At 35.1% G+C, this 143,775-nt stretch overlaps 11 protein-coding genes and 2 pseudogenes across 18 annotated transcripts; 6 read left to right on the plus strand and 7 right to left on the minus strand.

Moving 5' to 3' along the window:
* Window positions 1-666: 666 nt before the first annotated feature.
* Window positions 667-4,824, minus strand: LOC148266459 (uncharacterized). The gene is made up of 2 exons (XM_088218184.1): window positions 3,811-4,824; window positions 667-2,763 (listed from the first exon to the last, which is right to left on the minus strand). Exon 2 carries the CDS (start codon window positions 2,449-2,451, stop codon window positions 805-807), a length of 1,647 nt encoding a protein of 548 aa, XP_088074310.1. The 5' UTR covers window positions 2,452-2,763; window positions 3,811-4,824; the 3' UTR covers window positions 667-804.
* A 13,662-nt stretch (window positions 4,825-18,486) lies between these two features.
* On the plus strand, window positions 18,487-19,267 carry LOC148266460 (uncharacterized). Its single transcript, XM_088219100.1, has 2 exons — window positions 18,487-18,739; window positions 18,828-19,267. The coding sequence occupies exons 1-2, from the start codon at window positions 18,547-18,549 to the stop codon at window positions 19,178-19,180; spliced, it is 546 nt and encodes a 181-aa protein (XP_088075226.1). The 5' UTR covers window positions 18,487-18,546; the 3' UTR covers window positions 19,181-19,267.
* A 16,014-nt stretch (window positions 19,268-35,281) lies between these two features.
* On the plus strand, window positions 35,282-41,485 carry LOC110818435 (pentatricopeptide repeat-containing protein At4g14050, mitochondrial pseudogene; annotated as a pseudogene). Of its 3 annotated transcripts, none has more exons than XR_015818554.1 (4): window positions 35,282-38,533; window positions 39,378-39,574; window positions 39,675-39,721; window positions 41,315-41,485. The product of XR_015818554.1 is annotated as a pentatricopeptide repeat-containing protein At4g14050, mitochondrial pseudogene, transcript variant X2 (transcript). The 3 variants fall into 3 exon arrangements; XR_015818555.1 differs by having other exon boundaries at window positions 35,282-38,484; window positions 39,378-39,563; XR_015818553.1 differs by having other exon boundaries at window positions 39,378-39,563; window positions 41,315-41,484.
* Window positions 41,486-55,498: 14,013 nt separating this feature from the next.
* Window positions 55,499-58,772, plus strand: LOC110818384 (protein IQ-domain 26-like). Of its 2 annotated transcripts, XM_022047251.2 has the most exons (4): window positions 55,499-55,967; window positions 56,710-57,165; window positions 57,772-57,981; window positions 58,057-58,772. In XM_022047251.2, the coding sequence occupies exons 2-4, from the start codon at window positions 56,743-56,745 to the stop codon at window positions 58,633-58,635; spliced, it is 1,212 nt and encodes a 403-aa protein (XP_021902943.1). In that variant the 5' UTR covers window positions 55,499-55,967; window positions 56,710-56,742; the 3' UTR covers window positions 58,636-58,772. The 2 variants fall into 2 exon arrangements, with proteins under 2 accessions (XP_021902943.1, XP_021902942.1); XM_022047250.2 differs by lacking the exon at window positions 55,499-55,967 and having other exon boundaries at window positions 56,047-57,165.
* A 7,242-nt stretch (window positions 58,773-66,014) lies between these two features.
* Window positions 66,015-67,079, minus strand: LOC110818375 (uncharacterized). The gene is made up of 2 exons (XM_022047242.2): window positions 66,625-67,079; window positions 66,015-66,417 (listed from the first exon to the last, which is right to left on the minus strand). Exons 1-2 carry the CDS (start codon window positions 66,960-66,962, stop codon window positions 66,288-66,290), a joined length of 468 nt encoding a protein of 155 aa, XP_021902934.1. The 5' UTR covers window positions 66,963-67,079; the 3' UTR covers window positions 66,015-66,287.
* Window positions 67,080-70,868: 3,789 nt separating this feature from the next.
* Window positions 70,869-72,167, minus strand: LOC148266461 (uncharacterized). Its single transcript, XM_088219101.1, has 3 exons — window positions 72,015-72,167; window positions 71,817-71,948; window positions 70,869-71,303 (listed from the first exon to the last, which is right to left on the minus strand). The coding sequence occupies exons 1-3, from the start codon at window positions 72,165-72,167 to the stop codon at window positions 70,869-70,871; spliced, it is 720 nt and encodes a 239-aa protein (XP_088075227.1).
* Window positions 72,168-74,668: 2,501 nt separating this feature from the next.
* Window positions 74,669-78,640, minus strand: ABO5 (ABA Overly-Sensitive 5). 2 transcript variants are annotated; one of them, XM_022047283.2, is made up of 3 exons: window positions 77,761-78,640; window positions 75,265-76,879; window positions 74,669-74,985 (listed from the first exon to the last, which is right to left on the minus strand). In XM_022047283.2, the coding sequence occupies exons 1-2, from the start codon at window positions 78,529-78,531 to the stop codon at window positions 75,674-75,676; spliced, it is 1,977 nt and encodes a 658-aa protein (XP_021902975.1). In that variant the 5' UTR covers window positions 78,532-78,640; the 3' UTR covers window positions 74,669-74,985; window positions 75,265-75,673. The 2 variants fall into 2 exon arrangements, with proteins under 2 accessions (XP_021902975.1, XP_021902974.1); XM_022047282.2 differs by having other exon boundaries at window positions 74,669-74,988.
* A 1,229-nt stretch (window positions 78,641-79,869) lies between these two features.
* On the plus strand, window positions 79,870-81,054 carry LOC110818452 (agamous-like MADS-box protein AGL103). The gene has a single exon (XM_022047352.2). It carries the CDS (start codon window positions 80,119-80,121, stop codon window positions 80,890-80,892), a length of 774 nt encoding a protein of 257 aa, XP_021903044.1. The 5' UTR covers window positions 79,870-80,118; the 3' UTR covers window positions 80,893-81,054.
* Window positions 81,055-81,705: 651 nt separating this feature from the next.
* On the minus strand, window positions 81,706-85,205 carry LOC110818349 (uncharacterized; annotated as a pseudogene). Its single transcript, XR_015818752.1, has 4 exons — window positions 84,526-85,205; window positions 83,222-84,076; window positions 82,206-83,116; window positions 81,706-82,077 (listed from the first exon to the last, which is right to left on the minus strand). The product of XR_015818752.1 is annotated as an uncharacterized LOC110818349 (transcript).
* A 233-nt stretch (window positions 85,206-85,438) lies between these two features.
* On the minus strand, window positions 85,439-93,160 carry LOC110818348 (Insulinase (Peptidase family M16) protein). The gene is made up of 13 exons (XM_022047190.2): window positions 92,918-93,160; window positions 92,039-92,272; window positions 91,616-91,912; window positions 88,096-88,263; window positions 87,773-87,940; window positions 87,535-87,615; window positions 87,271-87,337; window positions 86,953-87,050; window positions 86,557-86,629; window positions 86,299-86,369; window positions 86,108-86,157; window positions 85,763-85,875; window positions 85,439-85,681 (listed from the first exon to the last, which is right to left on the minus strand). The coding sequence occupies exons 1-13, from the start codon at window positions 92,954-92,956 to the stop codon at window positions 85,629-85,631; spliced, it is 1,512 nt and encodes a 503-aa protein (XP_021902882.1). The 5' UTR covers window positions 92,957-93,160; the 3' UTR covers window positions 85,439-85,628.
* Window positions 93,161-107,908: 14,748 nt separating this feature from the next.
* On the plus strand, window positions 107,909-109,779 carry LOC110818390 (GDSL esterase/lipase APG-like). The gene is made up of 5 exons (XM_022047259.2): window positions 107,909-108,197; window positions 108,304-108,434; window positions 108,594-108,827; window positions 108,979-109,234; window positions 109,375-109,779. Exons 1-5 carry the CDS (start codon window positions 107,957-107,959, stop codon window positions 109,566-109,568), a joined length of 1,056 nt encoding a protein of 351 aa, XP_021902951.1. The 5' UTR covers window positions 107,909-107,956; the 3' UTR covers window positions 109,569-109,779.
* Window positions 109,780-126,461: 16,682 nt separating this feature from the next.
* Window positions 126,462-128,166, plus strand: LOC110818306 (GDSL esterase/lipase APG-like). The gene is made up of 5 exons (XM_022047125.2): window positions 126,462-126,841; window positions 126,933-127,063; window positions 127,168-127,401; window positions 127,477-127,732; window positions 127,819-128,166. Exons 1-5 carry the CDS (start codon window positions 126,601-126,603, stop codon window positions 128,010-128,012), a joined length of 1,056 nt encoding a protein of 351 aa, XP_021902817.1. The 5' UTR covers window positions 126,462-126,600; the 3' UTR covers window positions 128,013-128,166.
* Window positions 128,167-135,393: 7,227 nt separating this feature from the next.
* On the minus strand, window positions 135,394-139,415 carry PAB6 (poly(A) binding protein 6). 2 transcript variants are annotated; one of them, XM_088218185.1, is made up of 8 exons: window positions 139,031-139,415; window positions 137,931-138,240; window positions 137,310-137,557; window positions 136,908-137,204; window positions 136,516-136,814; window positions 136,361-136,423; window positions 135,942-136,040; window positions 135,394-135,797 (listed from the first exon to the last, which is right to left on the minus strand). In XM_088218185.1, exons 1-8 carry the CDS (start codon window positions 139,293-139,295, stop codon window positions 135,630-135,632), a joined length of 1,749 nt encoding a protein of 582 aa, XP_088074311.1. In that variant the 5' UTR covers window positions 139,296-139,415; the 3' UTR covers window positions 135,394-135,629. The 2 variants fall into 2 exon arrangements, with proteins under 2 accessions (XP_088074311.1, XP_021902972.1); XM_022047280.2 differs by having other exon boundaries at window positions 137,298-137,557; window positions 139,031-139,413.
* Window positions 139,416-143,775: the final 4,360 nt, after the last annotated feature.

The raw sequence follows: 143,775 nt of genomic DNA on the forward strand, positions 1-143,775 counted from the left end.
GCCAAAATCCACACTTGCTCAACTTTGCATACAACTTCTTTTCCCTGAGTACCTGGAGGACTTGGGCAAGATGATGAGCATGTTCTTCTCTACTTTTTGAGTAGACTAAGATATCATCGATGAACACGATGACAAATTTATCCAAAAACTCTCTAAAGATTCTGTTCATTAGATCCATAAAGATGGCCGGGGCGTTGGTTAGCCCAAACGGCATAACCAGGAACTCATAGTGTCCGTACCTGGTTCGGAATGCCGTCTTGGGGATGTCTTCTGCTCTCACTTTTACCTGATGGTAACCTGATCGTAGATCTATTTTAGAAAAGACCTGTGCACCCTGCAACTGATCGAAAAGGTCATCAATCCGGGGGAGAGGGTACTTGTTTTTAATTGTTACCTTGTTTATCATTCTATAATCAATACACAGTCTCAACGTTCCATCTCCTTTCTTTGCAAAAGTAACCCCGGCACCCCATGGGGAAATGCTGTGTCTAATGAAGCCACTGTTTTGTAGCTCAGTGATTTGTTTCCTTAGCTCTTCCATCTCGATGCGGCTCATTCGGTAAGGAGCTACCGAGATGGGTTGGGTTCCTGGCTGTAAGTCTATGGTGAACTCGACCTCTCTGTCCCCTGGTAGACCGGGCAGTTCATCCGGAAATACGTCTGGAAAGTCTCGGACTACTGGAATCTCTTGGATACAAACTTCCTTCTTGGGTTTACCTAGTTAGGGAAAATACAATATCAACGCACTGGGAATTAAGAAGAAAAGAATTTGTCATTAGGGAGAATCAGTACCGAATAATTTTATTAACTTGTAAATGGCTCCTCGTTGGGAGGATTAAATACAATCTTTTTATTAAAGCAGTCTATGGTGGCGTGATACGCCGCCAGCCAATCCATTCCTAGGATTACATCAAAATCCCCTGTGTCTAACCCTATCAGGTCTACCCTCAATTTCCTATCTGCTATCTCCACGGCACATGCCCTGTAGACAACCTCTCCTAGTAATGTCTCCCCCCCAGCGGTAGATACAAACAATAATGAATCAAGTCTATCAGGTGGTACACAAATTTTGGAAGCAAGAACATGTGAAATAAAAGAATGTGATGCACCAGTATCAAACAAAATATGAGCAATGTGGCCAGAGATAGTATACATACCATGTACCACGTCCGGGTTTGCATCGGCATCCTTCTGGGTAAGGTTGTAAACTCTGCCCTGGATTGGAGGCCTCCCTTGATTCTGGTTCCTAGGGCACTCCCTCGCATAGTGCTGGGCACTGCCGCATATGCGACAGGTGTTGTTGAGGCGGTAGCAGGGTCGGTCCCCATGATCCCTGCCGCAGTACTGGCAAATCTTCCCACGAGCTACCCCCATAGCTTGAGGAGGGCCCTGAACGGCAGGCCTAGGTCTCTTACTGGGTTGGACAGGCATGGTAGGCGCTGGCCTGCGGAGTGGGGCTGAAGGTCGGGAACTTCCCGTTAGCTGAGGGCGGGTGTCGAAGCTCCTTTCTATGATCTGCGCCTTTGCCAGGACTGCCGAATATGTCTCGAGCTCCATCACCAACAAGTGCTGTCTGATCTCCGGGCGGAGACCCCACTGGAATTTCCTGGCCTTTCGGCCCTCATCCAACAATGTCTCCGGGGCATGTCGGCCCAGCTCCAGGAACTTGCGGGCATACTCCGACACTGTCATATTACCCTGGACCAACTGAGCAAATTCAATTTCCTTTAAATGTTGGATGTGCTTAGGGAGATACTCCGCATGGAAAGCCGCTAGGAACTGCTCCCAAGTAACTGGTACAGGCAGGGTGGCCCGCTTGAGCTCCCACCAGCGTACTGCTTCCCCTACCAGCATGTAGGAGGCAATGGCAGCCCTCTGCTCAGGAATTACTCCCAAGGTCTCAAAGGCTCTCTCAGTCTCCGCCAGCCAGTATTGGGCCTCTTCAAAAGAGGATCCCCCCGAAAAAGTAGAAGGGTTCAGTCTCCTGTACCTCTCTATGAAGCCAGGGTCGATCAAGGAGGGAGCGGGGTCCCGAGGTAAAGGAACTGGGGCCGGCTGAGGGTGAACTGGGGGACCCTGTGGTGGCGCCTGCTGATGGGGTGGGGGCACTAGAATATGCTGTGGCGGTACCTGTTGGTACTGTGGCTGTGGTACCGGGTCGTACCGCGGCTGTGGTGCCGGGTGGTACTGTGGAGGAACAGGCTCCTGCCGGGGTGGCTCGGGATCAGCCTGCTGTAACGGGGGCTCAACCTGCGCTAGCGGAGGAGGTCCGGGTAACTCCCTTCTCTCCTCTTGCCTTCGTTGGGCAGCTACGAGAGCTTCCACCATCTCATATAATCTGTCCAAATCCTCCCGAAGCAAATTATCGTGGGCCGCTCGGTTTAGTGGGGGCCTTCCTCTCCTCATTTCTGTGTACCTGCATTTACAAGGAATGGTTGAGTAACGACCCATCGGTGAGTATTTCTTTAAAGGACTATAGTGTAAGGGATGGGTCCGAGGAAATGCGGCTCTGATACCAACTGTAACAGCCCCGGAAATATTAAAATGAAATGAGTATTTAAATATATCGAATGCGGAAGCGAGATCAAAATTTCAGTTAACATCCCTTACACGAAAAACCAAACAAACGTACTTAAAATATAAAAGGTTAAACTAACTAAGAAAGAAAACTCGAAAATAAACTATGCGTATGACTACAGAGTCTCTAGGCATCCCCTTCGTCGTCCTCCTGCGGAACGGGCTCGGGAACCATGTCTTCCTGATCTGAAATGGTTAATTAAGGAGTGAGCTACACTAGCCCAGTAAGAACATCACGATATCTCACCGTCACGGAGATAAAGGTGGGTAGAAAACCACAAAAAGACCAATGGAGCATAATTTACAACAAAACCTTTTATCAATAATAAAACTTTTACCATCCACTTACCTTGGTGGAATTTATGAAAACAATATGATAAAAACAATAACATTATCATAATCATTGAATAATCTAAGCTGTAAAACATAACACTTATCACGCCTCTTGTAATTCAATCATTGTACAACATATCTTTTTTTCTCCTTTACCAGCCTACTAGTATCCGTGGGGGTCCATAGGGGTTCCGCTACCCGTTAACCTTTAACATTCATAATCAGTTTCCAGGGCCGTCCCCATACCCCGTCCGGTATGAGCGCCAAAACCATGAACCTCAATACCCCATCCGGTATGAGGGTGAAACGGGCCGTCCCCATACCCCGTCCGGTATGGGCGCCAAAACCATAAACCTCAATACCCCGTCCGGTATGAGGGTGAAACGGGCCGTCCTCATACCCCGTCCGGTATGGGCGCCAAAACCATAAGATCTCCATACCCCGTCCGGCATGTGAGACCACAATCCCGGTAGGGTTCCCTACGGACCCGGTCCGTCCACCATCTCCCAGGATATCTAGTCAGGCTGACCCCCATAATACAATTATCAGTCTACACAATCTTTCATTTTCCTTTTCCTCAATCAGCATCATCAATTCACATTTAAACAAGCAAATCGTAATTCATACCAACAGACAACATACAGTATCAGTTTTTCAGTCATTCAACCCATAATTAATAAAAACGTAGTACATGCACACAAATCTGTAAAATGAACACATCAAACCTCATTTTGCATTTAAAGCTGTAAACAGGCCAAATAACAGTAAATCATCAATCACACTAGACTCGGGCTCCATTAGCAACCTTAAGCAATTTCACACATGCATTAATTCAAGAAATACCGTTTTATCATTTTGAACTTTAATACCGTGATAGGAAATAGGGTGAGGGGTCCTTACTTGTTTTCGGGATCCGAATACGATTCACAGTGCGCCTGCAGGCTGTCCCTAATTTTCCCTGAATTTTTCCCGGGGAACTGAAACACACTAACAGTACCTGCACGTGTTCCAAAAAAAATCCAAATTAGGCCCAGGGCCTCTTTCGGCCCAAATCGCAACTCCGGCACGGCGGCTCCGCCGTGCTCCGGCGACGGCGCCGCCGCTGGCGGCGGCAAGTCGCCTCGGGTTGGCTGTTTTCGGCCGAATTCGGCCACGCTCGCATTGGTCCTTGTCAGAAAACAACCCTAGGGCCCTCGGGGGGCCAAAAAATCACGGAAAAACGGAGCTTACCGGCGGCGGCGCTCTCGGGTGCAGCGGCTCTCCGGTGAGGTTCGTGTTTTGGTGATTCGGCTCCGGTCAACCTGTAGAGAAAAGAATGGTGATCACGGTGATATAAAAATTGCATCGAACGGAGGCCGGGAAGGGCCTCGTCGGAGGCAAAAAACGAGAGGGGGTGCGGCGGCGCCGCTGGGCTTCGGCCGCGTATTCCGGCCGTTTGGCCGGGATTTCGGCCTCGATTTGGCCATAGGAGGAATCAACGGGGAAAAACGAGTCGGGGGTATGAAATTTACCTCGATCGGCGGTCGGAAATTTCCCCGGTGCGGCGGCGAGTGGCGGCGGGTGGCGGCGGTCGGCCTCTGGTTCGTCTTCTCCGGCGAGCGGCTGGCGGCTAGGGTTTTTGGTCTGGTGTGGGGGTTCTATTTATAACCCCTTGCCTTTTGATCACAGCCGTTCATTTCGTTTTAATCTGGGCCGTTCGTTTTTGATTGAATCTGGGCCGTCCGTGCGTTTGAATCTGGGCCGTCCGATCGCGCGATTGATCTGGGCCGTCGGATCGCACCCACGCGGATCGCCAACGTGGCTCCTTTCGGAGTGACGCGATCTTGCCACGTGGCAGGCCCTGGTTGGCCGGGACTGCTGACCGGGCCTGCTGACGTGGCTGCTGACGTGGCACCCTTTTTTTTTTTTTTTTTTTCTCCTCCTTTCCGGGTGCTACATTAAAACTTTAAAATTTTTTACGATATATATAATATTTATTATATCATACAATTTAGATTTAATTAATTTTTAATTGACTACAAATTTTAAAATTATATAACAAATGAAATTTTAATTTTTTTCTTCATCATGGAGATGTTCTACAAACTATTTAAGTATAAAATTTATGTTTTTATATTAATAATTATAATACGATATTTTTTTATTTACCTTTATGATTAATTTTGTTCTAATAATTATATTAATTTATTGTAGATCCACTTCAAACACAAAATATTAAGATCATTTTATTATACTTAAAGATAATATTTTTATATCTTATTAGAAATATTTTTGTCTTTATAACTACTATTTATATAAAATAATACATTGTTGTTTTTATATTAATGTAAAGAATGTAAAAAATCATACTATCAGTATAGTATATGACAAAAATCTATTATTTAAACAAATTTTACTTTTTTTATTAAAGTAAATTTTATATCATTTGCTTTTTTGTATAATTAAATTTTTTTCATTAACAAAAAAAAGTATCAAAAATAGGGAAAGAACTTTTTATTTGAATTGACCCGGTTAATTTTAGTAACAATTTCATGGCGAATTTAGTTTAGATTGATAAAAAAAAATTATATTGGTAAGGCGGGTCTAGATCTCAACTATTAAAACTCATTTAAACCTAACTTAATATTTTTGTTTTATTTATTAACATAAATATATAAAATTTTATATTTTTACATGAATATAAATATATATATTATATATAAAAATATTTATTTTTTTTTATAATTGTACCAAGCAAGTTGATAATTTACAAATCCGATATGGTCAAAAAAAATTTAAGAAAATGGTTTAGGTTCATTATTATATGAGTAGTTAAGACTAAATTTGTTGAAATCCACTATGAACCTACTTTATTATTTTTCCCAAAAAATCTAATCCAAACATATGTTCGATGTGACATTTTTTGCATACTTAAAATTGATAAGGTAGCTCACATGATAAATTTATAATTTTCTATTTAGGTAAATGCACTATTAAGTCGTTAAATCTTTTAAATTTTTATTTAATTAAATATTTTACTTTGATTTTTTAACAATTATGTGCTCGAACTTTTATATTTTATTTAATTCAATATTTAATGTTTGAACTTGTGTTCAATTAAGTATCTAGTTAAGTATTTTTACTGACAATATTAAGCATAGTGTCATAAGGCACATTTACAGTGTGTCTGGATTATGGGTATTTACTGTGCGATATAGTATATTTTATGATTTTTTTTTGTTTGGATCATTTCCAAATAAATAGTATGATTGTTTGGGTGGTATTTAGTGGTAAATTATTTTTCTATTCTTTTTCAGATTTTTCAAACCACTGATTCGATAGTTTTTAATGGTTGAATATTTTTCTTATCGTCTTACCCTCACAAACATTTATTAATTCCCTTTTTTACCTTTAATTAAAACCCAAATTTTATTTATTTTCCCGACCTGCTTCTGTTTTGTCCACCGCAATCGTTCTCTTCTCAACTGATTTCACTTCTTCCGCTTCCTGAGTCAGCTTTTGTTGTTGCAATTGTCTTTGTAAAAACTTGAAACTAAAATAAAGGGATTTATTATCTAAATGCGAAAGCGAACAATAAAGTTCGGGTTTACATTCCTTTCACAGAAAATTGAAATGACCAATAGGGTTACGAGAATGTCTCTTTTATATTAGTTCATAAAAAAATAAACGATAATTAAAAACAAATAAATAGATATCCTAGGGGTTAACCTCTACTAGCACTTGAAGAGAGTATGGGAGGTGAACTACTCACAACTCTCTTATTGATCGGGATATGGATATTGATTTTCTTGATCTGAAATGGTTAATGAAATGATGAGTTACATTAACTCAGTAAGAATATCACTCTAATCGTTAATATGGAAAATCGAATGTTGGTAAAAATCACAAAATAACTAATGGAGCCCTTTATTTAAGTAAATTTGTTTAGAATAGATAAAACTGTTTATTTTATACTTACTGTTGCGAGTTTTTCAAAATCAATTGACAAAGACAAATACTTAGATAATATTATGATTTCATGTACAAGTTAAACAAAATTAGCAATTTTCTTTTTAGCCTGCTTATTGGAACCCTTGAGGGTCCATATGGATATTCATCTACTCATGAACTCAATATCTAGATTTATCAGTTAGGCCGACCGTCCCCATATCTCGTCCGATAATAAGTGCCAAACACACTATCGCCTCGATACTCCGTCCGATTTGAGGGTAAACCATGTTTTCCAAACCCTTAAGGTATGGGACTTCTCAACCTCGTCCGACTGAGATAATGTTCACAGTAGGGTTCCCTATATACCGAGCCTGCCCACCCTTTCCCAGGGTGCCCAATAAGCTTTTCATACATATATCAATATCATCAATCAATTATTAATTTCATGCCAATATTTCGTATTCACAAATTAACAGTAAGTTACGCAAACATGCTATATGTACATTAAACACATAGTTGTGATATTTTATTTTAGAACAGATCGACACGAGAATGTGCAGTGAAGTAAACTAAACAATCGAAAAAATAATTCAAAATCATTAATTTAAATATGCACAATATAATAATAGGCAATTCAAGCAATATAGGAAAATACATAATGAATTAGAGCAGATATGAACTGACTGATTCTGACTCCACTAGTGATCTATAATTATTTTTAAGATTTTTCTAATCTTTCACAAAATATAAGATATTTAATTATTAAGCCTCAATTTATCGTTATAGGAAATAGGGTGAGGGATTTTTACTGGGATCGGTGTTTTGAAACGCTGTGCTATCCACTACATCTCCTAATGAGCTCCGAATTTTCTGAATTTTTTCTGCGGAAATTAAAACACTTGTCATGTACCCAAAAATACTCCAAAAATCCAAATCAATGTTGAAAATTCTTTTCAGTCAATTTTAGGGGTTCCGACACAGTGGGACCGTCGTGCTCCGACGTCAGCTCCACCACTCACGGTGGTGATTCACCTCTACCTGGTCGATTTTTGTCAATTTTGGCTGATTTTGTATGTATCTCTTGAAAAAAACACGTTAGGAAGCTTCAATTTGCCAGAAAAAGCAAAAAACTAAACCTACTAGCAGGGGAGTATCTAGGTGTGGTGATTCTACTAGTTCTTCGTAGCTAGGGTTTCTCCTTCAGCTAACATGTGTAAAAAATGACAGTAAAAATAATGGATAAAGAATCGTATGAAACAGGAAATGGAAAAAGGCTCGTCGGAGGGATTTTAGAGTTTTGGGCCTTTTTGCTCCGATATGGCCACAAAGAGACTCAAAATCGAATTTTGAGCAGGAAGGGAAAAATTTTATTTTTTTTGCAGTCAGTGGTGGCTTCGGTGCAGTGGCAACCGGAGGCCGATCTTCTTCTCTAGCATCTGGTTCTTCTTTTCTAGCAGGGGTTAACAGCTAGGGTTAGGTTTTCCTATAAAAAACAATTTAAATACCCTCTTCTCTTCAATCTGAGCCATCCGTTTGTGTCGACGTAGAGTGAGGAGGACCATTCGATGGTTTTTTGTTTAGGCTTATGGTGTGGGTAAATCCAGACCATCCATCATGATCCATCTCGTTATTTCTATTGCATCTAAAGAATGAATAAATCTAGGTCATTCACGCACGCAGGATGAGATCTAGGTTGTTGGATCGCTCATGTGTCTTCCCGCATGGTGCCGATGTCAACGGAGTTACCACACGGCGTGCTCCGGTTTGGCACGGCTGCTGACTAGACCGTTCCACTTTACCAAACTTTTTTTTTATGTTTTAACCCCTCTGTTTCTAATTTTTCTTTCAAATACACTATCTAAATTCAAAATTTTACAAATTTTCTCTAAAATTACTTTCAATTTCATCCCTAATTCATTTTTTCTCAAAAATTCAATAAAATTAAGTTTAAATAAATAAAATTAATTATCAACAAAATGTATAAATAAATAAAATAAAGAAAATAATCCCGGACTAATTTTTGGGTCCGGGTATTACAACTCTACCCCCTTAAAAAAATTTGATTTCTCAAATTTGTCACCTTCTCTCTTAATTAAACAATTGGGGGTACCGTGCTTTAATGTCTGATTCTAGCTCTCAAGTGACCTCTTGTTGTGTGTGATTCTGTCATAGAACTTTGACGAAAGGAATCTCTCTGTTGCAAAATACTCTGTTCTTTCGGTCTACAATGTCTACTAGTACCTCCTCATAAAATAGATCCTCCTAGAACGACAGGGGCTCGTGGGACAGGATGTGTGAGGGATCTGAATTGTAATTGCGTAGTATGAACACATGAAACACATTATGAACTCTGGATAGCTCTAGAGGTAGTGCTAATCTGTAGATAAACGTACAAATTTTGTTTAAAATTTCAAATGACCCTATGAATTAGGGATTTAATTTCTCCCTCTTGCTAAACCTACCGATTCTCTTGAAAGGGGTGACCTTAAGAAACATTCGATCGTCTTTCTCAAATTTTAAATCCCTCTTTCGAGTGTCCACATAACTCTTCTGTCTACTTTAAATTGTCTAGATGTTCTTCTTTATTTTAATTATCTTGGTTGTAGTCTCCTCTACAAGATCTAGGTCAAATAATTATCTATCATCCACCTCTTTCCAACAAATCGGTGACCTACAAGGTCGGCCATATAATGCCTCATGTGAGACCATGTCGATGCTTGCTTGATAGCTGTTATTATAGATGAACTCTATCAAATGTAGGTGATCATCCCAATAGTGGTCGAAGTCTAGAACATAAGCTTGGAGCATATCCTCCAGTGTGCGAATCGTCCTCTCTGATTGTCCATCAGTTTGAGGGTGGAATGTGGTGTTAAATGACAGTTTTATTCCTATGGCTTGCTGAAGACTAGACCAAAACCGAGAAGTGAACCTGAGTCTTTGTCTAATACTACTATCACTAGGATTCCATGTAACCTGACTATATTATGGATGTAGATTCTTACTAGCTTGTTTAAGGGTTCGGTCATCTTGATAACTAGAAAATGAGAGGATTTGGTGAGTCAGTCGACAATTACTCAGATAATATCATGTCTTGAGCGTGCTTTAGGCAACCATGTCACGAAATCTATTGTAATATGTTCCCAATTCTACTCTAGGATCAATAACGGCTGAAGTAGCCTGTCTGGGCGTTGATGCTCTGCCTTAACCTATTGACATACCAGATACTTGGAGACAAAGTCAGTTATATCTCTTTTTATCCCGCTCTACCAAAATTGGAATCGCATACTTTGATACATTTTATTACTTCTGGGATGTATGACGAACTTGGAGATACGAGTCTCTGTCATAATGTCTCTTTTTAGTTCATTATCATATCAAACATATACTCTATCATGAAATCTGAGCAACCCATCAGCAGAGACTCAAAATTCTAGATACTCGCTGTTCTGTATCATTTTTAAGAGCTGCTATAGTGGAATTGGTTAATTGAGCTTCTTTTATTCTCTAGATCAATTCGTGTTGGACAGTTAGGTAGACCAAGCATGTAACTCTTTTCAAGTATTGAAGTCGTATTTGTTGTGCAGCCCTTACTACCCTACATTTAGAAACTATTAAGTGAGCTAATATACCTGCACTTCTTCTGCTGAGCACATCGGCTACCATATTACCATTATCCGGGTGATACAAAATCTTGTAATTATAGTTCTTGAGGAGCTCTATCCAATGCCTCTGACGCATGTTGAGATCCTTCTAATTGAATATATAATTCAATCTCTCATGGTCTGTATAAATCTTAAAAGTCTCCCCATACAAGTAATGACACAAGATCTTTAAGGCGTGAATAATAGCGGTAAGTTTTAAGTCGTGGATTGGGTAATTATTCTCATGACTTTTCAATTGTCTAGATCTATATGGTATGACATTCCCATGCTGCATCAGAACACAACCCAACCCTAGATAGGAAGCATCACTATACACTATGTATCCACCTGTCCAACTTGGTAGAGCCAACACGGGTGCAATAGTCAACCGGTTCTTGAGTTTTGTAAAGGTTCTTTCGCAATTCTCATTCCATAAAAACTTAATGTTCTTATTTGTGAGTTGGGTTAAAGGAGCGGCTAAACTAGAAAATCTTTCTACAAACATGCGGTCATAATCTGACATTCTCATAAAGTTACGAATCTCCTTAACCGATGTCAGTTTCTCCCAATCAAGTACTGCTTCAATTTTGTTGGAGTTCACTAATACTCCATCCCTTAATATAATATGTCCTAGAAAGGTAGTTTACTCGAGGTAAGACCCACACTTACCCAATTTTGCATACAATTTTTTTTTCTGAGAACCTATAAAACTTAAGTCAGGTAGTGAACATATTCCTCTATGATCTTTGAATAGGGCAATATATCATCAATAAACACAATAATAAACTGATCTAGGAATTATCTGAAAATATTGTTAATCAAATTCAATAAAAATGGCTGACGCATTGGTTAGCCCAAATGGCATGACCAAGAACTCATAATGTCTGTACCTGGTTGTAAAGGCTGTCTTGGGAATGTCCTCTGCTCTTATCTTTACTTGATGGTAACCTAAATGTAAGTTTATTTTGAAGAAAACCTGAACACCCTGAAACTATTCAAAAAGGTCATCAATTCTAGAAAAAGGGTATTTGTTTTTTATTGTGAATTTATTCAATCCCCTATAGTCAATACATAATCTCAACGTCTTATCCTCTTTTTTTACAAATGTGATTACAACATCCCAAGGAGATACACTATACACTATGTCAAACCCACTATCCTGCAATTTATTGATCTGTTTTCTCAACTCTTCCATATTAACACGACTCATGCGGTAAAAGTCAACCAAGATAGGCTGAGTGTCATACTAAAGATTTACGGTGAACTCAACTACTTTGTCCACTAGTATTTTGGGTAGTTCATTAAGAAATACATCTGAAAAGTCTTGGACTACCGGGATCTCTTGAATGCAAACTTATTTTTTAGGTTTGCCTAATGTAGATAAAACAACTGAGTTAAAGCGCTATGTAATAAGAAAATTGTCATTAGGGAATAATATTTAAAAATTTTATTAACTTGTAAATGATTCTTCGTTAAAAGGGTTGAATACAAGCTTATTGTGAAAACAATCTATGGTGGCGTGATACGTCGCTAACCAGTTCATTCTCAAAATTATATCAAAGTTCTCTGTGTCTATCTATATCATATCTACACTCAGTTTTTTATATGCTATTTCTATGATACAAGCTTTGTATATAATCTTCTTTAGTAGTGTCCTACTTTCAAGAGTAAACACAAACATCGCAAAATTAAGTTTTTTAAGTAATACATTTAAGTTTTTTTCAAAAGCATGTAAGACAAACAAATGTAAAGCACCAGTATTAATCAAAATATGTGCAAGGTGATTACAGATAGTGTACATACCCTGTATCATATTGGAGTTAGCTTCAGCATCCTCTTAGGTGAGTTTGTAAGCTCTGTACTAGATAGGAGGTCTGACCTGATTCTGATTTCACGGGCACTCTCTCGCGTAATATTGAGTACTCCCACATATGCAACATATATTTTTTAGATGATAACAGGGTCGGTCCCCATGATCTTTGTCACAGTGCTAGCAAGTCTTACTGCGTCCTGTTTCTGGAGCCTGAGAAGAAGGATGAGTCACTAGCCTAGGCTTATTGTTCTACTGAACCAGTAGAGTGGGTGCTAGTCTGCGGTGTGAAATTGGGGGTCTGGGATTTTTCACTACTAGAAGGAAGATACGAAGGTTCATCTCTACTAATTGTGTCTTGGCTAGAACGACTGAGTAGGTACTGAACTCAAATACGTACAACTGATGTCTAATATTAGGACGGAGACCTAACTCGAACTTCCTTGCCTTTCTGCCTTCATCCATCATACTCTCGGGAGAATACTGATCCAACTCTAGGAACTTTCAAGTATACTCTAACACATTCATATCACCTTGAACTAGGTGTGCAAACTTCATTTCTTTCAAATGCCGAAAGTGCTCTGGGATGTATTCTGCATTGAAGGCCATCAGAAATTGTTCCCAAGTGACTGGAACGGGTAGGGTGGCCTGCTTGAGCTGCCACCAGTGACATGCCTCTCCCACGAGCATATAGGTGGCAAGTACAACTTTCTATTCAGGAACTATCCAAAAGTCACGAAAGCCTTCTCTGTCTCAACTAACTAATACTCAGCCTTTTTGAAAGAGGATGTCCCTATAATGGTAGATGAGTTTAGTCTTTTATACCTTTCAATATAGCGTAGATCAATCATGGATATAATTGAGTCCCGTGGAAGAGGGATTGGATTATGCTGAGGAGGGGTTGGATGGCCCTGTGGCGGCACCTCGTTGTATGGTAGGGGCACTAGATTGTATTATGGCGGTGCTGGATGATACGATGGAGGAGTAGGGTTGTACCAGGGTGACTCCGAATCTTTCCACTGTAAGGGTGGCTCAAACTGTGGCAGCAAGGGAGGGTTAGATAGCTCCTTTCTTTCTTCCCGGGTCTGTTGGGCAGAGATAAGTCTCTTCAGTATCTCAAAGAATTGATCAACATCCTCTCAAAGCAAACCATCCCAGGCTGCTCGGTTTAGTTGGGACCTTCATCTCTTCATATCGTTGTACCTGTATTTCACAAGAAAGGGTTAACCAACAGTTTGTATTTGGTATTTTTAAGTCTTTGTGTAAAGAATGATTTCGACGAATGCAGTTATGATACCAACTATAAAAGCTCGAAACTAAAAAAAAAGAGATTTATTATCTAAATACGAAAACGAATAATAAAATTAGGGTTTACATTCCTTACACAGTAAATTAGAATGCCCAATTGAGTTACGAGAATGTCTCTTCTATATTGGTTCATAAAAAAAGACAAACAATAATTAAAAATAAATAAATAGATATCTTAGAGGTTAACCTCTACTAATACTTGAAGGGAGTCCAGAAGGTGAACTACTCACAACTCTCTTACTGATTGAGATTTAGATCTTGGTTTTCTTGATCTGAAATGGTTAATGAAATGGTGAGCTACACTACTCCAGTAAAAATATTATTATAATCATTGATACGAAAAATCGAAAGTTAGTAAAAATTATAAAACAACTAATAGAGCTTTTATTTAAGTAAATTCGTTTGACAACAGAAAAAACTATTTATTCTATATTTACCATTGTGAGTTTTCCAAAATTAACCTACAAAAACAAATACTCAGATAATATTATGATTTCATGTACAAGTGAACAAGATTAATAATTCTCCTTTTAACTTGTTTATTAGAACACATGGGAGTCCATAGGGATATTTCCCTACTCGTGAACCAAATATCTAGATTTATCAGTTAACCCGGTCATTCTCATATCTCGTCTGATAATAGGCGCCAAACACACCATCGCCTCGATACGTCGTCTGGTATGAGAGTGAATCATGTCTTCCAAACCCTTCTAGTATGGGACTTCTCATTCTCGTCCGACTGAGGTAATGTTTACAGTAGGGTTCCCTATGTACCGGGTCTGCCCACCCTTTCCTAGTGTACCCAGTAATCCTTTCATATATATATCGATATCATCGATCAATCATCAATTGCATGCCAACTTTTCGTATTCACAAATCAACAGTAGTTTATGCAAAGAGGCGACATGTACTTTAAGAACATAGTTGAGATATTTTATTTCAAAACATATCGACACGGGAATGTGCAATGAGGTAAACCAAATAACCGAAAAAATAATTCAAAATCATCATAGTAAGGGAGTTTAAATACCGACATCTAGTTCTTCTTATCCGGCAGTTGGCGGCTAGGATTAGTTTCTCCTGCGAAGAAGAGTTTAAATACCCTATCCTCTTTGATCCCAGTCGTCATTTGTGTCGACGTGGAGCGAGGAGGATCGTTCGATAGTTTTTCGTTTAGGCTGATGGCATGGGCGAATCTGGACCGTCTATCATGATCCATCTCATTCATCTGATCGTATCTAAAGAAAGAATGCATCTGGACTGTTCACGCACGCAGGATGAGATCTGGACTGTCGGATCGCTAGACACGCAGATTGTTCTCGAGGCATCCCGCGTGGTGCCAATGTCAGCGGAGTTCCCATGCGGCGTGTTCCGGTTCGTCGAGATTGATGACTGAGCGGTTCCATGTGGTCAATCTTTTTTTTTGCATTTTAACCCATTGTTTCTAATTTTACTTTTAAAAACATCCACCGAATTCAAAATTTTATCCATTTTTTTCAAAATTATTTTTTATTTCGTGCATAATTTATTTTTCTCAAAAATTTAATAAAATTAAATTAAAATAAACAAAATTAATTATTAAAAAATTATAAATAAAAAAAATCATCTTGGGTCGATTTTCGGGCCCGAGTATTACAGTCTTCATCGGTGTTAGCTCCTTCACTTATCCTTCTTTCAATCAAGGTGTGTACTTATTTTTGTGGTGGTGATGATTTTTTTTATAATTAGTTTAGTTTACAGTGATTTTCTTTCAATCGAGGACTAAAAGAGAAAATGAAGATGATAACTTTTTATTTTGCTTTTCTTCTTCAACAAGTTATTGTTTTCTCTTCTTCAATGTTGTTTATTTTTTGTTGGTCATTAGGGTTTCCATTATATTGAACCTATTGCAGAAAACAAACTCATACTTTCATTCTTTTTTGTTGGTCATTAGAATACGTTTGCTTGAACATTTCTGCGTTTTCTTTTTCGTTGGTGAGCTTAAGCATTTTCTAGATGGATTGTATTGTTTGTTCTTGGCTAGGAGGGGTAAAATAATAAGCAGATGGTTATAACGTGTACCATGAATAGTCTATTTTCAAATTTTCTTAAAATGTACTATATTATATAGTAGAGAGTATTTGAACACTCTCCCACGTTAGCATCCATTTTAAGAATAGTGGTGTTAATAGTGGCTGATGGTCTGACCAAGGAAGCTTGTATTGCATCCTACCTATTTATGAAATCTGGGATAAAGTTAAGACACAAATTTGGAATGTTATTCACTGTTTTGTATTTCAAACAATGTTCTACCAGTCTACAACGGGTGTATGGGGGTAATCCTCATGTGCGTGGATATTGTAGACCTTTTGCATATGTTGTATCTGAGAGATGTATGAATATATATATATATATATATATTTTACCATGGCAAGATGAAATTATTTGAAGTTGCTAATTGGATTTTGGTGGGTTGGAATGGAGTTCTCCCAAGCAAATTGGATTTTAGTGGGTTGGAATGGAGTTCTCCCAAGCAAATTGGATTAACCTGTCTTTTTCTCTTTATAAGGTTGGTAGGAAGAAGTAGATATGGTTTTGTTGATGGGGCTACTTCTGTTGGGCTGTGAATGATCTGATTGGATAGAAATTGGAAGATTTTCAATAATAACAAATCTCATTTTTCTATTTTTTAGGATAAAATGTTTCTTTGGTACCCAAAAAAATAAATTACCCACCACCATATCCTTCTTCTTTCACGCAAACCAAACATCTCCTTCTTCTTCTTTTTCGTTTCTTCTGGTAGTTTGATCTGCCACTCATGTCTCTTATTCTTTGCCTTCATGTGTTCTTTCCTTTCTTTACAGTTTTATTTCTTTGTTATTCCAAAAACTAATTGATTTTCATGTTTTTCTTTAGTTATATTATTATTTTATTTCGGTTAATTCTGGATATGATCTCTCAGAAGGCTTTGATGTTTCATGGCTTTTTTTATAACATTAGATTATTATCGGTATTGATTTAGGTTGTCGAGTTCATGATTGGTCTGTCCTTGATTGCCTAGCCGATTGAGTTATTTTTTATTTTTTTTCATGATAATTTAATCTCTGATGTTTCCTTTTTTTTTTTTTTTTTTTTTTAACGCATTGGAGGCACAGTTTTATATACATCCCCATGTCCAGTTCTGTACTCTTTTTTTCAGATATTTCTTCTTCTAAGTTCTTTTCTGGTATTTTTAGAATCTGGGGCATAAGAGGGGGTCCTTGGTAGAGGGTAATAATGGTGGCACCTCCAATTCTTGCAATAGTCCCCAAAATTTTTGCTGATTCATCTTTTCTTTCAAAGTTAACTTCATCAAGCCTGAAAAAGCAGATAAACACAAAAATGAAGAGGAAGGATGATCACTTAACCATTCTTGAAATACTTTCATAAAAAGTAATAAGGATTTCGATATAGGGACTCGATACCTTAAAACAGCAGCCCTGATAAAAGTGATTATAGGAACCAATTTTTGTATTGCAGAAGCAAAGGTAGGAGATGCATAGTCCAATCCCAACAGATAAAATCCTTGATTTGCAGTTATTCTTATCATGAAGGAAAAAATATGTATGTATAAAAAATTGGTTTACATCATTATAATGTTGGCTTCTTTTTCATTTAGTTCCTACTTAATTCCTAATTTAAATTCTCTTATTAGTCTTTAATATGTGCATCAGCATACAATTTCTTTTGTTTTAGTTATCAGCACCTCCACTTTGAATTTTTTGTGAAAATTCAATTGGTAATCCTTTTCACTTTAACTTCTTTGAACTCATACCTTGAAATGAATTACATTCTCACTATTAAAGAATTTAAAGTGAGAGTGATTATGATTTGTATCAAATGCAATTTTATAAACTAGGTGAGTGATAAAGAGTAAATTTGTATAGCTCATGTACTTCATACCCTATTAATGCTAGAAGGAAGAACTGAACCAACAAAGTAATGTCTAAATCTTAATATTTTTTTCATTTTTCTTGGAAGGTCAAAAGTCAAAACAATTTTGCAGAGTTTTAGGAAGGTTTCAATTTCTAATCGTGTTACTATGGAAGTAGTGGTTGTTGAAGTATGGAATATCATAGTTTAAGTTTCAATTTCAAGTTGGATTTTTAAGAAAAAAATAAAAGGGGATAACCCTTCTCGCCATAAGCTAGCTCATGATATAGAGAAGCCCAGTTATGTTATCCCTGATCTTGTCCTTAAAAACATAACTTTTTGATTGAGGATTATGTTGTCTTTACATAAAATTTTTGATTGAGTATACATTTGCGAAAACTTATTCTTGTTTTATGTTTCCCCATAAAGAAGGAAAGATGGATCTTGCGAAACATGTAGTTATTTTAATGGGGTACTTTGTCATGCTTATTGCGATTTGTGTTCATAAAAGGAGAAAGCTTATGCTTACTCCTGAATTACTACTAGAGATAGAGAAAGTTCGAGATAAGTTGATGAAAAGCTTAGTTTCAAGTGAGTTTTGTCAACATATCATCAAGATGAGAGCTCTAACCTTTATGAATTTATATCATTTACTAGTTATTGACGGTGGATTTAAGCACAGCGTTTGTGCAACTGTTAAGGAACAAGTTGCCAAGACTCTTTACTTATTAGGACATAATGAGAGAAATTGAGTCCTATCTTGGCATTTTCGACGATTCGAAAAGACAAGTCATCATTTTCATATTGTGCTTCGATGTATAGTACAAATGGCAGATAAATTTCTTATTCAGCCAGATGGATCACAAGTGCCTTCGAAAATAACCAACAATTCTATATTATTTCCATATTTTAAGGTAAATATATAAGTTATTTAATTTATAATTTTTCATAACTTACAAGTTTAATTAAGTTTTTTTAAATAAGTATAAATTTAACCAATTAGAGAATAATTAATTTTAAGGTTGTGTTGGTGCAATTGATGGAATACATATATGTATGAAAGTGTCTAGAAGTGATGCCCGAATGTTTCATGGGAGAAAATATTACCCCACACAAAATGTATTGGTAGCTTGTACGTTCAATTTAAAATTTACATACATCCTAGTCGGGTGGGAAGGGATTGCATTAGATTCAAGAATATTAAAGCATGCATTAAACAAACTTGAGGATCCTTTAGTTATTCCCGAATGTAATTAAAATATATTGAATTTGAATATATAATGTATAAGTTTGAAAAAAAAAGTTATAATTCAAATTATTCATTATTTATAGTTAAGTTCTATATCAGAGATACATGGTTTTCATGTTACGGGGTGGAATAATTACTCCATACAGGGGAGAATGGTATCATTTGAGTGAATACTCAAGAAATCCACCATGCAATGCTCGTGAACTATTTAATCTTCGTCATGCTTCTTTACGTAATGCGATTGAACGTGCTCTTGGAGTTCTTAAGAAATATTTTTCAATTATTTCAAGCTCTAGTGAACCTCATTATCGCTTCAAGGCTCTTAACCACATTATATTTACTTATTGCATTTTGCACAACTACTTATGGGGAGAGGATCCAAATGATGAACTTCTTGTAGAGGTTGATGAAGAACTTCATCACGTTTATCATGATAAATAAAATCAATATAACATTAGGGATATTATTGAGGAAACAAGGAGGGGGGAAGTTATTAGAGATCATATACCAACTAATATGTGGGCTACTTACAATGCTTGATTATATTTTGAATCAATTGTGTTATTTATGACATTTGTATGGTTTATGACTTGTGAGATATTTTAATATTTTAATTGAACAATATAATTTGGAATTTGTATGTTATATGATTATATCTATTGGTTATATTTATTTGTGTTAAATAGTAAATAATTATATGATTATATCTGTTGATGTTGTATGGTATATGATTATATCTGTTGGTGTTGTGCTGTATGTTTTAGAAAATGGCAAAGAGGAACAGATCTGCAGATGGAGGGAGCAACCCTATTTATAAGAAAGATTCTATGAATGATGTGTTATTACATGCATAATAACACATAATCATTTACCATTATGTTGTTTCAATCATCAAATAATGACTTATATAAAATATTATTTTCAGATATTGAAACTTGTTAATTTGTAGTTTTAATTTTTTTTCATTTTCAGATAATTGAAAATGGGGCTAGACGAAGTACAAGACTCTAGTATAAATTTAGAAAATTTGGAAAAAATGTGTTGTATGTGAAATATGTAATTAGGAAACTGGATGTTTAATATGAAACTATGCTATTATTTTTTACTATTAAATTTATGTTAGATTTGCAATTGGAATGATTTGACGAGTGTTATATTTTCAAAATTCTTATATTTATGTCACTATACATTTTCTTCTTATTTTGTTTTTTAAAAATTGACCGCATACGTATTAATAAGATGATCATTGAAATAGATAAGTTGATTGAATATATACAATTATTTAATTATTTAAACATTAACAAAATTGAAAACTGTTCTCAATAAAATTTATTTATTTATTTTATTTATGTTATATAAATGATAATAATAAATATTATCAATAGATAATTTGTTAGATTATTTTTCAATTTATAATCATAAATAAAAAATTCTAGTTTTAAATTAAATTTTTATTCTTCTTAACAAAATTATTTTTTAATATTTTTTTAAAAATTTATTAAAAATTACAGTTTAAATAATTTTATAAGTTAAATAATTTAATTACAAGCTAAATGAGTTTTTTTCTTCTACTTTTCTATTTAATATTACATATAATAAGACATAGAAAAATTAGTAATTTGACTAAATATACAATTATATCATTCTATCAATCCAAATAAAATAGTTATCATTATGTACAATTACTATACCTTACCGTATATTAATTATCTACCAAAAAAATCATCTAAACATAACATTATGCAATATTTATATATTAAATAAATTCTAATATATTTTCTTTTACTTGAATAGTGATCAAATAGAAAACAAAAATAATATATTTTTCTATTTTTTTTATTTTGGTTATTATTTAAATTAAAAAGGATGTATTTTTAAATTTCATTTAACATGAGAATGTGACTCACTCGTTAATATCGCATGACATTACACTTAACATTACTACTTAAAGGGTTAAATAAATGCTTAGTTGGAGACAATTTGAAAACTCAAACACTTGCGAAAAATCAAAATTAAGGCACTCTATGAAGCAAAATATAGAATTTAGGCACTTTATAATGCATTTACTCTTTAATTTTATTTGCAAAACAATAAGAAAAAAGAAAAAATTAATATCTCACTCCCATATCTCTAGAGACACCTAATTTCCATTAAGATTAGTGTGTTGTTACTCTTTTTTCATTTTCTTACTTTGATTTTTAATTTATTTTTAAATATTTTTGCAAGTATGAAAAGTAGTCTGGTTATAAAATTTTTTAATAAATATTTTTCTAAACAGTAAATAATTCTCTTAAGGTATCTCTCTTTGTAACACCCGTGAATTGGAAGAGGGGAAAAAAAAAAAAACCACGTCAGCAGACCCAGTCAGCAGTCCCGGCCAATCAGGACCTGCCACGTGGCAAAACCACGTCGACCGGGGACGGGCCACGTTGGCGATCCGCGTACGCGCGATCGGACAGCCCAGATCAAGCGTGCGTACGGACGGCCCAGATGAAATCGCACGGACGGCCCAGATTTAATCAAAAAACGGACGACCCAGATTAAAACAAAATGGACGGCTGAGATCAAAAGGCAAAAGAGTATAAATAGAACCCCCACACCAGACCACAAAAACCCTAGCCGCCTGCCCTCGCCGGAGAAGACGAACCAGACGCCGGAGACGCCGGCCGCCGCCACCCGTCGCCGCACCGGGGAGATTTCTGACCGCCGATCGAGGTAAATTTCATACCCCCGACTCGTTTTTCCACGCTGATTTCACCTGTGGCCAAATCGGAGCCAAAATCCCGGCCAAATGGCCGGAAAACACGGCCGAAACCCAGCGGCGCCGCCGCACCCCTTCTCGATTTTTGCCTCCGATGAGTCCCTTCCCGGCCTCTGTTTAATGCAATTTTTATATCACCGTGATCACCATTCTTTTCTCTACAGGTTGATCGGAGCCGAATCACCAAAACACGAACTTCACCGGAGAGCCGCCGCACCCGAGAGCACCGCCGCTGGTAAGCTTCGGTTTTCCGTAATTTTTTGGCCCCCCAAGGGCCCTAGGGTTGTTTTATCGCAAGGATCGATGCAAGTGTGGCCGAATTCGGCCGGAAACGGCCGAAAACGGCCAAACCGAGGAGAATCGCCGCCACAAGCGGCGGCGCCGTCGCCGGAACACGGCGGAGCCGCCGTGCCAGAATTGCGATAATGGCTAAAAAGGGGCCCCGGGCCTAATTTGAGATTTTTTGGAACACGTGCAGGTACCAGTAGTGCGTTTCAGTTCCCCGGAAAAAATTCAGGGAAATTTAGGGACAGCCTGTAGGCGCACTGTGAAGCCGTGTTGGGACCCCGAAACGAGTAAGGACCCCTCACCCTATTTCCTATCACGGTATTAAAGTTCAATAAATGATAAAACGATATTTCATGAATCAACAAATGTGTGAAATTGTTTAAGGTCGCTAATAGAGCCCGAGTCTAGTGTGTTTGTCGGTTAACTGTTATTTGGCATGTTTTACAGTTTTAAATGCAGTATGAGGTTTGATGTTTTCATTTTATAGTTTCGTGTGCATATTTTACTGTTTTACTGATTATGGATTGAATGACTGGGATATTGATGCTGTATGTTGTCTGTTTGGCATAAATTACCGTTTTGCTTGTTTGTATGTGGATTGATAATGCTGACTGAGGGAAAGGAGAATGAAAGATTACGTGAATGGGTAATTGTATAATGTGGTCAGCCTGACTAGATATCCTGGGAGATGGTGGACGGACTGTGTCTGTAGGGAACCCTACCGGGATTGTGGTCTCCCATACCGGACGAGGTATGATTTCAAGTGTTAAGGGTTAACGGGTAGCGGGACCCCTATGGATCCCCATGGATACTAGTGGGCTGGTAAATGAGGAAAATATGTTGTGTAACGATTGAATTACGAAAGGCTTGATAAGTATTATGTTATACAGTTTACATATGATTTCATGATGATGATAATGTTATTGCTTTCGTACACTGTTTTATGGATTTCACCGAGGTAAATGGATGGTGAAGGATTTATTATTGATAAAAGAATTTATTGTAAATTATGCTCCATTGGTCTTTTTGTGTTTTCTACCCACCTTTACCTCCGTGACGGTGAGATATCGTGATGTCTTTACTGGGCTAGTGTAGCTCATTCCTTATTTAATCATTTCAGATCAGGAAGACATTGTTCCCGAGCCGGTTCCGCAAGAGGACGATGAAGGGGACGCCTAAAGACTCCATAGTCATATTCGTAGCTTTTACTTTCAAGTTTCTCCTTTAGGTAGTTTGATCTTTTATATTTTGTGAGTACGTTTTTGGTTTTAGTGTAAGGGATGTTAATCGAATTTTTTGACTTCGCTTCCGCATTTGATATTTTTAATATACATTTCATTTTAAATTTCCAGGGCCGTTACACTCTTTTTGTCGCATTTTAAATAAGCTATTTTTCTACTTATCTTCTTTATTAAGCAATCATGTCTTATAAGAACAACATTTGGTCTTTTTTTAAAGTGACAAAATATTTCTTTCAAGGGTTTGAAATTGTGACCTATAATTTTTTATTCTCAAAGATAAAACAATCAAAGTGGAAAGTATTCGCAAAAAGTGAAAACTTGACACGCTTATTTCAAAGTTATAAAATTCATTCTAAGGGTCCTAAAGAAAATTATTTTTTTTCATTTATTTGGGATTACACTTTTTTTTTTTTTGAAAAATCCAGTAATAGAAATGGTGCTTAGAAAAAATAAAAGGTATGCAATTATGTTGAAAATTTGAAATGCTAATCTAAATAATTAAATCAATATAAACAAGTTAATAATGGAATATTATTACATATTAATAATCTATATTCTAAAGATAGGAGGAATAATATTTGTCTCGTTGTTCTTGATTAGTAAATAGTACATTTATAATTGTCCATAAATAAACCCAACTTCATAGAGTTCTTATATCTTGTGGTACAAATGTGGTAATAGTCTATCTCATAACTTGTTACTAGGTGAAAGATATAGAACTTATCGAATCAGAAGTCACGGTAAGGAATTTAAAACTTTCACTGACTTTAGATGTTATACTAGACTTCTTCTCTTTAACTGTATTTACACTATAGACAAAGGTTTTCAGGACTAGATGAATATTTCTCCTAAAGCCCTCTATCTTTATTAGATCATATTCTTTACTCATAATTTGTTTTCTTTTGGCTTTACCCTATTGTTGTCTTCAAGGTTGGCCTCCTCTAGCATTTTTTTCCTTTTGGCTTTGTGTTTCATCAACCTTTTACATCACTATATTTTTTTTTGTCTCTTATATTAATGCAACCCCCACAATAGTAACAAAAAGGTTGTTTACCTCGTGTTGACAATGTATTATGTTTGTTCTTGATGAACTCCTTGATAAGTGTGCATATTTGTTATTGAGTTTCCTCAATCCCTTTCTAATTTATTGTTATTTCATGTCTATTCTTATATTTCAATTGTAGTTTGGAGGTAAAAACTCTTTCTAATTACAAATAGTTTTACACGGTTTACAAATTAAAGTATTAGGAATATGTATATATACATGTTCCATTAAAATTTAATGACAAAAGCATGCAACATTAAGTCATTCCAACCTTATATCAGTCACATTATTAATATAGTTCATCTATATTCATAGAATTTTTAGTATTGGCTTTAATACCATTTTGAGATATGCAAGGTCTATGTTGTGCTCTTAAAAGAAAAATGAATGTCATAAATTATGACTGAGGAAAACCCATCAATACTTCATTCTATAGGTAAAATTCTTCTCAATCACATGTCAAATGAGGGTTTGATACATCAACTAAAAGGTGGTATCTTGCATAAAAGAAAATACTTTAAAGAAATAAAACATCTTTTATGGCATGCCACATATACAGTGGTGTTCTCACTAAAGGTAATTTTTTAGTATTTGAAGGGTTTAGATAAGTTTTATCATTTTTGGAGTCCAAACACAAGCAATATTAGGCATTCTGATTTCTAAGCCTTCCATATACAAAGTAATATATAAACACTAGTGTCAACCACAACTTCCTAAGCCAATATAAATTAAGTAACTATAGATGGCTCAAGAGATTTTTTTATATTTTTTTATTCATGAAAAACACTTCAGAATATTTTCTTTTCTTAGGAATAATTTTTACTATTTCTAAAGAGATAATTTGGTTAAAATAATTTTTCTAATTATTTTGTTTATTCTTTTAAGTGAAAATCTAATTTAAATTCATATATGGAAGCGATCTAAAAGAAAACTGAGGTTTTTTAAAATATTTTTAATGTGTCACCAAATGTCATTAAGTAAATCACATTCAAATAACATTAATTAAGTAGTCTATCGTGAGATGGGATTTAGTGAATCACATCAAAAAGTGTACAAAGAGAATATTTTTTAACTTTGGATGTGTAGAGGATGTGCTTTTATAAATCAAGTATAAAAAAAATATGCGTCAATGCTCTAAATAATGATTTAATCTTTGTCATTAATTTTTTCTTTTGAATCCCAAAATCTTTCATATTAAGAATTATATTTTTTGTTGGAGGTTGAAATCCTTTGATTCTATAACTCAACTTAGTGTTCGATCCCCCTTGCTGCTCATCTAACACAAGATTAAAGGATGGTTGTGGTAGAGTTTATGTGATATCCTCAATAAAAATAAAGGCATAAGGGTGCCAGATATAAAAACAGATTATGAGTGCATGATAAAAATTATATACAGCGGAACAAATTATTACAAATCACTTACCAAAATATATGATATCCAATTACACATATATATAACTGAGGATAGAAATGACAACAAAATACAAAAAACAAAATAGCCACTTCTTTCACTATGCGATTTGACTCATCAAAGTGCGAGACAAGTCATGCACTCAAGATTTATAAATCCATAGAATCCTCGTAGACTTCAATGGGTAGGTTAACGATTGGTTCCTCACTATCTTCTTCACCGGGGGGGCATGGAAAGGGTGAGTTCTATATATTTAGTAAAAAAATAATATTTAAATAATATCGTAAGATTTTAAAAGTGAATAATTATGTCATTAATATTTACCATCAGGTCATGTCAGGATTCCTTCTTATTTTATAAAAATAATTTTATTTATTAAATAAAACACTAGATCCATGATATCATAGTCACAATAATCAAATCAAAATTATGCTTTATAATAGAGAAAATCAAACAAGTCATGAATTGCTCAAATTTTTATGTCATGTTTTATGAAATCGTTCCGACTTCCATCTCTGATGGCAGATACGGATTTCTGACTACCAATGTGGAATGACCAGATCAGATAAATAACGATAATTTGCTCAAACACATTTCTACCTTGCCAAACCATGGTACAATCTATGCCATAGCCATACCAACCACAGTGGTCCTATTAGATATTTTATAGTCACAACAATACTTAGCAAAAAATGACCCCTAATAGATATTCGTGTCACCGCTCTCGTCAAAGAGTACGCCGTCATCCATAGGGAGCGGTCCTCTCATGTCTTTCTAGATCAGATGGGGGAAGGAGAAACAGAAATCCTTTAGAGATAAAAAGTCTAACGAGATACTTGATGCATTATGCATGTCAATACATATACATTTATTTTACAAACCATTTCAGACTCATCCTTTTTCTCTTTTTTTTTTTAATATATTTTTCAGACAATTATCATCATATTCATGTTATTTAATTTACACACAAATCATCAAATGCTTATAAGATCACATAGCATGCTTGAAATTAAGAACAAATCACTTTTTTAGAACTTTTAAACATAAATCATGTAAAACATAAAACACAAACTTCATAATTTTGATTTTCTAGAAATGCTCCTTAAGATATTTAAGAAAATACTAAATTCCTTACTGAAACATTGAAGTTTTTCTACACTTTTCTTCTTATCCTCTTCTCATTCTCTCTCTAGATCACTACTTCTCTCTCTAAGATCTTAGAGAATGAAAAAATAAAATGGAAATGATGAGGAAAATGGAAGAAATGGGTCCCTATTTATAGAAAATGGGATCGTTGGATTTACGCCAAGTGACGAAGTCTAATGAAGAGAGAGAAAGTTAAGTGGAAGATGAGTGATTTGATACAACGTGACGGTGGTGCAAAAAATAGAGAAAGAATCCTCAATCAGCGTTGGCAACACACTGTCCAAGGCGGCACATGATGCCCAAGGGGCAATGACACACTGCCCGAGGCAGTAGTTGGCCTCCCCAGGCCGGTCATGCGTTGCAAGCCTAGTCTACAGACGCCAACCTATCTTGCTGCGTGCAGGCCTACTACGCGGACGTTGCATGCACAAAATGTACGATGCCTAGCCCTGTTCGCGCACGATGTGATGCACGTGGACTTGACGCTTAGTGCGAACAGGACGTAAGCATAGTACACATGTCCTATGCTGGTCGCGCGCGCACAGTGTGCAATGCCCGCACGGGCAGGCCTTTCCTGCGAGTATTTTTTCACTGGATTTTGCCCCTTTTTCTTATTTTTCTTCTGAAAATTATTTTTAATAAAAATAAAGCAAAAAACAAAATAAAATAATAATAATAATAAATAAAAATAACAAAATCAGAATAAATTAAAATTATGAATTTAAATCACGAAACATAATATAAAACTATGAAATAAATTTAAATGAGTTCAAGTAGTCTTAAGACCCAAATACATAGGAGTTTTCATGTACAAATTTAGCGTGATGGTGTGGGGTGTTACATCCCCACCACCTTAAAAAATTTGGTCACCCAAATTTTTTTCGAATATGCTCTCATCTCGTTCTCCAACTCCCACATCACCTCTTTCGAAGTGTGGTGCTGCCACTGTACCTTTACCATGGGGATCTTCTTATTGTGTAAAACTTTGTTGGTCCAACTAAGAATTTATGTGGGGAATTTCTCGTAAGTCATATCGACTTGTACTTACGTATCGTGAATAATGATATGAGAAGGGTCAGGGTGGTACTTTTTGAGCATGGAGGCGTAGAAAAAATCATGTAGAATCATAAACTATCGAGGCAAAGTAAGACAGTACGCTATAGGTCCAATATGCTCCATGATTTGAAAAGGTCCCATATAACAAGGGCTCAACTTTTCTCTTTTTTCAAACAGTATTTTCTCCTTGTCGGAAAAAATCTTGAGGAAAAATTAGTCTCCAATGGAGAATTTTAGATATCTTCTACAATTATTAGCGTAACTTTTCTAGCGACTCTAGGTGGTAGTCAAGTTCCTATGGATGATCGCAACCTTCTCAATAGTCTCTTGGATGAAGTCAAGTCCTAAATGATGCTAGTTTCCAATTTCGCTCCAGCAAGTGCGAGAACGGCAGGGCCTACCTTACAGGAATTCATATGGAGCCATGTCGATGCTGGAGTGATAACTATTATTATAAGTAAACTCACACAGGGGTAGATACTCATAGTAGTTATCGCCAAAGTCGAGAATGCAAGCACGCAATATATCTTTCAACGTCTGGATAATGCATTCAGACTGATCATCAGTTTGAGAATGATAAGCAGTGGTAAAATATAATCCAGACCCAAGCGCTTCTTAAAAGCTGTCTCAAAAATGGGAGGTGAATTTAGGATCTTGATCAGATACAATGGATAAGGAAACATCATGGAGTCGAACAATTTCATCGACATAAAGGCGGACTAATATGTTGGTGGAGTCAGTGGTCCTGATGGGCAAGAAATAGACAATTTTAGTTAGTCTGTTAACGATGACCTAAATAGCATTACGACCAGAATATGTCTTGGGTAGGCTTGTGATAAAATCTCCCACTTTCATTCCGCAATCGAGAGGCCCTGTAACAAACTGTCGGGTCTTTGGCGTTCTACCTTAATTTATTGCAAGTAAGACATCGGGAGACATAGTCAACAATGTCTTCTTCATTCTCAGCTACCAGTATTGGTATTTCAGGTCCTGGTACATCTTGGTACTCTCGGGGTGGATTGATAATTTGGAGGCATGGACAACATTGAGAACATCCGGCCTGACAGAGACCCGAACCCAAATTCGGTCTTGAAATCCACACAACCCATCATCTGAGAACCTGAAATCTGGAAACTCATCAGAAATTTTTTTGGGTGATTTCTTAGTCTGTGGACTAAAGTTCCCAAATTTTCTTGAAAAGATCAGACAAAGTTCGGATCTGAACGAGATATGCACCATTGCCATAGTGGTTGAGGTAGAGTACTTGCATAACATCTATTAACTTCCAACTGGAGATCATGATTTGGGTCAATACTACGGACTGCTTCTAGCTCAATGCATAAGTGACTACATCCTTATACCAGGATGATAGATGATCTTGCAGTTGTAGTCCTTCAGGAGGTCCATCCAATGTCTCTATCTCATGTTCATCTCCCTCTGCGAGAAAATATACTTTAAACTTTTGTAGTTAATATAAATTTTAAAGGATTGACCAAATAGGTAATGACACTATATCTTCAAGATAAATATAATGGTCGCCAACTCCAGGTTGTGAGTAGGGTAGTTTCGTTCATGGGGTTTCAATTGTCTAGATTTATAAGCGACCACTCTACAATACTGCATCAAAATGCATCCCAAACCAATATGAGATGCATCACTGTAGACCTTAAATCTTCTAGTGTTATCGGAGAGGATCAACACCGAAGTAAAGGTGAGACGATGCTTCAATTCCATAAAACTTTCACCACATTTGTAACCCAAATAAAATGTAGACCTTTTTGAGTGAGTCAAGTCAGCGAAGCAACATTCTTAGAAAATTTGTCGAATAATCGTCGATAGTAACCTGTCAAGCCAAAAAAACTACATGCTTCAGCTACATTGGTGGACGGGTTTCAGTTAATCACCGTTTCAGCCTTGGTTGCATCCACAAAAACTCCTTCACTTGAAATCACATAATTAAGAAAGAAAAATCGATCCAAACAAAAGGAGCATTTGCTAAGTTTAGCAAATAGGTGGTTCCAACGAACTGTCTCCAGCACTTCAGACAGATGGACTACATGTTTATCTGACCTTTTGGAGTACATTAGGATGTCATCAATGAATACGATGACGTACTGATCTAGTGCATGCCAGAAAATCTTATTCATGAGATCCATGAAGGCAATAGGGGTATTAGTTAACCCGAACGACATCATGTTGAACTGGTACAGATCGTATCTATACTAAAAAGTGGTCTTTAGAATATTTTTTTTTTTACTCTTAACTGATAGTATCCCGATCTGAGGTTGATCTTGAAGAAGACCGTGGCTCCTTATAACTGATCGAAAAGATTATTGATTTGAGGTAGAGGATACTTACTCTTTATTATTACTCGATTGAGTTCTCGGTAGTTTATGCATAGTCTAAGAGAGATGTCTTTCTTTGTTATAAATAACACTGAAGCGCCCCAAGAGGAGTGCCTAGGGCGAATAAACTTCTGGCCAAGAAGCTTGAAAAGCTAGTTTTTCAGTTCTATGAGCTTAGCATGACTCATGCGATAGATAGGTTTCAAAATCGATTGGGTTCCAAAAAGCAGTTTAATAAAAAACTCTATCTCTCGCTGGGGAGGTATACCAGGTAATTTGACTGGAAAAACTCCCAAAAGTTACAAACAATGGGAATAGAATATACAGTAGGATTAGCATCCATATTCTTATTTATTCAATTGTTAGGGAGCAAAATAGATTTTATTTCTTTTTAAGAGTTCACAAGGTTACAACTTTAATTTTATAATTAATAATTGCATTATATTTTTCTAACCAATCCATTCCTAAAATAACGTCAAACCCTGAGAAATTTAAGAGCACTAAATTTACAAATACTTCAGTTTTTGAAGATTTTATCTTACGATTTTTATACACACAGTGAGCTTCTAATAATTCCCTAGAGGGAGTCTTTATAACTATTATTGTTTTTAAAGGTTTAAGCATAATATCTAATTTATAAGTAAATCCATAAGAGATAAAAGAGTGGGTAGCACCTGTATTGATCAAAACCTTGACAAAAGTATCATAAATAGAAAACATACCCTAGATAAAGACAGAAGTAGGGAGGGCACGGGGTTCATTGAGGTGGTACACACAACCTGGGCTACAGGTCTGCCCACATCCTTTAGTCATTGAGGGCAGTCCTTTATAAGGTGTTGGGTGCTTCCATCCCGATAGCAGACATGATTGATATGTCGATAGGGTAATTCACCATACGAGCGACCACAATGCTGATATGGTTAAAAAAGTCGGACAAACTATCCAATAGGTAGAGGTAGAGCAAGAGGAAGGGTAGGGTTTGTTTATCAGTGAGGCTATGTATTGGGTCAAACAATTGTTTTTTGGCTTATTGGGGTTGTTGTTGTTGGGTACGGACTTGGATAATGCATTGGTGTTTGGCTCAGATGAAGTCTTTAGCCAACTGAGCATGTTCTAGCACCTCGACATATGAACTGGGTTTCAGCATCACAACCCGCTCATAGATATCGACACGAAAATCTTTCAAAAACTTCCTAACTTTACGACTTTTGGGAGTGACCATTAGAGGAGCAAACCTAGAAGTTGGACTAATCAGACTGCATATTAGGCAACCATCAGATTTCTTTGGCAGAAGTCTTGAAATTCCTCCTCCTTTTCTCGAACATAGGCTGGAAAAAAGTTATCAAAGAATGCATCCATGAAAACTTCCCAGGTGGTAGGGATAGGTAGGACTTCCTTCTTAAGTCGCCACCAGTGTTTTATTTTATCAGTCAGCATAAAGGCTACTAAGGAGACTTTTTGTTTCTCGGTTAGGTCTATGATAGAGAAAAGCTTCTCTATTAGCGGGATCCAAGCTTCAGCTACTAATGGTTAGGGCCACTTCAAAGTGTGGTAGATTAAGCTTCCTAAACTCCGCTATGTTATGAGAGATAGACCTTTTGGCTGTTCTGTATTCTGGGGTAAGTGCTGACAAGGGTTAGTTTGCTTCTGTCCTACGGCTGCGGTCAATCATTGGATAGCTTGGAAGAGTTCGATGAATTTAGCAGTGGTTGGATGGTCTTGAACCTCGGGTCTTTCAATAGGTTCTACGGAAGGTCTCCCTCGCGTCATTCCTACAAAAGAAAAGGAAGACATGAATTGGTGGTCTAGTTTTGGAAAAGATGACTCATCTTTCTAGATGTCCTAAAGGTCTTTCTACCTACAGTCTCAGTTATAAGGGATTTAGTCCACGTAACTACTCTAATACCATCTGTGACATCCTCAATGTAAATTAAGGTATAAGAGTGTCATATACAGAAATAGATTATGAGTACATGATAGAAATTATATGCAGCAGAGCAAATTATTACAAATACCTTACCAAAATATATAAGCTCCAATTACACATATATATAACTGAGGATAGAAGTAGAAACAAAATACAAAATATCAAAATACAAAAGAGCCACTTCTTTCACTATGCGATTAGACTCATCAAAGTGCGGGACAAGTCATATACTCAAGGTTTATGGATCTACGAGATCCTCATAAACTTCAAAGAGTAGGTCAGTGATCGGTTCCTCACTATCTTCATCATCTTGGGGGGCATGAAAATGGTGAATTTCATTTATTCAGTAAGAAAAATAATATTTAAATAATATCATAAGATTTTAAAAGTAAATAATTATGTCATTAATACTTACCATTAGGTCACATTAGGGTTCTTTCTTACTTTATGAAAATAATTATATTTATTAAAGAAAACATCATACCCATTATATCATAGTCACAACAATTAAATCAAAATCATGCTTGATAATAAGAAAAATCAAACAAATCGTGAAATACTCAGATTTTTGTATCATACTTTGCGAAGTCGTTCCGACTTCCATATCTGAGGGCAAATACTGATTTCCAACTATTCATGTGGAATGACCAGATCAGATATATAACGGCAGTTTGCTCATGCATATTTTTAACTTGCCAAGCCATGGTGCCATCTATAACTAAAGTCGTACCAACCACAGTGGTTCTATCAGATATTCTATAGTCACGACAGTACTTAGCCAAAGGTGACTCCTAACAGATATTCGTGTCACCGCTTTCGTCATAGGGTACACTATCATCTTCAGGAAGCAGTTCTGTCATGTCTTTTCATATAAAATGAGGGAGAGAAAAATAGAAACTCCTTAGAGATAAAGAGTTTAACAAGATACTTGATGCATTATGTATGTCAATGTAAATACATTTATTTTACGAACCATTTCAAGCTCATTCCCTTTCTCTTTTTTTTTATTATATATTTTTTAGACAATTATCATCAGATTCATGCTATTTAATTTACATGCAAATCATCAAATGCCTATAAGATTACAAACATGCTTGAAAGAAAGAACAAATCACTTTATTTGAACTTTTAAACATAAATCATGCAAAACATAAAATACATACTTCATAATTTTGATTTTCTAGAAATACTCCTTAAGATGTTTAAGGAAATACTAAATTCTTTACTAAAATCTTCAAGTTTTCTTACATATTTCTTCTTATTCTCCTCTCATTCTCTCTCTAGATCACTCCATCTCTCTCTAAACTCTTGGAGGATGGAAGAATGACATGGAAGTGATTAGGAAAATTGAAGAAATGAGTCCCTATTTATAAAAAATGAGGACTGTTGGATTTGCACCAAGTGGCGAAATCTGATGAGAAGAGAGAAAATTGAGTGGAAGATGAATGATTTGACTCCATGCGATGGCGATGCAAAAAACAGAAGAAGAATCCTCAACCAGCAGTGACTCTTCACCCAAGGCGACAGCAGCACACTACCCAAGGCGGTGCAAAACGCCTAAGGGGTAGCGACACACTACTCGAGGTGGCAACGTGCCTCCCCAGGTTGGTCGCGCACTGTTGCGCACAGGGCCTACTACGCGGACGGCGTGCGCACAGGGCGTACGATGCTTGGCCCTGTCAGCACGCAATGTGACACAAGTGGACTGGCTTGTTTGCGCGCGATGGGACGTGCAAGCAGACTGGCTTATTTGCGCGCGATGGCCCCGCACAGACTGGTCGTGCGCACAATGTGCACGTCTTGCACTGGCCGTGCACACACGCTTGTGAACAGCGTGCGATGCCCGCCCGCACAGACCTTTCCCGCAAGCAGTTTTCCAAGAGACTTTGCCCCTTTTTCTCTTTTTTCACCTGAATTTTTTTTAATAAAAATAGAACAAAAAATAAAATAAATTAATAATACTAATAATAATAAATAAAAATAAAATAATAATAAAATCAAATAAATTAAAATTATAAATTTAAATCACAAAATATGATATATAAATACGAGATAAATTTAAATGAATTCATTAGAAGTTTCCATATACAAATTTAGTGTGATGGTGAGTGGGGCGTTGTAGTTTATTTCCCTTTCACCTTAATTTATTTTTTGAATTGGTAGCAGCTTTTCATATTTAACCTTTTATCTATTTTTCAAATATGGTTATGGGTGTATTTTAAGTATTTGGTTTGGGAACATATTTTCCACAACCGCTTTCATGAAATATATCCGCCATAACTATTTGATGTTTTCACCACAGGGGATTTATTCCCTTACGCAATTAGTTTGGTGTTGTTTAAAAATAAAGTTGAGTGTGTGTTGTGCTTTTTGCAAGTACTATTTAATCTTAAATAATAATAAATGGAAAAAATAAGGAGTATATTGTACTTTTAAGTATGATTAGCATGTAAAAGGTTTAAAGACTTAAATAAAGACTAAATTATGGTTATCATGTAATCCTCAATTCACTTTTTGCATGAATTAGTATTCTTCAAAATTAATTACTTTTTTCTCATCTTCGTTATCTTATAAATTATCTTTCTGTTTAGTTTTTATTTTCATCATTTGTTTTTTTTTTAATGAACCGAAACAAATTAATCTATGCGAACGGACGTGTGTTTCACCCTTTCTTATCCAACTTAATTTCTCTTTTATTATATCAGTATATATTTTAAGTGCCTAATTCTATTTAAAACATATTGGTGATAACTTCTTTTTAAAATTAATTGAAGATTTTTATTCGTGAAGTTGTTATTCTGTGTTATTGTTATGATATTTTGTTGATCACCAAAAAATTAATAATTTTTTTTAATATTTAAATATGTAATTTAATATTATTTTTTATATTTTTAATATTTAAATATGAATTTAAATAATATCTTTTTAGAATAAGTGATTAGATAGATCCCTAGATAAGTTTCTTACCAATGATGAACATTAAATTTGTATAATGAAATGTACACAAATAATGATTTAGCTCTTCGTTGAAAAAAAAAAAAAAAGCTAATAAAATGAACTACTATTTATTTACATTTGAACATACAATAGACGCATACTATGTATACAACATATAAAAGATGTACATATTATTTTTATGTGCATATATATATATATATTATATTTATGCACAATATACATACAAATCGTATGCATGTAGGAGTTTTTGGCAATTTCATGTACCCAAAGTTATTTTATTGTACTTCGAATAATTGGATACGACTTTGTATGTTTTAGTATCTCAAATTTATTTTTAAACTTTGAAATATAATATAAAATTTGGATATATAATCTTGAAAGACAGAATCTAAAAAGGATAAGATAATAAAAATTTCTAATTACTTTAATTACTTTTCTATCGAACAACTTATTATTTTCTTGATCTTTTTTTTTTTTTCTTTTGCATTACGTGATCTGCCAATAAAATTCCGAAGTTTAAAGCCTTTGAACAATCATCAGATCAAACGACAACCTCACTTAGCCGTTGTCCACTTCATGTTTCTTCATGATCAGTCGTTGTTTCTCCAAATTTCGTTCCTTCTCTACTCTCTATCTCCTCACTCGACAACAATCTCCACGAGTGGATCTCTACCAATGTAATGAAACGATACAATATCTAGCCAGACTTGGCCGTGTCAACGAAGCTCGCCAGTTATTCGACTCAATGGTTCAAAGAGACTCGGTATCATGGAACTCTATGATTTCTGGGTATACACACAACGGAATGTTGCAAGAAGCGCGATCACTCTTCATAGCATGTCGAGAAAAGAATGTTAGGACTTACACGATTTTATTATCTGGGTATGCTAAGCATGGATTCCTTGATGAAGCTAGGATTATTTTTGAGTCAATGCCGGAGCGTAATGTTGTTTCTTGGAATGCTTTGGTCAGTGGGTACGTGCAAAATGGTGAGTTGAAGAGAGCAAGAGAGTTATTTGATGAAATGCCTGAGAGAAATATTTCGTCTTGGAATTCTATCATTACGGGTTACTGTCGTTGTGGGATGATGAGAGAAGCATGGGATATGTTTCATAAAATGGACGAGAGGAACAACGTAACTTGGATGGTTATGATTTCTGGATATGTTGAGATACACGAATACCACGAAGCTTGGGGTGTTTTCTTGCTAATGTTGAGAAGTGGAGTAAAGCCAGACCAGGCGTTATTGGTAGTTGGCGTTTCGGCTATTATAGGGTTTAACCATTTGTATTTGGTTTGCAGTTTAAGGACCATTGCAATTAAGACAGGTTGCGAGAAAGATGTTGTGGTGGGCACAACAATTTTGAATGCTTATACAAGGATAGGGGATTTGGATAACGCATTTAAGTTTTTTCAGATGATGCCGGAGAGGAACGAGTACTCATGGGCCACCATGATTTCTGCGTTATCACAAAATGATAGATTGGATGATGCAGCTGCTTTATACGATACAGATTCTGTGAAGGGTATGGCCGCACGATCTACAATGATATCTGCATATGCTCGAAAGGGAAAGATTTATGAAGCTAGGAAGATATTTGATGAGATTGTCAACCCAAGTGTTGTCACATGGAATGCTATGCTTACTGGGTATGCACTGAATGGAAAGCTTGAAGAAGCAAAAGAAATGTTCTTAAGAATGCCAGTGAAAAATTCTACTTCTTGGGCAGCTATCATTTCATGTTGTGTGCAGAATGGAAGGCATAGGGAAGCTCTGAATTTTTTTGCAGAGCTGCATAAGACTGGGGGTATTCCTAGTCAGTCAGGCTTTGCAAGTGCCCTACTTGCTTGTGCAAGCATTGGAGATCTTGAGGTAGGTAGACAAATACACTCACTTACAATTAAGACAAGGTGTCAGCACTGTCCATTTGTTGGAAACGTGTTGATTTCCATGTATGCAAAACGCAATAACATGGAAGATGTTTCTCAGCCTTTTAAGACAGTGAGAGTGGGAGATGACATATCCTGGAACCCGTTAATTGCTGGATTTTCAGAGAACGGCATGTTAGATGATGCTCTCAAGTCTTTTCAAAAGATGCCAAAGCAGGATACTGTGTCTTGGACTACCATCATTTCAGCCTATGTGCAAGCTGAACAAGGAGAAAATGGCTTGAAGATGTTTCTTGACATGTTAGCCACTGGAATTAAACCAAATGACATAACAATCACGAGCCTTGTCAGTGCTTGTGGCAGCCTAGGCGCAACCAAGCTTGGGGAACAATTTCATGCGTTGATACTTAAATATGGATTTGATTCATGTTTATGTGTTTGCAATTCTTTGATCTCAATGTATTTCAAGTGTGGGAGTTTGGATGGCCTTTATGTCTTCAAAGAGATGCCTGAACGGGATATAGTCACATGGAATGCAGTTTTGACTGGTTGTGCACATAGTGGACTTGGCACAGAAGCCATCAAGTTCTTTGACCAAATGGAAGCAGCAGGTGTTTCTCCAAATGAAATTAGTTTTCTAGGGCTTTTAGGCGCTTGTAGCCATGCAGGGTTAGTGGAGAAAGGGTGGGCTTATTTCAACTCTATGAGCCGAGATTATGGGATTACCCCAATGGTTTATCACTATACTTGCGTGGTTGATATCCTTGGTAGATCTGGACAGCTTTATGAAGCTGAACATCTCATCAATAACATGCCTGTTAGACCTGATTATGTTATTTGGGATGCCCTTCTTGCTGCTTGTAGGATTCACCAAAACATGAAGCTTAGCTTGAGAATTGCAGATAAACTCCTCCAGTTAGGAAACCTGACATCAGGAACTTACACTTTGCTATCAAATATATATGCATCTCAGGGCATGTGGAATAAAGTTGGAGAGGTAAGGGAATTGTTGAAAGATAGGGGAATTAAAAAGGAACCGGCAATTAGCTGGATTCATATAAAAAACAGGCTGCACTCTTTTCTTTCTGGGGACAAGACACACGAAAATATTGAAGAGATTCACAGTGCCCTGGGGGAATATTATAAACATTTCAGATCAACAGGTTATGTTGTTGATACAAACCATGTTCTTCATGATGTGGAAGAAGAAGAAAAACAGACTGAGCTTCTTTACCATAGCGAGAAACTTGCAGTAGCATATGGGGTTTTACATGCACCAAATGGGGCTCCTATACAGATTATGAAAAATATTCGCACTTGTGGGGACTGCCATTCTTTTATGAAATTTATGTCCACGGTTACTGATCGAAAGATTATAATTCGAGATGGGAATAGATTTCACCACATTCAAAATGGTTCATGCTCTTGTGGTGATTATTGGTGAGGAGAGCTTGTTTCACAAGGCAAAAAGCCTTATAAGATTCATAATCTGATTGACTAAATCGGGGTCAAATCAAGCAGGTTCTCCTTTTCAGTCGGCTTAAAGGACAGCATGTAAAGTTGCAGCAACAATTTGGTTTGGAACAGCAGCTAAGCCACTATACTCGGGTACAACAGAAGCTTTAGAAATCTGATCTCGGTATCAACCACAGAGCTCAATAGCATCAGCCCAAGCAGGTGATATCAGCAAAAGTTAGAAAAGTTGTTCATCTGGAGACACTGTCAAGTATGCTGTTGCATATTTATGTTGTCCTGGATTTTTTGTCCATTTGCTGTTTCATTATAATTTTATCATACACATGAATACTCGGATGTTCATTCTACATAGCCTTTGTATGAAGACATCCTAATTAATATGAAATTCATTTGTAAATCTATATTTAGTTTAAATAGGAGAAGTTGTAAATTGAACTAGAATGATGAAAAAATTAAGTTTACGTGGAATTCCATGTAAAATTAAAATAATACATTTCAAATTTTATCTAAATGGATAGAATTTGTAATATATTATTTCTATTCCATTTAAAGTTCTATATATTTTTATCATTTTAGTTATAATTCTCATCATCTTGTAGTTAAAATAAGTGTAAATTTGTAAATGAATCATATATTAATTTTGGATTTATTTCAAGCATAGGCTTAATCCTCTCTCAGGATGCAACTTAAACATCCTTATGTAATATCAAGATGTATCTTAGTTGGAAGAGTCTTTGCATATAGTCTTGCTCACTTCATATGTTAATTGATTATGAACAATTTTCTGATGGATGGATTTGAGGGGCTTTCTTTCAATTCTTCCACACCTGATATGCAAAATGTTCTTTACCTCTTCATCAATTCATTTAATTTTTAGATCCTAATATTCCTATGTTCTTTTGGGTAATCCCATCAATTAAAGTTACAATCTACAAGGAGTTATCTAATTTAACAATAGATAGCTAATGGTAACTGTTTCTGACATCATGAAATAATTAGTAGACATCAAATGAGTGGAAGTCCTCACTGGAACATTGTTTCTCCTACTGCATTTCATTTACATAACTACTATTACCTACTGATGGCTCATGTAGGATCCCTGATGAAGGACATGAGAGGAGTCTGAAACTACTTTTTATCTGGCAATGGCTCCAAGAAAATCATGTTGTTTAAGAATGCCATTTGGAATATCATAAGACAGTTCCCAGTACTCAGCATGACATAAATCTTCTACAAAATGCTCTTCAAATTGTATCTCAACCAGGACTTTTTTATAACAGGTTCTTAGTAGGTTGACAGCTGCATCAATTTCTGTCGTTTGTGTTTTTACCCATTTTCTAATTCTATTTTGATGAAGTAGCTAACTCTTTAAAATTGCTCTTTGATTTTAGGTTGATAGCATGGTCAGATTGCTAAATTTGTAAACCATTCTTGTAAGGTAATATACAAACTGTTATCTATGAATTCCATTAGTGCTTCAATTTCATAATTGAAATACTTGATCTACAGTCTAATTGGAGCTTTGCTTGATGTCTACATTAATTCTGCATCTCATATTTTTACCTCATTGTCTAATGCTCTTTCTACCAACTAACTACTCAAATCTGTTCTCAAAATTTAAAGATTAAAGTAATTAGTCACTGTATAGCTCCTCTTCTCTTATGATAGCATGGGTGGGATTACTGAATTTTTAGATCATTCTTGTTATATAATTTATATGTTGTTACATAATAAAGCCATGACAAAATGTCACCGTTCTCTATTATTTTTTTAAAATACAAAGTGCAGTATTAAAAGCACCAATAGGGTGCTACTTGTATAGGAAAGCTTTACTATTTGGTTAGCAAGTCAATCAAGTCATTCTAAAAAGCAATCATTTTTTTTTCACTAGAACGATAAGGGAAAATGGACTTTGGCTATTCCATGTTATACCCAAGTCCAAAATTCTGTCACCATCTGTTTAATCACATCTTTCTGCTCTTTAGAATGTTTATAAGGTCTAATGTTCACCGTGAGAATCACTCAATTGTATTTTATGATCTTTACTAGGGGTGGTATACCTCGAGGAGTTCCAAATTTATCCTCACATTTATTTAGTACTGGTTCTAGTTCCTTTGAATATTTTTTCGATTTGTTTCCAGAAATTGCTCATTCTTCACTGCATCTGCAGCCTTTATAGACCACAACTGTCCCACCACCATTTTCCTCACCAACTTCATCATTTTTGGTAGGAAATTTTCTGGATTTCCCTTCTTTTTTTTTCCCTCCAATCTTACCCATCTCTCACCCTTTGTATACATCACGATAAATTGCTTAAATTTCCACACTATATCGTCCAAGCTCATTAGCAACTATATTCCTAATGCCGCTTTTGCTCCTCCTAATGGAACAATGAAGAAACTTCAAGAATCTAGCGGAAGGAATGTTGCTCTGGTACTATGTTATGAAAGTTTTGAAGTAGAGGTTGCTTTTATTGATTAAAGTGCAAAGTGTATATTGGAAACTAATAACCGAGTTTTTATACTATGAGGAGATTAAGTTAGTTAAATATAACTAATAAGCATTAACTTATTCTAGTATCTTGCTTTCCGGGCTTGACTTTGAATTTTCGACTCTCTAATGACCTATGCTGGTGCATGTATTTGATCTTCAAGACGATCTTGTCTCTGCCTTAATTCCGGGATGCATTTTTGTGCTTCTCTTTTCTTCTATAGCCCGGCAGTTACATTTACATGATAAACAAGATCCTAGATGTTCTTTTTGTTTTATTTTTTTTACAGAATTCCTTAACACAAACCATTTGCTTTTAATACAACAGTATAGCTGTGTACCTAGTAAATTTGGGAATATCATTCTGAATTTAAGTTGAAGCATGATTATACCAGCTTATGCTTCACCTAGTTCTCTTATATTGCAATCATATGCTAATTCTTATAAATTACTATAATGTTTTTTTGATGGTCCTATAATTTGTTATATATTATTTATAAGAATTGAAATGAGAATATTTATGTTTTTACTTTATTAACAGATCGACAATGATATTGTTGCAACATGCAAGACTCATCAGATGCAAGTCATGATGCATCAACGGAGAATAAACATATATTATGAGTTGATATGTATATAAAATTTGTTACAATAATATTATTATTTCAAGAACACGTTTATAGTATTTTATTATTATGATACAATATGTTATTTTTATGTACTTAAATGAATTTTTTAATTTTTAGAATTATTTGTTTAAATGTCTAATATTATATTTTAAATTAATAAATAAAGAATAAAAAAAAAATAGAATTTATTCTGCTGGATTTGTAGCAATGGTTTCCAAGAACCGCTGTTAAAACAGGATTAACAAATCGGAAAATGTTATGGAAAAGTTTTAGCAGCAGAATTGTGGCAGAAGTTAAAAACCACTGCAGAAAAACAAACTTCGCGGCAGCTAAGAAACCGAGGGTGCAGTGGTTTCTCTGATGCAGAGAATTTTCACAGGTGAGAAAGTCACCCCTAAACATCAGATTTTCCCCCAACGTTCTCCGGACACAAAGTTTCTTAAACGATTTTGCAAACCTTTCTTACAATATACCAGAAAATAGAGGTGAGTAACTTGTAACTTTCTCTGCAGAGAGTATATTTACTGTAGCGCCCGGAGAAATTGAAGAAGAAGAAAAAAAAAAAAAAAAACGCGCGTACCACGTCAGCAGCCACGTCAGCAGACCCAGTCAGCAGTCCTGGCCAACCAGGACCTGCCACGTGGCAAAACCACGTCGACCGGGAACGGGCCACGTTGGCGATCCGCGTGCGCGCGATCGGACGGCCCAGATCAATCGCGCGCACGGACGGCCCAAATTTAATCGCACGGACGGCCCAGATTTAATCAAAATGGACGGCTGAGATCAAAAGGCAAAAGGGTATAAATAAGACCCCCACACCAGACCCCAAACCCTAGCCGCCTGCCCTCGCTGGAGAAGACGAACCAGAAGCCGGCCGCCGCCACCCGCCGCCGCACCGGAGGGATTTCCGACCGCCGATCGAGGTAAATTTCATACCCCCGACTCGTTTTTCCACGCTGATTTCCCCAGTGGCCAAATCGGAGCCAAAATCCCGGCCAAACGGCCGGAAAAAACGGCCGAAAGCCAGCGGCGCCGCCGCGCCCCTCCTCGGTTTTTGCCTCCGATGAGGCCCTTCTCGGCCTCCGTTTAATGCAATTTTTATACCACCGTGATCACCATTCTTTTCTCTACAGGTTGATCGGAGCCGAATCACCAAAACAAGAACTTCACCAGAGAGCCGCCGCACCCGAGAGCACCGCCGCCGGTAAGCTTCGGTTTTCCGTAAATTTTCGGCCCCCCGAGGGCCGTAGGGTTGTTTTATCGCAGGAACCAATGCGAGTGTGGCTGAATTCGGCCTGAAACGGCCGAAAACGGCCACCCCGAGGCGAACCGCCGCCGTGCCGGAGTTGCGATATTGGCCGAAAGGGGCCCTGGGCCTAATTTGGGATTTTTTGGAACACGTGCAGGTACCAGTAGTGCGTTTCAGTTCCCCGGAAAAAATTCAGGGAAAATTAAGGACAGCCTGCAAGCGCACTGTGAAGCCGTGTTCGGACCCCGAAACGAGTAAGGACCCCTCACCCTATTTCCTATCACGGTTTTAAAGTTCAATAAATGATAAAACGGTATTTCATGAATCAACGAATGTGTGAAATTGCTTAAGGTCGCTAATGGAGCCCGAGTCTAGTGTGTTTGTCGGTTAACTGTTATTTGGCATGTTTTACAGTTTTAAATGCAGCATGAGGTTTGATGTTTTCATTTTATAGTTTCGTGTGCATATTTGACTGTTTACTGATTATGGATTGAATGACTGTGATATTGATGCTGTATGTTGTCTGTTTGGCATAAATTACCGTTTTGCTGGTTTGTATGTGGATTGATGATGCTGACTGAGGGAAAAGAGAATGAAAGATTATGTAAATGGGTAATTGTATAATATGGTCAGCCTGACTAGATATCCTGGGAGATGGTGGACGGACCGGGTCCGTAGGGAACCCTACCGGGATTGTGGTCTCCCATACCGGACGGGGTATGGAGATCTTATGTGTTTTGGCGCCCATACCGGACGGGGTATGGGGACGGCCCGTTTCACCCTTATACCGGACGGGGTAATGAGGTTTATAGTTTTGGCGCCCATACCGGACGGGGTATGGGGACGGCCCTCGAATCTGATTTCAAGTGTTAAGGGTTAACGGGTAGCAGGACCCCTATGGATCCCCATGGATACTAGTGGGCTGGTAAATGAGGAAAATATATTGTCAACGATTGATTTTCGAAAGGCTTGACAAGTATTACGTTATACAGTTTATATATGATTTCACGATGATAATGATGTTATTGTTTTCGTATATTGTCATATGAATTTCACCGGGTAAGTGAATGGTAAAGGTTTTATTATTGATAAAAGGTTTTGTTGTAAATTATGCTCCATTAGTTTTTTTGTGTTTTCTACCCACCTTTACCTCCGTGACGGTGAGATATCGTGATGTCCTTACTGGGCTAGTGTAGCTCATTCCTTATTTAATCATTTCAGATCAGGAAGACATTGTTCCCCAGCCAGTTCCGCAGGAGGACGACGAAGGAGACGCCTAAAGACTCCATAGTCATATTTGTAGCTTTTACTTTCAAGTTTCTCCTTTAGGTAGTTTGATCTTTTATATTGTGAGCACGTTTTTAGTTTTAGTGTAAGGGATGTTAATCGAATTTTTGATTTCGCTTCCGCATTTGATATTTTTAATATACATTCCATTATGAATTTCCGGGGCTGTTACATTTACTAACAAAAAACTGCACTTTCTAACTCAATTAAGGCTCATGAGAATGAAAAATATTGCACTTTTGAATTTTACGTTTCTGATCAAAGTGTCTCTTCTTTGAAATTTGTTCCAGACATGTATTTATATATGGAAAGGTTAAAGAATAGTTTAAATTCAGTTTAATGTCCAAAAAAGTACTATAGAACTTTACTCAAAATATGCAGAAAATTTTGTGTGATAATATACATTATTTTGACTTACAATTCTAAAAATATTTTTTTCCAACAGAGTTGAAACTAACATGATTCATATTGGTATATAAAATAAATACACAGCTTACAACAAGTAAGTTTAAAAGTATAATTTTTTTTTTAGTAGTATTCTGTTAAATTACTTTTAAAGTTATATATGACGCTTAAAGCAATATTCTTTAAATTGAGACGACTATTTGAGTCACATTTATTGATACATAAATAAATATTTTAATAAAATTTTTTACTTTTAAAATTTTTCTAACATATAAATTTTATTTTAAAAATAATTTTTTTACAAATCTAATTTCTTTAAAAAAATTGTGAAGTTTAATTTTAAACCAATTATATAATATATATTTAGAAAATCTTCTTGATCTTTAAACCATAAGTTTCATAATTAGATAGAAGACAAACTATAAAAACTCCGAAAATTTAAAAGAAAATGTATATAAAGAATATTAGTGCGGAAGCGAAATAAAAAGTTCTGATTAATATCCCTTACACAATAACTTAAATGTATTAACAATATCAAAAAATAAGTTATCTAAAGAAAATATTAGAAATGAAAGACTATAAGGAAACTAATAAACGTCTAGACATCTACTCGCCGTCTTCTTGTGGATCGGGCTCGGGAACCAAGTTCTCCTTATCTAAATGGTTAAGTAAGGAATGAGCTACACTAACCCAGTAAAAACATCACACTATATCACTATCACAGAAATAAAGATTGGTAGAGAACAAAAAATAACAAATGGAGCACAATTTTGAATAAATTCATTTATCAATAATCAAACCATTTACCGTCCACTTACCTCAGTGGGATTTATAAAAACAACAACATCATAGATATCATGAATTCATACATAATCTGTAACATAACACATGTCATACTTTTATATTTCAATTATCAAATAACAATTGCCTCCTTTTTATCAGCCTGCTAGTATCCATGGGGATTCATAAGGGTCCCCGCTACACGTGAACCATTCTCTTAACAAATTTAATTTTCGGGACCGTCCCCATACCCCGTCCGGTATGGGCGCCAAACAATAAACCTCAATACCCCGTCCAGTACGATGGTGAAACGGACCGTCCCCATACCCCGTCCGATATGAGCACCAAAATATTTAAAGTCTCCATACCCCATTCGGTATGAGACAATGTTCCTGGTAGAGTTTCCTATGGACCCAGTCCGTCCACCATCTCCCAAGATATCTAGTGAGTCTGTTAACTTATCCATTTATCAATTCACACCCATTTCTTATTATTTCTTAGTTTTTCGTTTCCCACATAAACATGAATACTAAAGCAATTAACGAGCATCCAACAAGGCAAGTATATCATTAGATTCATAAAATCAAGCCGAAATGAAGTAAGTAGTGATTCATGCATTCAAAACCATAGAATAAAATAAACCAGATACCATAATGCATTTAAACTGTAAAATAAATCAAACAGTAACTGACAGAGAAATATGTCTGATCTGGGCTCTATTAACAACCGTAATTAATTATGCATATTTACTCAATTTGTACAAAATACAGTTTTATCATTTATTCAGACTTCAATCCTGTGATAGGAAATAGGGTGAGGGATCCTTACCTAATTCGACGTCGAAAACCAGATTTTCACTGCGCCTACGGCCAGTCCCTGGATTCCCTGAATTTTTCTCCGGGAACTAAAACGCGCTTATGGTACCTACACATGTCCCAAATAACTTAAATATCAAACCCAAGGCCTATTCGGCCAATTTCAAAATTCCGGCACCGCGGCTCCGCCGTGCTCTAGCGATGGCGATGCCGCTCGCGGTGGCGATCCACCTCGGGTCGGCTGTTTTCAGTCGTTTTCGGCCGTATTCAGCCAAACTTGCATTGGTTCCTGTGAGAAAATAACCCTAGGGCCCTCGGTGGGCCGAAAAAACATCAAAAATCGAAACTTATCGGCGTCGGGACTCTCCGGTGCGGCTGCTCCTCCAGCTCGAGTTATGATTTGGTGTTTTGCTCCGGTCAACCTCGTTTGGCGGCCGAAAATTGCTCCGGTGCGGTGGTGGGTGGCGGTGGTCAGCTCCCCAGCGGTTGGGCTGTCTTCTCCGGCATGGAGCTCTGGCGGCTAGGGTTAGGGTTTAGGTACGGATGAGATTATTTATAACTATTCACTTTTAATTTGAGCCGTCCATCGCGATTCAATCTAGGCCGTCCGATCGCAATTAAATAAGAAATGAATCTGTGTCGTTCATCGCGATGCAATCTAAACCGTCCGTGCGCGATTCAATCTGAACTGTCCGTGCACGTCCAATCTGGGCCGTCTGTGCGCATTTTTGATCTGGACCGTCCATGCGCGCGAGAACGGATCTCAGCCGTTTGATCGCGCGCACGCGAATCATCCATGTGGCTCCCTTCCGCGTGGCCTCCAGCGTCAACGTCTCTACCACGCGGCGCGTCCTGGTTGGCCGGGGCTGCTGACGTGGCACAATTTTTCTAAATTGCGTTTTGACCACCGGTTTTTAATTTTTTTTTCAAAAATATCCCCAGAATCCAAATTTTCACCCATTTTTTCCAAAATTATTTCAATTAAATCCCTAAATAATTTTACCCCTTATTATTATTTCTATTTAAATAAATTAAATTAAATTAAAACCATATATTATTACATAATAAATCATTACATTCATATAATAATTACAAAAAATTAAAATAAAATAATAATAATAATAATAAAAGAAAAGGGTTGGGGTGTTACAACTCTCCCCCCCTTAAAGAAATTTGGTCCCTCAAATTTGCCTCTTACTCTTGATCGAACAAATGGGGGTACTGGGCTCTAAAGTCTGATTCTAGCTCCCATGTAACCTCCCTTGGTGTGTGGTTCTGCCATACGACCTTTACAAAGGATATTTCCTGATTACGGAGCAATCTACTCTTTCGATCTGTAATGCTGACTGGTACTTCCTTGTAGGATAAGTCATCTTTGAGTGGGAGGGGTTCGTGGGCCAAGACATGAAAGGGGTCTGGGTTGTACTTGCGTAGCATGGACACATGAAATACATTGTGGACCTTAGAAAGCTCTGGAGGTAGTGCTAGTCTGTAGGCGGTAATACCAATCCTGTCTAAGACTTCGAATGGTCCAATGAATCGGGAGTTCAGTTTTTCCCTCCTGCCAATCCTATTAATTCCCTTGAAATGAGTGACCTTGAGGAACACTTGGTCGCCTTTCTCAAACATTAAATCTCTCCTCTGGGTGTCTGCGTAACTCTTCTGCCTGTTCTGAGCCGTCTGAATGTTCTTTCTGATCTTAACTATATTGGATGTGGTCTCCTCTACCAGCTCCGGGCCGAACAATTTTCTATCGCCCACTTCTTCCTAATAAATTAGTGATCTGCATAGATGCCCATATAACGTCTCATACGGAGCCATGCCAATGCTTGCTTGGTAGCTGTTGTTGTAGGCAAATTCTATCAGGGACATATGGTCATCCCAATGGCCTCCAGAGTCAAGAACACAAGCTCGAAGCATATCTTCAAGTGTACAGATTGTCCTTTCTGATTGTCCATCCGTCTGAAGGTGGAAGGCAGTACTGAGGGACAGCTTCATTCCCATGGCTTGTTGAAAGCTATTCTAAAATCGATAAGTGAACCTAGGGTCCCTGTCGGACACCACTGTCACTGGAACTCCATGTAATCTGACTATTTCCCAGATATACATTCTTGCTAACTTGTCCAAGGGATCGGTCATTCTGATGGCTAAGAAGTGGGAAGACTTGGTGAGCTGGTCAACAATTACCCAGATGACGTTATGTCCTGCGCATGCCTTAGGCAACCTTGTCACGAAGTCCATGGCGATATGTTCCCACTTCTATTCCAAAATCGGTAAAGGCTGAAGTAGCCCGCCTGGGCGCTGATGTTCTGCCTTGACCTGCTGACATATCAAGCACTTAGACACAAAGTCAGTTATGTCCCTTTTCATCCCATTTCACAAAAATTAGGGTCGCATGCTTTGGTATATTTTGGTGCTTCCGGGATGCATGACAAACTTGGAGCTATGGGCCTCAGTCATAATGTCTCTCTTCAATTCACTGTCATTCGGAACACACACCATATCCTGAAATCGGAGTAACCCATCGGCAGAGACTCAGAATTCTGAACTAATTCCCTGTCCTGCATTGTTCTTAAGGGCTACTAGAACGGGATCAACTGACTGAGTTTTCTTTATTCTCTGCATTAACTCAGGCTGGACGGTCAAATGGCTCAAACATGTGGCTCTCCTCAAGTCCTGAAGTCGAACCTATTGTGTAGCCCCAATTTTCCTGCATTTTGAGACCATCAAATGGGCTAAGATACCTGCACTTTTCCTGCTGAGTGCATCGGCTACCATGTTGCCCTTACCTGGGTGGTACAAGATATCACAATCATAGTCTTTAAGAAATTATATCTACATTCTCTGATGCATGTTGAGATCCTTCTGAGTGAATATGTATTTCAAACTCTTGTGATCGGTATAGATTTAAAAGGTCTCTCCATATAAATAATGGTGTCAGGTCTTCAATGCGTGTATGATTGTGGCAAACTCTAAGTCATGGGTGGGATAATTTTTTTCATGCCTCTTTACCTATATGAATCCATAAGTTATGACCTTCCCATGTTGCATTAGGACACAACCCAGGCCTAGATACGAGGCATCACTGTAAACTGTATATCCCTCCAATCCACTCGGTAAGGCCAGCACAGGTGCAGTAGTTAGCCGCTTCTTCAGTTCTAAAAAACTTCTTTCACAGTTCTCATTCCACTCAAATTTGACATTCTTCTTTGTGAGGGTTAGGGGAGCCGTTAGACTAGAAAATCCTTCAACGAACTTGCAGTAATAGCCCACCATTCCTAGAAAGCTACGGATTTCTTTAACTGATGTTAATTTCTCCCAGCCGAGTACCGCTTCAACCTTTTCAGGATTCACTGATACTCCACCCTTTGATATGATGTGTCCTAGGAAGGTGGTCTGCTCAAGGCAGAATCCACACTTACTCAACTTTGCATACAGCTTCTTTCTTCTGAGAACCTGTAAAACCTGGGTTAGATAGTGAACATGTTCTTCTCTGCTTTTTGAGTAGACCAGGATGTCATCGATGAACACGATAACAAATTGATTTAGGAATTCTCTGAAGACCTTGTTCATCATATCCATGAAGATGGCTGGGGCGTTGGTTAGCCCAAATGGCATGACAAGGAACTCATAGTGTCTATACTTGGTTCAAAAAGCCGTCTTAGGGATGTCTTCTATTCTTATTTTCACCTGATGGTAACCTGATCACAGGTCTATTTTGGAGAATACCTGCGCACCCTGCAACTGATCAAAGAGGTCATCAATTCTGGGAAGGGGATACTTGTTCTTGATTGTGACCCTGTTCAAGTCTCTGTAATCAATACATAGCCTCAACATTCCATCACCCTTCCTGGCAAAAGTGACTCTGGCACTCCAAGGGGATACATTGTGTCTGATAAAACCATTGTCTTGTAATTTAGTGATTTGTTTCCTCAGCTCCTCCATCTCAACGCGGCTCAGCGGTAAGGAGCAACCGAAATAGGTTGAGTGCCAGACTATAGATTTATGGTGAACTCGACTTCCCTGTCTACTGGTAGTCCGAGTAGTTCATCCAAAAAAATATCTAGAAAGTCTCGAACAACTGGAATCTCTTGAATACAATTCTCTTTCTTGGGTTTGCCTAGTTAAAAAAAAATAGCAAGGTTAAGGCACTCGACAATTAAAAAAATTTACCATCAAGGAATAAGTACTAAATGATTTTATTCATTTGTAAATGGCTCCCAATTAGGAGGATTGAATACAACCTTCTTGCTAAAACAATCTATGGTAGCGTGATACGCCGCTAGCCAATTCATCCCTAAAATTACATCAAAATCTCCCGTGTCTAATTCTATTAAGTCTACACTTAGTTTCCTATTTGCTATCTCCACGGCACAAATATTGTAGACAACTTCTCCTAGTAATGTTGCACTCCCAACAGTAGATACAAATAACATTGAATCAAGCTTATCAGGTAATACATTAAATTTAGATGCAAAAACAGGTGAAACAAATGAATGCGATGCACCAGTGTTAAACAAAACATGAGCAAGATGGTTACAGATAGTGTACATACCCTGTACTACGTCTGAGTCGGCGTCGGCATCCTGCTGGGTGAGGTTGTAAGCCCTGCCTTGAATAGGAGGTCTTCCTTGATTCTGGTTCCTTGGGCACTCTCTCGCATAATGTTGGATACTACCACATATGCGACAAGTGTTGTTGAGGCAGTAACATGGTCGGTCCCCGTGATCCCTGCCGCAATGCTGACAGATCTTACCATGTCCTGCCACTGGAGCCTAAGGGGGAGCCTGGATCACCGGTCTGGGCCTCTTATTTTGTTGGACAGGTGCAGTAGGTGTTGGTCTACGGAGTGGAGCTGAGGATCAGTGGTTTTCTGCTAGTCGAGGGAGGGTGTGGAGGCTCCTCTCAACTAACTGTGCCTCTGCCAGAACGGCTGAGTATGTCTTGAGCTTCAGAACAAATAAATGTTACTTGATCTCTGGGCGGAGGTCCCACTAGAACCTCCTACCCTTCCTGCCATCGTCCATCAACGTCTCTGGGGAGTATCGACCCCATTCCAAGAACTTACGGGCATATTCTGACAGTGTCATGTTCCCTTGGACCAACTAGACAAATTCTATCTCCTTCAGGTGTCGGATGTGCTCTGGGAGGTACTTTGCATAGAAGGCTACTAAGAACTGTTCCCAAGTGACTGGAACAGGCATGGTGGTCTACTTGAGTTCCCACTAGCGGTCTGCTTCTCCCACCAGCATGTAGGTAACAAGGGTGACCCTTTGCTCGGGAGTCACTCCTAGAGTCTTGAAGGCCTTTTTCGTCTCTGTCAACCAATACTGGGTATCTTCAAATGAGGATTCCCTTGCAAAAGTGGATGGGTTCAGTCTCTTGTACCTCTCTACGTAGCCTGGGTCAATCATGGAAGGAGCTAGGTCCCGCTGAAGAGGGACTAGGCCAGGCTGAGGATAAACTGGGGGGCCCTGTGGTGGTATTTGCTAGTATGGTGGGGGCACCGGATTATACTGTGGTGGTGGCACCGGGTGGTACTGTGGAGGAGCAGGCTCGTACCGGGGTGGCTCGGGATTCTCTCGCTGCAGTGGTGGCTCAACCCGTGGCAGTGGGGGAGGGTCGGGTAGTTCCCTTCTCTCCTCTCAACCCTGCTAGGCAGCAATGAGTCTCTCCAGCATCTCAAATATTCTGTCAACGTCTTCCCGAAGTGAACCATCCTGGGCTGCTAGGTTTAGTGGGGGTCTTCCTCTTCTCATCTCTCTACATCTACATTTCATAAGGAAGGGTTGAGTAATGATTCATTGCTTTAGTGTTTCTCTAAGTATCATTGTGAGAGGGACGAGTCCGAGAAATGCGGCTCTGATATCAACTGTAAAGACCCCAAAAATTTAAAAGGAAATGTATATAAAGAATATGAGTGCAGAAGCGAAATAAAAAGTTCTGATTAATATCCCTTACACAATAACTTAAACGTACTAACAATACAAAAAATAAGTTCTCTAAAGAAAATAGTAGAAATGAAAGACTATAAGGAAACTAATAAACATCTATGCATCTACTCGCCGTATTCTCGTGGATCGAGCTCAGGAACCAAGTCCTCCTGATCTGAATGGTTAAGTAAAGAATGAGCTACACTAGCCCAATAAAGACATCACATTGTATTACTGTCACATAAATAAAGGTTAGTAGAGAACCAAAAACAACCAATTGAGCACAATTTTGAATAAATTCATTTATCAATAATCAAATCATTTACCGTCCACTTACCTCAGTGGGATTTATAAAAATAACCGATGAAAACAACAACATCATAGATATCATGAATTCATACATAATCTGTAACATAGCACATGTCATACTTTTATATTTCAATCATCAAACAACAGTTGCCCCCTTTTTATCAGCTTGCTAGTATCCATGGGGATCTATAAGGGTCCCCGCTACACGTGAACAATTCCTTTAACAAATTTAATTTCCGGGGCAGTCCCCATACCCCGTCCGGTATGGGCGCCAAATAATAAACCTCAATACCACGTCCGGTATGAGCGCCAAAATATTTAAAGTCTCCATACCCCATCTGGTATGAGACAACGTTCCCGGTAGGGTTCCCTATAGACTCGGTTCATCCACCATCTCCTAAGATATCTAGTGAGGCTGTCAACTTATCCATTTATCAATTCACACCCCTTTCCTATTATTTCTAAATTTTTCCGTTTCCCACATAAACATGAGTACTAAAGCAATTAACGAGCATCCAACAAGGCAAGCATATCATTAGATTCACAAAATCAGGCCAAAATGAAGTAAGCAGTGATTCATGCATTCAAAATCATAGAATAAAATAAACCAGATACCATAATGCATTTAAACTGTAAAATAAATCAAACAGAAATTGACAGAGAAATATGTCTGATTTGGGCTCCATTAACAACCGTAATTAATTATGCATATTTACTCAATTTGTACAAAATATAGTTTTATCATTTATTCAGACTTCAATCCCGTGATAGGAAATAGAGTGAGGGGTCCTTACCTAATTCAACGTCGAAAATTGGATTTTCACTGTGCCTATGGGCAGTCCCTAGATTCCCTGAATTTTTATCCGGGTACTAAAATGAACTTACAGTATCTACACATGTCCCAAATAACTTAAATATCAGACCTAAGGCCTATTCGGCCAATTTCAGAATTCCGGCACGGCGGCTCCGCCGTGCTCCAGCGACGACGCCGCCGCTCGCAGCGGTGATCCGCCTCAGGTCGGCTGTTTTCGGTCGTTTTCGGCCGAATTCAGCCAAACTTGTATTAGTTCCTATGAGAAAACACCCATAGGGCCCTTGGTGAGCCGAAAAAACATCAAAAATCGAAACCTACTGGCATCGGGACTCTTCGGTGCGGTGGCTCCTCCAGCTCGAGTCGCGATTTGGTATTTTGCTCCGGTCAACCTCGTTTGGCGGCCGAAAATTGCTCCGGTGCGGCGGCGGGTGGCGGTGGTCAGCGCCCCGGCGGCTGGGCTGTCTTCTTCGGCGTGGGGCTCTGGCGGCTAGGGTTAGGGTTTGGGTGCAGATGAGATTATTTATAACTATCCACTTTAATCTGAGCCGTCCATCGCGATTCAATCTGGGCCGTCCGATCGCGATTAAATAGGAAATGAATTTGGGTCGTTCATCAAGATGCAATCTGGACCGTCCGTGCGCGATCCAATCTGGACAGTCCGTGCACGTGCAATCTGGGCCGTCCGTGCGCGTGCAATCTGGGCCGTCCGTGCACGTGCAATCTGGGTCGTCCGTGCGCGTTTTTTATCTGGACCGTCCGTGCGTGTGGGAACGGATCTCAGCCGTTCGATCACGCGCACACGGATCGCCTATGTGGCTCCCTTCCGCGTGGTTTCCTGCGTCAGCGTCTCTGCCACGCGGCGTGTCCTGGTTGGCCGAGGCTGCTGACGTGGTGTAATTTTTTTAAATTACGTTTTAAGCCCCCAGTTTTCAATTTTCTTTTCAAAAATATCCCTATAACTTAAACTTTTACCCATTTTTCTTAAAATTATTTTCAATTAAATCTCTAAATAATTTTGCCAATTTTTATTATTATTATTTCTATTTAAATAAATTAAATTAAATTAAAATCATATATTATTACATAATAAATCATTACATTCATATAATAATTATAAAAAATTAAAATAAAATAATAATAATAATAATAAAAAAAAAAAAAAAAAAGGGTTGGGGTGTTACACAAACAAATCTAAAATGAACTTATTCTTGATTTTCATTTGTTTTTCTTCTTATTGATTCTCTTGCATTTTTTTTTTAGTTTGTTATTTTTAAGCTGTGTTTTTAATATTTGTTAAAACTCAAATAGTATCGTTAACATAAAAATATTTAATTAAAATTAATATATTATTATTTCTCAACATGTTAATTACAAGAACAACCATTTAGGAATAACTTGGGAGTTAAATTTTTACTATATGTTAAATAAAAAATAAAATAACAATTATATACATTAAGTTAAAACTTATTTCCTCCGAATGAAAAATTATGTTTTGACAAATTATGTTGGTGAATAAAATTATTTATGGTAGAATTTGTGAGAAAAATATATTTTTCTAGACATCAATTTTTTTCTCACTTAGAACATTTATGATAAATTACAAAAAACTTAATTGTATATCATAGTTTGTAAAATTGAATAAAAGACTATTATACTTTACCAACTGCTATATTACTTATACCCCAGAATTTAATTTCGGTGTTAAATTTAATACAAATTATAAAATTATTATATTGCCCCTAACTTAATAATGCAATTGTCATAATAGCTTTAATAATTTATTTAAGAATAAAAACGTAAAAAAATTATGACATAATTTATTTCCTTAATTGATATAAGAAAAATGATTTAAAAAACAATTCTTATTGGGTGAGATTAGTATAATAAAGAGAGATATATATATATATATAATATTAACGAAATAAAAGAAAATCATATAGTTATATTTTAACGTAAAACATTTTGATTTACCACCCAATAGCAATAAATAAAGGAAGTCCCTCTCAATCAATATCAATTCTTGAAATTTCACACACTTTACTACACTGTCGAGACCCAAGATCCACATTCGAAATTTGAAACACCCATCAAAATTTTAAAATCACTTAATGATGATAACAAATTTATTGGAGTAATTTTTTAATAAAAACTAGATCTGATTTTCAAAATTTAAAAATACTACCAGAGATCATCGGTGGAATTTTGAAATATCATTTTAATTATCTCTTTCTTGCCTTAACATTTTAATTATCCATGGAACGTGCAAATCACTAATTACTAATTGCTAATTAGCTAAACATTTGGGTGCATCGTATTTTTGTATCCCAATAATCACGAGGAGGAAATATTGATTATTGTAGTGGCAGCCATTGATGAGTTTGGAAACCTAACAAAATTGAAAATGATCATTTCATCTCTCCCTCTCTCTCTCTCTCTCTCTCTCTTATTTATGGGTGTCTGTCAGTCTTTAATATTTTACCTAAAAAGAAATTTAAAAAGGCAAAACCCATTTAGCAAAATGCTTGTTTCATCTGAGATTTATTTATGGCATATGAGCAAAATTTCTTGCCTGAAATTCCAGGGGAGGCTGAAAGATCTTCTCTAACCTAACAGAGAAAGAGAAGTTTCGGCCTTCTTTCTCTTTGGCTCTTTTTAGAGACAAAAAGTTCACTAGAAAAAACTAACCCTTTAGTGGGTCTTCTGCTTTAATTGCTGCAGAGTGTTGTAAAAAGCAGACATGGTGGGGAAGAGAGGTTAAAGACTTGTTTTTTAGTGTGAAAAATTGAATCCTTTTTATTTTTAATTTCTGGGTTTTGAAATATAAAAAAAAAGGAAAAAATTTTCAAGTGATTCACGGGATTGTATCAGGCGGGTAATGGGTGTTGTTGGTTTCTAGTACACGTTGCTCCAGAAAGTGAGAGAAATTTATTTTTAAGAGAGAATCCTTCCGGCGCATTTTTTGAATTCGAGGAGGTGAGTAGTTTTCTTCCTCTCAGTGATTATTACTACTTTTTCACTATATATATAATATATATATGTTACTTTATCCCCTTTTTATACCTCGTCTGTAATTCTTGTATTGTTGAATGTTTTTTTAGAGAAGCTTGTATGGTTATATGCTAATATTAAGTGCAATTTCTTCTTATTTCAAAGTTAATACATATTATAAATGTCTCTGTGACTCTTTTTGTCTTGTAATGCAGTTCTTCACGAGGTTCTGTCAGATTTTCTTTTTCTTTTTCAAAAAAGAAGGAAAAAAATCTAATCTTACATTCATATTTATTTAAGGTTTGGATGCCATTTTCTTTTGTTTGTTAATGTTTTGCTCCACACTGTTCCCTCATCACTTCTCTGATTGCAACCTGTAAAGATTCTAGAGATCTTGCAGGCCCTCCCTCTCTCTCTTTAAATAAACTCCAGTCGGTGTGTCTTTTGCGTTCAGTAGCTTTTGAAAACTTTTGTTTCTCTCTGGACTGTTTTGTTTTTTTTTTTTTGGGAGGGGAAACCCTTTTCTCCCCGAAAACACCACCTGGGTCTATTTCTCCTGGGAGCTTGACATTTTATCCTTTTCTCCATGAAATTCCTCCTGGGTTCTTGTTGTTTTCTGTGCTTCTGTTCATTTCAAATTTTACATTGAGAGAAAATGTATTTTCCTCGGTTTTTCTTTAGGATTATCTTGAGTCTGAAAAAAAAACCTTTTCTTCCATTTTTGTAGTCTGTAATTGCAACTTCCATAGAAACAGTGAAGATGGGCAAAGCTGCAAGATGGTTAAAGGGCTTGTTAGGTATGAAAAAAGAGAAAGAGAGAGAGAAAGCGACAGGGCGGTACCACGTGGATAATTCGAATGCAGTTAATTCAGACAAGAAAAGATGGAGTTTTGGCGTCAAATCCGGAAGAGACAATAGCGTCAGTCCCCGGATTCCGGCAAATATTCCGGTGAATGACTCGTCTTGGCTCAGATCTTACCTGGCTGAGTCGGAGAATGAGCAGAGCAAGCACGCAATTGCAGTAGCCGCAGCTACAGCGGCAGCGGCTGATGCGGCAGTTGCTGCTGCTCAGGCTGCGGTAGCTGTGGTGCGGCTTACCAGCAATAGCAGAGGAACTATTGTAGGTGGTGGCAGAGAGAGGTGGGCTGCCGTCAAAATTCAAACTTTTTTCAGAGGATATTTGGTAAGCCAGTTTTCTTCTTTTTTTCCCCCCCTAATTAACGCTACTTGAAATTTGAATCTCAACAGTTCATTTTCTCATCTGGGTATTGCTAGATTTTCCTGGTTGGCTTATTTCATTGATGTATTGTATATAAGGTTTGGATTTTATGGATTTACATTTCTGGGGTCTTACTTTTTTGCCTGTTGTTTAAAGCTATAGATGGATCCTTGGAGGTACAGATTGAAAATGGTAATGGAACGGTACATATTTTCTTTTGTTTGGGAAGGTCAATGAAAGTACATGATCTTTTTTGTACTTTATTTCTTTTGACTTGATAAAGCTAATAGCTTTCTTCTTGATTTTGTCTGCTTTTGCAAAAACTGGGTGATATAATGGTAGGTCCAAATTTGGTTGTAATGAAACAGTAAATCTGTTTTCTTGGGTCTATGTAACGGTTCATGTCTCATACTTTTCTTTTTGACTTGGCTCAATTATTCGTTTATTTTTCTTCACTTGTTCTTTCTTTTTTTTTTTTGGTCCCCCAACCTGAATTTGGATTTTTAAAATTTGAAAGCTTCATTCGTGTGTATATGTTGACATTGATTCTGGTTCCTGATTAATTGACAGTCCCGGAAGGCACTTCGAGCTTTGAGGGGTCTGGTGAAGTTGCAGGCTCTTGTTAGAGGCTATCTTGTCCGAAAACGTGCTGCTGCTACCCTTCATAGCATGCAAGCCTTAATCAGAGCTCAAACTGCAGCGAGATCGCAACGTTGTAAGCGTTCCCTCAGCAAAGAGAAGAGGTTTCATCAACCCGAATTTCGACCCCCGAAATCTGTTGTAAGACACACCCGTGGCCTCTATTTGGTTTTGCTTTCTTTATGCTTTAAATGTGATTTGTGAATAATTTTACAGGAGAGATTTGATGATTTGAGAAGCGAGATACACAGCAACAGGCTATCTGCTGCTTCAATTGAAGCGAAGGCCTACGATGATAGCCCTAAAATTGTTGAGATTGACACATTCAAACCTAGGTCGAGATCTCGAAGAATGAACATTGCGCTATCTGAGTGTGGTGATGACTTCCATTACCATGGCATGTCATTGCCTTTCTCAGCTCGGATATCAGTACCAAATTACCAAAACATTCAAGACTTTGAGTGGTGCATCAATGGAGATGAATGCAAGTTATCTACGGCGCAAAGCACTCCACGATTTGCTTGCTCTGCACATCCAATGGCCCCTCCTACCCCGGCCAAGAGTGTTTGCGGGGAAGGATGCTTCAGAACATTCTCAAACAACCCTAATTATATGGCGAACACACAGTCTTTCAAGGCAAAGTTGAGATCTCACAGTGCACCGAAGCAGAGGCCGGAGCCAGGATCAAAGAAGAGGATATCTCTGAATGAAATCATGGCATCAAGAAACAGCATCAGTGGTGTTAGAATGCAGCGGTCTTCTTGTTCTCAAGCTCAACAGGTTGTGCATTTTTGAGGGAGCATTCAGATAGGAGATAGGAGATTGAGTTTATTGTTCACAACAGAATCTAACAGACTGCTGCTGTAAATGCATTTATAAAAAAAAAAGAAAAGTTTCTTATCAATGAAATCAGACATTTCTTTCAAACTTTTAGATTATGTTTGAAACAAATTGAGAAATGATAACTATAGATTTTGGTTATTTAGTTATAAATATAGATTTTGGGTAATTAAGAGAATGTATAACAAGTGCCATCAAATATAATATTGGAAGACATGTTTATATATATAAGGCTTTTCAAATAGACTTGTTTATATGCAAATATAATAAAAAAAACATGTCTGAAAAAATAACGAATTTTAGTTAAATGAATATATTTATAGGTGGGTGTTTAACCCCCATTAATTAAAATGATTTATTCTCATTAAGGCAAAAAACTTCATTAAATGTCTTAATTTCTAACTTCATCAAAATATGAGCTTAATGCAAGGTTTCTACACAAGTTAATAAATTATTAAAAGTTTATGTAATTCTTCTATAATTCTAAAGCTAATAAACAATTTTAAATATTATAAAACGTTAAAATATGTTAATGAGTATTTACTTATAATTTTAGATGAAATGCCAAAATCTTCTTTAAAATCTCATGCACTCAAATTATTAAATAAATATCCAAAAATTAATAATATATATACATGTTGAAGAAAAGTCTAACACATGATTATTGTAGCCTAAACGAGTATCTAGGCAGACTCTAATTCAACATTTATCAAATTTCTTAAGATTTAATATAAATTTATTATTTTTTATACAACTCAATGAATTTCTGTAACGAACCCACAAATTCTAAACAAAATAAATTATGAATTTAGTGCAGATACGAAATAAATAGTTAAGATTGTAAATTCATTACACATAAACTTAAAGTTCCAGATATATGAGAATTACTCTCTGAAGGAAATATAAAAAAAAATAAGAAAATAAACGGGAAATAAATAAAACTAGCATCCTACTCGCAACCTTATTGTAGATCGGGATCTGGATCCTAGTCCTCTTGATCTAAAATTGTTAATAAATGAATGAGCTACACTATCCCAGTAAAAATATCACGCTACTCTCCGATACATAAATGAAAGTTGGTAGAAAAATTAAAACAACTAATGGAGTTATTAATTAAACAAATTCATTTATCATAAATAAAATTGTTTAACGCCTACTTACCGTAGCGCAATTTACAAAAACGTGTAACAACCATAACGTAACACATATCATGATATCATATTCAAGTAACCAAATCAAAAACTTTTCTTTTTTATCAGCTTACTAGTATCCATGGAGGTTCATAGGGATGTCTCATCAACGCATGAACTATTTTCTTTAACATTTCCAAGTAACGGGCCGTCCCCATACTCCGTCCAGTATGAACGCCAAATTACAAAACCTCAATACCCTGTCCAGTATGAGAGTGAAACGGGCCGTCTCCATATCTCATCCGATATGAGCACCAAATTACTAAGCCTCGATACCCCATCCGGTATGAGGCAACGTTCACGGTAGGATTTCCTATGCACCCGGTCCGTCCACCATCTTTCAGAATATCCAATAAGGTTGTCGTTTCATCCATTCACTTAATCACACAGTTCTCCGTTTACCTTTAATCTACAGTTTTCCAATTCAACCGTAATCACATAAAACAAACGATACATGTATTCAAAACTATAAAATCGATCAATCTGATACTATCATACATTTAAACTGTAAAATCATTCAACAAAATCAACAGTGAATAATTTCTACTTCTGATTCTATTAGTAACCTATAATTGATTATGGATATTTTCTAAATTGCACAAAATACCATATTTATTATTAATTTGACTTCAATTCTATAACAGAGAATAGGGTGAAGGATTCTTACTCAAATTGATGCCCCAAATGCTAAACTTGTTAATTATACGTACTGGCGGTCCCCAAGTTCTCCGAATTTTTCTTCGGGAATTAAAGCACGCTGCAAGTACCTACAAATATCCCAAAAAAATCCAAAATCGGTATCAGGACATCTTTTTTGCCAATTCTAAAATTTCGGCACGGCAGCTCTGCCGTGTTCTGGTAACGGCACAGCTGCCAGTGGCGGTGGTTTTTCTCGGGTCGGTTATTTTCAGCCGATTTTGCATCAATCTCTGTGAGAAAATACGTTAAGGGGTCTCGGTTGGCCCAAAAAAATGAAAAATCGAAACTCATCGGCGGCGGGGTTCTCCAGTGCTGCGGCTCCGCTGGCTCACCTTTGCAGTTGGGTGTTTTACTTCGGTCAACCTGTAGAGGAGGAAACAGTGGTTACAATGGTGAAAGAATTACGTAGAACGGGAATCGAGAAGGGCCTCATTGGAGGCAGTTTTTGAAATTTTTTACGGCGGTGGCACCGGGTTTTGCCCGCAGTTTTCGACCAATCTGCCAGTCTTTTGGCTCTGATTTGGCCATGGGGGTGTTTAAAATTGAATTCCGAGCAAAGAAATTTTTTTTACCTCTTTTGGCGGTCGGAAGTCGCTCTGGCGCGGCGGTGGGTGACGGCAGCTCTCATTCCCAGCGGCTGGGTCTTCTTCTCCAGCGAAGGTGTCTGTCGGTTAGGGTTAGGGTTTGGTGTGAAGAGGATTATTTATACCGTCTTCTTTTATATATGTCGTCCATCGCGTTTGATCTGGATCGTTTGGTCGCGATTAAATAGGAAGTAGATCTAAACCAGTATGCACATTTTTAAAAATATAAAATTGAGAAGTAGGTAAATGACATGCTCTGAGATAGCCTAATTCAACTTAATATTAGCCCCTTCTCACCTATATTATTTGTTCGCAAGAAAGATGACACGTGGCACTTTTTGCACATATTACAAGACCCTTAATTCTATTACAATTAAGGATCGTTTTGCTATTTCAACAGTAGATGACATGCTGGATAAATTAAATGGGGCAACTTACTTCACCAAACTAGACTTAACTATTAGATATCATCAAGTTCGAGTACACCCACCTGATGTTCCTAAGACTGTCTTCCGCACTCATAATAGATATTATAAATATCTTGTGATGCCCTTCAACTTATGTAATGGTCCATCCAAATTTTAGGTCTTGATGAATTCCATATTCTGGCCATACTTTTGTAAGTTCGTTCTCGTACTTTTTGATGACATTGTAATTTACAGTCCACATTGAGCTATGCATTTTGATCATGTGAGACAGGTACTGAAAATTTTGAGGCAACACCAATTCTATATGAAGCTCAAAAAGTTTACATTCGGGCAGTAGAAACTTGAGTATTTGGATCATGTCGTCACTACCTAAGGAGTTACGGTGGACCTCAAAAAAATAAAAACCACGCATACCCTAAAAATATGTTCACAATCTGTCAGCCATTAGTCATCTTTTGTTATTTTCTTTGTTATTTTCCAATTGTATATTGCTAAATTATAGGACTCCTTTATGTATAATTCACCACCATCCATCAATAAAAATCAATCATCTATTTAAGAAATTATGTGGTTTCCTTTGCACCCCAAACAGAGAAATTTTCACTCAAAAATTTTTCACCCGTCATAAAAGTTATTCAATACATATATATATACACACACACATATGTATTCTTAAAATTTTGTATATGTTTTTATTTTTAAGTTATTTCTATTATGTTAAAATTGGTGTATGTATCAAATCATACATATGACTCACTTGATGAAAAGCTGGTCAATGAGCTCCAACAATTTATATAAAGGTTCACTAGAATTAGGAAATGAAGTAGTATTTGAAGATGATAGAGATGCATCAAGAAACACCCAGTGGTGGTCCTCATCAATAGTGACTCTATTCACAACTTCGTTAGTGAGTGGATAGTAGATCTGTTATGGCTGTCAGTCGTGTCCACCTGGTCCTTTTCAATTAAGGTTAAAAACAATTGACCACTCAATTGTCGAGGCCGATTCAAAGACATTCTAATCACGATACAAGGTATCTTAATCACACTCAATCTATTTGCTTTATCGTTAATTATTTTGGATTTAGCGTGAGGTATACAGTGGCTGGACATGCTTAGACCAGTTGTCTGTAATTAGACATAGTTCATAATGAAATTCTAGTGGAACGAATGCCACAGAACATCACTTAATGCTCCCTATCCATATTGCTTCTCTCAAAAAGGTGACCAGGGAGGTAAGCTAGCGACACTCGGTGTGTGCTATCTGTATGTTGGCCAAAGTAGAGTCGGAAGTAACCGAAGTTGACCTAGACATGCAAAAGATGTTGACTGAGTATAAAGATGTGTTCAAGGAGCCCTACCAACAGCCACCAGGACAAGACTGGATCAACACATCACTTTCAAGGAAGAAACATAGTCAATTAACGTGAGACCATACCGATATGCACACTTCTAAAAATATAAAATTGAAAAGCAGGTAAATGACATGCTTTAAGATGGGTTGATTAAACCTAATACTAGACCCTTCTCCTCATTGATATTATTTGTTCGCAAGAAAGATGGCCCTTGGCACTTTTGGACATATTACAAGACCCTTAATTCTATTACAATTAAGGACCATTTTGCTATTTCAATAGTAGATGACATGCTGGATGAGTTAAATAAGGCAACTTATTTCACCAAACTAGACTTAATTGTTGGATATCATCAGGTCAAAGTACATCCATTTCCTAAGACTGTTTTTCGCGCTCATAATAGATATTATGATTATCTGGTGATGCCTTTCAGTTTGTGTAATGCTCAATCAGCATTTTAAGCCCTGATGAATTCCATCTTCTGGCCTTACCTCTATAAGATTGTTCTTGTACTTTTTTATGACATTATAATTTACAGTCCATATTGAGCTATGCATCTTGATCATGTGAGACAGGTACTAGAAATTTCGAGGTAACACTAGTTCTATGTGAAGCTTAAAAAATTTAGATTTGAGCAGCAGAAACTTGAGTATTTGGGTTACATTGTCACTTATCCAAGGAGTTAAGGTGGAACCCAACAAAATACAAACCACACACGCCCTAAAAATCTAGTCATGATCTGCTAGCCGTTAGTCTTCTTTTTTTATTTTCTTCGCTATTTTGTAGTTGTGAGTTGCTAAATTCTAGGACTCCTTTACTTATAAATTCACCACCATCCATCAATAAAAATCATTCATCTGTTCAAACAATTATTTGGTTTTCTTTGTACCTTATATAGAGAAACTTTCACTCAAAATTTTCCTACTTTTCTAATTGGTACCTAACCTATAATTTATGAGTATCCATTAACCCACCAATGACTTCATTTTCTTCTATTGTAAGGGTGATTTTCCTTTTTTCCTAATTCTTCTATGCTCCTCCTCACCCTTGACAGATAAGTAAATGACTTAGACTTGCGATTATAGTACTTGAAAAGTTATTCAATACATATCTATATATATACATATGTATTCTTGAAATTTTATATATGTTTCCATTTTGAAGTTATTTCTATTAGGTTAAATTGGTGTATGTATCAAATCATACTTAAAACTCGCTTGATGGAAAGTTGGTCCATGAGTTCCAATAATTTATATAAAGGTCCACTAGAATTAGGAAATGGAGTAGTACTTGAAGATGACGGAGATGTATCACATACCATGTCTACTGATGATGATGAAGATCCATTTGAATGACTGCTTGAATCCCCTAGAGAGGAGCATGATAATGATGATAACATCATATTGTATGTATGATTATCTTCATCACTACCCTCCATGATCACCCAGAGATCATCTTCTTATTCTGCATGCTTATGATCATCATGATACGACCCCATTAAGCAACTTAGATCTCAACCATTTGTATTTTCTCCATTAAAGCCATATCAAAGCATAGAGCGCCTAGCTATTTTCTACTAATAGGTTTTTTTTTTTTTTTGGTGTATGTATGTATGCAATATCTATTCACTTTTGGGGTAAAAGGGTTCACGATATAGATAATATAGATACATATATATATATATATTTGTATACAATGGATTCACTTTTGGGGGAGAGGGTTTCATGAGAGGTAGACAAACATAAAGTTTATGGAAATACATTGTAATGATATAAAATAATCTATTTTACACAGGACATGTTGTCAAATAGGATGATGACATGTGTAATTAAATAGAGTAAGTAAAGAAAGTGTTTCAAGCAAATAGAATCTAATAAAAAATTGTATATCTTTTTTGAAGGATTATATGGACCATTCAGATAGGAAATTGAGTTTATTATTCGTAATAGAATCTAATAAAAGATTGTATATCTTTTTTGAGGAATTATATGGATTATTCATATAGAAAATTGAGTTTATTATTCGCAATAGAATCTAATAGATTACTGTTGTAAATGCCGTTATAAAAAAGTTTCTTATCAATGAAATTATACTTTTTTTTTTACATTTAGATTTTTTTTAATTAGTTAGAAATATAGATTTTGTCTAATTAAAAAAATTTTGAGTATATAGATAATTTTAGAGGGAAATAGAATAATATAAGAACCATTGTTTAATTGAGCTGTATTGGGAGGGTTAAAATTTTAAAATTGGTTGCATATTATGCACAAATAATAACGTAGATATTAACTTCCAATGGTGATTTCAAGATGTTAAAATTTATATTATTATTGTTAAGAGTTTACAGGGCTCTACTCCTGTCAATTATAATATATTTGTATTATATCATGTCAGGTTTATATTTTTTATTTTTGAATATATTAAATCAATTGATGCATGAATGAGGATGCATATTATATTAAAATAATGCTTTAGTGTGATATAGATTCTATGGACAAGTCTTGTGGATAATGTTAAAAAGCATTATGATGGAAGGATGGTGATTGATGTTTTGATAAATTTATAAAAATATGAAACTATTATTGCACATGATTTATCAATTTTGTTATATTTAGGTGCTTTATTTTCTGAATTTGGCTCCTCTATTTTTTATTTTTTTTAAAAAAATTTTATGTTTAGAACTAAACACATTTACCAAGAAAAGCATAAAAAAAAAAACAATGTCTTTGAAAGCAAAATGGGTCTACCCTTTACCAAGAAACTTATTAAGAGAATGAAGCCGCAGAATCAATAAGCCTAAGATTGTAGATAAATTAGTTAATTTCAAAAGAACTTTCGATCTGGATCTTTATCTTTACCAAAAAGGAAAGGAGGTAATGGTGCTTATAAGTTACGCAACAAATTGAGGGAAAGAACATGACTGTAATATATGGTAGGGCTAGAGCATGATTACAATATGCAGTAGGTTAATTACTACTAATTGTTGGAGATAATTAATTATCAAACTTCTAAAGCCATCAAAAGTTTCCTTTGGATTTCACAATAAATATCATTTTAATAAGTAATTAACTACTTATAGTAGTAAATTAAGCTTGTTCCTCTCTATATAAATTTGTATGCGTGTATATAGATACAACCTGCTTGTATAGCAAAAACATGTAGGTTAAAAGAAAAAAGTAAAAATAATATACAACGAGGCAAAATAACAAAAGTGTGGTTCTGCAGAAGAAGCAGAGGAGGCCTACAGTTTCCATTTCTGGCCGGGAATGGAAAAAAAAAAAAAAAAAAATTCTTCACATCTTCTTTGAAATGGTGGGCTTTCTGGGTATCCGTGAACTAACCTCCATAGCTGCTAGAATGACTTCATTTTTCTTCTCTTGTAAGGACGATTTTCCTTCTTTTCTAATTCTTCGATGCTCCTCACCCTTGACAGACAAGTAAATGACTCAGACTTGCCATTGTAGTACCTGGAAAGCCCTCTCCTGCACCCAACATAAAAATTATTTAATATAAATGTGTACATCTATATTCTTGAAATTTGTATTTGTTCTCATTTGAGGTTATTTTTATTAGATTATAATTGTTTTGTGCATGACAATTAATGAATCAATGAATTTAGTTAAAAATATTCTCTAGCTATATATGTGTATATATATGGGTACTGTTAATTGATCATGCATGTAACTCACTTGATGGGAAGCTGGTCCATGAGCTCCAACAATTTATATAAAGGTCCACTGGAATTAGGAGATGAACAAGTACTTGAAGATGACGAAGATGCATCATATACCATGTCTGCTGCTGATGATGAAGATCCATTTGAATGGCTGCTTGTATCCCCTAGAGAGGAGGAGGAGGAGGAGGAGGAGGATGATGATGACGACATCGTGTTGTATGTATGATTATCTTCATCACTACTCTCCATGATCACCCAGAGATCATCTTCTTGTTTTGCATGCTTATGATCGTCATGATGCAACACCATTAAGCAGCACCTTGGATCTTCAACCATTTCTAGTTTCTCCATTAAACCCAGATCAAAATATTGAGCGCCTAGTTATCTGCTGTTTCTGTTAATGTGTGTGTATGTATATATATGTATACAATATCTGAATCATTTTTGGGGTAGGAGGGGTTCATGATATATATATACGTATATGTATGCATACAATGGATTCACCTTTTGGGGAGAGGAGGAGTTCGTGACAGCTAGACAAACATATAATTCATGAAAATACATCAAACATGGTAATGATATAAAATAATCTATTTCACACGTGACATGCTGTCAAATAGGATGATGGCACGTGTAATTAAGTAGACGAAGTAAAGAAAGTGTTTGAAGCAGATCAGATGGGAGATACACGTGTCAGTTGTTGGTGAGGTGTAGCATGGAAAATGGGTACATTCAGTTGTAGCTTTAAGTAAGTAATTGACTACTGAGATGATGACCATAATTTTAAATGATTTGGCTTACCCATAGATTCGACGTTATCTTCACTAATGGTTTTGGTTGGTTTATAACACGAGTGATAGAAAAGGATAAGCTCGATCCATTAGAGTTCGAAGCCATCCATAAGCTGACTCACCATCTAGTACCCAAAACAAGCTAAGGCTCTTTTCTAAAAATAAATAATAATTAATATTTATACAATTCATGTTTCTATCTTTATACATTATTAGGTGAATCGTGTTTGTAGTTCTATCATGAGCAATATAATAAATTTGTTACATTTATTATTCTTTTGTGCATTTTGAAACTTATCTTAAAATCTATAGATTTGGGTTTAGGAGCATTGCTTCTTGCTAGTTAGTCGTTAGGATAGTTGAGTAGTTAGTCTTCCCTACCCTTTAGAAATGGTGCAATAGTAGCAAGCAGATAATGTACTTTTATAGAGTTTCGATCAATTACGATTAATTAAACTTTCAAGAATTGATGTGATAATTCTTCTGTTGATTTTAAATCAAACATATCACAATTTTTTTCGTAATTTTAGAGAGAGGGAGGGAAAGAAAACAGAGTATGTTTATGCATGCTCCTCTGTTTTCTAGCTTCTCTTAAACTTGGAGAATTTTGAGAAGAAAAAACTTAACTTTTTACTAATTGATTTGAAGTGGTATTTATACACAAAATTAAATTAGAGTCCTACTCAAAAACATAATTCGAATTCTAATTAAAAACAAACTTTGAACACAAAATTTAACGTAATCCTAAATCGCATGCATGTCGGTGTTCTTTATGCATTCTGCCACCTTTCTGTATTTGGAGCTTTATTTCGAGTAGATTTCTATTTTAACTGAAATCCTTACGTCGAACACTCCTCTTTAAGAATTTTAGTCATCCCCAACATTTTCCTTAGTTCTTCAAATTTATCTTTCGACAAGGACTTGGTAAAGATGTCTGTTACTTGATCTTCTGTTGCACAGTGTACTAGGTTTACTTCTTTCTCCTTTTTTGCTTCCCTTATAGCGTGGAACTTGACCTTTATATGCTTAGTCTTTCCATGCAACACCGGATTCTTAACAATCGCGATTGCTGATTTATTGTCGATGTAGAGGATTGTAGGTTCAGTGGAAAGCATCTGTAAATCATCTAGTATTTTCCTTAACCATTGAACTTGATTTACAGCTCCTGCTGCTGCTATGTATTCAACTTCGGCGGATGACTATGTAATAATTTCTTGTTTCTTTGACGACCATGAAAACGCACCAGAACCAAGTGAGAAAACATAACCCGATGTGCTTTTAGCATCCTCCACACTTCTTGCCCAGTCACTGTCCGTGTATCCTAGAAGCTCTCCTTCTGTGTGAGCTTGAAAATGGATTCCCAAATCAGTGGTTCCTCTTACATATCTTAGGATATGCTTAACTGCTACCATGTGTGATTGTCTTGGTGAATTCATAAATCGAGATAACAGGCTGGTTGCATAAGTTAGATCTGGTCGAGTGGCAGTTAGGTAGAGTAAGCTGCCAATTTTACTCCTGAACTCTTTCTCATTCACCCTTTCTTCTTCTTCAGCTTTTGACAGTTTAATATATGGTATGAGAGGTGTAGATACGGCTTTGCAATTTTCAAGCTTGAATTTTTTGAGCAATTCCCTTGCATACTTCTTTTGTGATATAAAGATTCCTTTCTGATATTGCGCGATCTCCATTTCCAGAAAATAGGTTGCTCTCCCAAGGTTTGACATCTCAAATTCCTGTTCTAGTTGTGTTCTAAGTTCCTCCATTCTTTGTTCATCATTTCCAGTTATGAGAATATCATCAACATACAATGAGATGATGACCATTTTTCCAGCCTTTAGGTGTTTGACATATAGGGTTGCTTCGTTCTTGCTTCTTTTAAACCCATAGTGGAGCAGGTATGCATCAATTCTGCCATACCATGCTCTAGGAGCTCGCTTCAAGCCATACAGTGCTTTATGTAATTTATACACATGATCAGCCTTCTCTTCTACTTCAAATCCCATCAATTGCTTGACAAATATGTCCTCTTCCAATTCACCATTATAAAAAGCACATTTTACATTAAGGTGCAAGACATGCCAACATCTTTGTGCTACCACAGCAAACAGAAACTTTATCATTTCATGTCTTGCTACTAGGGCAAATGTCTCTCCAAAATCCACTCCTGACAATTAAGCATAACCTTTTAGTACCAGGCATGCTTTGTTCTTATTGATTGAGCCGTCTGGGTTCATTTTAAGCCAAAAGACTCATTTAACTCTGATTGCATTTTTACCTTTTGGTTTGGGAACCAGGGACCAAGTGGCATTTTTCTTGATCATGTTCAATTCTTCTTCCATTGTTTTTCTCCAAACCTCATGTTGAGCAGCTTCATCAAAAGTTGTTGGCTTTGCAACAACAATGTTGCATTGAGCATAGATGTCAAATAAGCTTCTTATCCCTTTATTTGGTGATTTTTGTGACTCTTGATTATTCACTTTTTCATTTTCTTATTGAGCTTGTTTTGAAGTAGTACTTATATCATCGGGGATTATCTTTTCATCATTCCAATCCCAGTGAGATGCTTCATCAATTACCATATCCCTTCTAATCATAACTTTTTTGGTCTTAGTATTAAGACCCCGTATCCTTTTGTTTCTATACTATAACCCAAAAAGATACAAATTTATGCTTTGTCATCAAGCTTCTTCCTTTTCTCTTCTGCTACATAACAATAGTAGATGGAATTAAACACCCGTAGATGCCTTGTAGCAGGCTTCCTTCCACTCCAGCATTCATATGAGGTCTTTCCCTCAACAGCCCGAGAGGGAGGTCGGTTCAACAGGTATACAGAGGTATTCATGGCTTCACACCAAAATTGCAGAGGTAGTTGTTTATCCTTGAGTAAGCTTTTTGCCATCTCAACCACAGTTATGTTCTTTCTTTCTGATACTCCATTTTACTGTGGAGAGTAGGGGGCTGTTAGCTGTCGTTTTATGCCTTCTTTAATACAGAAATCCTTGAACTCCGTTGAAGTGAACTCCAGAGCATTATCTGACCTCAAACACTTTAGTTTCATTCAACTTTCTGCTTCTGTTTCAGCTTTGAACTCCTTGAACTTTTGTAGAGCTTCATTCTTTATTTTTAGGAAATAGATCCATGTCATTCTAGAGTGATCATCAATAAACAGGATGAAATACCTATTGTTGTTTAGTGACTCTGTGCTCATAGGACCACAAATGTCTGTGTGGATCAATTCAAGCTTGTTACTTGCTCTCCAAGAAGACTTTGAAGGGAAGAGTTATCTGTGCATCTTCCCAAATTGGTAGATTTGGCAAATCCAGTTTTCTCCTATGATTTTAGGGAGATCTGGACTCAATTTTAATAAGTTCATTTTCTTAAGGGCTTCAAGATGCACATGTCCAAATCTTCGATGCCATAAAATAGTATCGCTTTGAGTAGCACACTTTAATTTTTCTTCAACTCCTTATAGCTTCAAGGTAAAGCTTTTATTGATCATTGGAATGTTTACAATTTCATACTCACGTGAGTCTTTTATGGAGCATGAATTTTCCTTGAAGACCACGGTGTATCCCTTTCTGATTATTTGGCTCACACTTAACAGATTTTGCCTTAAGCCAGGCACATACAGGACTTCAGGTATGACCTTTTTTCTTTGGTTCGTGGTTACTGCGATGCTTCTTTTTCCTTCTGCTCTTAATGCCTTTCCATCACCTAGAGTTATGTTGAGCTTTGTATCCTTGTTAAAATCAGAAAACATTCTTTCGTTTTTGCACATGTGGCTTGTACAGCCACTATCAATTATCCAGTGAGTGTCAGCTTCATCTGGTTGCTCACTGAGTGCCATAAACATCCGCTTTTCTCCTTTAGTTTCTTCGGTATAATTTACTTCTTGTTGAGACTGATTTTGAGTAGAAGAAGCAGTTGTGTTCCCTTTAATTTTTTTTTTCCATCAGCACACATTTTCGACGTGTTCGCCCTTCTTGCAGTAATTACACTTGATCGGATTCTTCCCTTTATACCAACAGTCTTGTTCTAGGTGGTTATTGTGAGCACATATTCTGCAGTTTGGTAATCTCTTTTGCTACTTATTGTTATACTTGTTTAAATTTTGTGTTGATCGTGTGACTTGATCATCTTGATTTCTTCTTCCTCCTCTTCCTTTACCTGGATTCTTGCTTCTGTTTTATGTAGCTACTAGTGCTCCTTCGGTGGAGTTTGTTTCTCTCAAAGTTGTCATGTGCTCCAATGTTTACAGCTTGCCCAATAGTTCTGCAACCGAGAGAGTTCTGAGATTGCATGTTTCTTCTATCGCCGAGATTTTGGCCTCGAATCTGACAAGGAGACTCACCAATATTTTTTCAACTACTCTTCTGTCTTCGAAGTCTTCTTCGAGCAATCTGATCTAGTTTACAGTATCAAGAAGTTTTAAGGCATACTCTTTTACGCTTTCTGCCTCTGTCATCTTCAGTGTTTCAAATTGCTTTCTCAGGTTCAGAATCTTCACCATCTTGATTCTTTCATCACTTTCAAACTCCTCATTCAACTTGTCTCATACTTGTTTTGGGTTTCTCAAGTTCATTATTCTGGAGAATACCGAATCTGATATTACCGTATGCAAAAAAGACGAAGCCCGAGGTTTCTTAGAGAAGTTTTCTTCATACCTCTTTAATTGGTTTATTGTTGCATCCTCTTTCAATGATGCTGGTTCTGCATCATCTTCCACGACCTTCCATAGGCTGTGGGCTCGCAGGTATGTCTCCATCTTTATCGCCCATACGTGATAATTTTCTCTTGTAAATAGAGGAGGATTTAGTGTGCTAGTCGAGTTTGTTGTCATTCCGTATTTTTGTTTTCTTGATTTCTTCTCACAGATCCCTTAAGATCATATGGCTCTGATACCACTTATTGATTTTCAATCAAACCGATCACAATTTTTGCCATAATTTTAGAGAGAGAATTTAGAGAGAGAGAGAGGGAAAGAAAACAGAGGATGCTTATGCATGCTCCTCTGTTTTCTAGCTTCTCTTAAACTTGGAGAATTTTGAGAAGAAAGAACTTAGCTTTTTACTGATTGATTTAAAGTGGTATTTATACACAAAATTAAATTAGAGTCTTACTCAAAAACATAATTCGAATTCTAATTAAAAACATACTTTGAACATAAAATTTAACGTAATCCTAAGCCGCATGCATGTCGATGTTCTTTATGCATTATGCCACCTCTCTGTATTTGGAGCTTTATTTCGAGTAAATTTCTATTGTAACTGAAATCCTTATGTCGAACACCTTCTTTACCTCCAAAGTCTCTTCATTCTTTTTTTTATGGTATCGATTTCTTTTCCTTCTCTTCCCGATATTTCAAATGTTTTATCTTTAATTCATTAAATATTTTATAGTACATATCGCACTTTGCCATAAGAAAAGACGAATCAACACTATTCTTCTTATTTAATGTGATCCTAGACAGTCTAGAATTAATCTCAACGATGTGATCTTGCACTAAGAAGGAACTCCATGAAAATTCGGACTCTTGCAGAATGATTACCCGCAAGTTCGCCCTAACACGTGGTCATACGCACATAGCACAACAAACGTGCGAACGTAAAGATTCTCGAATGTTCCATCCCAAATAGAAAAGTGATGTCAACATCCTTTTATTTCCTAAACGGGAACAACTCAAATGGGAAAGTAAGTTCCAGTTTCCTAAATAGAGAAATTCAAAACAGGAAAGTAATTTAATCTCTAACTATTTTCCTAGTTGGGATTATTCCAAAAAATGGATCAAGTTTGTTCAAGCCAAAAGACTTAAGACCCAAGTAAGATTAATGAGTTTAAAGAATTATAAGAAAGCTCACGCTTGAGGAAGATGGCCCACACAAACCAAGCGTACGCAGTCCACATGCGCGCAGCATACGCATGGGTGCAGCAAGGCCCGCGCACAGGCGGACCCAATAACTTTGCCGCACGACCCAAAAGGCCTGCAAGCATCACACACGGAGCCCGCCGCATGTGCATAGGCCCAAAGGCCAGAACGCTCGTGCTCTGTGCCGACGAGCCTAGAACCAGCCCAACTGGCCTAGCGCCTGACCCGCGGCCTGCACGTACCAGCTAGTCCAACCTGCCTGGGTTACCTAAACCTAGTTGGCCCGTTCTCCACCTTTTAATTAATTAATTATTTTTATTATTTTTTATTTTTTATTTTTAAAAATTTTGAGATCCATTTTTAATTCGCCATGTTTTTAAAATTAAATTCCACATATCTAAATTAATTTTCTCATGTGTTTTACATAGAAATCATATGAGATAAGTTTTATCATATTTTAATATTATTTTATTATAAATATATTTCTTATAATTATTTAATTAATTTTTTTGTATTTAAATAAGATAACATAAATATTTTATTATATAATTATCTAAAAATTTTATATAAGATACATTTTATTATTTTATTTCAAAAATTTGTACTCATATAATTGTCCAAAAAATACTATGAATAGGCATTTGCTTATACGTTATAAACACACTAATTACCATCAATTTGAAAGAAATTCTTAAAAGTTTAAGCTTTTCTTCTTTTAATATTTTTGTTAATTTAGTTTTTTTAAATTCTTCGAAAAGCATGAATTTTCAAAAATTTTATTGAAATAAGAAGCGGAGATCAACTTATCGATAAATCTGTAATATTTTTTCTTTTCTTTTTTATTTTTCCTAATCTTTGTTTTTGCATTTCTTTTAAAACTATTAATTCAATTAGAGAGAAAAATTTATTTAGGCGATAAAAATTTCAATATTACATAACGTTAAGTGAGTTATAAGAGTTGATTCAATCATTCTCATACCTTCCCGCATCATTATTGGAGTAGTCTTAGATGATCTAGTTATTTCATTGCTCTATTTGTGTGTTATTGAGAGTCTGCCAAGTATGTTTCTCCCCACGATCTTAACTCATGCTAAGATCTTTTAGTATCCATTTCTTATAAATCGGTGCTCATGATGTAATACTTCGGGATTGTTTGGCTATTCATGTTAGGTTCCAACGAACATCTTCCTCACTTTTGAGACAGTGAAAATTCATCCATATCATAGGATATGCTCTTGAGAAGTATTTAGTTTCATATAGATTTCAAAGACATAAGGGGAAGGGGGACTCTTGAGTAAATGTTTGCCTTCTCAAAAAATGTTGGCACTTGGGGAAGAATTATTTAGGGATTTGGAGCAAATGGAAATGAAAAATAGGTTTCTAGTACTACAAACAAAATCTCCACAAAAAGAGCTATCATTTTATACATTAAAAATGTGTAAATAATTGTCTTTGAATAACACTAAAAGTCAAGTAAATTTTAAAAATAAATAAATCCAGAAAATCCACAAGCATCAAATAAGTTCCCTTTTAACCACAACCAGCAATCGACTATGGTAGGATTACTGCTCCGGTCCCAATAAAGATCACTATGCGTGTGCTCGACTCCGTTGCCGACCCACCATACCTCAGAAATCTCTTTACATCAGACAGCTAGAATTCAAGGACGATCCACCATCACCACCTCACGGCCTGACTGTGCCCAACCTTCTCCGCACTTCTATACAACCAGTGCCACATAACAAATGCAGCAGAGCACAAAGACCAGATAAGATATCAAGATCTAACACTTTATTTTTATAGAAGAGAATCTAAAGTTATAAACAACCAGGTCACTATAATATGAAATCACAATAGTATCAAATCGACAAGTATTTAGAGGGAAAAACAAAACAATAAGAACATGTGAAAAGATAATTGTGATAGAATGAAAAGTAAAACAGTAAAATCACTAATAAACAAAAGGAAGAGTAAAAGAACCAAAGTTAGTAGTCACCTGGCTCCAATCTTCCTTGAAGAAATCAAATTCACAATAATCTTCAGATAGATCCTGATATCTCTAAGAAGAGACAGATGAGGAGGCTGACCGATGTGGATTATGAAAGAGATGTTTCACCAGACCATTATTATCGGGGAAAAAAATGTTTCAGCTGCTGAGGATGGCTGCTTTTAGCTGCATGCGCTTAAAAATGAATCTACCGATCCCTAGCATTAGGTCCAAGTAGAGTGCTGGTAGACTAAAAGCTGCATTTGTAAAAGCACCTATCAAATGCAACTTTCCCATTCTCCCAAGTCTTGACAAGCTCTAGTGGAGACTAAGGAAAAAGCACTTAAGTGTAGAGGTCAACAATCAGTGCAAGAACCCTTTGACATAATGCTCCAACAAATCCATTTATTAATCCCAATCACCTTAAAGGGCTAACAACCCAACCAGTAATGGGATTCTTTCTCCGAACCCTGACTTTCCTATGAGAACCACTTTGCAATCGTTCAAGCACTGAATATGTAATTGAATCAGGTGTCAAACCCTGCTGTTTAAGTTTTGCATACAGATCAACTGCATCAGCAGTTCTCCCATTCCTCTCAAGACAGTCAAGTAAAATGTTGTATGTAACAATGTTAGGAAGGCAGCCCTCACAGATCATCTGATCAAACAATTTGGAGGCCATTTCAACTCTATCTGTCTTGCCAAAGCATTCAATAAGTGTGCTGTATGTGACAACATCAGGATTGAGTCCTTTCTCTTGCATCTCCTTAAATCTCATGTGAGCTTCATCAACATCACCATTTTTCCCAAGGCAGTTGATCAAAGAATTGTAGGAGACAACATCAGCTGTACAGCTGCTGTTCTCAAGTTCTTCAAAAATTTTAACAGCTTCATTGACTTTGCCAGTCCTGCCAAAGCTGGATATCAAAATGTTGTAGGTAAATATATCAGGTAAAGGCCCGTCCTGTTTCATCCTTTCATAAAGATCATGAAGATGGGATATTTGCTTTAACTTCCCAAGAGCTGAGAGTACTGTGTTATACATGATAGTATCAGTGGTTATTCCTTTCTCATGGATTTTACTAAGCAGATCAATAGCTTCAGTTGTTTTACCAGCATTGCACAAACTTTCCAGCATTGACTTATAGGCATCCCGGTCTCCCTTATCATGGAAGCTCCACATGTTGCAAAACAACCGGTGTGCTTCACCAGCATGACCCAGTTTGCTCAGTTTCGTTACAAGAAATGCATATATCGACTTATTCATGTACTTCTTTGATATTTCAACGACTTCATCAAGTTTAGCCAACTGCCCTTCTGCAGCCAGAAGATTCAGGATGACACTGTATGTAAACTCATTGGGTTGACAATCTCTCTCAACCATTTTAGAGAATAAACTAATGACCTTCTCAATCTTTCGGGCTTTGCAAAGTGCCTCAATCATAGTGTTATAACCCATTAAATTAGGAGCACAACCCTTTGATATCATTTCATCAAAAATTGCCAGTGATTGATCATGTCTCCCAGACTTTCCGCTCATTCTGATCATAATTGTATAAGTATATTCGTCAGGATCACAATATCTCCTTTTCATGTCTTCAAAAACCTTGTAGGCCTGGTCAACCTGTCAAGAGGCTGCAGATCAGACAATCAGGGTCTAGAAACTTAATTTTCTTGAAGATCAACCAGGTCTTTATATTAATCACATACGTGACCAACTTCTTCATTTTAAACCAACCAATAAAAAAAGTCAAAGTTCACTTGACCCTTATGAAATATTAAAAACAAGAAAACATCAATACTTTTCAGGGCTAGATTCAAATAAGGTTCACGCATTCCCAGTAACAACGTTTAGAGCAAGAAGCACTGACATATAAATGTCCACTCCAAAATCTTAAGCCTACTTTTTGGGTCTGACATATGACACTCATTGCCAAATAACATTCAGCTCAAAAGTGCAAATACTTGTCATAATGCTATCTACAACATCAGGTTACTGCATTGTAGATGCAACCATATAAAATCACACAGAAACATAACATGGATGCTTATAACTTTAAGCAAAATCCATATTTCCAATTGAAAATTGTCTTAGCTACTTGTCAAAATTGATTCATACAAGGCACAAGAACAGTAAGCTCAGGTAGATGTTTCATCAAAAACCAAATGCACATAGGCACGACATGATAAGGCAACACCAAGACCACATAAACTAACATCTCTACCACAGATAAATCAACAAGCTCCGTATAATAATGATAATAATAATAATAATAATAATAATAATAATAATAATAATAATAAAATGAAGAAAAAACAAAGTAAATTTAAATCCAAAAATCACAACAAAAATAATAATAAGGTTTTACAAGTTACCACATTGATCAATATGCAAAAACCACAAAAGTGCAGAATAAATGCAAGACCAGCTAAAAACTCAGTCCTCAAAGAACAAATCAATAATAGTAATGGCAGTAACAACAATGAGAAGGCAAAAAACCATACCTTCTCATCTTTGGCCAAAGCATCCAAAAGCATGTTATAAGCAAATATATCGAGCTTATACCCTTTCCTTTCCATCTCAACATACACGGCAAATGCCCGACTCGAATCCCGAGACCGCAAATAAGCCTGAAGCAAGCATTTGTAGGTGTAAGGATTCATCTTCAAGCCCCATTTCTTGACAAACCCAATGCACCTATCCAAATCCTCAGCACTCTCAAAACAACTAATCAAGATATTGACAGTGGAGACGATCCCACGCACGGAGGATGTCTCCATCTGTGCAAGCAGAGAACGAATCAGGTCGAGCTTGTTGGGGAGAGTTGACTTTGAGAGAACAAGAATGATGCGAGTGTAGGTGAAAGCATCGTGTTGGAAATTAGGGGAAAGAGAGGAGCAAAAATGGAAAAAGCGAAGAGCGAGGGAGGGAGAATTGAGGGATTTGAGAATCTCAGAAACCTCGGAGGTGGTGAAGGAAAGGGAAAGGGAGGAGAGGTAGTCAGAGAGGTCAGAGAAAGGGTCGTCTTGGAGGGAAGTGTAAGGATTTGATTGGTTAGCGGACTGGAGGATGAGGTGGGTAGCGCGACAAATGAGGTTCCGACGTGGAATTGGGTAGCCCCGAGAGTCGTAGGGAAGAGTTTGCGGAGGGGAAACCCTAGCCGAGAGCGAAAGGCCAGAAGCGGAGGTTGATGTGACTTTCGCTGTGTATTTCGTGGCGAAGTGGCGGAACTGGATGCTGCTTGTGCTTATGCTGAGTAGTCGATGGGACTTCATGACTAGATAGATGGAGCGATGGTGCTAGGGTTTTATTCGGCGGGAAGTACTCATTCAACGCGAGAAGAAAATGAAGTTACAAAGAAGGAAGCAAGATAAGAAGAAAATTGCAGTTTTATGTTTAAATTTTAGTAACGATTAAATAATACATTACAATAATAGTTATTTGATGATAATAACGGCGAATATAAATAATAAATTTTTTTATATTTAGATGATTATATATATTAATAATATATTTTTATATAAATAATAAAATAATATGTCTATATTTTTAATTAAATTATTAATTTATTTTTATTTATTATATATAATAATAAAAAATATGAAATGAAAAAAAATTTATTTATTAATATAATTATATTTATATTTAAATAAATAATTATTATATATAATTAAATTAAATTTTATATTTAATTAAATAAATAATAATTTATAAAAATAAAAATAAAATTAAATATATTATATAAAATCTAAAAAAAAATAATATATCGATCATATACTACCAATTTGATAATTTTAAATTTTATTTTAAATTTATCGATAAAATATTATTTATTATTATTAAAATTTAAAATAAACATACTTTTTTCTTATCTATAAAATATTATACATTAAAATGACAGTTTTGAAGTGTTACACCTCACATATACATATATATATATATATAATTTAGTTGTATAAATCCAAAAATTCTTCACATCCTCCGATCGTTCTCCTTAACAGAGACTAATAAAAAGCCAGAAGCAAGGTCCCCCCCCCCCTTCTCTCTTTTTATCTCCATCAACTGAAGCTCGAAAACCAACCAGAAGCCCGCTCAAGTTCTAAAATAAGAGCCTCCTTTCAATCCATAAAAACAACTGTCAATTTTAAAATTGATGTTTTTTTTTTCTTTTAATTTTTGAATCCTTTGGCACACCAAACTAATTCAATATGGATTACAGATGATTATATCTAATTTAGTTTTCAATTTCTTCCGTTTAAAAGCATTTATCATGCAATATCTCTACTGGCATTTCTCAGAGTTAAGAAATCCTACGGACATCATATTGAACATCCAGAATTTTAGATATTTTGGCTAACTCCGTAAAATTACGAATCCTTTACAAATTAAGTAAAAATTAAATGATATCACTTACAAAATGGATTTTAAAAAAAAAAAGGAACATGAAATCTTCTTTTCCTTATTAACATAAGAAACAAACTTCAATCAGTACAAGTTTTTGGAAGACCGACCAGAAACTTACACATACCCAATTTTTTAAAAATGAAATTACCACATACCCTTTGACTCAACAGGAAGGCAGAATAATTTCAAAGCTTAAATCATAAGCTAAAAATTTATCCTTGTGCTTGCCAAGAATTTAAAATGCAAGGTTCAACATTGTTTTTTAAGCCCACAGATTATTTTATTTACGCTTTGGGCTTTAAAAAAACACTTTTGGGTCTGACCCGGTTTTACAATCCTCGTTCCCGAAGACTTCAGGAAAAAACAAAAAAAACAAAAAAAAAAGTAGCCGTTAGAATAAAGATCTTGGTAATAAATACAGGAGCGTCTTTCCCCCTTTCTCAGTCTCTCTCTCCTCAATGGAAACTTCAATTCCAAATCCCACCAACAAGAGAAACCGCTCTCTCCAATTCATCGCTAACAACAATGCCAGAAATGCAAGCTGGAAGAAGAGAATCCAAACTCTAAAACTCAAGGCTCACCAGCTTTCCACATTGGCCGACGTCTCTGTTTCCGTCTTGTGTTTCGCTCCCGACGGTAAGCTCCATACCTGGCCGGAGAATCCTACGGAGGTAAAACAAATCGTAATGAATTACAAGAACTGTGTTGATCGTGATGCTCGACAAGGAAAATGGAGTGAAAACGTCGATCTTTCGTCTTTTCTGGAAACCAAGAAAAGAAAAATTCAAGAAGAGAAGAGCGAGATCGATGGAGCGAAGGAGGCAGAGAGTTGTACTTCGGAACAGAGCCTTGATGAATTGCCGAAATCAGAATTGATGAATCTGATGGGTCGCCTGGATTTCACCCTGCAAAGATTGAGAGAAAGAAGAGATCAGTTGCTCCTTGATAAAAATAACGTACCACTTCCATCGGATAATTTTGCAGTGCCTGGGTTTAATGATAATGTGGGTAGTCTGCAAGGTTTTGGTTCAGAGAATCAGAAGATTAACAATGGTGGGTCAAGTAATTTTCTCCCCGGTTATGAGATGTTTGACTACCAGTCAATGCTAATACCGCAGTTTCAAGTGGTTCCTGATCATCAACTAATGCTAATACCGCCATTTCAAGTGGTTTGCAGCGATCTAGCGATGCTAATGCCGTCGTTTCAAGAAGCTTTGCCACTTTCACGGTGAATATACAGCGGGCAATTAAAGCAATCAAAAGACTCAATGGTTGCATTTTGGTTTTTTCTTTTGTTTTTTTGTTTTTTTGGTCCTTTGATTAGAGTATGTACAGTCAAAGGATTCAATGATTCAATTATGAGAATAAGAGATTTGTCAGAGAGTTAACCCTCACCCTGTTAAAGAGGAAGTTTTTGTTATATAGGACAGTAAATTTGGCAAAAAGATATATTCGAACATGCAACATAGAAAGTAATGGAGAAGAGAAAGACACAGAACTGGGCAAAAAATACTTGTAAATATTTTTATTTTTTAGCTCAGAAAAGAGAGATAATGACTGAAGATATATATGCACAAGAGAGAAACTAGTATTTGTTGAGAAAGACAGAGTATTTTACATAGACTAGAAATATATGTATGCATATATATTGTTTAATTATTTTAACAGCCAAACTAGTATCACAAATTATATTAAGAAAACAGAGAAATCATATTGTTATAAATTTCTAAAATGAAATTGTGTTTTGATGGTTTAATCAAAATTTTGGTAATGTTTTTAAATATTTACTCATATATTAAATTTACTTTATATAGAATTTAATTATGATATGTGTTTGTAACAATATAAATGTAATAATATCATTTCATTTCGTTCAATTAAAAAGTTGAAGTTTTTGTTCATAAATTTGGTAAAACCAATCATACATAGTGTTGCAGTATTGACCAGTGACATCTGAAAAACAAAATCTTTCCTACGTGTGGCTCCCTTGTGGATGTTGACAATGGCTATTGTCGCTTTATATATGAACCACAACATATAAAGACTGGGAGAGAAATTACAAAAATATATTATTTTGAACTAAAAGCTGTGCTGATTTATACATGTATATTTTAGCTGGTATGAACAAATACGGATACAAAGAGCACAAACAAGGTTAACGATCCTGAAACATCAAGTACTAAACTTTCTCCATCACAAAAAGCCTCTTCCAGCATGTCGAGGAATCCTTCCTTTGAGGCCTTTTGGAATGTAGGGGCATTATAATGAAACCCATAAGAAGATGCTGCTTCAAACCTAGTCCACAACTCTTTCTTCCAGAGTATTCTCACCAGGCCATTTGCCTGACCGAACTGTGCTTTATGGTTCCCTCCACAGAGGTGTGCTTTCAATGAATGCAAAGCTGCCTCCAGCTGGTTCTGTAGTAAGAAAGGCATAACTCAATATGCTAACTGAGCATACTAAATATTATCAGAACAATAAAACAAGATTTTAAAAAAAGAAAAAAGAGGAAGCTATTGAAATTTCTAAGCTTTCTGACAATCACCTGTAGTATTATTTGCTTTGGATAGAGAATTCTCGATTGGCTGAATGAAATCAGAGATGACTGGGAAGTTGCATTTGTTGCCAATTTTTTCAATTGACCTCTCATCCAGTGGTTCCAACAAAGCACATCTTTTAGGAGGAGAGAATGACCAATCTGGTGAAGTTTCAATGTCATTCTTCCCAATTCCTGATTTATAAGCATGCTGGATTCCTAAAAGCTCAGGATATTTCAAAGCCAAAGCCCCAGGATATTCACTTCCAGGGGATTCAGAAGTCTGTGAGTCACTGGAACTGTGAATTCCAACTGGGTATGGGGTTGATCTAATAACTTTGTTATTGCCATGATAACAGGACTCAGAAAGAGGTTCAAGCAATATATAAGATTTAGGAGGAGACATTTTTAAGCATGGAGTCATGACAAGCATGCTGTGGTCTTTCCTTTGGGATGTTGACAAGCAACAAAAACCATCCTCTAGCATCTTTACTGCCAGAGCTGCAGCCAAATCCCTAGGCTTATTTGAAATGGGCAATATCTCTGAACCTTCAGGCAAAGGATCATTGGATTCTCGAGAATAGTGGCAAGTGAACTTAGTTCTGAGTAGTAGTGAAAGTAAACCTTTCAAATGCAGGTTTTGATGAATCCACCAATTTGGATGATAATGTTTTTGATATTGGAAGAGGTGTCAGCAGAAACAGTTGTCTACCTCTCTCAACATCACAGCCAGCACGCCAGGATACAAGGGGAGAAGGAGAGATTAAAGAGTCCAACTTTATTTGCTCTGGACTTTCAACTCCAAACTGTTCATCCTCAACTGCATAAGAAATAGTTTTACTTGCCAATGATTGCTCCAACTCTTTCTCAGCCTGCCTAGCACAAGTTGAAAGTGCCTTTTGAAATCTGGGAACCCATGGCTGCAAATACAGAACATAATAATCCATGAAGTTCTGTGCACTGGATGCATGCATGTGTCATATTGAAGCATAAACGAATAAAGCAAAAGAAACAAAAGTATTAACCTGTAAAGAGGACAGCATTTCAGACAAAACAGATGCGAAGATTCAATTTCTTTCCTCCCCCGTTTGCTTGTGGCATCTAGTTTAATTGCTTGCACAACAAGTTCATCAATCTGGCATTCAGACATTGATTGAGTCAAAGTTAGCTTCACGATAAGGTAACTACATATACTAGACTATGTATGCCTCCCCAGAAATGACAGGGATAAAAAACTAACTCATTGGCAATGTTCCAAAACCCATATCTAGAACATGTTGGTGAAAACAATATATAGATGTTGCAACACCATGCTCATTCAAGATCACCAAGTTATCATCCTTGGATCCTGGTATTGCCATCAACGAGGCCTTTCCCATTCTTGGAATGCTTTAAAAGCATCCATACTCGCAATTATTTTTGTTCTCATTCAAGCATTTCTTATGCAAGTGCAAAATGTAACACTGCTGGCACCGCCAGCGTACTTACTGCTGAGGAAAACAACCATGCTACTTTGAATTATTGGGATCTTGCATAAATTAGTCCAACATGACTCATGTACTAGCAATTCCTTCATGATTATTAATCAAAGAAAATACTGAATTCTAACAAAACAATGCCTTTTAACTTTCTTTAATTAATGTTAAACATCATAGTATCAAGTTGTCTTGGAATTAATCGTCACATAAACATTTTCCAGTAAGCATCTATATGCAATATTTCTACCAACTTTTCTCAAGTAAGAAATCCTGGAGATCTACAAACATCATACTGTGCGTCCAAACACTGGGGAAGTTGAAGTTGATTGACTCCATAAATTGCAATCTATACTTTCAATTCATTCTCACAATTTCAGCATCTTCAACATCCATTTAAGATACCTGAATGTATACATTTTAATCAAAATAAAATACAAAAAAATAAACCTTTATAAGAAAAATCAAAAGGACGTTTCTTATAATACTTTGGCTAGGCTAAACAAGCAAACAAGAAAGAAAATACCCAAATAAAATGCACTACTAGGTTTCAATAAGAATTTCACAGCTCATATCCTTTTGAGCATTTTGCCACACTGTTAGTGCTCAATTGTAAAACAAAAATTTTTCATGAATAAATTAACTTAATGTATAACCAGGAACAACACACATGATTATTTACATCAACATATACTTAATATCAGGTCCATTCATAAGATTTTACAAAATAAAAAATAAAAAAAGAGTATTGAAGAGGAAGTCAATTTTCTTTTTAGGTAAGAAGCTTATAAAAGAGGGGTGCTTTAACAATTTACCCAAATGGATGCTCAACAAGGAAGAGGTGAGTGACATACCTCTATTTGGGTTCAAAAAACTCCCTAAAACACTCAGCTTTCCTCTCTAATTTTTCTCTGCTCTGCTCAAAATCAAAACTTTAAAAGCTCCCACGGTCGGATACGTCTGCTTGGCAATGTTTGTCTTCTTTGATACTCTGTTTTTTAATCAATCTTCGTTTATTCTACTTCTCTCCAGTACATGACATGAGAGATTAAGAAAATATTGAGGAGAAGATAAGAAACAAAAAAAAAAAAAAAAAAAAGGAAGAGGAAAATGCAGAAACGAAAAAATAAAGAAGGAACTTCTCTCCCACTCCTCTATTTTCTTTGTCGAAGTTTAATCTCAAATATATGTAGATATATATTTATTTAGTTGAATTAATTTCATAAATTTCTCTATCAATTCTTCACTCCCTCCTCTTGTTTTCCCTAATCAGAGACTAATAAAAAGTCAGAAGAAGAGCCCGTACCTGCAATTGGGCTGGGTACTTTTATTTTATAATGGATGTCCTTTCTACAAGACCTGACTTAAAACTATTTTAGTCTACCGAAATGACATTTTAAACTTCAAAAAAAAACAAAATAAATAAAAACATTAACAGTTTGACCCAGTTCGATTTATTTCATTTGAATTAAAAAAATAAAATAAAATAAGTTACAGATTTCAAATGAGTCTTGTCCAAACTGGTTTTAACATCAACTCTTTTGTTAACCCAGATTAATTAAAACACAAAAGTCCCATATCTATTAAATCATTTTTAAACATACAGGAATCAAAATCCGTATCATTCTTAAAATTCAACGATGAATAAGCAAAAAGTCAAAAGCATTTGACAAATTTATCCCCTCAAAAACTGAATTTATTTTTCACGTTGCAAAGGAAAGCTGTCCCGAAGTCTTTAGTAGCTTGGGAGTCAACAATAAATGAAACTATTCAAAATTTCATGCATTCATTTTGCAAGTTACAAATTAAGTCATGCATGGATCACTTTTCCATTTTATCCACCCAACCTTCTTCAACTTTTTTATTTCACAGCTTCCAACACCTAAAAATGGTATGGAAACAGCCTCCTGCTCTTTAAAAAAGTTGCGATTAGCAAACTACAAATGTCTACAGGATCTCATTTTGCATGAAACTTGCTGCTAACAGATTCATAGCTCGGCACATTTAAGACTGCAACAGAAGAAGCGACAAGTTACTCACGAATTAGTTTACAACAAAAAATAAACTCATAGTCCATGATCAAATAATTACCATCTCCATAAGATGCCATTGTTAGAGGCGAAGAAATGATCTTGCTGGCAAGACTTGTTATGTCCTCCAAAGTGATTTCATCTACAGCCTTCAAGAATTGTTCTACCGGCTTCCTGAAATCAGTGCATAAATGCAGTTAGCAGCGGCTTCATTGCGCATGGGATGAGCTTGTTTGTAAATAAAACCAGTTAAATCACTACTGTATAAATGCAGTTAGCAGTGGCTTCATTTGCGCTTCGGATGAGCTCGTTTGTAAATAAAACCAGTAACTAAAATATTTTTACAGGAAAATTATTTATAAAAATCTTTGATAAGGGATCAAAAAAGACTGCTCTCTACAAATACCTCTCTCCATATGTCAAAATCTGTCTTCCCATATCTTCTGCCACAATCATCTGCAAAAACAGTGGTCCAATAAAGACAATGAGAATTTAAAAATATAATTACAGAGTAAACCTCAAATAACTAAGTTATATTTTTTTAATCAAGGAAAAGAAAAAGTAAAACTATGAGATATAGAGGGAGAGAGAGAGTACTCTGGATTCAAGATTCATGAGAACAGCAGATTTTGTCGACTCTTTGGCACGGTTAAGTTGTACCTTGCTAACTGCCCAGATGAAAACAGAAAATAAGAAAATGTAGCTTTTTGAAAGCCAAATGAAAATTGGATGACGACAGAAGGGAGCTGGGAAGGAACAGCTAGGAAATTAAAAGAAAAATGAAAACATGGTAAATTTCTGTACTAAAAATATAACCCCATGGAACAGCACAAAACAAGGCAAATCAAAACAAACCTTGCCCATGTGATGCCACTGCTATCAGTTCCCGTACAGCCAAATCAACAGCTTTTGGCACAAAATCAGAGCTCTGCATCCATAAAGCAAACATCCCCCATGTTAGAGTAATTGCAAGTGGAAGCAATTAATTAATTAGTTACCTAACTTTTCAGTGCCATAAATGCATTTGAAAATATGATAGGAAACTATCAAGAGAAAATCTGTTATATATACATATCCCATAAATACTTCTGGTAATCTCTCACATCAATGCAAGAATACCAAACAAGTAAATGAAACACACAGATAAACAATTATCCACAAACACCACTAATATGTTTTGGCATATTTCACTACTAAATGCAGAGGAAGACCAAGAAATAGGAAAAGGTATGAGTAGATGATGTCCCTTACAGTGCACGCATAGATGCCAAACAATCCAGTCTTATTGAAGATACTGTTGAATGCAGAAAATGATTGAATTTCTTGATGCTCATTCAAGACATTAAGATCTGCATCCAAACGGAAGAAATAAATATCAAGATACAAAAAATAAAAATAATAGTAAAAGAATAGGTTCGCCATCATATAAAAAAGAATATCTATTCAAAGTAATAAAAAAGAGAATTGCAATTTTCAGTCTGAACCAATACTATTGACAGATAGGCATGCATAGGTTAGTAAGAACTTATACAGAACAGATAATGACGGAGCAGATTACACCAAACTTACAGAGCCGTGAATGCATTCCTTTCCCAGGCCCGCCTGCAGAAAATGAACCACCTCCTCCCATAAGCAACTGCAGGACAACCAGAATTGTTACGGCTAATCCATTAGGTATGATGTAGCAAGAAAATAACCAGTCAACAAAGAAAACAACCAATGTTAAGCAACGAGAGAGAGGAATTTTGCGATTTTTCAAATGATAACTCCATAATAATGAGGAAACAAGTACATGATACAAAATGCATTAAGTTCATGAAGAAAATTATGCACCTGAAGGAGGGTCAAAGTAATAGCTCCTTTTTCGTTATGCCAGCCTCCAGGCACTTCCAAAGCAAGAGCGATATGTGTACTCTGACAACGAATTAGAAAAATAGCATCTTAACAATATGATGGATAACAACTGAAATATTGCAAAAGACCTTGTTTTACCTCCTCCACTTTAACCAGGGGAAACAAAGTGTAGAATATACCAGTAAACTCGTCAATCTAAGGGACTAATTATACACACCTGTGAATCGGCTTGTCGACGATAGTCTCCTCCAACATAAACAGACTTCGGTTCTTCTGGACGAGATATTTGAGGAAGGTCAGAAAGAAGTGGCTCCGCTACTTTCAGGAGTTCCTCATGATCAACTCCAGATGCTGCAAGGACCATCCGTGGAGCAGTATAATTCTCCTGAAATTTTCAAATTAATTATTGTTCCACCAAAATAAAAACGAACAGAAAGTGGGAAACAAAAGAAATAGGTAAGTAAATATGATTTAAATATTAAAAGAGATGCAACACAACAGGAACAAGTTTATAGAATTCACAAGGTCACTTGTTCTTACAGAAACAAAATCCTCCAGTATGCTGCCATCTAATCTATGAAGCGCTGCTTCAGGTGCAAAAAGAGGGTTTGCCAAAGCACCAGCATAACCAGCAGAGTGAATCGCCTCCAACAGTAAGCCCTGAGGATAGTTTGAAACTTCTGCCAACTCTCCTTTTACCTTTTTCAACTGCAAAAGTATATAACCTTGTGCTCAAAAAACTGGCGTGTTTGTCATGAAATCTGAATTTGGTACGGACTCTGACATTAGTGAAAGTAATCATGGAATGAAAATGGTTTATGATTACTGTATTTGCCACCAATATGTTTCACCTTATCTAATCAAATGACATTTAATGGTGACATGTATTAATAATTAGAAGTGAAAACTCTTGTTAACAAAGAAGAAAGGGCATAAGAATACTAAAAACACATTTAGATTAAAAGGAATCACAAATCACTGATCCTTTTTTTACAAGAGAAGTGGTATGAAATACATATTAATAAAGCACCTAGGTACCACCACAGGACAAAACCTTTACAAATCAATTGGAACGTCAATAAGGTACCCAAGCCATCATTTAAAATGATTACACAAAACAAAAACACCTAAGGTCTGGGAGCCATAAATCCCTAGGGCTACTAAAGGGAAAAACTAAGCCTTCAAAAGCACTCCTTACTTTTCCTCTATATAAACTAAATAAGAGATGAGTTTTCTTCTACGCATATCACCTTAGGTGACCTGCAGGCACATATCTCTTTAGCCATAGTCTATCATCACCCAACTTAAATTGAGGAACTCAAGGGTAGACACAACTCACCAAGCTAATTGTTGTAAAATCTTTGACATCCAAGGCACTTTCAATTTTAGGGACTTGGACAAAGTAAATGGAGTTTATACTCAAGGAAACACCCATTCTCAAATAAATCAAAGAATAAGGCAAACAAGTCTCTTGAAGTCACCTCACTCTTTTACAAAAAGGCAATGGAGAAACCATCCAGCTCTGAGGTTTTATCCCTGTTACACCTAGACAAGGCTTCAAGAATTTCCTCCCCATATAAGGATCTTCCCAACCAAGGCTTCTCCTGCTTATCCAGTGAATCAAAGTTCAAGCGATCAAGATTTAGCTACAGTGATTGGCTGCTTGTATAGCCTCTACACATGTCAATTCCAGAAATATGTAAATTAAAAAAATGGATTTCTACCTTGAACTGACCAAGTCCATCTCCCAGTTGAAAAAAGGTAAGGTCAATGAGATTGAGTCCACCAAAATGTCACAAACTCCTCACTGCCCTTTAAAGATATACTTCTCTAATCTCTCATTGGCATAGATAACATACTGAAGTCAGTCCCAACCACCCAAGGGAAATACCACCTCCCAAAAGTCTCCTCAAGATCATTTTAGAACCCTTCCCTCTCCTATCCTCCTGCTACCATAAGACGCATTGAACACCCAACACCAACCCACAACCCAACTTTTCAAAAGACAATAGACTAAGCAAACCCCTGCTACACCAGACCACCAACTCTACCTTGCTTTCATCCCATAAAATAATCATGCATACCAAAGAAGGGGATGTCCTTCCACCCCATATCTGGCCTCCATTTGGACAAGAAATCATTCATGATCTATCACTTCTTTTAATTCTTCAAACTCCTAATATTCCAAGAAATTTTTTTATTTAAGGAATCAATATCAAACCCTCCCTTAGAACCCTTTTGAGTTCCCCTGCCAATCCACATCGGCTTCTTCTTTCCCTGTCAACTTGGGAATTTAACCGCGCTCTTCACCCTCTGGCTTCCCTCAACAGACTAAAACAAATTAATACCTTGGTCCTTAAATTCACCAAAACCATCTCCCAATAGCCTATTAATCCTTGTAATATTTCTCATAACCTATTGGTAGGCTTTAACTTGTGCAAATTCCACCGGAAGAACTGCACCCAGATTTCTTTCTTCCCTTTCATCACTCCTTTCCACTAAGGTATTGATGGTGCTCAATATAAACCGTAAACAGAGGCAAAATATGATTACCTTCACAATCATTTCCATTCCAACCTTCTAAGAGAAGCCACAAATCCACAGGAGCCAGTAGTTCCTCCAACTCAAAAAAAAAGGAGGTAACTGAAGGCTATGGCTCCCCGTCTCAACATAGAAAAGTAAGCACAATCACCAACTCTAGTCAATCTGAAGAAGACAGTGACGACAAATATGATTAGGACTGTTCTTCACAGAACCCTTAGAATAGGTCTTTGATAACCAAGCCACCACCTAGCCTACTTGAAGGAACTCCAAACCTCTTCCCTATTTGTCTCTTCTTGGGCCTTTTTACTTTAAGCCACTTATCCTTATTTGTAGTAGCAAGCCTACTGCTTTTGGATTTAACTAAAACAGGCCCAGCCCTCGGATTTGGCCCCTTCTTTAAAGCTAGGCTGTTCACGACTTCTGTAAATGAATGCTAGTGTCCTCTGCCCTCCATTAGCCACAACGATAATAGAGATCATAGGTGATTATTTGTAATCAGAGCAAGAATGATTCACCCACCACTGCAGCTTGATCTAGCACCGAACCCCAGAAGGAGACATAATTAGACTTTGGCATAGAAGTAACTATTTTTTGTCACGTAAAAAGAGCATGTGACATCACATCCTTGCTCAATACCTAACAAAAACTTTTGTGAACTTCTAACAACCATCAACTAAGGAGCCTTTCAAAATGAATATTCTATAGGCATGACTCCCCCAACTTTTTCAATGAGAGCTAGCAACTTCCCCTCTATTCAACCCCAAAGCATGCTAGAGAATGTTCTTCCATTCCTTCAAACTTCTCACCTATGAGCTCTCACTCTCCCCCCAATAGAACTCACCAAGAGCACCGAGAAGCCACTCCACTTCAAAACGTTCAAGACAATAAAGAACAAGTGCCTCCCATTCTCAAACACTTTCACCAGATAAACAGCTCCACCCTCAATAGCAATGTTAAAAGACTTGAACTCAGTCACTAAAAACCTCTAAGGGAAAACTGGCATGAGGAGAGGAGGGGAAGCAAACCAAAAAAATCTAGCCTGGGAACAAAAAACTAGCTCAGATAGAAAGACAGAAATTTACAATAGTGAACCACTGATTTGATAATGAGACTAAAAGTCATCCACAAAAAAAATGGTGCACATTGAATAAACTTGATATCAAACAATATTCTTGAAACACAATGGGGCAGCGTCCAAACAGACATCGGCTATTTCCCTTTTTTTGAGACATCGGCCATTTCCCTTGCTAGTAGGAGAACCCAATACTAAGCATGTAGTGTATTATTAGATCAAAAGGTAGGGTGGGATTTTTTGAGGATAGGCGGAATAAGGAAAGGGCTTCTTTACTATGATGATTGAAGGACTATAACAAAAATCATTCACCAGATAGCCAAAGGACATAAACAAATAAAAAATTTTCAAAGGGAATAGAAAGGCAATGTAGATTTTTTATTTTAATAACTCCAGAAATAATGTATTATTAACTTTCTGGAGTATGATCAGAAAAAAAATTACCTCTTCACTAACTTCCCAATCCAAGAACACTGGATTTCTCACACAATCAATAAGCAGTTCTACCATTTCAGGGGTATAGGTTTTCAGAGCATCAATAGTGTAACCCATCTGCTCTCTAGAGGCTGAGGCTGATGTGTTACCTCCAATTGCCTCCACTTCCCTAACAATCCGCAAATGACTCCTACTTCTTGTACTCTTGAATGCCATCCTTTCCAGCAAATGTGTGGCTCCGCATGAAATTGACGTCTCATAGATAGAACCACAATCAATATACAAACCAATTGAGGCTGCAGGATTCTGATATATCACCCAAATAAAATTTGTTACTAATGATTGAAATCAAACACGGCAGTGCATCACACTGTAATTTGAAATGTATAGAGAACAAAAGTAAAAAAGAACACTGCAACATTTAAGACTGACCAGTGAAGTCTCTGAAGCTACTTTAACACCATTTGGTAGAGTTGTGATCTTAAGTTTGCTTGGTTCAACGTGGTCTGCTAATGGAGGCGGAAGGGAAACCCCATCAAGTGGAATGCTTAAAGGAGGAAGAGAGCTACCTCCACTCAACCAGCTAAAGAATCCAGATGAGGATGAGCTTGAAGCAACCGCACTTGAAGACGCGTACCGTATAGCACCCAAAGTTCCAACACGACCCTACTTGTAGAAATGCATTACATAAGACAACATAGTTTCATTTAGGCGGCAACCATGAAGTAGAACATATAAAGAAATTAAGGTTGTTGACCCAATATTCTATTTAAAAGCTGCAAATATCTTTTTATAGGTTATTATATGAACTACAATTTGCAGCAAAGGCTAAAATCTCTCTAGGTTAGATATTCGGCAGCAACTTCCGGGACAAACAAATCCATTACGTCAGGTCACATTAAGCTTTATTTCAATCGTTTCCATTTATCAAAAAGGACTTAGAAAGAGAAATGTGGAAATGGTGGTCAACTGCTTCCTCAGAAATTTCCGCAACAAGCAGACGAAAACCATGTCCTTATGCGAAAACACTAAATGCATAAAGGTTTGCACGGATTAACATAATTCTGAAAGAGAAATCATTTACAATCCCCATAAACACGCTAATTAATAACTAAATATACTAAAACAAAAACACCAACTAGATCTACAAGCTAAAGAACAAATCTCTTCAATAACGTGCAGACAATTCAAGTGCGTTTAGAAACTAAGACTTCACATAAGATAAAAACCCGACGATCATTTCTCCCTCCCCCATCATCCCCAATAATCATACAGAAAAACATGATCAAGAAGGATCGGATTGATGCTGACCTTGAGAGCCCTGAGACGAGAGGCTGTGGTTCTGTACATGGTCACCGATATGTTCACTGCGAAACCCTATAAAAGTTTTGGGGGTGGCTCTCAGTTACGATTGCTTTGCGAAGTTATGTTGAAAGAGAGGGGATGGGTGGGAGTCTGGAGGAAACAAATGTTTTGGTGCTCTTATGGCGTTGGGAATTCGGCACTTAAAATGAAAATTACCTTCTTTAATTTTTTTTGTAACAGTATGTCTTTCAAATATTTGTAATTATAAAACAAACAAATCATATACAAAGGAATATATATTGTTGACAAAATTGGTCCAACAATCCTCATGTTAGAGAGCCCATGTAAGTAAGATGTAGGGTACATACAACAGCAGTGGAAGCTCATGTTAGAGAGCCCATGTAAGTAAGATGTATTACGTTAAGCATTTTTAGTGGAAGCCCACTATTAGAGTAGCAAAACCTAAATGATATGAATGAACGGGAAGAGAGAGAGAGATGGATCTATACTAATAAAATGAAACAAAGAATTGTTTCTAGAAAAAAGTGATCTTCTCTGTCTGGTTCATATCACTAGTTATTAAATAAGCTTACCTACATTTGACTTATGAACCCTAATTTTTTTCTTTTTTCTTTTTTAATTTTAGAAGATTAAATGAAAAAGAAAAAGAAAAAAAAAATCTAATCTGTTGTGTCCCTCTGGCCATCAAAAAAAACAATAATAGACTTTCATATCACCGTATTAGCAGCATTCAATGCCCGGCCCCTTTTTGTTCATATCTTATCCAATTTAATTTTGTTTCTTTTTTTTATCCAATTGAATATCATCCATCTAGTAATCATAATATTTCAACTTAATTAACTAATCAACAAACAAACTCTCGGTTAATTTGTTTATATAAAAATCATGTAATCAATTTTTATAAATTACTCAAAAATTTTATAACTAAATGAAAAGAAAAAAAACTATTTCTGTCGAAAATTTTAATGACGCAAGTATTTAATACTTTCTGTTTATTTTATTATTACTCGTTTAAATAAATCTAAAAAAAAAAAATTAACGTTTATATTATTTGATTTAATGTAAAGAATTTATTTAATTATGAGTGTCCTTCTCATCCACTTGCAAAACAAGTGCCAAGCCAAATAAACAATATTATTAGTTAGGTCATAAATATATACTCATCATAATAAATTTTGTTAACTCATAATTCACACCGCAATGTAACTTCATAATTTTTTTTTTCTTTTTATAAAAAACCACCTTATAAATTATAAAATAAAAAAAAAATTAAATTAGGGAGGGATCTTAATTTAATTAATTTACAACAACTTATTGTGGTGTTTCATAACTTTTTATTATGTATGTTTCTTGAATAATCAAATCTTATTGCAAAATTTAGGACCTTTATCCTTGGTATAATAACCACTCATTTCTTTGATTTTATATTATCTATTATTCATTATTTTAAAAGAACTTTCGTAGTTGACCGATATTATATATTCATAATGAAAATGATAATGATCTTATTTATTAAGTTTCATATATGTTTATGAGATTTTTTATGGACTGTTTTGATTTTCTACCACATCTTCTTATGGGTATCATTGTAGGATTATGCATACAATGCATGTGTATGTGTGTGTATGTGTATGGTGTGTGCAACTTGTAGTGTTTATAATAATGGTTCTAAATTATTGGTGTGTTTAAAGATTTTTTGTTTTGTGTTTATTTAGTACATTATTTTTAAATTTATTATTTAGAAAATAAATGATATTATTATTTTAGAATTTATTTTTAAAATTAAATACAAGAGAATCTTGGTTCAAAAATAACTAGATGGATACCCATTTATTTTAAATTATTTGCTCTCGTAGAACTTTTATCTTTTTTAAAGAGAAAAAAAGAATTTTCATCCTAATCGATGTGGTTGTTAGCCAATAAATACTGACATATATTATTTATTTTACAATGATAAAATTTAAGAAAGTAATATTTGATAATATATTTAGCATTTAACATAAAATTTATACTATAGCTTAATATAAAATTATATAAAGTAAAAATTTTGTGAAACCAAGTCTTTTTTAGTACCATAAAACTTAAAAATAATTCAAATTTGTTCTACATTCTACTACAATCTTGAAAACCAAACATAATTACGGACACTAGAGTAATCCTCAAGTCTTAATTTAGTTCGAGTGGTTATTGGTAGTTGATATTTTAAAAAAAAAATAGTAAGAGTAAAAAAATATATGCGATCAATTTAGATTTTAAAGCATTTAACATAAGAATGAGTGTAGATTTTTAATCATTAAAATACTAAATGAACTAAAACTAAAAACATAAAAATTAGAGAAATTTACATGTATTAAAAACTAATATGAATTCCAGACATTAATAATTCAGGACATATTAAATGTATTAAAATTAAAAGTGCTACATTAATTTTCAAACCACAACTAAAAGTATAAATATGAAAAACCTTAAAATATCAAATTGTAGTTTTCTCTAAAAAATTAATTTCGTACTCAGATGAATTGACATTACTCGTCATTGATGTAATTAATGTATTTTTAATTTTATTTTAATAATTTTTAACAAAAATTAAAAAAAGAATCGATCATTAACTATGAAATCTATACATATATCTTATTATTATGCACTTTCGGTGCCATAAATTAAACGTTGAATATTATGTACAAAGAATAATATTTTAGAATTTTTGGTCCGGAAATCGTGGATTAAGATCAATCTTTGATTGAAACCTTAATTACACTTTTTCTTGATATTGTAAGTATACATTTTATATCTATCATTGTTTATATTTTATTCTTTTTTACATTTAAGTATAAATTGCAAATGTACTTACGGGAATATAAATACATCAACAACTAACCCAAACTTTAAATTTTTATTTTTATTAAGATTAATTTCAGATTTATCAACAATTTCTTAGTTGGGTTATTCATATTTCCTCTCATTTTCATAAATTTGTATCTTTAAACAAAATTAAGTGTTCTCGTTAGTTAGCGGGTTGATTTATGAACTTCAAAACAAGTCTACGATCTACTAAAACTATCTGTATCGTTGGAACTTATTGCAGGCTTTAAACCGAACGAGAATTAAATCAAATCAGATCAAATTGAGTTTTTTAAATACATCTGAATGGGATGGGGCAAGTTCACGTTGGAGAGTCTGTCTACTCCTCTTGGGTGAGTCATAATTGGACATTCATCTTTTATAAGACACATTAATCATATGAATAATAAGAGTTCTAAAAATTTTGAATACTTTGATTATTCATTCTTCCACAATCAAATAAAACACCCCTCATGAACAGTTTTCAACTTTAATTAAATCTCTTAAGAATTCAAGAATCCTTATCATATCAAGTATGATTGTATTTCGAGATGTTTACATCATCAAAACAAAAAGCTTTTATCAATTTAAAGTCCTTGTTAAGATAAGAGAAGAAAAATCCTATTATTACAAGTCTTGAACGGGATTACATTTTTTTTTCATCTCATAGTACAAAATTCTACATTTTCTCCTAAATTTTTTCTTAGATTTCTTATTGGATTTTCTTATAGATTTTGTCTTGGATTTTTTCCTAAATTCTCTCATGGAATAAAGTTTGTTTTCTACTTTAATTTGGAAGCCATTTAAAGCAATTTCAACTCAACTTCTTTAACAACAATTAATTAAATATTGAAGTCTAAATCCAAGTACAATAAAGCATGGAGAAGTCACCACAACACCAACACCTATCAAAAGAGAAAACTTTTATTTTAATTATGTTTATGCTTGTTTAAATTAATATCTTATTAGAATCTTAAATAAGAATGTAGTTAGAATTTTTCCAAGATTTAGTTTTTGAATTCGATTAGAATTAGTAAGGTTTATGCTATATAATGTCTTATTTCATTGGTTTGTAAACATAAAAGTTTGAAATCAATAAAATTATGCTTTTAACTTTAGTTAATCGCTAGTTAAGTTGCTCATTATGAAGAAATGCTTTTTAGAGAGGTTTCTTCAATTTTTTTGTTGAGTGAGAAATTGATGTCTACTTATCAAGGTAACTTGTCATATTTTTATCAATTTTTTTCTTAAGTTGATTTCAACTTATCAAGATTTTTCTTGTAGGGTTCTAATCAATTCAGTTATTCTAATTATCTTAGTTCTCAATTACAGGTTGATTGTGAGTTAAATATGAAAATTTATTTAGGGATTTAAGTTTTTTTATGCTAAATATATGTGGAGTTTTTTAATCACTTTGGTTGATCCTAAGCTCTACATCAATGAGCATCTTCAACTTTTTAGGGTTATAACCTCCTTCATCCATCTTCATCTTCACACTTAAGCGTCACTAAGCATTTTCAGCTTTGTAGCTATGACAAAAACTCTTCCATCCTCTGTTTCATATTTGAAGTTTGTTTTTATTTTAGTTTAGAAAATTTCCATTATTCAAAAGGAAAAAGTTTTAGATTTTACAATATCTATTATAAATTGTGTTCAATTTTCGCTAATTGATATTGGCTCCTTATTCCTAAAGAGTTTTCTCTATATGATTTTTTTCTTCAGTGACAACTTTTTGTGGTCAGGTTTCTAAGTTATCATTGGTTGCATTTGCTCTCTTTTTTCTTTATTATAGGTATATTTTGTTGTGGTTACTCTATTGTTTTTTGTTTATTATAGCCCCTTGTTTTATTTCTTTTTTCTTCTTTAGTGTTAAATTTTGACAATCTAGGAGATGGTTATTTGTTGGTTTATGTCCGTTTAAACTAATGAGTTAAGAAAATTTCATCTTTATTATAGATATATCATCAAGGCTAATGACAGAGGTAAACTAATTAACTAATTAAAATAAAAAGAAAAAAATAACAACCATTTATTGTACACTTATAATACTTTCCCTCAAGATGGTGTAAATATATTTCTAACCACCATCTTAGACGTAGAAGAAGCATATCATAAGAAGATAAGGCTTTAATTAAGATATATGCAAGTTAGTGGTGAGACCAAATGGAAGAAACTTGATGTGAGAATCTAATCTCAAATAAAGTGATGATCAACTCCAATGTGTTTAATGTGTACAAAAACTCCAATGTGGTGATCAACTCCAATGTGTAGAAGCTCTAAATACCATTGTTTGACTGTCATAAAAGTCAATGCAAGCTGTGAAACATCAACACAAATTGTGAAGCAATTATTTAATCAAGAGCAACTCATTAGTTGTTAAAGTTAAGACATAATATTCAAATTCTATAGAAGAATTGGAAATTATAGACTGTTTTTTGGCTCTATAGGAGATCATATAATCTAAAAATAATAATAATAATAATACCTAGAGTAAATTTTTTGGAGTCAAGCAAGATGCCTAGTCAGTATCATAAAATACTTTTAATTGTAATAAACTTGATGAACAAAGGGAAATACCTTATCTAGGTGTTGCTTTAAGGTAGTGGGGCAATATCTGTTCTATTTGTAAATGAGGAAAACATGTCTAGGGCACAAATTGGTTAAGTTTATTTACTATAAAAGAAATGTCAGGTATAAGAATAACTAGATATAAAAAATCTGCTATAAGCTTATGATAAGAAGCAACATCATATAATGATTCATTTTTATGAAGATTCAATTAAGATATAAGATCCACAGGAATAAGTGCAAAAGATAAAAATTTAGTATATTTTAATAACTGTAAAGTATAATGTATTTGATATAGAAATGTACTAATGGAGGATATGGCAATCTCCAAAAAAAAAAAAAAACTTCAAGACTTTTAAATCTTTTAACTTAAATTGTGTATAAAGAAATTATTTGAAGGAATTGATAGTATTTACAAAGGGACTAGCAATCATAATGTCATCAACATAAACCAATAAAGTAATGAATAAGGAGCAATACCTTTAGTGAACAAGCAGTAATCTAATATAGATTGATAAAATTCAAATTGAAGTAGTGCATCAATAAATTTTAAATAACATTGTCTTGATGCGTATTATAGATGTAATATTTGGGCCCAAAATTTGGCTCATGATTAATTTTAACATTTTAAAAATATAAAAAAATTATTTTTAAATTAATTTATTTTAATTTTTTTTGAATTTATAGAAAAAAAATAGGTTGAAGATGAAATTAAAAAAGAAGTTTGGGAAAAATGGGTGAAATTTTGAGTTCGGATGATGTTTTTGAAAGAAAAATCAGAAACTGGGGGTCATAGTGCAAATAAAGAAAATTTTGTTGCGCAGGACCACCCAGTCAGCAACTCCAACGAACCGGGGCACTCCAGGTGGAAAGGAACGCTGACGTCGGTGCCACGCGGGATGTCACGCAGGGATCCGCGTGTCCCGCAATCGAACGATCTAGGATCGATCCCGCGAGTGTGGACGACCCGAATTTGTTCCCTTTTTAAACGTGATCGGATGATCGAGATCAAATCGCGATGAACAATCCAAATTTATTTTCTCTTTAAACGCTATCAGATGGTCGAGATCAAACACGATAAATAGCCTAGATTCATTTTTTCCTTAGGTGCGATCGAACGGTCGAGATCAAACGTGACGAACAGTTCAGATTAATACGAGATGAGTATAAATATTTCGCATCACACTAAACCCAAACCTTAGCAGCCAGTCTTTCAACGGAGAAGAAGAACCAGTCGCCGGAGAAGGGAGCTAATCGTCGACCACCACCGAACTGGAGCAACTCTTGACCGCCAGAAAAGGTAAAAATTCTCTTACTAACTCGAAATTTAATTATGAGCACCCCTGTGGGCATATCGAACCAAAACAAACGGCGAGTGTACCAGAAACCGCGGGCAAAGCCCGACAATACCGCACGGACAAAACCCGCAACCTCCTCCGATGAGCCCCTTCCCAATTCCTGTTTCACGTGATTTTTTCACTGTTGTGTTCACCGTTCTATTTTTTACAGGTTGACTGAAAAAAAAAATCCCAACCGCAGTGAGCTGGCGGAACTGCCGTACTCGAAAAACCCCACCACTGGTAGGTTTCTGTTTTCTGATTTTTTCAGCCAACTGAGACCCCCTAATGTATTTTTTCGCATGAATATATATAAAGGCGACTGAAAGTAGTTGAAAACGGCCAAGCTGAGGCAAACCACCACCGCGGGCGTCGGTGCCGCTGTGCTGGAACTTCAAAATTGATCGGAAAGGATTTTTACCATCGATTTTGAGTTGTTTGAGACATTTTTAGGTTCGTGAAGCGTGTTTTAATATCCGCAGAAAAATTCAAGAAACCTGGGGACTGCCACTGGGCACAGTAAAAAGTTCGATATTTCGGACACTAATTTGGGTAAGGATCCCTCACTCTTTTCTCCATTATAACAAGTTGAAACTTAATAATTAATAATTATGTATTTTTATGAAAAATTAAAGAATCTTAACAATAATTACAAGTCACTAGTGGAGCCAGAATCAGTTATTTCACAGTCATTTTGATTTCCTGTTTATTTTTTTATATTGTCTATATGTGTTTACTATTATACTATGCGTAACTCAATTAATAGTTTTTAGGGTCTTTTTAGTTATCTTGTTATTTGTTTCCCCTATACTGCGTGCTGGTATTTCGGTCATTGGTTATTTGTTTGTGTTAAACTATATTATTATTTAAGTGAACGGTGAGTATAAAATGAGATATGATTATTGCATAGTTGATTGTGATGCTAATGAAAATCTGTATAGGAAAGACCCGAAAAAGGGCAGACTGACCCGGTATATAGGAAACCCTACAGTGAACGTTACTTTAGTCGGACGGGACTGGAAAATCCCTTACCAGTAAGGTTTAAGAGATATGGTTCACCTTCATATCGGATAGGATATCGAGGTGGTGAAATATTTGGCGCTCATTACTGGACGGGGTATGGTGACGACTGGTTAATTGTCTAATTGGATATTAGGTTCACGAGTAGGAGGACATCCCTATGGACCCCAGTGGTACCAGTAAGTGAGTAAAAATATAAAATGATCGTTTCTTATCATCTTATATATGATAAATAATAGTGCATACAAATGAATTTTTATAAGTTATTGTTGGAAAAGACTTGTTACACAATATAAAATAAATTACTTTCTTTATAGTAAATGAATTTACATTAAATTAAGGATTCTATTGGTTATTTTTCTGATTTTTACCAATTTTCAGTTTTCCGTATCTGTGATTAATGTGATATTCGTATTGGGTTAGTGTAACTCACCCCTTCATTAATTATTTTAGATTAAGAGGACTAAGATCCAGATCCTGATCAATAAGGAGGTTGTGAATAGTTCACCACCCAAACTACTTTCAAAAGCTAGTAAAGATCGTCCTAAAATTGTTTAGTTATTTGCTTTTTGTTTATTTCTTTGATTTTCGTTTGTTCTTTTAGAAGAGACATTCTCGTAATCCTATTGGGTATTCTAAAATATTGTGTAATGAATGTAAACCCTAACTCTATTATTTTACTTCCATATTTAATATATAACTTTATTTCTATTTAAGTTCCAGGTCTTTACAATAGATATATGAAGTTTGCAAACACGTGAACCAGAAGCTAAATGCTCCCTGTTGTTACGATCGCTGAAAGGCTCATTTAAGACTCATCTATAAAGGCATTAACGTCGAGTTGGATTAAATGTCAATTCTGAGTTATTAACAATACTACTAATAATTTGTTGTTAGTATCATAACAACAACAAAAAAATCTCATTAAAATGAACTCCCTTTTGTTGCATGTAGCCCTTTGCAACCAGACAAAGTCTATAAAGCTCTATTGAACGATCATATTTGTACTTAATTTTATACACCAAATATGCATTATATGTTTTTCAGGCAGTATTTGAACTACCTACCAAGTATGATTTTGGACACCAATTTTAAATTTTTGGAGTATTTTTAGATATGTGACGAGTGTTTTAAATTATGCAGAAAAAATTCAAGAAACCCAGTACCCATTAGGAGGCGTGGTAGACAGCGCGACATCTTGAAAGACCGATCCGGGTGAGGATCCCTCATCCTATTCCACGTTATAGTAAATTAAGCATTAATGATGTATAATTTTGTATTTTACGAAAATTAAAAAATCCTAAAAATAATTACAGGTCATTAGTGGAGACGGAACTGATTGGTTCACAATTGTCTTGATTTCCTGTTTTTTTTTCTATACGCTCCTACTTGCTTGTTATTGTATTGTGCATGTTCTTAATTTATACTTTCAATGGTCTTATTGATTTATCTTATTTATTCGATTATTTGGTTACTCGATTCCTTATTATGATAAGCTATATTATCTGCATAAATATCATCTAATTGATCTGTAAATATAATATAAGATATTGGTATGCGTTTGTTAATCATTTTGCTTGATGGGAATTTTTATATGAAAGACTTATTAGGTACTCAGGGAAAGGGTGGACGGGCACGGTACATAAGGAACCCTACTGTGAACGTCACTTTAGTTGAATGGAACTAGGAGGTCCCATACCGAAAATATTTGGGAGATATAGTTTACCCTCATACCGGATAGAGTATCGAGGCAATGGAATGTTTAACGCTCATTACTGGATGAAGTATGGAGATAGCCAGTTAATTGTTAAAATTAAATATTGAGTTTATAAGTAGGGAGACATCCTTATGGACTCCTAGGAGTACTAGTAAATAAGCAAGAAAGAAAAATTATCGTCTCTTGTTCTCTTATGCATGAAAATGAAAAATAGTATGGATATTGGTCTTCATAGGTTGGTTTTTGAAAAACTCATAACGCTAAGTATCAAACAAACATCTTTAAGTTAAATGTATTTAATTAAAGCAAGTGCTCCATTAGTTATTTTTCTGATTTTTACCAATATTCATTTTTCCGTATATGTGATTAGTGTGATATTCTTACTGGTGTAGTGTACATCACCCTTTCATTAACTATTTTAGATCAAAAAGACTAAGATCCAGATCTCGATCAGCAAGAGGGTTGTGAGTAATTCACCATCTGGACTCCCTTCAAGTGCTAGTGAAGGTTGTCCTACGATGCTTATTTATTCGCTTTATTTTCTTTAATTACCGTTTGTCTTTTAGAATGTACATTTTTGTAACTCTATTAGGTATTCTAATTTATTGTGTAAGAAATGTAAATTCTAATTCTATTATTCGCTTCTACATTTAAAATATAAATTCATTTTTTTTAAGATTCTGGGCCTTTATAAGCCTGATCTGGAAGTTCACAATGGTGGTGTCATTCCCCTATCAAGCACTGTTGCATACAGTAAACTTATAGGGGAACACAAGAAGTACATACTTAGTGTAGTATCCCATTACTAACCAAGTTCAGATAAGGAGGCTAACAAGGACCCAAACAGGAGAAATGTAATGAAAAATAAACTCCAAACTCTTAAAGAAAATAATACTTGAAAAATAGTAGATTTACTAACAGGAAAGAGAGAAATCAAATGCAAATGGGTTTATAAAGTAAAATTCAAAGGAGATGGGACCATCGAGAGACACAAAGCTAGACTTGTTGCTAAGGGTTTACCCAAAGAGAAGATCAAGACTATCAAGAGACATTCTCACATGTGGCTAAAATTATTTTCTTATGAATATTGTTGGCTCTAGCTGCGATCAACGGATGACACCTTCAACAGCTAGATGTCAAAATACCTTTTTTTCATGGAGATTTAAATGATTAAGTATACATGGAACTTCTCATAAGCATCCTAAAAGGAGAGAAGAGAAATTATGTATTCAAGTAGTCTAAGGTTAAGTACAGGTTTTTCGTAAAGACTAATGGTAAGAGTTTTACAGTACTACTTGTATATGTTGATGACATCATTACGGCAGGTAATGATGAATATATAATTAAAGAAATAAAAATAACGTTGGATAATAAATTTGAAATTAAGGATTTAGAAATTTAAAGTATTTCCTTGGCATTAAAGTTGTTAGGTCAAAAAGAGGAGTTCATGTATACCAGAAGAAATATGTCTTAGACTTTTTGAAAGATGCAGAGGTTCTAAGAAGCAGAACCTCATCACTTCCTTTAACTAAAATATTAAACTTTCGAAGGATGAATGAAAGCTAATACTAGATCAAATAATGTACAAGAGGTTGATTAAAAGGTTAATGTACCTCACATTGACTAGGCCTGACCTAGCTTACTCTGTTCAAATTCTAAGCCAATTCATGGAGAGTCCTAGAGACTGTCACTTGAGGGCTGCATACAAAGTCTTAGGGTATGTTAAAGGTACAGTAGGTCAACGTTTGTTTTACTCAAATACATCTAAATTAAAACTAAAAGCTTATACTAACAGTGATTAGGCAGGAAGTCCAGACCCAAGAAAATATGTTACAAGATATTATATTTTTTAGGAAATTCATTGATATCTTGGAAATATGATAAACAACAAACAACTTCTAGATCTTCAATAAAGACAGAATATAAGCTATGTGAGTGTATGTTGTGAGTTAACTTGGGTAAAGTACTTATTTGATGACCTTAAAATGTGTAATTTAGAAGCAACAGACTTATATTGGGATGACAAGGTTACTATACATATAGCTGCTAATCTTATATTTCATGAGATGACCAGACACATTAAGACAGATTGCCACTTAGTTATAGATGAAGTACAGGAAGGGAGTATAGTCACGAGGTATGTGAACAACAAACAATAACTAGTAGACATTTTCACTAAAGCTTCATTTAATTGGCTTCTCAAGGAACACATGATCAAGATGGGAGTAGAAAATGTCTGCTCTCCATCTTGAGGGACGATATTATCGGTCTTGTATGAAGCAAACCGACCTAACCCACACCAAAATGCTTTGTTTCATTAATAGCATACCTACTCTGCTTTCCTCCTCTATTGCAGTTGACACAGCATTAAAAAGCCTCTATTTTTCTCTATTTCTCGCATTCTTCCTTGTCTTTCTTGTAGGTAAATAGGTGTTTGCCTCATTCAGCCATTGTAGTGAAGAGTTCCCTCACGATTCTCTCGCTTCCTCACCCATCACCATCGTGGAACACCACCTGCGCAATCTGGTATTCCCCTTTACTTTTATTTATTATTTTTTACACAAATCATTAGTTTTGGATAGCTTAGTCGATGAATATCATTTTCTTTCAATTAGCATAAAAAGGCATGTCTCTTCTTGAATTCTTATTCGTATAATGCCTTTTAAAGTTTTCACTTTTAGTCATGAAAGTCACTCTTGCACATGACTCAGTTAACTTCAAAGTAGAGGTAAACTAATAGCTTGTTGCTAATCCTCTTGAGAAATTAGGAAGAAAACTTTGTTTATAAATGGAAAGAGATCTATATGTAGGATTTGTCCTCTTATCTAAGAGACACTATCATTCAATCCATGAGAAAGGATGAAACATATTCACTTTCAAAACAACTATAAAATTCACTAATCCCTCCACACATGCACTTCTCACAAGAACATATAGGTTAAAAATTATTCAACTCTTCCCACTTAGTATAATATACAATCACAAAGTTTTAATTCTATACATGGTAGATAAGATCTCATATGAATTAAAAAATTCTTGAATTGGTGCTTTGCTAGAATTGATCATGAAGGTGAATCCACATTTTAGATACAAACTCATAAAATATAAAACCTATTAAAGTTTCTTTTGATACAGTTTAAAATTAAGGAAATTATCATATTATTTTTACAAATCCATGAGTAAGAAGACTTTGATCATTATCATCAAGCTTCGTTACAGATCCATCAATGAGCCCTAACTTTTTTTTTTTTTTACAAAAGTGCGATTGCATCACTTTGTTATAGAATGTGTAATTATCTCCAGTGAGTTGCTGAAACGTCAGTATTATATCTAGACCATATGAATGATACGAAAGAAATGACCAAGTGGATCATCGAGGGTGTATTTTATTATAAAAAAAACTTGAGAGATGATATTTTCCATGTTCTTTGAAGAAAGAAGATTTAAAAAACAAGAACTAGAGTTCTTTAACTTGAGCTCTTTAACGAGATTATCGAGAAGGAAAATCAGAGGAAATTATTGAGCTGAAGAGCTTTTTAATCATATTAGACTTTGATTGTTGATCTTTTGTTAGAAAAGAAAAAATATGCTAAATCATATTTTGTTTTGATATCTTATTAGAAAAGAAAATTCCTTGGCAATTGATATGCTTTTTTGTTATTTTTTATCGAAAGTTCAATTTATTACATTGAATTGAAAAAAATAATTTATTTTATAAATTAGTGTACAAATTTATCTCTTACTTATTATGTTTAAAAATTATTATTTTGTAATATATTGTGAATACTCTGTTTTAGTGAATTATTACACTAATAATTATCTATTTATGTATATTAAATACAGAGTTTAATCCCATTAAGATAACATTACTAGAAATTTTCTTGTAAATCTTCAACTTCCAACGTGGATGCCTTTAATATTGATTATTGATTAAACAGGAAAAATAAAAATTAGTTTTGGTAAATAAAAACTGATTTATATGCATATATTATTACATATTCTAGATTATATTTTTAATAAAAGATTATAAATTGTAATAATTAAATAATACGAAATAATAATTTAACTTAAATAGACAATTTCATAAAAAATAATAACATTTTTTTAAAAAAAATATATATTAAATGATTATCTTTATTTTTTTGCATGCATTAAATGCTTTTTTGTCGGTCTTTTGTCCGATTGGTGTTATGTATTATCTTCTTTCATGCAAATATTTTTGTCAAATTTTATAAGTAGAATAAATTAACTTTTCTTCAATTTAAAAAATAAAATTATAGTAGTATATAATTCTAGATGAAAGTTGATGTAAAAGATTTATGTACGATCCAAATAAAATATTTTCTTTTTTAATTGAAAATTTTTATTTGGGTTTAATTCTATGTAATTTATAAATCTTGGGTTTACTTTTATATATAAAATAAAATTTTATGTTTTTTTTTTTTTTTGAAATTTAATTATAACATAACTAGAACACATCTCTGCAGTGTAAAAAACTTGAATTAAGAGTGGGGAACAGCTGAAAGTTATGAAGACCAATTTGGAAATTCAAAAAAAAAATATAAGAAAATTAGATATATAATTAATGTTCTGATTTTGAAATGCGTGGTTAGGTATTAGCAGCTACGCACATTAAAGTTCATAATAACATATTTTATAAAATTAAAAAAACAATTATTTTGTAACAAATATATGACTAATCACGTTTCGGTGTGAATAGGGTGAAGACGGGCGTTGACTTTGAATTCAACTCTTAATTCCTTAAAAAAAAAAATTTAAAACAAATTTTATATTCTAAATCCAAAATGCAATTCAAATTAAATGCTCTTTTTGTTGTTTAATAATAAATAAAATTACAAATTATGAATAAAAAAATTATTACATTTTGGTTTTCGATATTTGTTTTTTTATATTTCAAACACTATTTTTTAATTAAAAAAACTAAAATAATTGAATTCTGTTTAAATATTTTAATAACTTTGACCAATTATTTAAATTAATAAAAATGTTATTTCTATTTTTATTGCTAGTAATTTATAAATTTAATTAATGTGAATCTTTTTAAAATATTTAAATATTTTTTATTAGTTTTTTAACTTTTTTTATTAAAAAATTAAAAAAAAAATTAATATTTGAAATAAATAAAAAATATAGAGATCGTATTGTAATAAAAAAAATAGTATAAATTAAATTATATTATGTAATAAATTTTAGGTACTAATTTGATAATTATTTTTTAAAATATATATGAATAATTATAATTCATAAGATAAAGCCTATTTCTATAATGGTATGAATTCAAATCCTGAATTGTACTGCCTATTTTTTTCTTTTAAGTTTTACAAATTTTTATTATGATTAGCGTACAAAAATCATACGAAATAAGTTAATTTTTATTTTTTATTTTTTAAAAAGAAATATTAAATTTACTTCTACTTACCACTCCCTGCGTCTCATTGTATGTATGTGTGTGTGTATATATATATATATGCATGTACATACAAGGTGTGTGCAAGTAGCTACATACACATATGTCTAAAAATGAAGATTGATTATATGAAAGTTCTGGTTTTTCTGGTCGTGTTTGCATATTCAGTTTGTGGAGATGAAGCGCCTATTTTCCCGGCGGTGATAACGTTTGGAGACTCGGCATTAGACGTCGGCAACAACAATCACCGCCATACAACTTTCAAAGCTAATTACGCTCCTTATGGAACAGATTTCATCACTCATAAACCCACTGGAAGGTTCTGTAATGGCAAACTGGTTATAGACATTCTCAGTGAGTCAAACTTTTTCTTTCATCGTCTTCTTAAACACACACACATATATAAAGTTTAAACAAAACATAAAAAGTTAAAACAGAGTGCTCTGTCTTTTCATTACAGCTGACATTATGGGCTTCCACGCTTATCCTCCACCATATCTTAGCCCACAAGCTTCCGGGAAAAACCTTCTTCTTGGTGCCAGTTTTGCTTCGGCTGCAGCTGGTTACGACCACGATGCCGCCGTCCACAAAGTAAAATACAATTATAAGTTCAATCGATTATTTAATATCTATCTGAGTTTTCAACTGCTTACTATTTTAGTCATTGGTCTGTTTCAGTTTAGGAGATTTTTTATCTATACATGGTTTATTATATGCGTGTATATATATTTATTGGTGGGCTGTTTGCAGCAAGCAATACCTTTGTCTGGACAACTAGAGTATTTCAAGGAGTACAAAAGTAAATTAAATGAGTTGGTGGGTGGCAACAAATCAGAATATATCGTCAAAGAAGCACTCTATGTATTGAGTGCTGGCACTGCTGATTTTCTACAGAATTATTATCTTAGTTCTTCACTTAAAAAGGCATATACTCCTGACCAATATGCCTCATTTCTTGCATCTTCCTTCTCAAATTTCGTCAAGGTAATATTCTATTATGCTTCTGCTTTTACTTAGATTATTGAGATTAATAAGCATCGATGATGATCCGAGAAGTCAATTTTTAAACAAAATTTGGCCAATAAAGCACTAACCCAGAAAAAAATATTATATAACAAAAAATTTTGCAAAACAGGAGTTGTATGGATTAGGAGCTAGAAGAATTGGGGTGACTTCATTGCCACCGTTAGGTTGTCTTCCAGCAGCAATTGATTTGTTCAGATCCCATGAGAAAGGCTGTGTTATTAGCATTAATAAGGGTGCACAAAATTTCAATGACAAGATTAATTCATCTGCAGCAAGCTTAAGGAAACAATTTCCCGATCTCAAGATTACGGTTCTTGACATCTTCAATCCGCTCCTTGAGATTGTCCAATCTCCTTCCAAGCACGGTAATTATTTCTTCGGAACCATTTTAACTACCAAAAAAAGAAAAGCATTTAGGTGCTACAATAGTCCGGTTGAATTTTATAATACTTATGATATCTACATATTCATCTCTATAATTTAAGTAAATGGGAATGAATGGCAGGTTTTGTGGAAGCAAGAAAAGGATGTTGTGGAGCCGGGAGTGTAAAAACAAACAGATACTTATGCAAGCCAGGAAGAGAAGGGATATGTTCAAATGCAGATGAGTACGTGTTTTGGGATACAGTCCATTTGTCTGAGGCTACCAATCAACTTCTTGCTGATGCTGTGCTTTTTCAAGGCCTTTCTCTTGTTTAGATTAGTGTTTTGTTGTCTTCGTCGTCGTCGATGTTTTTCAATCATGTTTCTCTTTTGCTATTAGATCTACTTTATTTTTCTCGATAATTATGTTTCTTTTTTTCAATCGTGTTTGCTCTTTTTCAACCATTATTATTAAATTTACTGTCGGACAAAGTTATTAGATGAATTATTAAGTATAATTGAAGAAATGATTGATGTTTTTACTCTATGTTACGAGGGTGTGAGTTCAAATTTTAGATTTCATATTCTTTTTGTAATAATCCAAGAATAATGATGATGCAAGTATTAAAAAACAAAAAACAAAAAACAAAAAACTACTGTTTACGCTTTGATAATGCAGAAGTTGAGGAGACCATCTACTGTTTATCTTTTAATTTGTTTGGCAGAAGTATGGTAAGCTCAGGGTACGGCTGATTTAATTTTCTGCCTCTGGCCTTAAAACACTTTTAATTTACTCCCCCAAAATTATTATTATCTTTTTTTTTTTTTTTTACTCTGTTAAATGCTACGAGTAATGCTTTTATAGGACTATACATGAAATCACCAACAGAATATAATTGAAATAATATACTAATAATAATTAATTTATTAATTAATTCCGTAGCTAATTACAAATAAATTTCTAAAAAATTAAAATAGTATGAAGACTTTCGACATATATCACTTTCTGGACTACTTGTATAATTTGCAAATTAATAATTACTAAACACTACTGCCAGTAACATTTTAATTTCATCCTAATCAAATTCTAACCCCAAATTTATTGCAAATCATTTTTAAATATGTAATTCTAAAATTTAAATAATTTATGATTCCTAATCAAACATTTACCATATCTAAATAAACTTCTTGCAAACTAAATCTATACTTTTTTTCAACTTCAATACAACTTATTCTTTCTTAAAGATCACACAACAATCTAAACTAAAATGTCATATCACAAAGTGTTTATGGTATGACTTAAAAAACATAATCTACATAAATATAAAGAAGATTAGTTAGACAAAAAGATAGAATTATAATCTCATTAGGCCTAGAGCAGGTTTTGGAAGCAATTTTTAAGCGTCTTTGGGCTTAATTCCTGGGGATTAGAGCGAATGTCAATTCACGGTATATTGTTAGTGGTGTTATTGGTCTGAGTGTTCTCCTCCCAAGTCGGTTATAGTATGATTATAGATATATTTCTATTTCAATTTAATAATCGTATTTAAAGTCTCTCATCATAACAGACAATTCTCATCTTTACACTACTCCAATAATAGTTTTGGCAGAATCAGACATAATAATACTACCATTATACATTTTAAAGGTCAAACATATGAGAGCTTGTTACGAGTTCAGAGGTAGATACAACAAGTTTTGAGCCTTAATCTGCCAGAGTTTGTATTTGAAGGCTAGTACAAGAATCTGAATACAAACATATCCCATTTAGGGTTTGAATTTATTGAATGGAATAACATTGCCTACTTTTCGTGCGAAGCGTTTGAATTTGAACTACACTTTTGTGGCTTCCATTTTTTATTTTCCATTTGCCCCCAATATATTTATATAACTATCATTCTTTCTTCTTTTTTTTTTGCACCTATTAGTATATGTATGTCTATTTAGAGTTAGTTGCAAAAATTATTTATTTATCTATCTATCTATATCTTTTTGTATTTCTGCACATATTATTATATACATGTCAGCTTTGGGGTTAGCTACAATAATTATTATTTCTCATTACACGTTGTTTAGAATTTAGATAACATTTAGGTACTTTCTTAAATTTTTATTCGTTTTCACTTCAGAACTCATGCGTTATTTAACTTTTTATTTAAAAATATCATTTGACATGTTTCCCTCTATTGTGTATGTTTTGGGTGGATCAGCGTTGGACTTCAACCCAATAGACAATATCCAAATGGTTAAGACCGAAATTTTTTTATTTTTTACATATTTAATTTTTATTCTCAGTTGTTTCATCTTAAGGTTTTTTTAACTTTTTTTTTTTTTTGGTTTCTTTAGGACAATAGGCGTCAACCTAAATCATCTTTCGCAACATACCTAATCTAGACTCGTTGCTAAAAACAAGCATTTGGAACAAGTATCTCATACATTTTTATGTTCATGCAAGATTTGTTTTTAGTTGTAAAGTAGCCCTTATGACAATGTGAAGGTCAAGCAAATCTATGCATGTAGTGCACTATGAGAGGCACGTGCTAACAAATTGGCAACGCACACCCCTTCGTGGGCACAATAAGTTTTACAAAATGCTTTTCTTTAAAAACAAGCTTTTAAGTTAAAAAATGATATGCTATTTTAAAAAAAATAAAATAAAAAAGGATATAAACAAACTTTTGGAGAGATTATGTCCTTAGGTGCTTCCTAGTTTCATAGAGTAGAAGAAAAAATAGAATTTTTAGCTTTGGGTTCCAGCTCCATCACCATATGAGCTTTCCTTGAGTGTCTAAACCGGCAATTCTTCATTAAGTTTTTTTGCTGAAATGTATCTTCTGTTTCTAAATAGAAAAACTCAATTTATAAAACTTAAAAGTAGAACCTACTTAAACTTCTAAGAAATTTCTCCTTCTAGCAATTCAAATCTAGCCTTTTTCCTGTGCCAGATCTTTTGTTTCTTTAGTGCCACCATAGACTTTTCCATTTTTCGCTTCTTTTTTCTGGATTTCTTCCCCATTTTTACATTCATAGATTAAGTGGATTTCGTTTGTTATGTACGCATGCCTATTGCAACTTGGGTGACACCAAAATCACTCATATACACTTGCAGCCATCATTAATCCTGATAGAGGCAGGACCAGACAAAAATATTATAAAAAAACTAGGCAAATAAAAATTTACGTACATGAATGAAGTGTATAGAACAAGAAAGAGGGAGGTAGTCGTCCTGTTCATATATATTAATCATCTTAATCCTTTATAACATGCCAATAGCTATGTCCTAGCGATGGTGTTCAGAGTGCTTGTGACAACCATTTATCAACAAGAGCGAAAAGAAGTGAAATGAAATAAAGTTATTACGTGTTTGCATCGAGGATGGGAAAATATCAAAAGTAAAATAAAAGTACTCTCTTTATCTTTGCTGTTTGATGTTCCATCTCTTTATCTTGTTAATCAATCTTCTCATGAAATTGTTCAACAAAACCCACATCAAAATGAAATGAAAAAAGCAAAAAATTCTTAAACTAATACCCAAAAGAAATAGACTAAAACACAGCCCCGGCCCTATCTCACAATGCAAAGACCAAATTAATCATCTGATTACCTCTCCTATCCCATAATCCTAAACAATAGAAACCTTTAAAATCACAAACATAAAACAGCATAACTTACAACCATCTGTTTCCATGATTCTAAAGTATTTCACGCAGTGCAAAGTGAAGAAATTAGATATGCAAAGGACAATGGAAAAGGATTTGCCTGCATTTAATTCCAAACACTGCAGAAGACACCTATAGAAACTTGATTACAAAGCAGACAAGAATAGTGCTTACTCCTAACATTCTTCTCAGAGTTAACTTAATTAAACACTCCATGGAGTTTAATAGAAAAGCAAAATCCGTATCTAATCACAAAATTGCTAAAGCAAGAACAACATTCACTCAATCATTTGAATCAAGAATGTGCAACCTCATAATCACTGCTCAATCTATCTCATATCAGTATCCTTCTTCCAACTACATGGCAACCACTCATTTACCCAGTCTACGAAATGATGAAACATCATAGTATCCTCATTTACGTAATGATCCACAGGCTACTCCCCAAGATAAAAGAATACTTGACAACAATGTCGAAGTGATATCACAGCAACTCAAAGTCTATCCAAAAATGATCCTCATAGCATGACTCACAAATTAACTTCAAAATAAAGTAGAATGACCCATTAAGATTTCCGTCATTGTTATGTTAAATAAATACCACACTATATCATGTAGTAAACGCATATCTACAAATGCTCATCTTCAAATTAATCTTGTGAATCAGATGTGAACAATTTCATCACATTACACAAATTTATCTCAAGTCGACGTTCCTAAATTAAATGAATCAAATCGGGATTTTGCGAATCAATTACCAGTACGTACAAACCTTCTCGGCTAAAATCATTGAATCAACTTGATTCTTGGGTTTTCCGCTCCTTTCCTTCTACCTGCTTTTCAGTATTCTTCTTCACTAAACTGATCCCCACTCAGCACAAAACACAAGAAAAGCCTCCCCTGTAAACTGACTGTAATCCTCCCCCTTTCAAAACCCGAACACTCCCTCCTTCCAGAGTTCCAAAATCTCTGTCCCTTTTCCCTAATAGAGCTCTGCCTATGTTTATTCGAAACCTTAACTTAAAAACTGTAATTCCCTATCCCCTTCCTTCAAAAATCAACCCCTCAACTCACTGTGTTACCCCAAAATCCATAAGAAGCCCAAAATCCCTAATCTTCTTTTGGTATTATTTTTATTATTATTTTTTTTTCTGAGAAGTCCCTACTCCCCCTTTTAAACCCCTTTTCACTCAATCCAAGCCGCTCCTTGAAGCAGTTGCCAACCATCCTACAAGTCGTGCTCCAACCACCAATCCTTTCCCACCAGCTTATCCTCTCTTTACTCGATATCTTCTGATTCCACCTGAAGCTCTCGCACTTTTTTCTTCCTCTCCCTTCCAGGTCGCTCTCCAGTTGAAACAAACTCAGATTCCCTTCCAATTTACCACTCTAACTTGTGCATTCACCGGCTTCTTGTGCACTCAACTTCAATAATCATCATGGGAAGGATACCAATAGCCTCGCGTTCATCATCTCAACCCGGTTTCTAGCTTAAATCTCGTGCGGGTGTTTCTGGTGTGCATGTGGTTCTTTTGCCTCTCCATTGAAAATGCAGCTTTTAGTTCTATTCGGGACGAAAAGATGTTTATCCGTGGCTGGGCCAGATTAGAACCCAATATGGAGCCGGTAAAATTGGTTTGGGTGGTATTGTGTTTCTTTTATGTGATTAAAAGAAAATAAATATATATATATATATATATATATTTGTCACATTTTTTATTTGGGCCCACCATAAATAAATGAGCAATAAATTAAAATGAAACCAATTTTTTTCCTCATATATATTTTTATATTATTTTGTATCATTAATTTTTTATTTTTTCTCGCACAAAAATATAATATGGTAGCACCTATAACGTTATGTTGGAGTAAATATTAGTTAAAAAATTAAAAAAAAAATGAAGAAATATTTTCCATTATTTATATAGCTATTTTTTTAAAAAAAATATATATATATTTGGGTTAATCTTTCAAAAAAAAAATAATTTATAAGAAAATAGTTAAAATACTCTGATTAATAGAGTAACAAGCTAGGTAATAAATTTTTTTACTAATTATTATTTGTATCTAAAATATAATTACAATTTTATTTAAAAAATAAAAAAAAGATGATGAACATCCTTTTCCTTCTTTTCATTTTCCAAATATATTGTGAGAGTATGTGCCTAACACATTGAAAAAGAACAACTTTAGGTTCTGTTTTGTCTCACTTCATCTCTCTTTTTTTCTTTTGGTTTGTTTTCTTAAACAACATTTGGATTCAAAGTATGAAACATTATCAATACTCATCATTGGACCTTCATATTCACATCTAGTATTCGATATTAGACTCAATTTTTATTATCCAATTTTATTGTAAACCACTAGTTTAGTGATCACCATTGGTTTTTCTCTTTCTTTCTAGTACAATATATGCAAAAAAAATACATGTCAACAGTTTTATTTAAAACATTTGAAACATAACTAAGTAAAAAATAAAAAAAGAAGTGCATTCCTAAGGATAATAAGATAAAAGAGTGTTCTAGTTTCTCAAACTAGACATGTATCTTTGCCCAAGGTTATTTATTTAATTTTAAGCAAGATTCCTTAACTCTAATGTTTTTTGGTACCTTCGTAATGAAAGTTATTGCATATCTTTATGTTGAATTTTTCAATAAGTGGACTTAATATCGGCCTTGATGTGCGTAATAAACTATCAGTTTATTGAACTCATTTAAAAGTAATCAATTATAGTTAAACGATTATAGACTTTAATGCATCAGGTTTAAATATGAGATTGTAATATGTGCAAATACCATATTTATAATTTCTCGTTTTATAATGGACAAAATATAAAATAACAAAAGTATACAATAGAAAAAGTGGTTATGCTTCCTAAATCACATGTGTGTTTTGTTTATTTCATGTTATCATATCAATAGTGAAAATTAGTATTTTATAGTCACGTCTTAATTTGGAAGATTTACCCAGGACGCGAAAATCTCTTTCGTTATAGATTCAGGTACATTTCTATGTCCATGCTTTTTGATTCAGTAAGAGTTTGCTTATTATTTTTTAGATCTAGTTTGATTTGATTTCTAACAAATAGTATCAGAGTCATCTCGCGTTGAATCTTTAGATTGAAAAGTTTTTTTTTTCGAATTCAGATATATATGGTTTTTTTGTTTTTATTTTCTAATTAATTTTAAATCAAAATTATGTAGCGCCCGGAAAAAGGGGCCGGAAAAAAAAAAAAGCCACGTCGGCAGCCACGTCAGCAGGCCCGGTCAGCAGTCCCGGCCAACCAGGACTTGCCACGTGGCAAGACCATGTCGTTCCGAAACGGGCTACGTTGGCGATCCACGTAGGCGCGATCGGACGGCCCAGATCAAGCGTGCGATCGGACGGCCCATATTTAATCGCACGGACGGCCCAAATTAAAATAAAATGGACGGCTGAGATCAAAAGGGCAAATGGTTATAAATAGAACCCCCACACCAGACCACAAACCCTAGTCGCCTGCCGCTCGCCGGAGAAGACGAACCAGAAGCCGGCCGTCGCCACCCGCCGCCGCACCGGAGGGATTTCCGATCGCCGATTGAGGTAAATTTCATACCCCCGACTCGTTTTTCCACGCTGATTTCCCCAGTGGCCAAATCGGAGCCAAAATCCCGGCCAAACGGCCAGAAAACACGATCGAAAGCCAGCGGCGCCGCCGCGTCCCTTCTCGGTTTTTGCCTCCGATGAGGCCCTTCCCGGCCTCCGTTTAATGCAATTTTTATATCACCGTGATCACCATTCTTTTCTCTACAGGTTGATCGGAGCCGAATCACCAAAACACGAACTTCACCGGAGAGCCGCCGCACCCGAGAGCACCGCTGCCGGTAAGCTTCGGTTTTTCGTAAATTTTTGGCCCCCCGAGGGCCGTAGGGTTGTTTTATCACAGGAACCAATGCGAGTGTGGCCGAATTCGGCCGAAAACGGCCAACCCGAGGCAAACCGTCGTCGCCGGAGCACGGCGGAGCTGCCGTGCCGGAGTTGCGATTTGGGCCGAAAGGGGCCCTGAGCCTAATTTGGGATTTTTTTTGGAACACGTGCAGGTACCAGTAGTGCGTTTCAGTTCCCCGAGAAAAATTCAGAGAAAATTAGGGACAGCCTGTAGGCGCACTGTGAAGCCGTGTTCGGACCCCGAAACGAGTAAGGACCCCTCACCCTATTTCCTATAACGGTATTAAAGCTTAATAAATAATTAAAAGGTATTTTGAGACTTTATAGATGTATAATTGATTGAGGTTGCCAATGGAGCCCGAGTCTGATACAATGTTGGTCTGTTATTGTTTGATCTAATTTTCAGTATTAAATGCAGTATGAGGTTTGATGTTTTCATTTTATAGTTTCGTATGCATATTTTACTGTTTTATTGATTATTGGTTGAATGACTGAAATACCGATACTGTATGTTGTCTGTTTTGGCATGAATTACTGTTTTGCTTATCTAAATGCGAATTGATGATGCTGATTGAGGGAAAGAAGAATGGAAGATTGTATAAATTGATAATTGTGTAATGGGGTCAGCCTGACTAGATATCCTGGGAGATGATGGACGGACCGGGTCCGTAGGGGACCCTACCGGGATTGTGGTCTCTCATACCGGACGGGGTATGGAGATCTTATGTGTTTTGGCGCCCATACCGGACGGGGTATGGGGACGGCCCGTTTCACCCTCATACCGGACGGGGTATGGGGACGGCCCTGGAATCTGATTACAAGTATTAAGGGTAACGGGTAGCGGGACCCCTATGGATCCCCATGGATACTAGTAGGCTGGTGAATGAGGAAAAGTAATTGTGAAATGATTGAATTGCAAGGGCGTGATGAGTATTATGTTACACAGTTTATATGATTTCATGATTATGATAATGTTATTGCTTTCGTATATTGTTTTATGAATTTCACCGAGGTAAGTGAATGGTAAAGGGTTTTATTACTGATAAATGAGTTTATTGTAAATTATGCTCCATTGGTCTTTTTGTGTTTTCTACCCACCTTTATCTCCGTGACGGTGAGATATCGTGATGTCCTTACTGGACTAGTGTAGCTCATTCCTTATTTAATCATTTCAGATCAGGAAGACATTGTTCCCGAGCCCGTTCCGCAAGAAGACGACGAAGGGGATGCCTAAAGACTCCAAAGTCATATTCATAGTTTACTTTCGAATCTCTTTTTTAGTTAGTTTGATCTTTTATATTTTGAGCACGTATTTGGTTTTAGTGTAAGGGATGTTAATCGAATTTTGACTTCACTTCCGCATTTGATATTTTTAATATACATTCCATTTTAAATTTTCGGGGCCGTTACAAATTATGTATATTCCGGATCTGGTTTCAAATTTAAACAATTTTTTTTTTCTAGATTTTGATTTTAGTCACGCGATTGCCCAACCTTTTGGTCACACAATCACATGGCATGAGGTCACAAGGTTGTTTGGCCTCACGACCGATCAGCTTCGACAGGTTAGTAAGTTGTGACTGCCGTCGCAGCGGAAGGAAAAAGACGCGGCAGTCAAAAGCCACCATATAAGGAGAAGCCAAAAGGCCAAAAAGAAGAATCAGATTGACAGCCCAAGTGGCACCGATCGACCAGCTCGGTCTTGGGATCACGCCGACAAGAAGGTAGTGGCCATCTGAATACGGCATAGGCCTGGGGAAGGGGGGTTGTACGCGACAGTTGAAAAGGCACCTTGTGTGTGAGGAAGAAAAAAAAATTAGGGTTTTTTCTTCTGATTCAGGCTGCGGGCCGTCAACCCAACAGTTTTTTAGGTTATGGGTTGTGGTCCATAGCAAATAAAATAAAAGGAAACAAGGATGAAAGAAAAAGGAAGGGAAATGAGGCCCGCGTGTGCTTGAACCCAACGCCCATACGGGTCCGATCCAGACCTAACCCAGTTCAGACCTAACCCGGTCCAGACCCGACCTCGTCCAGACCCGAATGATCAACATTTTAACCAATCAACGGTTAATTTTTGACTAGCCAACGATCAATATTTGACTAATTATTTTTTAAAAAATTGATTTTTTAAGGATATTTCATATATTTTTCTTTCTTATAAAGTATAAATTTGGTATAATTTTGTATTTAAATATTAGTGTATGTATATGCATTTTGAAATGAATCAATTTATATAACATATCGTCAAAATGATCTCTCTTGTGTTAAGTTAATTATTTTAGAATGTAAACCGTTATATGAGTGTAATTTATGTGAATGTTAATCGATCAAATGAAGTTTAATGTTTACATAATTGCATTCTAATTTAATGTAATAAATGCGTGACAGTTATACAATTTAGCATTTGAACTACAAGCTGGTTCAAATGATGATTTATTGTTTGGAGTATTTTTGCTGTCAGTATTCAATTAGTATTATTAGATATCACTTACAAGTTAATATTATGTTCAAAGATAGAGTATTAATACAGTGTCTGATATCTTGCTATGAGATTTACCTTTATTTAAAATTATTATTATAGTTTATGGTTTATAATTTTATGTAAGTATTGATTGATTGGATATTATATGTTCTCTGTTCAATTTCCTTTTCTGCTGGAACTATTATTGCAAATGTTAATTTTATCCCAATGTTGAACGACATAAACTTCAAGATATGGAAAAATAGTCTTCGCCTTGTGCTTGAAGTTATGGATTTGGATTGGGCTTTAAGAGTTGATCAACTCGATCCACTTACTCCTAATGGTACCCTTAATGATAAGAAGGAGTTTAAAAGATGAGATCAATCGAACAGCATGAGTTTGTTGGTAATACAGCAGGCCATTCCAAAAGTTTTTAGGGGCACTATGTTTGATAAGATCATTGCAGTTAGATATTTCCTTAAATCTCTCGAACAACGCTTCGTCAGGAGTGAAAAGACCGAATCTTGTACACTTTTAGCAAACCTTGTTTCCATGAGATATAAAGGGAAAAGAAACATAAAATAGTACATAATGGAAATGTCTCATATACATGTTAAGCTGAAGGCACTCAGACTGAACTTATAAGAAGAATTACTGGTATACTTTGTTTTGATCACTCTTTTGCTATAGTATAATCATTTTAAGGTGAGCTATAACTGATAGAAGGAATCTTAAACTCATAATGAACTCATCTCACACTGTGTTTAGGAGGAGAAAAGGCTAAAGTATAAGAAGATAGAAAGTGTTCAACGAGCTACAATCTCAAATGACAAGAAAAATAAGAAAAAGAAAACTAGTAAAAGTGTTGCGGCTTCAATGCAACAAAAGAAATAGCGAAAGGCACAAAATCAGTGTTTGTTTCTTCTATAAAGCTCCAGATCATCAGAAAAAACAATGTATTAACTATCATGCATGGTGCACAAAGAAATGTGTGTTTCTTAACTTTATTTGGTATGAGGTTAACTTGACATCCGCACCTAGACACACGTAGTGGATAGATTCTGGTGTCACTACTCACATCAATGTGTTCATACAAGGTTTCTTCTGGTTCTACAAGCCTAGTGAAGGTGGCAGATTCATTTATATCGACGATGACAAACCAGTGGAGGTGGAAACAATTGACAAGTTTAGATTATTATTAAGAACTGGTTATTATTTAGATTTAGAATAGACTTATGTTGTATTGTTGTTTAGACGGAATTTGATTTCTATTTCTGCATTGAACAAATTTAATTATTCTTATTCTTTGAAAATGGAATATTTAGTCTTTTTTATAATTCCAATATGGTTGTATTGGTTCTTTATCAACTCATAATAATCTTTATTTGCTATATACAATTGTTTCTTATAATGAATCTTTGTATGTGGCTACAAGAGATATCAAGCATAAATTAGCTTGTGAAAATTTCGCATCATTGTTGCACAAGAGATTAGGTCATATCTCTAAATGGAGAATAAAGATACTTGTGTCGGATGGAATTCTTGATCCCCTTGATTTTACAGATTTTGACATATTTGTCAATTGTATCAAGGAAAAATAAAAGAATATTAGAAGATTGGGTGCCAACAGAGCTATGGATATATTAGGGTTGATTCATATAGATATTTGTAGATCATTCCCTATGGCTTCTTAGAATAGTTAACAATACTTCATAATGTTTATAGATGACTATTCTATATATGATTACCTTTATCTCATTCATAAATCACAATCCCTAAATATGTTCAAAAATTTGAAGGTACAAGTTGAGAACTAACTCAACAAAAAAATTAAGACTGTTAAATCTAACCGTGGTAATGAATACTATAATAAATATTACAGATCAGGTAAACAATGTTTAAAATCGTTTGCTAAATTCCTATAGGAATACGATATCGTCTCATAGTACATCATGTTAGGTTCTCTTAGCATGAATGATGTTGAAATACGAAATAGAATACTTAAAGATATGATGAGAAGTATGATTAATCATTTTACCTTATCAAAGTCATTATGGAGAGAAGCATTAAAGACTGCAATATATTTACTCAATAGAGTTTTAAATAAAGTAACTATAAAGACCCGTTATGAGCTTTGGATGGGCATGAAAAAAATAGATTCAATAACTGTTAGTTGCTATTTTGTTGGCTATTCTGAAAGATTCAATAGTTATAAGTTTTATGATCTCATTACTAAGATAATTTTTTAAACGAAAAATGCATAGTTCTCTGAGAATGTTGAGTTTGGTGGAAAAGAAAGAGTCTGAGATCTTATTTTTAAAGAAGAATATATTGATATTCCCTTAGTTATTCTTGACAATAATCAGGATCAACTTCAAAAAGTAAATCCATATCAAAACAATGTGATAGTACTTCTCATTCATATTCAAGAAGTTATTTTAGAAGAATAAACTTCACACCCTCAAGAACCAATGTCATTAAGAAGATTCACTAGAGATAGAGAAGTGCAATTCCATACAAATATATTATATTTCTCCAAAAATGTGAGGATGACATTGGAATGGTGGAAGATGATCTAATCAACTTCCGTCAAGTTATGGAAAGTTCTAACTCTTAAAAGTATATTGATGCCATGAATGAACATATTAAGTTCATAAAGGACAATAACGTTTAGGATCTTGTTTTATTACCTGAAGGTGTGAAATCCATTGGTTGCAAATGAATTTTTAAGACCAAGAGGGATTCAAAGGGTGATGTGGAAAAGTATACGGCATGTTTTGCCTCTAAGGGTTTTACACAGAAAGAGGACATCGATTATAAAGAGACTTTTTTTTTTATTTCATTGAAAAACTCTTTCAGAACTATAATGTCTTTAGTAGCATATTTTGATCTTGAGTTGTATCATATGGATGTTAAGACAACATTTCTCAATAGTGACATTGATGAAAAAATTTATATGGTGCAGTCAGAAAACTTTGTATCAAGTGATGCAAAGCAAATAGTTTGTAAACTGAAGAAATTGATCTATATACTTAAATAGACTTCTCGTCAATTATATCATAAATTCTATCAGGTTATTATCTCATTTGGTTTTGAGATGAATATAATGAAAGTTTGTGTATACCGTAAGTTCAGTGGGAATAAGTATATTTTTTTGCTTTTATATGTCGATGACATACTACTTGCTAACAATGATATAGATTTATTGTACGAAATCAAGAGATTTCTGATATGAATATAATGGAAAATTATGTATACCATAAGTTCAGTGGGAGAGTATATTTTTCTGCTTTTATATGTCGATGACATACTACTTGCTAGCAATGATATAGACTTATTGTACGAAATCAAGAGATTTCTGACAAAGGAATTTGAGAAGAAAGATCTTGGGGATTCAAATACACTAGGATCACTCTAAGGTATTCTTGAATTATCACGAAAGAACTATATCAAAAAAGTTCTTAAGAGATTTGGCATGCATGATTATAAACCATATGACACTCCTGTGTCTAAAGGAGATAAGTTTACTCTAAATCAATACCCCAAGAATGACTTTAAGACTAAGGAGATGCAAAAGAATCTTCATGCTTCAGTTGTATGGAGCTTTATGTATTCACAGGGTTGTACGTGTCCAGATATTGCGTATATTGTTGGGATGTTAAGGAGATATTTAAGCAATCGGGGTATAGATCATTAAACAACAGTCAAACATGTTATGCGGTATCTTCATATAATAAAAGACTACATGCTCGCATACAAGAGGTCAGATCAGTTGGAGATCATTGATTATTTTAATTCTGATTTTATCAGATATCAAGATAACAGAAAATCCACATCAAGTTATATCTATTTGCTTAAGGAACTATTTCTTGAAAGAGTGTTAAGCAAACACTCGTAGCCTCTTCCACTATGGCAATAGATTTTATACCCTGTTATGAGATATCCAATCATGGAATATGGCCGCGAAATTATCACTAGACTTTGCATTGTTGATGGCATAGGAAGACCATTAAAGTTATTTTATGACAATAAGTCTGTAGTTATGTATTCCAACAACAATAGGAGTTCGACGAAATCAAAGCATATAGATATCAAATTCTTAGTTGTTAAAGAAAAAGTTCAAAGTAAACAGATATCAATAGAGCACATTGAGACGAACTTCGTGGTTGCGAATTCGCTTATAAAGGAATTACTACCTAAGGTCTTTCATAAGCACATTACTCGTATGGTGTAATATCTCTTAATAATGTATAGTTTCAGTGTGAGTTTTGTAACATAGTTATTTTTATGATACAGACATTGCATAAACTTTGTAATTTAGATTTGGTTTATGGATTTCATATTTCATTTCAATTATAATATTTTGGTTTATGTTTATATTTTATCTCTAAATTTTTTTACAGTTAATCTTATTTAAGTTAAGCCATGACCAGTTGAAAGTAGGCATACTTAGATCATATAGCATATAATTTTCATGTTGCACATCCATACTTGATCCATATCATTCGATAGATTGATATACATGACCATTGATGGATTTAGTTACGATAGTTGTAGCGAAAATCGCTTTGATGCTATGTAGTTATGATCGATGAACGAGATTATTTGATGATGTATTTAGGCATTGATTATAAAGTTTTAAGTACTCCTATAGTTGTTTAATGCACAAGTTAAGGTAATACATAAAGTCCAAGTGAAAGATTGTTAGATTTTTTATCAACAAGTAGACTTCATATGGGCCTTAGTATGCGTAATAGGCTATCAGTTTATTGTGTCTGTTTAAAAGTGATCAATTACAGTTAAACAGTTATGGATCTTAATGCATTGGGTTTAAGTATGGAATTGAAATATGTGTAGACACTATATTTATAATTTCTCAATTTATGACGAATAAAATGAGAAATAACAAAAGTAGACAATATAAAAAGCGGTTATGGTCCTCAAATCACACGTGTGTTTTGTTTATTTTCTATTATCTCGTCAGCAGTGAAAATTAGTATTTTACAGTCATGTATTAATTTGAAAGATCTACCACAGGACACGAAGATCTCTTTTATTATGAATTCATATACACTTCCGTGTTCATGCTCTTTGACTTAATGCAAGTCTGTTTATTATTTTTCAGATTTAATTTGATTTGATTTCTATCACTTTATGCACTTAACATTCAACAATTTTAGCTTGTATTATGTTGGATAACTCTTACTTTCAATATTAGTAACTCTTACTTTTAACGAGTCTACTATATTTATTTTATATAATTTTATACACTTAACATTGTTAGTCATCTTCAACTTATAGTTTTTTTAATGAATTTATTAGAATATGCCTTAAGCATCCTTTTATGTTTGATTATTGTATTTTGACTTAAAACACCCTTCAACTTTCCTCATGCTCCCTAGACTTTCTCTATGAACTTTTTTACCTTCCCTTTTGCTCTCTTTAACCTTTTATTAATTATATATATATTTGAATGTTACACATTTTTCATCTTTATTCAACTATTACAATCACTCGAATCACTTACCTATTTAGTGGTGGTGTTTAATCCCTTAACTTTTTTTTATTATAAACTACTTAAGTATTAGAAATAAAGATTCTTAAGGATGAACATTTACTTTTATTATAATTTATAATAACCATCATCAAATAAATATCTAAATAACCTCATAAATGAAGTCTTGTATAAGAGAAAATTTTAATAACTTATTATTGGCTTGGGTAAACTGTTATGATAAAAGACTCTCTTTATTAAGCACTTGACTTACATACAATTCAACATCAACAGACACAACATGTGACATTTAGAGTTGTAAATAATGCATTATAATTGACTTGTTGACATTTTTCCTTCACGGTTGAGATACGTCAACCAGCCAATTACTAGTCTACTCCAACCCTTGCCGCTTTAATTTGCAGCAACAACGGCATTTATTACACTTAATGATGTGCCTGTATATATGCATATATATATATATATAGAAAATCTATGCACACACGTATTGCCCTCCAGCTTGATCACAGTAAGTAGCATAATTACACTTGTCTTTCTCAGTTCAATTTACTTATTATAATCCTAAACTTGTTTTTATGGTTAATTATAACGTTAATTATAATTAATCCCAAATTCTGGTATTCAACATCAAGATTGTGCCCGTTAAATGGTCTTAATTTGAGCTAAATAACATGAACAAACCTTATAAAACATAGTCTAAGAGGATGTAAGGTACAGTAAATTCAATTATTTAAAACAAAGTGCCAAATTACCAACCAACCAAACTTTTTCTTTCTTGATAAATTTACATAACTTATATCTTTTTAATTATTTTAAAATTAATTTATCAATAATTTTCTACGCTCAAATCATTAATAAAAACTAAGGTACTATAATCTTTTCAAATTCTTTAATCATCGAGATAGTACATATTCTGATATAATTGATAGTACTTCGAACCCAAATACAAATAACTCAATAATTTTTGGTATTCAAACAAATCGGTTCTTAAAAATTCAAACTCAAGTTATTAGTAGTATGATATTTGAATCATCATATAAAACTCGACAATCATATATTTTTTTAATGAAATATTAAAATATCTATTTACGTTAAAATTAATAATTTAATTTAAGTAAGAGAATAATTTTTTTTTAATATTTAGCGTTTTAAGGTTAAAACTTAAAGGATCAAAAAAAAAAATCTGATCAAAATTAGCTCATCTTTATTAAGCTGTAAGATTTTCAGAACATTAATTAGTTCTCCATATATGTAGTAGGTTTATCCAAGATTCAAACTCCACAAGCAATCGAGCCAGCTTCTTGATTATACATTATAACTTTATACATGTCTATATTTTGTATTGAATGAAAATGTAGATGTTGGGAGTATAGTTAATGCATGGAAAGTGATGATGTAGGCTATTTCCTTCTTACAACACGCCCAAACAACTTGGCCGACCATAACTACATATGTCTTAACCTGGCTTTTTTGCAAAACTCTGCACATGCAACTCTCTCATGATTCCAACTCATGATTTTCCAATGCCGCACTGCATTTACAATCCCAACTACCAGATCATCTTCCTAGTTGTTTCAGGCCATTCAATTCACTTAAAAAAAATCTGTTTACCATATATACATATATATATATACACAAACACACATATGTAAAGCTGTATGTCTTGAATGCTATCTTACCTACTCTTTTTCATTAATGACCCATCTCAACTTCCATCTTCCCAACACTACTTTTTTCCTTTGTTTTATAAAGTGTTGAATCTGAAGCCATAACAAGCTGCAGAGGGTTAACTTGTTAAGAGAGATTATGGAGAAATTATTCCTGGTTTTAGCATTATTTGCAATTGCATACAGCAATGTATATGCACAAGACTCAGCTACTCTTGTTCCTGCAATCATAACATTTGGTGATTCTGCGGTGGATGTCGGTAACAATGACTATCTCCCCACTCTTTTCAAGGCTAATTACCCTCCTTATGGAAGAGACTTTGTCAATCATGAAGCTACAGGAAGGTTCTGCAATGGAAAATTAGCCACAGATATAACTGGTAGATATCACTTTACTCATGAATATCCGTGTGTTAAATTTAACACTACTTACAATTCAAACTTAATCTGATTCCATATCTTGTTTCTCAGCTGAAACTCTTGGCTTCAAGACCTTCCCTCCAGCTTACCTTAGCCCGCAAGCTTCCGGCAGCAACCTTCTTATTGGAGCTAATTTCGCTTCTGCTGCATCTGGTTATGATGACAGAACAGCAATCCTCAATGTAACAATTTTAGTTTACCTTCTCATATACTGATATGTGTATATATGTGTTAGTTGTTCTTGTCATTCTAATGATACTAATTTAAACGTTGTATTAAATTGCAGCATGCCATCCCCTTGTCTCAGCAGTTACAGTATTACAAGGATTACAAGACTAAGCTAGCACAAGTAGCCGGTAACCAGAAAGCAACATCTATCATCAATGGTGCACTGTATCTATTGAGTGCAGGCAGCAGTGATTTTCTGCAGAATTATTATGTTAATCCTCTACTCAACAAAGTTTATACTCCAGATCAATATGGGTCTTATCTTGTTAATGTATTCACAAGCTTTGTGAAGGTAATTTAGTTGCCATTGTTTAATTATAGTCAACCACTGAATGTAGTTGGTCTAAAATGATGCTTTTACCAATAGGATTTGTACGGTTGTGGCGCTAGAAGAATTGGGGTTACTTCACTTCCACCATTAGGTTGCCTTCCTGCAGCAATCACCTTGTTTGGATTCCAACAAAAGGGATGTGTTTCAAATATCAATTCGAATGCTCAGCAATTTAACAAGAAAATCACATCTGCTGTAGCAAGCTTGCAGAAGCAACTATCTGGTCTTAAAATTGTGGTTTTCGATATCTACAAGCCACTTTTCGATGTCATCCAATCTCCTTCAAAATTCGGTAATTAGTCAACCACTCCACTCTTTTTGCTCTTAACTATACATGATAAACAACTAATCTTAACTCTTACCATAATGTTTTGGCAGGTTTTGTGGAAGCAAGGAGAGGATGTTGTGGAACAGGGACTGTAGAGACAACCTCATTTTTGTGCAATCCGAAGACACCCGGAACATGTTCAAACGCCACTCAGTATGTATTCTGGGACAGTGTTCATCCATCCGAGGCAGCCAATCAGGTTCTTGCAGATTCTTTGCTCTTCCAAGGTCTCTCCCTTATATGATAATACTGGAGGATAGACTTTACTTTACTTTCGTAAACTGTTGTAATCACATTTTATTGTGAAAAGCTCAAGTGTGTTTGTACTATTACTACTTTTTAAACTACCATCTACATGATTAAGTGATAATATGCTCGAGACTTCTATCTGTTTTCTATCCGCTATTCGATCATGGATATTCATTTCTTAAATTCAACTTCTTCTTTCCTGTATGATTGTTGGTATTGAACAAAGAAGGGAAGAGAATAAGTACATTCAAAATCATGAAAATGGCCTAAAAACAGAAGTGATTCTTTGCTTACCACATTAATAATTCTACAAAAGCATATAACTTGATTTTAAAATGCCCACGATTCAGAGCTCCAGCAGCTGTAATATACTCTGCTTTAGCTGCGGGTAGAGAAATTGTTTTTTGTTTCCTTGAGTTCCAGCTAAATGAACTAGAACTAATGTGAAATGCATAACTTGAGATGCTCTTAATATCATCTGGTGAGTCACCCAGATCACTGCCACAGGTGACAACTAAGTTAACAGCTGCACCCCTTTTAACCTAGAGTCAAACTCAAGAAATCCTTGAATATACCTTACCATTATCTTAGCGGTCCTGAAATGAAACTTCCTAGGACTTTGCCCGAATCTGGAAAGCTAGCTTGTCGTAAACATGATATCTCGTCTTTTAGCTGTTGAGTATTAGCAAATACCCCACTACGCTTCTGTAAACTCCAGCTTCTATCTTCTTTCTTGGTTTTTTCCTCTTTGCTCTCAAACTTCTTTAAAACTTCCTTGGTCTACTTTTCTTGGAAAACGAACAGTCCTTCATCTTCTTGATGAACCTCCGTACCGAGAAAATAAAACACATTTAACTTCATTTGCTTTCTTTGCAACTCCCTAATTTGTTTCCTTTATAACATTCTGATTTATTTTTTTTAATACCCTAATTTACTTCCTCTTTAAAATCTTAATTTACTTATTCTTTAACATTTTAATTTTTTTTTCATGCCTTAATTTACTTCTTTTTTAACTCTCTCTCTCTCTCGTATTGAGGAATAGATGTCGTCCATTCTTAGCTTGCCAACAAGAGCGTGGAATGTTGGATTGTGTACGCCTTTACTTAACACGTCTGAAAGCTGAAAGTTAATGGGCATATATGGTATTTATATTAAGCCGCTATCAAATTTTTGTTCAATAAAATATATATCAATCTCAAAGTGTTTGGTCGAATCGTGTTGCATTAGATTTTGTGATACTTGTTACTGACTTGTTATCAAAGTATAGAAGCATAAAAAATTTTCACTTGATTCTAAGGTATTCCAAATTATGTTTATCAATAGTGGTTGACGTATCCCTTGTCATTATCTAAAACTCCGATTTTGTACTTAATTTCGTAATTACATTTTATTTCTTACTTCTTTAGGTGCTAGGTTGCTACCAAGAAAGGTACAATAGCCTGTAGTAGATAGATATCTATACCGATCATGTATACTCTGCATTAATATAGACTTTTATGAATAATTTATCATTTTTCAACACAATTCATTTCATCCGGTGATTTTTTTTAAATATTGTAGTATTTTATAGGTTGATTATAGTTGTACTTCTTTCAGATTATGCATGAATTACTTTATAACACTTATTACATAAGTGGTGTTCGATATCGTATAAGATAGGAAAATCAACCTCCTGATTAATGTATGATATATTTCCTTGTCTATTTGCGTATCTTCTTTTGTCATTTTTAATCTCTTATTATGATCAATAGGTTTGCTAACTAGTTCGCACGCTACCTTGTCAGTGTCATCTTTTTTAGCATAAAAAATATGCAAAAGTATTATTAACAGACATACCAAAGGAATACCACTCATGTGCAAAATTTATAGTGTAATGAATATATGTATAATATTTCCAAAATTTTCTATCCTATAAATATCATGTCCCAACAATAAGGTCTCAAAAAAGTAAAACCACCTATCCTTGATTTTAGTAATCTCATTTTCATTACCCTCAAAAATTCTATTGTTTCTTTCTTTCCAAATAACCCGCATAATAATAAACGGAATAAGTTTTACAAAGACTTTCCCAAACCTAAATCTCATCCCTCACCGACCCTGCAATAATCCAATTAATTCCTAACAACCTGTAAATCATCGTCCATAGTTCATACACCATTGTGCACCAAAGAAGAATATGGTTACAAGATTACACAGCTTTCTTGCACCAATAACATCCACTAAACATAATTTTTCCTCTGACCATTAGCTTATCAATTGTGAGAATGCTTTTGCAACACGTCTCCAAAGAAAAGAAAGCAACTCTAGGAGGTGCATTAATTCTCTAAATCTGATGCACAGGAAAACTAGAGGCCTTTTCCTGCTCTTTTCTCAACAAGTAATTGTAGTAGGACCTAACAGTGAAGCTCCATTTTTATTCAGTTTCCACAAAATTCGGTCACTATTAGTAGTAACATGAACAATGACAAGAAGTTGAAGTAAAGTTTCATATTCTTCAACTTCCCAATTATTAAGACTCTTGTTTACATTCACGTACCATTCTCTATTGCCATTATTTTCTTTATAGGCATTTTCAATCAGCATATTCTTGGATTGTGCAATTGCATAGATTTTCAGGAACTGTCTTTTGAAGCATCTGCCATTCATCCGCTCGTCCACCCAAAACCTTACCTAATTGCCCCTATCAACCTCCAAGTAATCAGTCTTGAATCTTGTGTAGCTCCATCTAAATCCTCCTCCAAAGACCCAACACATGCAGTCTCATCCCGTGTTTCCTACCCCCCTCCTCATTCTTGTTCCCCCCACCTGGCCTCAATCACGCTCTTCCATAATTTATTGTCTTCTCTCATAAATCTCCATAACCATTTATCCTGCAAAGCCATATTCAAATCAGTCAACGATCTTAAACCCAAGCCCCCTTGCTTACTATTTAACTTCACATCCTCCCACTTCACTAAATGATATCTTCTTTTCCCATCATCATCACTCTACAAAAATTTACATTATATAGTTTCCAATCTTTTAGCAATTTTCACTGGCATCGTAAGTGTAGACATAAAATAAATGGGGAGATTGGTTAATGTACTTCCTATAAGAGTTAGCCTGTCTTTCTTAGATAACAAATTTATCTTCCAACCGACAAGTCTTCTCTTAAATAGCTTGATCACTGGTCCCACGTTCGACTATCTTTGTACTTAGCACCAACCAATATACCTAGGTATTTAATTAGTAACTTTGTTGTCTTGCAACCCAACACCCTCTCTAAAAACTCCTCGTCTCTCTTATCACCAATTCTCACCAGCTAATATTTTTACAAATTAATGTTGAGACCCAACACAGCTTGCAAACAAAGAAGAACACATCTTAAGTTCGACAATATTTTCTCATCCGGTTGACAAAAAATGAGAGTATCATCAGCGAAGAAAAGATGTGATATCTCAATTTTTCTTTCACCTCTTCCCACCCCAACACCCATCAGCAGATCCAACTCCTTTGCCCTCTCCGCTGAACAATGCAGGCTTCCATAACAACGATAAATAGAAGATGAGATAAAGGATCACCCTGATGGAGTCCCTGGAAGCCTTAAAGAAAGAAGATGGTGGGCCACTATTAACTAAAATAGCAAAAGAGGTAATGGATATACACCAACGCATCCAACTCCTCCACTTCCATCCAAACCTAATCCTCTCTAGCACATAGTCTGATTGAGAGTTTCGAGAATCTTCGATAGGAGAGAGAAAAGCATTAGCCAGTACCAGTACCTGAATAAGCAGCAGTTGTTTCGACAGCTTGAATTGGAATCTCGAATTCTCAACGGTAATCCCGCTCTATTTTCATCTCGACATGAAAAGTCAGGTCAGAGGGACTGAAAGACTCATAAAGTGTTAGTGTGTGATCCGTTCAATTTGAATAGTTTCATAATCTACTTCAAATGAAGACAATTTGAGAGCACATAGTCGACAAAGTCCCAACTAACATGACCATAATAAGTTTTTGTCATTATCTTTTAATAGATCATGAATGTATTTTTGTTGAGAAATAAATTTTCATATTTAAAGCAGATAACAATTCTCAAAAAATATTTAAGCTTGCTTAGTTTCTTGATTTCGAATTCTTTTACCAAACACTATTTTATTATTAGTTACTTATTCTCATCGCTTTCTGTTATAATAGTGATATCAACGTGTACTAAGAATATTAACTCCCCATTTTTTTAGAGTATGATGGACAAAGTGTGATCTTCTTGAGTATGTTTAAATCTTAAATCTATTTTCACATTTGTGAACCTGGCAAACCATACTCTTGATGATTATTTAAATTCATATAGCACCTTTTTAATTTACATACCTTATTTGCTCATGCTTCACTGTTAAAGCTTGGTAGGATATCCATATAATTTTTTTCTTCTAGATCTCCATATAGAATATATTTTTTATATTAAACTGTTCTAATTGCCAATCAAAATGGACAGTTGATGATAATAAGATTCATATAGTGTTTATCTTGGCTACTGTAAAAATATCTCTGATAGCTTATGCCATACGTCTGAGTATAATCTTTTACCACCAATCTCGCTTTATACTTCTTGATTGTCGCATCTATTTTATATTTAATTGAGAAGACTCATTTGCATCCCTTTGATTTTTTTGCTTCTGGGTAGATTTACCACTTCCAAGTCTAAATCTTTTCAAGTCTTTACATTTCCATATTCATAGTATTTTTCTATTTTTTACAAGACAATACTTCATATATTATTTTAGAACTAAACTCATTACTTAAACTTATGAGAAAGTTTTTATGGGTCAATGAACATTTATCAAATGATACAATTGTAAAATAGGTTATAAAGAGTGTTCGTGATTCTCTTGTACATTTGCAAAGTACAATAGGTATGTCACTATCAAAGTACTATACAAGTTTTTTGGAACTTATCTCAGTTTCAGATTCAAAGTTAGATTCTTGGACCGGGTTTGCCTCACTACTCGGCATTTTTTCCTTGTATTTGCTTGTGAAATTGTACGGTCTAGTATGATTTTTGATATGATGGATTTTGAAAATTTTCTTATGGTGATGAATTTTAGAGTAGAGTATGAGCATTCTTTTGTGCAGTGGAATTTTTTAGTGAGTTTTAAACATTTTCTTGAGGTGATGGCTTTGAAGTATGTGGAAATGGTAGTAGGTTAAAGTTTTGTTGAAAATTTTGTATTCTTATCTTCTAATATAGGCTTTCTCTTAAAATAAGATTGGTAAAAGTAAGATTTTTATTCAATAAATGTGACGTCCACATGCACAGAATTTTGGATGGAGAAATGGTAACACTTGTACTCTTTTTGAGTAAAGAATTACCTCATAAATACATATTTCAAGGTCAAAAAATCAAATTCCTTCTTTAATGGGAATAAATATGAATGAAGACAACACATTCAATATCTGAAAGACCAAATAGTTTGTGACACTTACTGTTGGATAAATCTGTTGAAGTATTTTAAGAGAACTTTTAAAATCAAGAATAGTTGTGGCTAGGCGATTAATAATATAAGTGACAGTAAATATGGTTTTATCCTAATATTGTTCTAGGACGGTTTTTAAAAAAAGAAAAGCTGTGGTAGTGGTTAAAAATTAACTATTCTTGCTTTCTACTTTTTTATTCTGTTGTAGAATTCGCACCCATGATGATTTATAAAGATTCTTTTTTTATAAAAAAAAAATGATGAAAGTGTGCGATTGAAAAAATCTTTGGTATTATCAGTACATAATTTTTTCATGGATGTTCCAAATTAGGTTTTTATTATATTACAAAAAGTAGAGTATGATATGTCTTAACATTATATTTGGTCTTAAATAAAAACAACCAGATGACACTAATGCAATCATCAATAAATAACATACACCATCAGGTTCTAGAAATATTAGGTGTGTGAGATACTCCCCAAATATTACTGTGAATTAGTAAAAATGAAACTAAACTTCTCTTATTAGTAAAAAAAAATATTATCTGTTTATGTTTTAGTTTTATGAATTCATATATATCGCAATGTAAATTTTCATATTCTAAATTTGTAAAAACAATAAAGGAAACATAATTTTTAAAATGGAGAATGATGGTTGCATAAATCTCTTATGATGGAGCCAAATTTTATGTATGGGATCAGTGGTAATGGCTGAGAAAGTTCTCTCGACTACATCTAAGTAGTAGATTCTGTGTCTACTCTCAACATGTCTAATAATTTTTTTCAAATTCTAATCATGAAAATCACGGTGAAAAGAATGAAATGTTATTTTGCATTTCAAGCCTTTTAATAAATTTACTTATTGACACAAAATTAACACATAATTTAGGAACATGTAGCACATTTTCTGAGATAGAAGTAGGAAGCTTCCCTTTTTTTCCTTTAGGATGGTTCAAATTAGATGAGATCAGCTTAAATAGTTTTTTTTTTTATTGTAAATTAATAGTCAATTTGAATTGGCTGATTCACATGTGAAACTTTTCATATGAGAATATCTTTCAGTATTTTGAGATTTTACCTCCGACATCATTTTATTTTCCGGCAATTAAGGTCCATTGAAATAGCAGCTGGAGACTATGCAGCTGGTGGTTGGTGCAGGAGGTGGCTGCATGGAGAAACTAGGGTAGAGACAGATCATGAGACAAAGCATGTGGAAACAGGGCATGATTAGTGCCGTATTATGATTTTTGGTGCACTTTTGCAGCAAATAAACCTTTCTCTCAATCTTCCAAGAGCGATAAACTCTTATATCATTTGTCGGTATTTAACAAAGAAGAGAAAGGACAAATTGGTGCAAAAAGATACTGATTTCTCATTTACTTAAAAGCTTAAGTACATGAAGAGCATAAAACTTGCTAAACGGTCTATGACAATAGAAAAATAGCCTAAAACATAAATGATCCTTCACTTGCAACCTTAACAATTCCACAAAAGTATACAAGTTACCACAAGCCACTTGTTCAACTACGACAAACTACTAACAGAAAAGTATTCGCTGGAAAATCAACAAAACAGTGGGCAAAACAGATGCTGAACAAAGGATGATAATGCAATTGTCAAGCACTAAGTGGGATCTAGTTAATAATAGCCAAACTCAGGAAAGAGGAAACTGGAAATTTCTATCCAATAGTGCACCTTGAGAAGTCGCAATTCCCTTGAAACAAGCTTTCTCGGATTTCAAAAGGACAGAGACCATGAACCAAACTTTTTGATTCACACAATACAGCTGTGCTACTAACAGCTGAAGCATTAACTGGAAGAATGACAAAACAGTGGACAAAAATGTATGCTGAACAAAGGATAACAACGGAATTGTCAAGTACTAAATGTGATCTAGTTAATAATATCTAACTCACAAGAAAGAAGAAATTGGAAATTTCTATCTACTATTGCACCTTGAATAATTGCAATTCCCTTTAAACAAGCTTTCTAGGATTTCAAAAGGCCATGGACCATGAACCAAACTTCTTGATCCACACAATACAGCTGTACTTTTGGTTTAAAATGTAAATGAGAAAACTGACTGTCAAAATCTAAAAGCTGTACAAAAAACTATTCAGTCTTAACAAAAGCTGGTGACTGGTGAAGAAAACAACAAAGAGTCAGTATCTCAAGCAAAGCCCAGATTTTGGAAAAGTAACACCAGGCTCCAAACTAATTGCTGCCTTCGCTTTTTTCTGCCCTTCAACTGTCTGTTCACCTTTTGCAGTCTTGGAATTTGGTGAATTCACATCCAACAAAGTACCGCTGCCCTTTGCTACATACCCAGTCTAGAGAGAGAATCACAAATTAATGAACAACATGACAAGAAAGACAGGACAGATTCATAGCTATAGAGGCATATCGAGAGATAATAAAAAATTTCATTCTTGCAAATTGATACCTGCAAATATACTTGTAAAGAAATCACAAACCTGAAGATTCCTAGTAAAGGGGCCAAGATTTCCTATGGCTGCCTCTCTTGCAAGGGAAGTTTCATTAGGTGTATTTCTTATGTTCTCCTTAGCAAAATTCTGAAACTCGGGAGTTCCACAATACATATTACAAGTAGAAAAACTGGAGTTAGCAAATCAAGCCTAGTAAGGGACACAAGGGGAACAAACAATCCAATAAAAAAAACCATTCTGTCTACTTAAAAGACAAAAACAGAAGTGACTGATTGTGGTAGGCTTGCTATGAGGAAGTGACAACAAAGTGCCATCTATTAGTAAAGTAACAGTCAGCATCACATATTTTGTAGAATCAGATGTCATCTGTAATTGATTCAAACAAACAAAGTTGACAACGAATCAAGAAAATCTTATTTACTTAATGCAAGGAAGGCAGAGATTACATATTGTCTGTAGACCCTATTCCAAGCATTTCCAGTGTTGGACAAGTTTTGTTCTCCTAGAACCTGTGATTTCAGAGTAATGAAAACATAAATAGCAGAAATGGGTTAATCTGATGGCAAGAAGCTAGTTGAAGAAAGATTGTTGAAATCCTTACGTATGAACCAGAAGTTTGGTAAATTGGCATATATCTAACACCTGCATTTGCACCAGAACTTTGATGAACAATTTGGTTGTGCAGCAAGGGGAAGGGCTGCCGCGGGATATGGAACACAGGAGAGTAAGGAGAGTAACTGAAGTAAAATGGGTGGAGCTGATTAGTGATCTCATCAGGGCTTAGAGGGTATGAAGAATACTGCATGGGCTGGGAGGCATAAGTGTTCTGATATTTCTTGATTCTATCTTCTTTTCGCTGTGCCATTCCTACATGCAGTATCTTCCCTTCAAAGAAAGCCCCTGCAGAAACAACAACAAAAAAAGATTCCTTACCAAAGAAATAAATTAAGTCAAATACACAGAAAAGAGCCAGAGCAAAAAAACTCATCCTACCATTAAGCTTATCCAAAGCCTCTTTTGCTTCCTCAGGACTAGAGAAACACACAAAAGCAAATTTCTTACTCCTCCCACTTTCACAGCGCATAATTTTTGCAGATTTTACCATTCCATAGCATCCAAAGAGTTCTCTCAATCTTTCTTCATCCACGGATTCACTCAGGTTACTCACGTACAGTTTTGAGGTCTCCAACTTCTTCAAACGGCTGCCAACCATCTCCTTGTATTTTTGTTTTAGGATCTCAGTCCTCTCAGATTTCTTTTGAGCCCTTCCCACAAATAAAATCTTTGACCCTAATTTTCACTCATTTGTTTTTATTAAATAGACCAAAACCAGAATAATCTTTTGTAGTTAGGAAAACAGAGATGAGCATGAAAGATGTTTACCAAGCTCTATACCGTTCATGGCTTCAACAGCCTTCTTTGCCTCATCTGGTGACTTAAAGCTCACAAACCCAAACCCTCTGGATCTTCCATGGCTATCCTTCATGATCATAGCATTTTGAACTGCCCCATGTGCAGAAAATGTTTTTGCAAGGAGATCATCTGTTACATCGTCCCCAACGTTTTTCACATAAAGGTTGGTGAATGGTGGTTCTCCACAAAAAACAGTCCTGTCACTCTTCTTGACAAATTTAGACACGTATCTGAGGAGCAAATGGGCTAAATGAGTAAGTTATTATAGGAACAGTGGTAATAAATAGCCATATGTCTTGACTTATATCATGTTTTTTCATGTAAATTAATAAACAATTGAAGAAACCAGTAATAATGAAACTTAAGACGTAGAAAAAGACCTAATCTAATTTTAACATATTAACATAAACAAATGAAACAAGATCAAATATTGATCCATTGAAAGGAGTGTAAGAAGAAACTCCTATATTAACATTTCAAAGTGAAGATATTACTGGAAGAAGTTCACAACCACAAATATAAAATGAACTGATGGATAGTCCAAACAGCATGGGAGAGGTTAAAGAAGGGTTAGAAAACGAACAGAAGAGACAGACGACTCACATCTTCTTCCCTTCAACAATTGTATCATGGAGAGCTGTTTGAGCAGTCAAAGCCGAGTCCTCAGAATCAAACTGGACAAATCCATAGCCTTTACCTTTCCCCTTTTCTTGGGGTACCTTGCATGAAATTATATTCCCATAGGGGCAGAAGATATCCTGCAAGTTAGCACTATTGATTGAAGGATCAAGGTTTTTCACAAACAGATTGGCGACACCACTCTTTCTTTGGGAAGGATCCCTTTGAGACCACATTATCCTTATGGGTTTTCCCTTCAACTCCGTGTGGTTTAGAAAAGCCAGAGCTTTGCATGCTGAGCAAAAACTAGCAAAAACTAAGTTACAAATTATATATAAATGACAGGTCGAGCTGACTAAAATTCATTCCCACCAGTATAAAAACTAATGTAAGTATCTCTTTACGCCATTCACCTGCTATGTTTAACCACAAAAGAATTGAAAAAGTCTCATCCACTATGGTCAATTTGCTTCTATTTATAAAGGAAATAAATAAATAAAAAGATCAGTACAAACTGATGAGAAGAAAGAAGAGAAAGAATTACCCTTCAAGGGTAAAATCCATTTTCCCTTCATTTTCTTACCACTGAAAAAATGTTAAACTGACATGAAAAGAATACATTAAGCGGAGAAATAAAAGCAGCCAAAGAATTCGAAGGATTATCTAGAGATAAAGAAATCAAAACGATAGTCTTTGCGATAAAGAAAGCCCTAGAAATTTGCGAAGAGAGAAGAGAGAGAAATAACAGAGACTGAATTTCCCAAAGCATGACCACAAAGCCATTTGGGGTATGTACATTTGGGTTATATATATCGACACATGTACATTAACCCTTTATACAACTTAATGAAAATGCATATGTTTTATATCTGTTCGCACTCAAAATCTAGCTTCCTGCCTTAAATTCTCATGATTAAGGACGAAAAAACACAGATTGAAAGAACACCGGTTTAGTTACACATCAAGAAGTAAGACCACCAAGAAAAAAGAAAACAAGCTCAGAAACGCCGAACACCCTAGACAAATAAACGTATAGAGGTATATCAAAAAACAGAGTAGGTCTGTTAACTCTGCTACACCATTACCATGAGAGTAGGAGTTGAAGTTGACATAACCATATCGGAGAGATCGACCCGTGACAGCGCAACGGCAGATACGAACTGAAGCGACGGGTACCGTGGAGGAGAACTTATGCCAGAGATCAATTTCGGTGACATTAGGGTCCAGATCACCCACATAGAGCGAAGCTCTCTGGTAAAGAGGATTGCAGCCCACCGGTGCAGGTAGAAGCACGGGTGGGATTACTTGTTGCTTCTCTTGCAATGAATGTTGCGGCTGTAGTGCCGCCATTTTCTTGGTCTGGAAACTCAAAAACCAAACCCAGAGGAGGTGGAGGATTTAGAGAGACAAGGGAGATGGAAGAAAGCAGTTTACAATTTTCATTTTTCTTCTTCTTCGGTTTGTTATAACGGCGAGGTGGTGGGTCTGTGCTGTACGTTAAAATTAATTTGCAGAGAGGGAGTGGGCTTTTGCAGGGAGGTATCACCTTCTTTGAGTAGCTAAATATCTTACTCGCTTTTTCTGCTCGCCACGTTTTCGATTAAAATTTGGCGCGCATTTTAAATGACAAAGACGATGTCGTTTTGGCCTTTTCATTGTGTTTGAGTGCGAGTGCGCGTAGGGTATACTCGCGCTGACTTGGACATGCATGTAATAGGAAGGACTTTGCTTACACCTGGATTTTGCAAGCGTCAGCTGTATTTAACTTATAAAATATGGACCTACCATAGCGTAAAAATAATAAGTAATTTTGTAATTAGGTTAAAAGAAAAATACAATTTATTACTAAGTTTTTTAGATACAAAATTTTTTGTATCTAAAAAACTTAGTAATAAATTGTATTTTTCTTTTAACATTTAAATTGTATTTATAATTAAATCTAGTCAAATAATATTAAGAACTAAAATAAAATTATAAATTGAAAATAATTATAATATAATTTGTTTATTAATTTTTTTTAAATGACTCTGATATATACTACTATATAATAAATTGATCAACCACCATATGATTATTTTTATTTATAAAATTTTTATGTTTTCTAAAGTTTTATTAGTTTCTTAAAATTATAAAACTCCAAACAATTAGTAAAAAATCTCTTGATTACAGAAATTACTTTAAAAAGTTTCATTCGTACTTAATCTTAAACAATTAAAACATTATTCTATTAATTAAAAAATTAATGTTAATAATTATAAATTTCTAAAAATTAAAAAAAAAATTATCAATTAATTATAAACTTTTGGACACATTATTAATTTATTTTTAAATTTTTTGATAAAATTTAAACTTTCTATAAAAAAAAGTCAAAGTCTTTGTACCTGGTCTCCATTTTTATGTCTTTGCTCTCTCCTGCCACTCAACTTATCTCATATTTGATCTTAAAATACTGAAAGAATGTTGAACAGAGCAATTTGGATATGAATTTCTTCATCTTCACCTACTCCATAGATCCCATCCACTCGAGATCACCTCACCAAAATTGTCTTGCCAAAAGTACCAAAAACGAACCATCAGCAACCTAAAAATCGACCAGTACCACTTCCCTAGCATAGAGCATAACCAACCTTTTGTGCTTCTCTCCTCTCTCTCCCCCGACTTGTCATTAAACGATCAAAACAACATCTTCTCCGGCTTGCAAACGTTGTGCTAAATAATCATCCTTCCCCGACGGGAAGGTCACTTGCCGAAAAATTTGTATGTTGTTATTTATTTCTTTTCTTTTCTTTTGACTCCCACCATTTCATTTGAGAGAAATTGAGTGATGAGAAGAAGATGGAGAAAGAGAGTCATGAGATCAGGAACATAAACTGAATTTTATTCTTCAAACCCGACTTAACCCAATTCTATATTTTCTATTCAAATTCAGATAAAGTTTGTATTTTGAAAAGAATTAAAGAGTTGGATGCTATTTTGTAACAAAAAATTATTTTAAAATTAAATTATAATTTTGATCAAAATTCATAATTAAATTAAAAACTTAATGTTTTGCATGAGTAATATTGCATCTAACTAAAAAAAGTAATATGTATTTTGTAACGCCCAATAATTTTTGAATTTTATTATTATTTTTATTAATTTTATTTTCATTTATTTTATTTATTTAGTTTAAATTATAATTAAAAATAATAATAATAATAATAATAATAACAATAATTGTAAAATTGGGTAAAAATATTTTTTGGATTTAATTGAAATTGATTTTGGAAAAAATGGGTGGAAATTAGGATTCTGGGGGTATTTTTGAAAAGAAAATCAGAAACTGGGGGTCAAAACGCAATTTAAAAAAATTGTGCCCCATTAGCGCCACGTCAGTAGCCACGTCAGCGGCCCAGTCAGCAGCCCTGGCCAACCAGGACCTGCCGCGTGGCAAGACCACGTCGACCCGGGAACGGGCCATGTGGGCGATCCGCGTGCGCGCGATCGGACGGCCCAGATGCGTCCCCGCGGGCACGGACGACCCAGATCAAGCGTGCGCACGGACGGCCCAGATGCACGCGCACGGACGGTCCAGATTCAATCAAGAACGGACGACCCAGATTTAATCAAAATGGACGGTTGTGATCAAAAGGCAAAAGGGTATAAATAAAACTCTCACACCTGACCACAAAAACCTTAGCCGCCTGCCCTCGCCGGAGAAGACGAACCAGACGCTGGAGGAGCCGGCCGCCGCCACCCGCCGCCGCACCGGGGAGTTTTTCGACCGCCGATCGAGGTAAATTTCATACCCCCGACTCGTTTTTCCACGCTGAGTTCCCCTGTGGCCAAATCGGAGCCAAAATCCCGGCCAAATAGCCGGAAAACACGGCCGAAACCCAGCTGCGCCGCCGCGCCCCTCCTCGGTTTTTGCCTCCGATGAGGCCCTTCCCGGCCTCTGTTTGATACAATTTTTATATCACCGTGATCACCATTCTTTTCTCTACAGGTTGATCGGAGCCAAATCACCAAAACACGAACCTCGCCGGAGAGCCGCCGCACCCGAGAGCACCGCCGCCGGTAAGCCTCGGTTTTTCGTAATTTTTTGGCCCCCCGAGGGCCCTAGGGTTGTTTTATCGTAGGGACCGATGCAAGTGTGGCCGAATTCGGCCGAAAACGGCCAACCTGAGGCGAAACGCCGCCAGTCTAATTTGAGATTTTTTAGGACACGTGCAGGTACCAGTAGTGCGTTTCAGTTCCCCGGGAAGAATTCAGGAAAAATTAGGGACAGCCTGTAGGCTCACTGTAGAGCCGTATTCGGACCCCGAAATAAGTAAGCACCTCTCACCATATTTCCTATCACGGTATTAAAGTTCAATAAATGATAAAACGGTATTTCATGAATCAATAGATGTGTGAAATTGTTTAAGGTCGCTAATGGAGTCCGAGTCTGGTGTGTTTGTCGGTCAGCTGTTGTTTGGCCTATTTTACAGTTTTAAATGCAGTATGAGGTCTGATATTTTCATTTCATAGCTTCGTGTGCATATGTCACTGTTTTATTGATTATGGGTTGAATGACTGAGAACCCGATGTTGTATGTTGTCTTGTTTGGCATGAATTACTGGTTGCTTGTTTGTGTGTGATTTGATGATGTTGACTAAGGAAAAGGGGAATGAAATGTTATGTAAATTGATAATTGTATAATGTGGTCAGCCTGACTTGATATCTTGGGAGATGATGGACGGACCGGGTCCGTAAGGAACTCTACTGGGATTGTGGTCTCTCATACCGGACGGGGTATGGAGACCTTATGTATTTTGGCGTCCATACCGGATGGGGTATGAGGACGGCCCGTTTCACCCTCATACCGGACGGGGTATTGAGATTTATAGTTTTGGCGCACATACCGGACGGGGTATGGGGACGGACCTGGAATCTGATTACAAGTGTTAAAGGTTCACGGGTAGCGGGACCCCTATGGATCCCCATGGATACTAGTAGGCTGGTAAATGATGAAAAATATGTTGTGTAATGATTGAATTACAAAGGTGTGATAAGTATTATGTTATACAGCTCATATGATTTCATGATAATGATAATATTACTGCTTTCGTATATTGTTTTATGAATTTCACCGAGGTAAGTGGATAGTAAAGGTTTTTATGTTAATAAACGAGTTTATTGTAAATTATGTTCCCTTGGTCTTTTTGTGTTTTCTACCCATCTTTATCCCGTGACGGTGAGATAGTGTGATGTCTTTACTGGGCTGGTGTAGCTCATTCCTTATTTAATCATTTCATATCAGGAAGACATTGTTTCCGAGCCCGTTCCGCAGGAAGACGGCGAAGGGGACGCCTGAAGACTACGTAGTTATATTTATAGCTTTTATTTTCGAGTTTCTCTTTTAGTTAGTTTGTTCTTTTATACTTTGAGCACGTTTTTGGTTTTAGTGTAAGGGATGTTAATCAAATTTTTATTCCGCTTCCGCATTTGACCTTTTTAATACACATATTTCATTTCAAAATTTCGGGGTCGTTACATATTTTCTACGTCTTGAATGTATTATTATTTTATAAAATAAGTCAAACTTTATATAAAAATATTAAATTTTTGCTTGGTTTCATAGTTAAATTTTATAATTGGTACTATCTAATGAGTGATTCTAATTGTATGAATATTTGAGTAAAGATTTTAGAGTTTCATGTTCGTGTAAGGTCTTTATCCCACCTTATTATACAAAATTATTACATTCCTAAATTTTACTATATCAAAAAGTGAACTAGTACTTTTCATAAATAAATAATATAATTTTTATTAAAATTTATCTAATTTTGGAACTAAATTTTATAATTCT

This window comes from Carica papaya, chromosome 4 (genome assembly GCF_054855325.1).
Source record: "Carica papaya isolate Zhongbai chromosome 4, ASM5485532v1, whole genome shotgun sequence".
NCBI classification, from domain to species: Eukaryota; Viridiplantae; Streptophyta; class Magnoliopsida; order Brassicales; family Caricaceae; genus Carica; species Carica papaya.

Coding starts and splice junctions, on each gene's coding strand:
- LOC148266459 (XM_088218184.1), bottom strand. CDS start 2,451: ATGGGTCGTTACTCAACCATTCCTTGTAAATGCAGGTACACAGAAATG.
- LOC148266460 (XM_088219100.1), top strand. CDS start 18,547: ATGAAAGTGTCTAGAAGTGATGCCCGAATGTTTCATGGGAGAAAATAT. Junction 18,740..18,827: donor TCCTTTAGTTATTCCCGAAT/GTAATTAAAATA, acceptor TTTATAGTTAAG/TTCTATATCAGAGATACATG.
- LOC110818384 (XM_022047251.2), top strand. CDS start 56,743: ATGGGCAAAGCTGCAAGATGGTTAAAGGGCTTGTTAGGTATGAAAAAA. Junction 57,166..57,771: donor CTTTTTTCAGAGGATATTTG/GTAAGCCAGTTT, acceptor ATTAATTGACAG/TCCCGGAAGGCACTTCGAGC. Junction 57,982..58,056: donor TTCGACCCCCGAAATCTGTT/GTAAGACACACC, acceptor ATAATTTTACAG/GAGAGATTTGATGATTTGAG.
- LOC110818375 (XM_022047242.2), bottom strand. CDS start 66,962: ATGGAGAAACTAGAAATGGTTGAAGATCCAAGGTGCTGCTTAATGGTG. Junction 66,418..66,624: donor ATGGACCAGCTTCCCATCAA/GTGAGTTACATG, acceptor TGTTGGGTGCAG/GAGAGGGCTTTCCAGGTACT.
- LOC148266461 (XM_088219101.1), bottom strand. CDS start 72,167: ATGGAGACATACCTGCGAGCCCACAGCCTATGGAAGGTCGTGGAAGAT. Junction 71,949..72,014: donor CTTCGTCTTTTTTGCATACG/GTAATATCAGAT, acceptor GTATGAGACAAG/TTGAATGAGGAGTTTGAAAG. Junction 71,304..71,816: donor CCTTAAAACTTCTTGATACT/GTAAACTAGATC, acceptor ACTCAAAATCAG/TCTCAACAAGAAGTAAATTA.
- ABO5 (XM_022047283.2), bottom strand. CDS start 78,531: ATGAAGTCCCATCGACTACTCAGCATAAGCACAAGCAGCATCCAGTTC. Junction 76,880..77,760: donor CTTTGGCCAAAGATGAGAAG/GTATGGTTTTTT, acceptor GCCTCTTGACAG/GTTGACCAGGCCTACAAGGT.
- LOC110818452 (XM_022047352.2), top strand. CDS start 80,119: ATGGAAACTTCAATTCCAAATCCCACCAACAAGAGAAACCGCTCTCTC.
- LOC110818348 (XM_022047190.2), bottom strand. CDS start 92,956: ATGTACAGAACCACAGCCTCTCGTCTCAGGGCTCTCAAG. Junction 87,338..87,534: donor TTACTTTGACCCTCCTTCAG/GTGCATAATTTT, acceptor GTTGTCCTGCAG/TTGCTTATGGGAGGAGGTGG. Junction 85,876..86,107: donor ATTTTGACATATGGAGAGAG/GTATTTGTAGAG, acceptor CACTGATTTCAG/GAAGCCGGTAGAACAATTCT.
- LOC110818390 (XM_022047259.2), top strand. CDS start 107,957: ATGAAGATTGATTATATGAAAGTTCTGGTTTTTCTGGTCGTGTTTGCA. Junction 108,198..108,303: donor ACTGGTTATAGACATTCTCA/GTGAGTCAAACT, acceptor TTTTCATTACAG/CTGACATTATGGGCTTCCAC. Junction 108,828..108,978: donor CCTTCTCAAATTTCGTCAAG/GTAATATTCTAT, acceptor TTTGCAAAACAG/GAGTTGTATGGATTAGGAGC.
- LOC110818306 (XM_022047125.2), top strand. CDS start 126,601: ATGGAGAAATTATTCCTGGTTTTAGCATTATTTGCAATTGCATACAGC. Junction 126,842..126,932: donor ATTAGCCACAGATATAACTG/GTAGATATCACT, acceptor CTTGTTTCTCAG/CTGAAACTCTTGGCTTCAAG. Junction 127,064..127,167: donor ACAGAACAGCAATCCTCAAT/GTAACAATTTTA, acceptor ATTAAATTGCAG/CATGCCATCCCCTTGTCTCA.
- PAB6 (XM_022047280.2), bottom strand. CDS start 139,295: ATGGCGGCACTACAGCCGCAACATTCATTGCAAGAGAAGCAACAAGTA. Junction 137,205..137,297: donor CATGAACGGTATAGAGCTTG/GTAAACATCTTT, acceptor AGTGAAAATTAG/GGTCAAAGATTTTATTTGTG. Junction 135,798..135,941: donor CCTTTACTAGGAATCTTCAG/GTTTGTGATTTC, acceptor TTCTCTCTCTAG/ACTGGGTATGTAGCAAAGGG.